General features: G+C 48.1%; 1 protein-coding gene across 1 annotated transcript; it reads left to right on the forward strand.

Annotated features, from left to right (window-relative positions):
* The first annotated feature begins 51831 nt into the window (after positions 1–51831).
* SLC1A3 (solute carrier family 1 member 3) lies at positions 51832–119423 on the forward strand. The gene is made up of 10 exons (XM_036410501.2): positions 51832–51896; positions 53488–53759; positions 72811–72948; positions 104512–104716; positions 107482–107524; positions 110208–110500; positions 113347–113580; positions 114078–114272; positions 115999–116133; positions 117984–119423. The coding sequence occupies exons 2-10, from the start codon at positions 53579–53581 to the stop codon at positions 118186–118188; spliced, it is 1629 nt and encodes a 542-aa protein (XP_036266394.1). The 5' UTR covers positions 51832–51896; positions 53488–53578; the 3' UTR covers positions 118189–119423.
* Positions 119424–144179: the final 24756 nt, after the last annotated feature.

Below are 144179 nucleotides of genomic sequence, written 5' to 3' on the forward strand. Positions count from 1 at the left end.
CTCTGCTTCCAGGCTGCTCCCTGGCACTCCACAGCCTTCAAGCTGGAAGCCAACCCACATGTGACAGTGCCCCTGGAAGAGCTGTCCTGCTCTGGCCCAGGGGTATTGGCAAGGGCCCACCAACTGTCAACACACCTGGGACGCCGGGAAGGTTTTTCTTTGTCATCGGGCCTCACAGAACGCTCCCCACAGCCAGCCCTCCCCAATTCCATCTCCCCTGGACCCAGAGGATGCCATGGATGAGGACCTCTTAGGGCGCAGGACATATTTGTATCCCCACACAGGGAGCCATCGGTTATGGACAATGCGTTTATCTGCGCAGCAAGCCGAGTTCTTTGTTAGGCCTCTGCCCGCACCTGGAGGAAGCTAGCCAGTGGGTACCTGTGCCCCTGCTACTCTGCTTCTTGGGGAGCCTGTGGGGATATGAGTCTTAAGGTCTGATCCAGAAAAACAGTAGGGAAAAGCGTGCTTCATAATACAAGGGGTTTAGGGGACCAGCCACTTCTTGGCCCTAAAATGAACGGGTCATCTTGTTCGGCACTCCCACTTCCCATGTCCTTTAACATCTCTTCAGGAGCAAAGGTCAACTAAAAAGTGTGATGACTAATATGGACGATGAACCCTGAGCATGGAGATGCTGAGATACTGATGGACAGACTGACACGCTGGCCGAATGACTAGAGAGACTCACATCCCACCTGAATTGACTGTCATAGTCACTAACTAAAGTGTGTGTTTTTTAAATGGGGGGAAAGTGACTTGAGGGAAAATCTGCAGATTGAACATAGCTGTCTACATCCTTCCCCTCCCAAAACACCACTAAAAATGCCAGTAAAAATATTTCCTTTTCTTAATACATAAACCTGAAGGCTGGCAGAGCAAGAGAGGGGGCACTAAGAGCAAGATTCTGGAAGACAAAAAACACATGGACATATTCCCCAGGCCAGAAGCTGAGAACCAGTTTGATTTATACCAAGAAATCCCCCAAAGTCTTAGAAATTAGCACAACAGCCACCTCTAGAAGCTGGGGCTCATTGAGATCGCCGAAATAAGTCAGAGTGGCTGAAAAATCTGTATTTTAGACTCAGGTTCCCAAAGCCCCTACCAGGAAGGTCATGTTAGACAACTGGCTGCCTTCCTAACGGGTCTTAAAGACCTCTGTACCCCCTCACTGTGTGCTTTTACAACCTTTTTTTTTTTTTTTTTTTTTTTTTTTTTATGAAGGAAGGAGGACAGTGAGAAGTGAGGATTCACCGTTGAGGAGCTTGGCAAGGGCCAATTCCTCTCTACCCCTCTCTCTGGCCCGGCCTTTCTAAGTCCAGGACACACTGTGAGCTCCAGTCCCCAAGCCAGCCCTGCGGCAGCACAGGAAACATCAGTGAGAACAGGAGCTCTGTGGCAGGGACTTTGCAGCTCAGCTTCCAGGAAAGCTCTTAGACAGGTCCATCCAGGCACCCCCTGTCCTCCTTTCCGGCAGGCCACGGGCCCTCCTGGACGTCCTGACCCTCAAGGCTCTGGTGCCTCTGGCCAGCACAGCTGACCGCCACTCCTCCGGCCAAGGCTGAGCCACTCCCAGCTCACCTGGGCTGTGAAGGAGAAGAGCCTTCCCTGCTCGGCCGGGCCTGCTGGCTTTAATCGAAGGCTGTCACACTCCTCACCGCCGACGTGCTGGAAGCCACTTTTTCTCAGTCACTTCTGCCTGCTCTGCTCAAGCTCCCCCAGCTTAGAGTTTGCCTGGGCTCTCTGTTGTCAGAAAGCTCATTCCGGTTCAGATATTTGCTCCCCTTTCTAGGAATTTCTTCTTCTGCAGAAGGGCGTTCCCCAGCTCTGCTTCAGGCCAGCTCTAGCATGCAGAGTCCTGTCAGGGGCTCTTTAACTCCAAAACTCACGTTTCTTGGTTATCAAGACAAAGACACTGATCTGGCGCCAGGAAGCCTGGTAGACCAAATCATGACTCTTTAAATGAATCCTATTTCATTTTTTTCATTTTAATGCAGAACCCTTAAGTTGCCCACCTGAAGCCTAGTTGTCATCTTTGGGAGACCAGAGCTTTCTCAACAGGTTCTAGAAGCAGTTACCTGAAAAAGGAACTCTGTGGGATTTAAACACACACACACACACACACACACACACACTAGAGGCCTGGTGATTGAAATTCGTGCATGGAAACGGAGCTCCCCTTAGCCCAGCCTGCACCCTCTCAATTTGGAACCCCTTTGGGGATGTCCTAAACCAGGAGTCAGACATCCCCCTCACAATCCAGGATGCTGGCTCCTAACTGCTCACCTGCCTGCCTGCCTGATCGCCCCTAATTGCCCCTCCTACCAGGCTGGTCACCCCCAACTGTCCCTGCTGCTGGCCTGGTTGCCCCCAACTACCCCCACCTGCCTGGTCACCCCTAATTGCCCTCCCGACGGCCTGGTAGCTGCTTACTGCCCCCCCCCCCGCCAGCCTGGTCACCCCTAACTGCTCCCCTCTGCTGACCTGGTCACTCTTAACTGCCCCCTCTGCCAGCCTTGTCGCCCCTCACTTGCCCCCCCTGCCAGCCTGGTAGGCCCCAACTGCCCCCCCTGCTGGCCTAGTTGCCCCACACAGCCTGCTGTTCAGTTGTTTGGTCGTCCCTTACTAACACCCCCTGCCAGCCTGGTCGCCCCACACAGCCTGCTGTTTACTCGTTTGGTCATCCCTCACTAAACACCCTGCTGGCCTGGTCGCCCCCATAACTGCTCCCTGGCCAACCTGCCTGGTCACCCCCCAACTGCCCCTGCCAGCCTGGTTTTCCCCCACTTGTCCCTCTGCTGGCCTGGTCACCCCCCACTGGCCCCCTGCTGGCCTGGTCGCCCCCTAACTGCCCCCCTGCCAGCCTGATCTCTCTCTAACTCTCTGGAAGTAAGTCATTCATCTGGAAGATGTCTAATTAGCAAATTACCCTTTTATTGGTGTAGATATGTACAGTATATATATATAATAGAGATGCATAAAATTTTTGCATGGGGGTTATCAATCAGGGACAGGCTGGAGAGGAGGCCATGGTTGCTGGGCCAGGCATGGAAGGAATGGACGTCAGACACTGATGCTGCCATCGTCAGTGCCCCACCATGGCACAGTTTCCTGCCTCCTAGCCTCCTCCTTCCCTTGCTGCTGTACCATCACTACAGTGGGCAGGTGGCAGGCTCATTGAGGCCTGCCAGCTGGGGGGAGGACAGGGCACAGGAGGTTGGCCACCCACTGCTTTTCCCAAAGAGGGAACTGGCCCTCAGCCCCCCTGGGAAAGGGGCCACGTCTGCCTCCACCCAGCTCTGGTTCCCTGTCCCAGCCTGGGAGCCGGGAGGAGGGGCTGTGAGAGGTTGGCCAGCCAGGAGAGGTTGGCTGTGGGAGCACACTGACCACCAGGGGGCAGATCCTGCAGTGAGTGTCTTCCCCTGGTGGTCAGTGTTCATCATAGCGACAGATCATTCCAGTCTCTTAGGCTTTTATATATAGAGATATATACATATATACATATATATGCGCGCATGTGCGTGCGTGCGTGCGTGCGTGCGTGTGTGTGTGTGTGTGTGTGTGTGTGTGTATTGAAAGGAAGGGGGTGAGGGGGAGAGAGAAACATCAATGATGAAAAAGAATCACCGAGTGGCTGCCTCCTGCATGCCCCCTACTGGGGATTGAGTCCATCCTGACCTGGAATGGAACCATGACCTCTTGGATCAGAGGTCAATGTTCAACCACTGAGCCATGCTGTCTGGACTGGGAATTTTCCTTGTGAGGACTTAAATGTTTCTGGATGGTTGGTCTTGGAAAATCCTGGATTCTAGTTTACGTATGGGACTCTGGTCTACACACTACCAGAGCGCCTACGAAGCACATGAAGGCCCCTGTGAGAGGTTCGTGCCTGTGTTTCCTGTTCTTAGCCCTAGAGCCGCCCCTGAAGCTGCTCTTCTGCGGCACTGCGCTCTCATTTAGACTGTAGGCTCTGGGCGGCAACTCCTGAATCAGCCGTGTGATCCCGAGCACGCCACTTAACTTGTCAGCTTACACCTCTGGGGGTAATAATGGTACTTGTCTCATGCATCTGTATATTAGTTAGTACATGTATATACTTAGAATGGAGCCCAGCACACAGCATCTGCTCACTCAGTGCTACTGTCATTAGCCACTCCTGCTTTTCAAGAAGGAGCCAGCTCCTTACCCATTCCCTCCTCTGCCGACCTTTGTGCCTAGTGCCATTGTTATTATATTCACCATCCTGCTGTGTCCCCCACTGATCAGGACCGAAGCTATATCTTAACCATCTGAGTATTTCCTAGTGTCTGCCACGAGGCTTGCCATTTTGTAGGTGTGCGATCACTGTGTAGTCAATACCCTTTAGAGGACAGAGAACAGCAAGCAGCTCTGAACTGCTCAGAGGGCTTGACTACCTTGATTTTCACTAACTTGTTTCTCCATGTATGGAGGAATCTGCAGAGAAGAGGGTGCTGGATGAGGAGAGAAGGGAGGGAACTGAGTCAATGTGGCTGATCCCAGTCCACAAGGCGACCAGTCCCCTGTCTCTGTGTTATGTGACCTTTTTATGATGTCATTTTCAAGAGTGTTTCCCAACAAGAGAACCCTGCCTCCCACAAACTTCCCTTAGCATTGTACCACCCCGGAGTCTGTTGACTACAGAGATTTGTTTGCAAATACTATGGCAACCCCAGGAGCGCTTGCGAGTCTAGAGCAGCCTGCCAGCAAATAAAGCACAGGCCTGGAAGCATCAAAGCCCTCGGGACTCCCAGCCTCACTGATAGGGTTTGAAAGGCATCTGTTTTATGTTCCTGAGCGAGTATTGCACCATGATTTCTCAAGACATTTTTCTCCTTCAAAGGTCTCATATCCCTGTCTTAAGGGACATTTTAAAAACCCATTTTTCTTGCCAGCATTGTAGTTTAGCTTCAGGGCCTCACTGAGCGGATTTTTCTACTTTCTTTTGATGTTCTGATTTTAATGGAACACTACATCAAATGTGATTTTTCATTGTCCATATCCCCTTCCCTTTAACTGTTTAGTTGGTTGCAGATATGATGCAAGTATAAAAAGCTTTTGGGGAAGGTGTTCCCAGAAACACTGAAACAAGAGAGGGGAAGTGAAACAGAAAGAAGGAAGCAAATAAATAGTTCCTGGCAGCACCCATTTCTGCTCTGAATAACTGGAGCATGGACCCAATTGCAAACACAAAAGAGTCTCTTAGAACGTGCACCTCAAAGTTACCAAACCCAAGGGCCAAGGAACCTAAAGGATTTACACACCAATTTTTATCGAACATTGTTTGAGGACTGCTGGGTGGGCATGATGGGACCAATCCTCAGGCATTCCTCACCTGCTGAGAGAGAAAGACCTAAGGTGTAAGAAATCTGACAGTACCATGGTAACACCAGAGCGGATATGGACAAGGCACCGACAGCAACCTCGAGGTACCCACCACTTGGCCCTATGCCCAAGGTTGGGGGATCTGCCCTTTGCACTTGTGTATTTTATCTTCCTTATCCCAGGCAGAATGGTTGTTGATTACAGGCACATGAGATGTGTCCTTGGCAAGAGTTCCTTTCCCACTAACTGTGGGTCCTATCTGACTGTATGTACAGCACTCACAGGGCATGAAAGGGGGTTAGGTCTTGTCAGTGTGGGTGAGAAAAATAATTTTTCATCTACCCTTCTAAGTTCTTCTGTCTGGTTTAATAATCCAATTGACATGAGACAGATGAACAGGAAAAAAATAACCAAATGGATTTGGAGGTTCCATAAGAATAGGGGATCCAGGGGCAAATCAGGCTTATGTGCCATTCTGGACTAAGGCGGGGGGAAGCAGGGTCTGGGGCTTCAAAGGGAATGCAGGCAATCATAGGTAGATGAGAAAGACAAGCATGTGGTAAGCAAATTCTTTCCGGGACCCCCCAGGAAAAAAAGAATACAGAGAAGAATCTAACAGACTTAATAGACAAAGGACTTGATTACTCATGGCACAGCAAACAGCATAAACATCAGAATATCTGTGCCAGTTTCACAGCCTAAATTCCCACAAGGCAATAAAAGGAGATCCACGTAACACCTGCACCTGCAGAGGGCTGCTTAACCTGAATCTTATAATGGCCAACAAGCAAAACTGCCTAGCCTTGACTCCAGTGGGAAACATTTTTTTTTATACCAGACAATAGCCAAACTTCACTTTGTTCTCAAAGGAGATTCTACCTCTATATGTTCTTATTGATACCAGAGAGGAAAGGAGAGGGAGAGAAAGAGGGAAACATCAACGATGAGAGCTCAACATCAATCAGCTGCTTCTTGTATGCCCCCTATTGAGGATCGAGTCTACAACCTGGGCATGTTCCCTAACTGGGAATCAAACTGGTAATCTTTCAGTGAATTGGATGCTGCCCAAGCAAATGACCCACACTAGCCAGGGCTAGAAAGTATTTTTAAATGAAAGCATATCAAAATGTGTGAGATGCAGCTAAAGCAGTACTTAAAGTTAAATGTGTGGCAGTAACTGCCTATCCTATATAATAAAAGGCTAATATGCAACTAGACTGAATGGCTAAACAACCAGTCGCTATGATGTGCACTGACCACCGGGGAGCATGTGCGGAACACAGATGCAGTGGGATGGTAGAGCAGGTGAGCAGGCACCAGACCAAGGTGGGGCAAGCCTCTGGTATTTATTGAAAATTCTTTACTCCTGCATGCCCCTGTCCTGACCGTCACTCACATCTGTTACTGGTGCCAACCCTGCTTGCACTGGCTGCCAGCACCAGCCCCACTCGCACTCAGCACCATCAACAAGTGTGAGCAGTGGCCACTGGCCCCCATCAGCCCCTGAGGGCTTCTCCACCTCCTCCTGCTCCTGAGGGGTGACCAGGGCAGCAGCCACCACTCGCACTTGCTGATGGTGCCAGCCCCAATCACTCCACACCGTCAGCAGGTGCAAGCGGGGTTGGCACCATCAACATGTGGGAGTGGTGGCGGTGGGAGTGGGGTTGCCAGCAAACAGGGATCCAGGGGGGCCACAGCAGGAGTTACCAGGTGGGGCTGTGGAGGATGGGCCTACTGCAGCCTCCTGACCCATAGTTCCTTTCAAAGTGCACAAATTCATGCACTGGGCCCCTACTATTAGAAACAAGAATGTTCTCAAATCAATGACTTCAACTTCCACCTTAAGAAACAACAAAAATGAAAATCAAATTAAACTAAGAAAATACAGTAAAGCAGGAGGAAGGAAGTAATAAATAAATATCAGAGCAAAGATCAATGAATAGAAGAACATAAAAACAATACCAAAATCAATAAAATCAAAACCTGCTTACTAGAGAAGATCAATAAAATTGAAGAAACTCTAGGCACAATTATCAGAAAAAACACCAGAGAAAACAAAAATTAATATTAAGAATGAGAGAAGTGACTGTGTTTTAAATTCTACAGACACCAAAAGAATAAAGAAATATTATGAATAACTTCATGCCAATAAATGCAAAACTTAGATAAAATGGACAATTCTTTGAAAGATACAAACCAATAAAGTTCATTCAACATAGATGAATCTAAAAATAATTATGCTTAGAGAAAGCAGACAAAAAAAAAAGAGTATGTATGTATGATTCCATTTGTATAAACTTCCAGAAAATGAAAACAAATCTGATCTGAGGGAAAGAAGGTCAGTGGTTGCCTGAGGAGTGGAGGTAGGGTAGGAGTGGGTGGGAAGGGGATAGGAAGATGGTAGAAGGATGGATTATCAAGAGGCACAGGAGAAAACTTTTTTCCATGACAAATATGCTCACTATCTTGATTGCAGTGATGGTTCTGTGGGTATATTCGTATGCCTAGACTTGGGAAATTGTACACTTTATGTCAATTGGTAAACCAAATTTCATCAATCAAACTGGCTTGTTGTGTTGTTTTGTTGTTTTCCAGTTTGAAGGGTATTTCTATAAATCTCAACTCAGCGTACCTGGTTTTAAAGTTTGAATTGGAGGGACCATCCAGCTATATTTGAAACAAGGAGCTAAGTGCCTACTGTATGAATCTGTGTGTGCAGAAACAGTTCTGTTCTGAAGAGAAAACAGGGAGGGAGGCGGGCTAGCAGAGGGAGGGTGTGGGCAGCAAGTTCTGCTGGAGCTGCCATAGTGCTACCAACACAAAGAGCTGTTTACTTGCCCACCCTCTCCCCAGGCAATACACTGAGTACCAAGTGAGTGAAATCAATCTCCCTTACTCCTGGCTGGAGGCAGGAAGGCTTGTGCAGCGAGCCTACTAGTTACACCATCCTGGCCAGGCCAGTGCGCAGCAAACTCGAATTCAAGTTTGTGGCCAGCTAAGCCCCAGGGGCATTGCTGGGGATCTTGCTGTAGGCAGTCCAAAGACTTGCTTTTTTTTTTTAATCTGGGGGAGCACACTGAGGGGATCAGTTTGGGTGTCTGGAACACACAATGAAGTTTCGTTTGCTCTATTAAGGCGATTGAGATGTTGTAATCCATTTGTAACCGATTTGATTTTATTCCAAAAGTATTTCCCTCCAGCCTAAACTTGGCTTAGGTGTCCTGGAAATTAGTAGGACTGTACGTGGGTAAAAAGTAAAGAGGTCTGATGGGTGAGAAGAACCTAAGGAATCGTTTAATTGCTTGGGAAACCACGCCTCCCTCCATTATGGTCCGAGGAGATGTTTCCTCCACCGGGTGGGGAGCAGAGCTGCCGGGCTCCCAGGAATGCCACCCTGGTTGCCGTTGGCAATCCCTCATTGTGCACAGGCCTTTCTCAGGACGATGAATACAAGCTGTACATACCAAGTGTCAATCAGGCGCTCAGCAACCACCCATCTCATTAAGCAGAAACTGAAAGGACACAGGAAAGAAAATGCGACTGGCTTTGGAGTTCAGGGGACAAGGGAGCAACGTGGGGGCCACTTCCAGGCAGAAACCTGAAGCCGGGCAGAGTGCTTTCCCCCCTTCCCAGGGCAAAGGGCTTTCTTCCCACAACCCTCCTCAGCCAGGGCAGTCACTGCTGCTGGCTGATGGAGAACATTGGCCAGAAAACCCCTGCTTTTGGGCAAGTCCTTCTCAGCAGCTCAGGGACACAGGGATCAGCTCAAGTCCAGAGCATAATATATTAAAGAAACAGAAACAGCAGAGAGAATATTTATATTGTTTTCCAGGTGCTTATTCTATATTCTTATACAGATGTATAGACCATAATAATTTGACATTGTATTATACATTTATGCCCCTTTATGCTTTATAGCAACACTAGGGGTGGGGTCCCCTGGCCTGGCCTGCGGGGCTAGGGCCAAAACCAGCTCTCCAAAACCCAGATTGCGAGAGGGTGCAGGCCAGGCTGAGGGTCCCACCGGTGCACGATTGGGGCTGAGGAAGGGCTCCAGGGCATGTCCAGTCCGCCTCACCCAGTCCACATCGGCTGGACCCCAGCAGCTAGCTAACTTACAGGTCAGAGCATCTGCCCCCTGATGGTCAGTGCACGTCATAGCAACTGGTTGAACAGCCGAATGAACTGTCGGACACTTAGCATATGAGGATGACATAACATCCACTTTATAGATTTTAATTGCATAGTTTATATAGGAGATTTTTTTTATCTCCCAGATCTTATTTACCATTCCTAACAGCTCTAGAATAATAATAATAATAATAGTGATAGTCATTCTTCACATGTTACCTCTACAAGGATAGTTACATCCTTATAGAGGTAACATATAGCGTGATGGAGGAGCACAATGCTCTGGAGTCAGAATGCCTAGGTTGGTTGGTTGATTGGTTGGTTGGTTGGTTGGTTGATTGGTTGATTTCCCAAAAAACAAATGATTCCAATAATTTATTTCTATAGCTTTTGTTTTTCTTCCTTTACACCCCACATCTCCCTCTCCTTTGGCAACCATCAGTTTGCTCTCTGTGTCTATGGGTCTGTTTCTGTTTTGTTTATACATTTGTTTTGTTTTCTTAGATTACACAAATAAGTGAACTCATATAATATGTGTCTTTCGCTCTGACTTATTTCATTTAGCATAATGCCCTCTAACACCACCCATGTTGTCACAAATGGCAAGGTCTCATTCAATTCATGGCTGAGTAATACTCCATTATATGTGTATACCTCTCCTTCTTTATCCATTCATCTATGGACATCTAGGTTGCTTTCATGCTTTGGCTGTTGTAATTAACGCTACAGTGAAAATAGGAATACATATATCTTTTCAAATCAGTGTTTTTATTTTTTCCCAAAAAATACACACAATTGGTATTACTGGGTCATATCATTGGCTCTATTTTTAATTTATTGAGGAAACTCCATACTGTTTTTCATTGTGGCTGCACCAATTTACAATCTCTCTAATGGTGTACAGGTGTTCCCTTTCCTCCACATCCTCACTAGCACATGTTATTTGTTGGTTTTTTAATGATAGGCTTTCTGACAGGTGTAACCTGGTATCTCATTGTGGTTTTAATTTAAATTTCCCTGATGATTAGTGACATTGAGCATCTTTTCATGTATGTTGGCCAGTTTGGAAGAAATGTTTATTCAGGTCCTCTGTCCATTGTTTTTTGGAATTAAGTGGTATGAGTTTCTTATACATTTTAAATATTAACCCCTTATTGGATAGATCACTTATGAATATGACAAAATGATGAATCTAAAAATAATTATGCTTAGAGAAAGCAGACCAAAAAAAAAGAGTACATGCACATAAATTTCCAGAAGTTGAAAACAAATCTAGTATGAGATAAAGAAGGTCAGCGGTTGCCTGGGGAGTGGCGGTGGGGATGGAAGAGGGTAGATGGGTGGATTACCAAACACAGGAGGAAGCGTTTTTTATGACAAATATGCTAGGTGCCTTATATCTTTTTCTGATAGTACCATAGTGTTTTGATCTCTTCCTTCGTTCTTTCTCCAGGTTTGTTTTTTGGCTACTCAGGGTCTTTTGTGGTTTCGTACAAATTTCAGGTTTAGTTGTTCTAGTTCCGAGTAGAATGCCATTGATATTTTAATAGGAACTGAAATGAATCTGTATCTTGCTTTAGGTAGTAAGGATGGTTTAACAATATTAACTTTTTCAATGCATGGTATATATCCTTCCAAAGGCCATCTTCAATTCTCTTTGTCAACCTGTTCCATTGGTAAAACCCCTCATGTGGGAGCTACAGGTAGAAAGGCTTGTCATAGGGAAAGGTCCTCTCTGCTGAAGAGGCTAGCACTTGCTTCTCTTAGAACAGCTGGTGTTTTGTGGAAAGAATGCTGCACCAGGGTTTTTCTAATCTAGATCTGCCAAGTTTATTTATTTACATATATACCCCATGCATTCATGGGAGATACCCAGGGGAAATAAGTAAATCAAAGAGATGGCTTTAGAATTCCAGATTAAATACCATCTTAATACGGAAATGGGAGAAAGAACGTAGGCCTCTTAGGGGCAAGTAAATGAATCTGGGCAAAGGTGAATGGGCCCTTGGAAGAGGAGCTGAGCGGTATGAGTCTGTGACAAAAGCTTGTCTGGGTGTGGTGTGGGCTCCTCGTCTCAGCTCCTGTGATAAGAGCCAATCCCTCCTGATTGATGAGACTTCCGAGGAGAGGATTTATAAAGATTGAGTTCCTTCCGGAGGATCTGCCTCCTGGCAAATAGGGGATATCAGAGAAAGCCCCTTCCTGTATGCACTGTTCTTCAAATGCCTACAGGTTAAAGTAATCAATATACCAAAGCAGCGTATTTTGGGGTGGATGTTCTAGACTCCTGCAGTCACATTTGGGGTGGTATGGTCTGCTGCCCTTCAGCCTTTAATCAGTTGTGAAATCTCAAGCAAGTCACTTTCCTTCCCTGGGGCTCTTTCCTCCCTCTGCAAAATGAGGATGCACTCTCGTGTTGAATGGGTAAGGTTCTATAATCAAAGATTCAATAATAAAACCCACTTCTGGTTGCTCTCTGGAACCCTGAACTCTTAGAAAAGGAGCCAGAATTCAGTAGAAAATAAAGTCCTCTAAGGAGAGCCATTGTGCCTTGATTTGTTTTTGAAGCATTTCACCTTTTGTGTAATGTACTTGGCACATACCAACAAGTGAAACAATCAACCTGCGCTACAAGGAGCCACAATTGTAAGAGCAGAAATGATTTCATAAGAAAGACTTTTCTTGGGCCTGTGTCCAAAGAACTCCTTCCAGTGATCAATCAGGCCGCCTTTTCAGACTCTTAGTAGAAAGAAATGCTTGTTTTGAATGTCTCATGCAGTACTCAATTACTGTTGTGAGGCCCTATTCATAATCTTAAAAGTTGATTGATATTGCATTGATTTATCTGGTCTTAATTTCTTGTAATAACATAAGCCAAGTTGTAATATCATATAGCAAAGCATCACTGATCCAATGTCATGGACGTTCTTTCATTCAATGTTTTTAGTTGCACATCACAGAACCAACTCACGCTAGTTTGAGCTAAAGAGGAATGGCGTCCTTGAAGGATATTATCGTGGGAAGGATTTTTTACCTGTGATCTTGTGATCAGGGACATTATCCAAATTATACCACCAGCCTTCTGCTGCTGCTACTGGTAACCAAGTCAGTGGCACATCAGTTAACCTTCCCTTTTCTTTTTCATTTATTTTTTCCAATTTTATTAAAATATAACATGGATATACCACATCTAAGCTTAAGGTAGACAACATTTTGACATTAAGTATATACAGTACATATAGTAAAATGATTATCACAATAAGCTTAGTTAACATTCATCGCCCTCCGCTTCTCTCCTATCCCTTTAAGATCCACTGTAATTACACTGGGTTCACGCAGATAATCTAGGCTAATCTCCCTACCTCAGTGCCATCTGCCATCTTAATCCCTCTTTACCATTTAAGGTAACATATTCACAAGTTCTGAATATTTGGACAGGGGTACCTTGGGGGACCTTTATTCTCAGGCTCACAAACCACCTGATCTAATGTACATAACAGTCCTCACCATCATCCCAGTCACTCTTGATTCTCTCCATATAATTTATTATTTTCTGAGATAATTCCCACCAATTTTTGATCTGCCTCCCCTAGGAAGTCATGAGGACAAGAGCCTTTTCCAGCTCATCACTGCCGTGCCAGAATGTTAGCTTAGCACATAACAGGGACTCTTTAACTATGGAATGAATGAATGAGTGAATGAATGAATTAGAAATATGAGGTTTGACTTCAGTAATATTAAAATAACAATACCTAGCAAATAAGCACTTCACACCTTATGTAAAATTCACAACCATTGTATTGCTTAAGTTTTAGAATCAGAGCTGGTGAGAGAAACCACCCTCCTTAACTCACAAGTTGTATAACCTTCAGCAGGTTACTTGACCCCCACTAAGCCTCAATTTTCTCATCAATAAAATGAGTGTAAAATAGTACTTACCTCCGGATTTTTATAAAGATTAAATGAGATATTTAAAGTGTGAGGCACAGGCCTGACATAGCTAGCTACATTCTTTTTCTTGCAGATGAGGAAACTCCGTGATAGAAATGGGAATTTCATCCTTCTCTTTGACAACAAAACCTAACGGCATTTTAGCTCCTGTTTGTCCACGCTAGGAGAGGGCCCAGGGTTGGGAGGGTGCACAGTTTGTCCCCAGAGCTGTAGGGATGATTCAACAAAAATCTAAAAGTGTCTTTGGTTTGGATCGATTTGTGGAAAACACTAAACACGTAGGGAGCTAATATAAGATAAAGGTCAGCAAAAAGGGTGGAGGGAATATAACATCGGCAAAACTGAGCTGTAACAATCCCAAAAAAATGCTACAAAACAAATCTGAGACAAGCGGAGAAGGAGTCCTGGAGACATCAGTGTGCAGGGAAAGAAGTCCTTTTCAGAAAGCTAGGACTGCACCCAGGGGTGGGGAGGAAGCTGAGAAGGGCACTAACGCAATGGAGACTGTTCTGGTCCAACCAACCCACCCTCTGGACCATCATGCTCTTGGAAGTCACCTCACCCCCTGCAGATGGAACTTCCTCCCAGCCTATGGGATTTGGCCTGATGACTCAGTGTCTGTCTCATCCTGAGGCTCAGGGCCTCCAAGCCCCCATTTCTGTATCAGAATCCTGACCGTAATTGATGACAATCCTTTTCCAATAATAGTTTCAATGTAAGAGCTTCTTGATATTTTGCATGAACAGTGCTTGGCTTACATTTTCCTTCGGGTGTTTATTGAGTGGCATCTCTCAAACTAGACAACCTGGTGCCGGCTTAGAATACGCACAGACGAAGAGAAACCCATGTGTGCCCTCAAATATTAAATTCTGGCATAGGTACACCTTTTTATGGCTTGAGTCATGCAGTATTTTTCTTCTTACCGAGAAATCTGAAGCAGATATTGTTCACTGTGGCAGGAGCATAAAAAGGGCTTCGTGTGGCAATACCCACCACGCCACTGCCCGGATAAAATTCCTCAGCCCCTTCCCTGCTGCATGCCTCTGATCCTTCACTGACTGTGCCAGAACAAGAACTGCACTTTTCAGCGTCTCCACTCTATTCAGCATCACTTATTTCTTTTCCTTTTTTTTTAATTGAAGAACCTTTCTGATACAAATGTGCATCTACTCTTTATGAGTCCAATAGAAGATTCTCCTTCTCTAAAGGATGGCCAACCTGCGGCCACTGAGGAACATCTCGTCTTATGTTTTGTGAAGTAAGAACAAAATAGGGTATGATAATCATCACCATTGTCAAAGAAAAGGGGCAGATTTTCTAAAGGACTCCTTCATTTGTTCCTTCATTCAACAATGATCATGTGTCTCCGTGCTCGATTCACTATTCTAAATGCTGAGCATGCAGTAGTGAGAGAGCAGACACCCACTCCTTGCATATGTAAAGCTTAAAATCTAGTTGGACAAATGCATATTGTGAAGACAGCTTCAAAAAGGAGCCATGAGAGCATGAAACAGTGAATTTAATCAATATAGATGATTCAGAATTTCAATTTCAAAATGAAAAAAAAAAAAATGCCGCTTGCTTTAGGTGGCTCAGTGGATTGAGCGTCACCCCATGGACCAAAAGGTCCCAGATCTGCATCCCAGTCAGGGCACATGCCCGGGTTGCAGGCTGGATCCCCAATAGAGGGTGCACAGGAGGCAGCTGATTAATGTGTCTCTCTCACTGATTTCTCTCTCCCTCTCCCTTCCTCTCTAAAAACAATAAAAATATTTTTTTTTAGTGCTGCATTTCCCAAGGACAACTTTGCAGCCAGAAACCATAGCAGCCCCATTAGAAGCATGAGTCAGAGGCTCTTCAGGGAACCAACTGCTTCTGCCAGCGGGGCCTGTTCTGGAAGCAGGTCCGGTGCCTGCACAGCCTCATTCTCTGGGGCTGTAACACGAGACCTGTCCCCAATCTCTCCCAACCCTTCCTACCCATCCCCACAGCTGCGATTCTGACTGTGCATACACCTTTGTGCGAGTGGGGAGAGGTGTGGGTAGCTGGGGTGGGGGTGGGGGGGGGAGTTGCATTTACAGCCGCTGCGCAGGGCTGGAGAAAGATGCCCTGGCACAGGCTTTCCCTGCAAGGGGTTGTGGGAGTCAGCCAGGGAGCCTGCTTTCAAGAGCAAATGGGGGGGGGGGGGGGCGCCACACAGAGCCCTCTCTGAAGGTTTTCCGATTTGAAGACACAGAAAAGAAAGAGAAGAAAGGACATTTGCATGAGGTGAGTATCACTGACAGAAACATCAAGTTTGCTATTTAGTTTAGGAAAATCTCAAGCAGTATTTCTAATCTTCTTTCCTTCCAGTTCCGAATTTTGTGCCAGCCTAGTGAAGTGCTCTAGTCCCCGACCCTGCACCTCCCACACCTCCCGCTTTTGTTTATTTGTGAAAAGAATATAACTTTGCTGTCTCTAAGGACTTTGACAGTAAGCAGTGCCATGGCCTAAAGCAGCGGTCGGCAAACTCATTAGTCCGCAGAGCCAAATATCAACAGTACAACGACTGACATTTCTTTTGAGAGCCAAATGTTTTAAACTTAAACTATATAGGTAGGTACATTGTTATGAACTTAATTAGGGTCCTCCTAAGCTGGCCTTTGCTAAAAACTCAAGGGGCTAAAGAGCTGTAGTTTGTGGCTTATGAGCTGTAGTCTGCCGACCACTGGTCTAAAGTATTTAAAATGTATTTTTAAACCTGGAAAAACATTTAACAAGCTGACTGGTTTAGGATTAGTTTCAAAACGAGAGGATTTATAAAGAAGGCTGGCCCTCTCTGCTTCCTAGTCACGAAGGAACAAGATATCAAATCCCAAACCAGGGCCCCCCGAGCACTGAGATGAGGTCACTGCTGACCACATGAGTGGACTGCATCCAAGCAAAGTGTTTGAAGGTATCCCTTCTGGTGACTGCTGAACAGACTGTCCCCTGAGCTTGAAGCAAACACGGACTTTTTTAAAAGAAAGAAAAGAAAACACTCAGGAAAAGCCACTAGGCATGGCACGGGGATAATAACATGCCTGCTGATGTCAGCCGCTGACCGCAGGCTCCGGGTCATGTCTCATTAACTAATTCCTCTGCTTACCCTAATGTCCAGAACCTTCCATCGTGATGAAGAAGCTGACGAATGTCATCTGAGTTGGCTTATCAGAAAAATTATATGAAAGCTCCTTTCCAAATCATAAGAACCCAGGAGCTGAGAATGTATATACATAATCAAAAACTCCCAGGTCTCCATCCATCAGAATACTTTCCCTAAGTCACTTTCACTACCGCTGCTCAGAAGCCTGAGTGCCAGCCCCTAACCCCACCCCACCCCCACCCTACGGGATATAAATGCTTTAGAAGCAGCCTTTCTGACAGGAGCTTGTCCAGAACATAAAGTCCTGTTCATTGGAGGCCAGAATCACACTCTCCCACCATCGTATCTTGTCGATGTTGACACCTGTGCCTGAACATGAACTTTCTCTGCTCCTCCCTACTTACTCTCAAGGTGAAATGGGGTCCTCTCTTCCACAAATGACAAACACTTTATTTCTACCCAGTTTTTCCTGGATGCTTTACTGCAGCAGGGAGCTGGGAACCTCTGAGTCCCTCGTAACACCAAGGTCATGGTGTCTGTGATCTAGCAAGCCACAGGAAGCTAGCTGCCTGAAGCCCTGTCCAGACTCCAGGGTCAGGAGAAAAGAAGGGTATTCACTTCCAAACCCTTCACTCGTATCTAATATTCTCACCTCTCCTAGAATGGGTGGGACATAAGAGATCATGTAAAAGGCTAGGGCCACACAGGTGGATGTGCCCACAACCAATGTACCTGCCCTTGACTGGAATCGAACCCGGGACCCTTCAGTCCGCAGGCCAACGCTCTATCCACTGAGCCAAACCGGTTTTGGCATCACAGCTTTTTTTGACGGACATGTACACTGCTTCCAAATCCTGGCTATCCTATTAATAAAAGGCTAATATGCAAATCGACCAAACAGTGTAAAGACTGGTCACTATGATGCGCACTGACCAGCAAGGGGCAGGCACTCAATGCAGGAGCCGCTCCCTGGTGGTTAGGGAGCTCCCACAAGGGGAGCACCACTCAGCCAGAAGCTGAGCTCACGGCTGGTGAACACAGCAGCAGCAGGAGCCTCTCTCACCTCTGCTGCAGGCAGGTGGTAAGGAGCAAGGGGTTCCAGACTGCAAGAGCCCCAGACTGCAAGGGGGATGCCTAACTGCTGGCTTAGGCCCAATCCCCTGAGGGATCCAGGACTGTGAGAGGGCGCAGGCCAGACTGAGGGACACCCCCTCCAGTGCACGAATCTCGTGCACCAGACCTCTATATATAATGCTGTGATGAACATAGGGGTGGTCAGAGACGCCACTTGGAGTAGTGAACACTTAATACAGAATTCAGATGATGTGTTATATAACTGTGCACTTGAAACCTATATAACATTGTTGACCAGTGTCACCCTAATACATTCAATAAAAAGGAAAATAAAATAAAATAAAATAAATTTATGAATTATTTTTGGAATTTCCCACTTAATATGTTCAGACCAAGGTGGACCATGGGTAAGTAAAACCACACAAAGTGAAAGCATGGCTAAGAGGGGACTATTGTAGTCAAGTGTTCATACATCTGTCCTTCCCAGCCCTTGGAGGGGAAAGTCTGTCTCTTGTGCCCTACAGAGCCCGGTTTCTAACCAAACACAGAGGACACGTTCCATTAATATGTGGGACTGAATGAGAACAGCCAGGACCCAGTGCCACACAGTCCCACCCAGGTGGAAGTCCAGCCTGGGGCAATACTCCGATGCTTCTGAAGCTTACTAGTGAGCCCATATCAATCCGCTATTCTTCCCCTCAGCTCTGATAGTCACTCTGCCTATGTTTACTCTGAGGCCCGTTGCAGGCCCACTCCCCTGGCTTTATTTTTTTTTTTTAACTTTGTCTGCACAAGCCTAAGTATTTGCCTGCTACCTCTGAGCCTCAGTTTCTTCATCTGAGCACCACTGTACAGAGGAAAATGAGATGTGTATGTAAAAAGTGTTTTGTATTGAAATATCAATAATGCAAGCAAAAGAAACTTTAGTGTGTATTTTAAGGTAAAATATATTTCTATACAGGCAGCCAGTCTCCCCAAGATCTCTGGACAAAGCAACTGACTAGATAAGCTTTTGCTTGATGGATACGGGTTAATTTCAAAGGACAAACCCTTCCTTGTCAATTGCCTTGACCACATGCCAACAGGTGATTGCATTTAAAGAACCACACGGGTTTTTAAAGTTTCTTAAAATGCTCTCATCACTGAAATCTCCAAGGGCAGATAAACATTTCAGAATCAATTCACTGACCCAAACAGAGTAAAAACAGATCACAGAAACAACTCCTAGTAAATGTAGCCATTAAATTTAGTTCTCAGTGTTCTTTTCTACACACAAACATCCTTATCATTCGTGGCAACATCTAACCAAGCCCAAATTTATACCAGGAAAAATAAGACATTCTAAAATTCTACCTTCTTCCAGAAGACATGCAAATGAAATGAGGATCGCATCCACTTCGTAAAGGTATTCTCAACAAAACTTTCTGCCCTAAAATCGCCAAAATTGAGAGAGAACATAACATAAGCAATAATGCTAGTGTTCCTGTTGACTCTGCTGCCTGTGTTTTTGGGTAAATCTCTTAGCTTTTTTTTGTGTGTGATTGATATGTTCTTCTTTCCCAACATGGGGTATAAAATTAGGCTGTCTTTTTTTAACATTCGCATTCTATCACTATGCATCCTATTCCTCTACTGTGAAAAAGTATGCCTCCGCCAAAACCAGTTTGGCTCAGTGATAGGTCTGCGGACTGAAAGGTCCCGGGTTCGATTCAGATCAAGGGCATGTACATTGGTTGTGGGCACATCACCGGTAAGGGGTGTGCAAGAGGCAGCTGATCGATGACTCTCTCTCGTCGATGTTTCTAACTTGCTATCTCTCTCCCTTCCTCTCTGTACAAAATCAATAAAATATATTAAAAAAAAAAAAAAAAAAGAGTATGCCTCCATCTTCAGGATGTCTCACCTCCCATTCCAAGAGAGAAAAAAACAGCGAGTCTTACTCACCCAAGAGGTTGGTCCAGATTATTCTCCTTGTGATGGAAGAAAGCTGGAAACTAGGAGAAGTCCATCCACTGACAGGTGCCAGGGTCTGTGGCAATTGCTGATAGAGTATCTGTGGAAAGCGGGTGGTTTGATAGCTAAGGCATAATACTTGGTCATTGTTGCGAGAACAGTGGTAACTTTGACACATGTGCTGGCCACCAGTCAGCCCATGGGAGAAAGGGACGGGGCCAGCAATCCACAGCTATGCCCCTAGTCTGGCAGGAGTTTCTCAAGGTAGAACATGGGAAAGCAAAAAGAAATATTAAGGTCAGCAATACTCGACTACACAGGAAGGGCACACTTGTTAGTTACCTGGCTTTTCTACATGAGTGTACACAGCACTGGAATGTATCCTGTGGTTCTGGATTGAACTGGATGTATCTGCATAATTCTTGGAAATAGAGAGCTTTGTTGTTGCTTCTTTTAAGAACTACAAATTTTATTTTTTTATTTTTTAATCTTTATTGTTGACAGTATTACATAAGTCCCACTTTTTCCCCCATTTTCCTCCTCCCACCCACCCCTGCCCCCAACCAGGCCCTCACCACCCCATCGTCTGTGTCCAGGGGTTATGCAAATATGCATACAAGTTGATTGGTTGATCTCTTCCCACCCACCCTCCCCAAGCCTTCCTTTGAGGCTCAACATGGGGTATAAAATTAGGCTGAGAGAGAGCTTTGTAAATGTACTTGTGTGTGCGCTTGTGTATACTACTGTGAGTTAGTGCTACCACTGAGAAGGCCTGCAAACAATGACATGTGTGCAACAACAAGCATGCCTGGTTCTTAGATCTTGGTTTATAAATACCTTTATTTACTAAAAAGCCAGCGTTACTTAGAGAAAAGGCTGATTCCAGGCTTGGAGCAATAAGATTACAAGAGGATTTTGTAATATCTCATGATGAAAATTAAGGAAATGCTTAAAGAATACGAGATCATAATCAAAAGAACAAAGACCAGTTTGAAGGGATTTCCATTCACTGTATTTAAGGCAAATGATAAAATCAACTGAGGTTAATATAATGGGTAAAAACTTGATTTACATAATTCCAAGTAATCCTCACAAAATGTATCTCCACCTTTCAAGGGAGAGATCTGGTGACCACATCACTAATACTGGCACAGACTGTACTCTGGGCCTCCAGCGTGATGCACTGAGAAGGACATATCACTTCACCCCTGCCAACAAGGCATGGCCTGAAATCACTGAGGGACATTCTAAAGAACAACTGGCCTGTTCTCTTCAGAAATGTCAAGGTCAAGGGACACAAGAAAAACCAAGGCGCTGTTTCAGGTCGAAGGGACCAGAGACCTGACAAGTCCTGCTGAGAGCTGGACTGGATCCTGAACATTGCAGCGACAAGTGATGGCATTTGGACGTGAACTATGGCTTAGTCGTGGTATTACAGAAATATTAAGTTTCCTGAATGTAATGTCCTTATTTTCAGACAATCCCCACGAAATGATTTAGTATAATAGAAAAGGGACTGTCTTGTCTTGAACTCATGCCCAAATGGCCCAGAAAAAAAAATACTGTTTATACATAAACACATTGATTTGAGCGAGAGAAGGGAAAATGCTAAACTAAATGGTGCAGAGCAGTGCCCTCGGCGGCCCAGCTCCGTCTCCTGCTTCCACGGTGTTTGGACGGATCAGCACCAGGGAAGCCCCTTCCTCCAGCCCCGACCTCTCCTGTGTCTCACCGGTCCCCCCTGCAGGGCCACCTGGAGACCAGCCCACAGCTGGGTTTTCCCCCTTAAGTCCTCACTGCGCAGCAGCCAGGAGCTCCCACATGGGTCCGCATCACCACGCCCAGGTGCAGGCTGGGTCACCGCCTGGCCCCGCCTCTGTGGCCCCACCCGCCTCTGAGGTCCCCCACCCGCCTCCGGGGCCTCCATTGGGAGGCGAAGCTGGAAGGTTCACCGTCTCTGCCCGCGGTGCTCAGCCCCCCGGGGGGAGGGGCCAAACTCGGCGCCAGGGAGCCCCCTAGGCCTCAGAGAGGGGCTGACCACTTCCCTCTCCCGCACAGGCACTTTGAGCTGTGACTTCCGGCAGAACCACTTCCGGCAGAACCTTTTCCGGGGCGAGCATGTGACCCACCACCAATTAGAGGGGCTGGGCTGGGGGCATCTCTCCGAAAGGCGCCCCTCAAGTGGCCCAGGAGCCCTCGGAGCCCAGGGGCCTGGGAGGGGCTCTCTGCACCCCTGGGGTCTGGCGTCTCCCCCAAATACTGCCATTCTTATGAAGCCCTGCCCCAGGCCTGGGACCAAATGCAGCAATGAAGCTTTTCACAGCAAAAAACAAAAAAATAAATACTTGAGTAAAGTAAATGGACCCAAAATGAAAACTGGAAGCTTCTTACAAAATTCTTGAAACTTTTCTATAAGTTTGAAATTGTATAAAAGGTAAAACTGAACACGAATGGTTAAAAGTATATAGTCTTTTAAATAGGTATTAAGTGACAACAAATCAGTGTCATTTTACTGGAGAACTTGTGAATTATTTTATCAAAAAATATTTTCAAAAATAAAATTATTCTTAAAAAGTTAAAATGATAAATCTGAGTATTTCATGACAAAACTTTTAAGTCTTTATATTAGTTATCTGAACATTAAAATAATAATATGGCACATATTCAATTATTGAGTAATTTTTTATCTTTGTCTATAATACCATGTCACTGGTGTTTTGTGAATAATTTTTAAAATATGAAATTATTATTTTTAATTTTCTCATAAAATTACCCAAAATGTTTTTCATTGTTGAATTATATGATTAATAAATTTGAAATTCATGACAGCTTCAATTGACCCTCCTTCTTTTGACCGTAATATTTTTATTTAAGAAATCCCTCTTCTCTCTAGAGGTGCTGAATGTTCTGAGCAAAGTCTGCAACACAGAGCCTATTCCAAATTTTAATTTTTAAATTGAGATCTGGAAATTTTTCAACCTAAATACTTTTACAGGCATTTTTCTTTTACCCCAAAGTACTTTCTTCAACAAATATTTTTATGAGGTGAAATTTATTTTAAAAGTTGTTCTTTATAATTCTTCTAAATGTTTCATTAAATTTAGATTATGCAATATCACAGGCCTCCTCATTTTCATTCCATTCCAAAATGGAATATAAATGTACCAAATTAAAAATAAAATCTTTGGGGGCAGTTCAATTGGGAAAAAAGGAGACATATATAAAACTTTAGACAATTTAAAAATAATAAAAAATAAAATAAAAACTTTATCGAAAGTTTTTTTTTTCCACATGTTGAGCTTTTTCACCATTTGAGTTCTCATTAATTTTGTTCACTTCTTCCCTTGCTTTTATATGGATAAATATCATTTTGCCATAAATATTTATTTATTTATTTTTTAATTGTTGACAGTATTATGGATGTCTCCCATTTTCTTTTCCTTTACCCCACTCTGCCAACCCTTACCCACCTCTGTCCTCAGGTCTTCATAACCCTATTGTTCATGTCCATGAGTTAAATGCCATAAACTTTAAAAACTAAAGAATTTGGCTCTTCCCTTTGTTGAATAATTTGATAGAATATTTCCAACTAACTTTTTAACAAAATGCAATAAAAATTTAGAGGATTTATTTCCCATGGTTGATGTTTAAGTTGATTTTTCATGTAATTCTTCAAAAAGCTCAAACATTTATAAAATTTTAATTGATGAAGACTAAGAGAAAGTATATACTGTCATGCTAGAGTTTTTGTTTGTGTTTTAATATCAGCTTCATCACACATATACAAACAAAATTATAATGCAGTTATTCTGTGTACATACAAAAATATTTGCAATATTAAACCACTATCAGTTTCTATTTCAATTGGTGAAAAATACAGACATTTTTTTGGATGCAGTTAGAAGTTGTGTGTGCACCAAAATTCATTCTTCTAAGTACAGGGTGTCCCCAAAAATTGTACATTGGCTTTTTTTCTGATAGTTCAATTGATGTTTTTTTTCTTTTCAGATTTAAACTATTGGAAATTATAATTATCCAAAGTGTGTATACATTTTTGGGAACACCCTGTATAATTCTGCTCCATAGTTATGATTAGAACATAGTTTTTACCATGTTTCCAGGCTGTCAAAATTTATATTCATAATATTATCACAGCAACAAATAATTTCATTATCAATGTTGAATTTTAACTGAATTTATCACAGTATTACAATGATGTCAGATGTTTCACCATCAGCAGATGAACTTCTGAAAGCTTTACTTTTATTTCATGAATTGTCAGATGGAAAAAGAATTGAATCATTAACTTGATTGATTTCTTATTTGATGTATCTGATGACCTTGACATAAAACTGGAGTTATTGTATTTAACTCTTTGCAAAATTATTCTATTGCTAATGAAGGCAACACTATAACATTGCCTGGGACATGCACAGGAAACCTTGACATTGAAAACAACTGAAATTAATTGAGAAGAACAGACACTTGATCTAACTGAAAAGCCACACTTCAAAGAGTGAAGTGTAGATGGCACCTTTCCAGGGCTGAAATGCTGTTTCCTTTGGCCACAATCCTCTTAAAATAATTCTCAACTTGGAAGTAGGTGCTGTTGCTTCTTCGGCAGATGTGTGTCTCTGCTTTTTATATGTTTAGTGATGTCACTAAAACCCGAGATGTCAGCAATCATTTGTGCCATTTTGTATTTGTTATCAACTTCCTTGAGAAAGGAACATTTGAGACCTTATTTTTCATTAAATAGGCTCTTTCAAGTCTTTGGCTTTACATTGTTGTTGTAGCTTTTGCTTTTGAGCTTGTTGATGCTAAAAGTATGTGTGGTACAATTTTTCAGTAGCATTACCATTACTTTTTTCTGCATATTGATTTGTCTTGGGACTGTTCAACCTTTAAATCTGACACCTAACCTGTAATTCCCTATGTCCCCTAATGAACAGCCTCGTGGCTTTGTGAATCTCTCTGTCCATGGTACATGCCTGGGCACCACTGGCTGGTTGACCAAGGGGCCAGAAGAAGCAGCCACTTGTCAAAGAGCAAAAGGAGTTAGCTCAAGGGGGACGCATTTTCCTTTTAGCAGCTAGCCCTCTGCGTGCTCTTCTTAAAAACGAGGGGCTAATTACATTGCACCTGGAAACATCTGGTTTCCAGATGTTTATCATTAGTTATTATTAGTCCTCTTTGAGAGGTAACCACGTGTTGATATAAAAAAAAATATATATATATCCCCTGTGCATGTGTCTTACAATGTGCCCATGGCAGAAGCTAAAAGCACAAGGTAAAGGGTTACCCCACTTGTTACCTAAGTGCATAACAAATTTTGCTCATCTATAAAATGGGGGGAAATAATAGATCTACGCATGAAGGTGTAGTACGAAATAAAAGAGTTAATATGTATAAACATGCCTGGATCAAGGGAACTGTTTTGCCAGAATTAGATATAATTATTATGATTATTGCTGCTTTCCAGGAAAAACAAAAACAACACTATGATCCCTTCAACAATTCCTCATTGTTGAAACAGTTAGAAACCAACATATTTCCAGAGCCTTTACTGTCATGGAGCCCTCTTAGTGTTCTATTGGCCAATTCATGCCCCCTTACGGTAGCATTTCTGCAGACAATACTTCCATGGCTGCAACCGCAGCAATTAGCTTTGATGGGGAACCATGTTACATATGTGTTGGCTCACATTAAACTTAAATCTAAAAAAAAAAAGAGAGAAGTGAACCTAAATATATTTCACATAAACCCTTACTGAGCCATAGTTTTTCAATTTCAAACTCAAATAGCTGGTTTTATGAAAGTACCCTCAGAATTTTCCATCTACCTCTGTTATCTAATCTTATTAGTTTCAGTCCATAGCTCTATATCTTTTTAGATCGTTTTGATCACCCAATTATTAGCTTCGGATTCTTTGTCATCAAGAACATAGGTTTCAATTCAAATAGTTGTAGACTTAAATACCAGCTCTACCTTTTTATTAACTATACTAGAGGCCTGATGCATGAAATTCATGCAAGGGGCTTGGCCCCCGCCACTGTGGCAGCCACCTCGGCCCTCGCAGCCCCAGCTTCATCCAGAAGGTTGTCCAGAAGGACATCCGGAAGGATTTCGGTCTAATTAGCATATTACGTTTTGTTGTTATAGATGGACTTTCAACCTATGTCTCAGTTTTTGGGCAGAAAACGTGTCTTCAGTCCCCACCATGAGTGAGCACCGAATATGGTGTTCGGGAAGCATTGGATGCGATGCCTTTCCCGGCAGCAGTGACCTTCATTGAGTACCACCTATGAGCCAGAGGCTCCGTCACCATGACAATGGGCACATCACCGTTCTTGCCACGCTACCTTCTTGTGTTCACCTGCGTAAGCCCATCTGATCCTCTAACAATCCTACCGCTGACACTGCTCTGAGCCCATTTCACAAACAGGGAAACCAACATCCAGGAAGGTTCGGTTTTGTCCAAGGGACAGAGCCGGGTCACAAACCAGAGTCCATGATTTCAGCATCTGACCATGCTGCCCCTCTGAGGGCATGAGCCTGGCAGTGCCTCCCCCAGGGGTCTCACCAGGCGCCTCCGCTGCCCTGGGGCAGACAGAAATCTGCTGTGTGGGAAGCAGGCAGGTGAACACACCCCAAAACAGCACATCGCAAGTGTGTGAATACCTTTCCATTCAAACAACGCCACCCATTCTCCTCTCTGCACACGGAGATGCCAGTCACTGCCCTGCCGGGTGGCAGACCCCTGTCCCGTCCTGGAGCCCTGGGGAGGGAGCACCCCAGGACAGCCTACCTGTCGCCTCGCTCTGAGCCCACCCTCTCTTTTTCACGTGGTTCTCAAAGCACCCACAGCAAAGGTGTCCTCTCTGTGTGTCGGGGGGGGCAGGAAAGAGGGTGCTGGGGGTCCCCTTGGATCTTGTCTGAGGTCTAAATGCTGACCAAGCCCAGCGCTTTTCGGGCACTCTCCTCCGGCCCAGACCAAACACCAGCGTCCTGGCAACCCCGCCGGCTTTCTCTTTCCCTTGCCCTACTTTTTTCCCCAAGCCCTTTCAACGCAGCTTTCCCTCTGGACCAGAGCAAGGGGGGACAGAGGGAAAGTTATGGCAGCTCCTGGGCACATTCTCGCCGGGACTTGGTGGCCTGCACTTCAGGAGCGGTCACCCCCATCCCTAGACCCCATGCTGCCTGAGTGCCACCCCTGCTGGCACTTGGGTGGGCTGGGCCGCAGTGTGGTCAGCTGACACTGTCCCCTTCCCCTTTGCTCCATTTCCCCTTCCTCGGAGAGCTGGAGAGCTTTCGCCACGGCCACCGCAGCTCCGGGCCCGGTTCCAGCAACTGCTGCAGGACCATGCCCTTCTGCCAGGGCCACAGCTCCCAGGCCAGTGCCAGAACCTTCTTTAAAAAGCCTCCTGGAGAAGCTGTTCCTTAGGATCCCAGCTCATTGCCTCCTCCTTCCAGAACCACAATGACGCTCTGCCAGAGCCAATTCCTCCACACTCAGGACTGCCCCTATACTCCCTCCAGGAGGAATTCAATGCACACCCTCAGGGGAGGAAATTGAAGCAAAAAGACTAGTGACTCCAGGGAGGGAGAAGGGACCAGCTTCTTCCGTGTCTGAGAGAGACTCCAGCTCTCCCTGAACGATCCCCAGGTAAGTGTGGCTGTGGCTGTTGACTGAAGCTCACAGCCATGAACCTGGGCCCTCCAACTCCAAAACCAGCGTTCTTTCCACCAAGCCAGCAAGAACACTCTCTGAGATCTCCGGGGAATATGACTCCTCGCTCTCCCACACACATTGTGAGAGAGACTCCCACCTCCCAGCCCCCATCATTGTCATGGCTGCCTTTCTTCATGACCGTCTGGGAGGAAAGGCCAATGTCTTGTTCCTCTTAATAGATAGCTCCCCTCTTCCATCTTGGAGGTTCTCAACAGGACTTGCTTTAAGGATATATATTAAGACATTCAGAAGAGCAGGGCCCCGGGCCACAACACAGAACCATAGATCCACAGAGCTAAGGGTTGGCCATTATCCATTGCAAAACCTCCCTCCACAGATAAAGAAAGAGGGTTCAGGCCTCCACTGCTTCCCCTGGAATGATGCTCTTTCCGTGGTCCTTTGCCCCATGGCCAATGCTCCGTTTGCCTTGCCAAGCCCTGTGCTGTGCAAACATCTCCACGCAACTTCTCCATCTCCTATGCTCACTGCTGCAATGAATTCCTTAAGAAATTAATTAATAACATCAAGAACCTCTATTGATACTTTCTGCATCCAACCTCAGCCAAGATTTCAAACATGGCTTTGCATCCCTTTTGTTCATCTCTATTTAATTTCTTACTGGAATCCATAACTTCAGTCTCAGATGCTTACCTTGTAGTTTTCCTGAATCTTCACATACCCTCTTTCCTCCTGCGGGGAACATCTGTAAAGTTCTGTTTTCTGGCATTGGGACCACCCATACACCTTTTTCATTGGGGATTTTCCCACCATGGAAGGCAGACTTCTAAAATAGCATCTGGATTCCTGGCTGCTGCTGTACACATGCCTTCTCCCAGCTATTCAGACACTCACACTTGAACTCCCAGTGATTCAAACACCAATTTCAGATATAATTAAACTCCTGAGTCAACTGACTTTAAAAGAGGGAGATTATCCAGATGAGCCTGACCTAGTCATGGTAACCCTTTAAATTGAGGTCTAAAGATCAGAGACAGAGGAAGTCAGAGATTTTTAAATCACTAAAAGAACAGAAGGAAGGGGGAGAGATCAACCAAAGGACTTGTAGGCATGCATATAAGCCTATCCAATGGACACAGATAATAGGGGGATGAGGGCATGGTGGGGAGGGGGGCGGTTAGAAGGGTAATAGGGGAATAAGGACACATATATAATACCTTAATCAATAAAGAAATTTAAATAAATAAATAAATCACTAAGAGAGGTAATCAATGAGAAAATTTCAATCACTGGCTTCAAAGATGGAGGGGCCACATAGCGAGGAATGCAGGCAGTCTCTAGTCTGAGTGGTGACAAGCTGAGAGCCGGCCAAGAAGCAAAGCCCTCAGTACCAACCCCACAAGGAACTGGATTTTTCCACAATCACGTGCGTCTGGAAGAGGACCCCAAGCTCTAGGTGAGCGATCAATCTGACCAACACATTGATCTGAGTCTTGGAAAACCCTGAGCAGAGAACCCCAGGCCTCTGATCTCGGAGCTCTGAGCACTGTTTGAAGCCATTAAATTTGTGGTGGCTGGTTATGCAGCAGAAAAAAGCTATCTTACCATTACAAGCAGAAAACAGTCCCCTGCAGGAATGTGACTTTTTCCGAAGCTTAACAATATCATGGTTTTAAAAAACCACAGGTCAGCCCCAGGTCACTCCCAGAGTATGGTGCCTTACACATGTTCTTGAACATTCCGCCCGCCCTGGAATACAGGCGGACCGTGTGACGAACTGAATGTAGTAGAAATGCCACTGTGTGACTCCACAATAAACAGTGTACAGCTCTCCTTGGCTTCCTCCAGGAGGCCTGTTCTGGAACCCCATCACTGGGCTGTGAGGAAGACCAGGCCACAGGGAGTGGTCACAGACCCGTGTCCTGGCCAGCAGTCCCAGCTGAAGTCTCAATCGATAGTCACCGGCAACTGCCAGACACGTGAGCTTTTGGGATGATTCCAATTCTAAGCCTTTGTCTGGCCACAACTGAATGAGAGCATCTGACTGATAATCACCTCATTTAGCTCAGATGACCCTAGGAGCCAAGAGAAATCATCATAATAAATGACTGTTTGGGTCTGTTTTATGCCACAGAGTTTGAGACGGTTTGTCATGCAGTAGAAGATGGGTTTATAGTCTAGTGGAGAAGAGCAGCCATTAAACAATCATCCAGAAACATAAATTCAATCATAAGGATCCCATGGAAACCTCTGCTCCCCTGGGTCACAAGACACTCCCCCATTCCGTTCTCCTCCTCCCTTTCCCAGCGCCCCATCCTTAGTGGTATCACTGTCCTGGCAAAAACCAAGACTGCTAAGTTTGAGTCATTCTTGACCCCTTTTCTTCATATCCATACTCAGTCAATGATCACATCCTGTGGATTCTACTCCCACAGGTGCCTCGCCCCTGGCTGTGTCTTACTGAACCCCCCACCGCCGAGGCCCAGTTCAAGCCCTCAAAATCTCATCCCTGCTTTAGTGAAATGTCTTCCCCCATTAGTCATTCACCGCCTTGCCTATTCAGCGCTGTCTTTTCCTCCCCTGCTTCACAACAAAACAAGACAAAACAAAATCAAGCAAAACAAAACGAAACAACTGTACTATCTCTCCATTGGCTTAAACTTACCATCCAGCTAGCTCAGGCCCTTCCTGGCCACTGCTGGCCCATGCTCTACTTTCTTCCCACACAGCTCTGCTATTGCCCACTGCATTCAGAGAATCCGGACTCTCTGATGCCTCTGAGCACTCCATCCCTCTACTGCAACTGCCTTTTTCTTACCCCATGTGTCCAAGGGTCCACCTCCTACGAACTGCCAAGGCTCCTCTGCCGTGGTTGGCACTAGACCTATGGCTAAGTCGTAATGACAGCTGCTGCCAAGTTGACTTGTAGCCCACTGTTTCATACAACAGATGTTAAGAGTTTTACGTGAGCTCATGGCCAGCTAGACCACCCTTCTAATGCAGCGCAGCACTTCATCTGATTAAGTTCTAGGAAAAGGAATATAACCAGAAATGGTACGTGCCCTCTGGTTATACCCTTAAAAGGAACAAGCATGCCCTCCCCTGGCCTTTTGCCTTTCTTGCGGGCTGGGACATGGTAAGGGCTAGAGCACCATCTTGGTTTCAGAGATGGAGCTCCATGTTGAAAATGAATGAGAGTCTGACCTTTCACCTCTGGATAGAGAAAATGAGCTTCTATTATTCTGTTATTTCACCTCTGGACAGAGAAAATGACCTTCCACCTCTGGATTTGGGGGTCTCTTTGCTACATCCAGCAGCTTCATCCAGACCCTACCTAATGTCATAGCTAATCTTTATAGTGAGAGTTTGTTATGTGGAAGACATTGTAGCCACATCATTTAATCCTTACAACATTATAAGGAAGAAAATAGGAGAGATGAGAAAACTGAAGCTCAGAAAGGCTTTGCAATTTTCCCACGGCCACACAGCTAGTAGGTGGTGAAGTTAGAACTCAAATGTCGTCCACTTGATTTTAGACACTGTACTTTTAATCACTGCTTGTCCCTTTGCTTTGATCCACTGCCATAAGGCATAGGCTGTGAATCAAAGTGAGATTTGCTAAGTGTCCACATAAGCACTTAGAAAAAAAATGTGTTGTATGTGGTGGATACTCCATATATGTTTGTTGAATGAATGACTGGTTGGGTTTAGAGAAACAGTCTTTCTGAAAGTCCCCAACTCTAACAACATGATACAGTTGTTCCTGGCTAGTTGGCAGTCCGGCATCCCGGTTTATACAGAACACTCTCCGAAGGGCTTATTACCAGACACTTTTCTCTCGGACCATATATCGCAGCACCTTTGGTCCAAGTCTGTATCCGTTCCATCCACAAGCACAGAGGCCTCTGTGAGGACAGCAGGCAGTGGAGGAAAGCGGCCGGCTGCTGCAGTCACCTGCATCTATTTACACAGCTGTTCTTCCCCGTGGCCCAGCAGAAGACTCTGGCCCAGAAATTGGAGATGGAAATAAAATTAGGGGCCTTTTTGAAGACTGCTGTGCAGTGTCCTGCATCCTGGGCTCTCAGCGGGCACGCGGGGTCCGGGGACTTTCAAAGTCTTCCTTTGTGCTGAGAGCTTGGACAAATGAGTGGTGCTGAGAGCTTGGGGCTGTGGGAGAGGTTATTCTGAAGCACGCACGTCCTGCTGGGAAGGCTGAATGCGTCCCCTTCTCCGGGCTCTTATCTGCAGCCCCTCGACAGAAAAGGAACGAACAGAGCGCTTCAGCTGTTCTGGGGCTGCCGTCAGCGCTCTCCTGGGAAAACTTGTAGCAATAAACACAAACCAAGAGGAAACTGAAGAACGGTGTTTTTAAAGGGTCTTCAAACAGCCAGGCTTTATTTTTCCAAGTGGGGGCACTGAAAGACAAAATTAGAGCCAACTTTCTTTCTAATTAAGTTCTACGGACCTCCCAAAACACAGCCAGATGCCAGGATGACCATGAAGGCGCTCCTTCCACGAAGTGTGCTTGAACTCAGTCGCACTCAAGATAGAGAATGACTTTTAAAACCAAAAAGGAAAACGTAAAAACCATCACGCAGAGACAGAGAGAGGCCGTAAAAACTGGATGTAATCTCAGGGCTTGCATTAGATCTTCGAGAGCTTATGCAACAAAGCGGAGTGCCTTTTTATCTGCACACGCAAAGACAGTCACTCTCCCCTTCTGACTCCAATAATGATGTGCATTGAAGATTATTCTTTCTTTTCTGTGAGCACCTACTGTAGTATTATCTAAAAGTCAGCACTGAACCACATAAACTGATGAACAAAAATAGATCCAGAGACACAGAAACATCAAACAGACCATCAAACCTCAGAGGGAGATGGGAGAGAAGGTGGGAGGGGGTAAGAGATCAATCCACGCATATGAGCTTGACCAATAACACAGACAATAGGGAGGTGAGAGCATGTGTTGGGTGGTGAGAGCAGGAGGGGAGAGGTCAATGGGGGGAAAGGAGACATATGCAAAGCTTTCAAAAGTAAAGGATTTTTTTAAGTCAGCATTATTTTGTTTCAGAATATATGGTTGAGAATAACGCTCCTGCCCTAGAGTTCCCTGGAGCCCTGTGTCTCAAGGCTGAGGGGCCAGGGTTGGAGAGGTCAGGTGGATGGACCACCTGGAGGAACATGTAAATTAGGAGGAGCTGGGGGATTATCGGAGAGGCGTGTTTGACTGGCTGGCGGTCAGTTTTCTGCAGTTAGATCTCATGGGCTAGAATAGAACGGTTGCAGAGTAGATGCTTGTCCCTGACCTCAAGGTCAAAAACTCAGGGAGGGTGCTGGGTCTTCCTCCTCACCACTTTTACGGTCCACAGCAATAATCTCATTGATTTCCAGGACAGGAAAAACACCGTGTGTAGAGGGAACCATATATGATATCACTTGGAGGTTAATTCATGTGAGGTGAGAGAGTCAGAGCCGATCTATGTAATCATTGCCAGGAAAGATGGATGAGGCTATCTTGAAATAAGCAGCATTGGAAAAAGTTGAACTCCATGTCAGAATTTTAACTGGAAGCAGTTGAAGTTTGGGCTGAATATTATTTGTCAGTGAGACTGTATTAAGGATTATTTGTACGTCATTTTAGTGTAGGGAAAACGCCAATGGAGAAATGCATCTTTATGAGCTTTCTCGTGCTTACTTTGGGTGAGAGAACATGTCCACATCAGTAATGTAGGGGATTTGTTAAAGGCAAGATAGGCTTTGCATATGGAGTGAACTGAGGTGGAAGATGAACGTTTCAGTGTCTCTTCTTAGCATCTCTGCATTATGCCTCTCGTCGTAAACAGTGAAATAACAATTTAATCCTACCAGCATGGAATCATCAGAAGGGAAAATCTGTTTCCTTTCCTATGAAGGGTAACTTCCTAGGGCTCTTTCCAACCCCTCAGTCACTCTTCTTCAACGGCAAAACTCCCCACTACATCCATTCTACACACAGTGTGAGGGCTAAAAAATAGGCTATACTTTCTCTCCCACGTTCTAGCTGGTCTAATCATCAAACTCACAGAGACAGATTAACAGGAGAAAATCAAGGTTTTCATACATGAGCACAGGAATCCACCTGGGCACAAAAATGGCAAAGGCAGGGAGGCAACTTGGGGCACAGAAGGCATTTCACACGAAGGAGGACAGGCAAGGTGGGACAGAGTAATGGTTTTCAGAAGTAAAATGGGTGATTCACAGGTAGTTGAGGAAAAAGGGACCATAGATGGCAAGGAAATCCTTACTAGTCAACTCAGAAAACTTGGGACCCAGGGGTATCTAGCCAACAGGTGCCACCCTGAAGCCCTCTATTTCAAATGAGGCTAAGGCAGCATCCTAAGGTTGCCTTCCTGGAGCAGATTGCTCTGTCTGAATCTCTTGGGCAGGAATAAGGAAAGTATCAAAGGTTCTTTCTGAATCTTGTTTCTTAATAAACAACTTTAAATACGTATCCCAAAAAGGCAACTTCAGGGTGGCAAAACTTTGATTCTCTTCAAAAGCAAAAGCAAACCAACAAAACCCTTAACAATTCAATAGATAAACGTGAATGATATGAAATAAAAATGGCTCTTACAAGTAGGAAAAGATACCCAGTATCATTCATCAAGAGAAACATGTAAATAACTCTACAATTACTTTTTTTTCCTTTTTTTGCCTATCGCTATGGCAAAAATAAAACACCTACATAGAACAATACATGGGAGAAAAAAAGGGACATATGTAATACTTTCAACAATAAAGGTTTAATTTGAAAAAACAATAAGAATCAATAAAAAACCCTCCGGTGGATATTAATAAAAGATATTACATCATATTTAGATATTATGTATAAAATGTAGATGCAAGTTTTATTGCATTACAATTGAGGAAAATGTTACCAAAACCATGAATTATTTTGTTTTACAAAAAAATCATTTTATTGCATTAATATTAAAAAAAAATACTACTATAAAAAATAAAACTAAATATTCATTTTTAGGGAACTAATTAAATAAACTATGATAAATATTATTAAAATATAAGCTCAATGAGGAAAGGTATTTTTATTTGTTTTGTTCATTGCTATATCAGAGCTTAGGAAAGTATTTTTATAGTCAATAAATACTTATTGAAATACCATGTGTGAAGCACGTTTCTAAATTCTGATATAGCAGTGAACACACAAATAAAAATACCTTCCCTCATTGAGCTTATATTTTAATAAGATTTATCCTATTTAATTTAATTAGTTCCCTAATAATGAATATTTAGCTTAAATACAGATGTGAAATGATGTCCAAAATATATTAGAGAAAAATAGGAAGGTGAAAAACAATGCGTATTATATACTATTGGGTGTGTGAAGAGTACATATGTTTGCCTAAATATACACAAATATTTCTATTTGTGAATAGTCAACCTTTTGTTTACCATAGTTCAGCAGGTTTGTGTCTTTAATTTTTGACCCAAGTGAATGTATTCACTATTCAAAAGATAAATATGTAAAATTTAAACTAGCCCTAGCCAGTTTGGTTCAGTGGATAAAGCGTTGGCCTGCAGACTAAAGGGTCCCAGGTTCGATTCCAGCCCAGGACATATGCCCAGGTTGGGAGTTAATCCCCAATGGGGGGTGTACAGGAAGTGGCCAATTGATGATCCTCTCTCATCATTGATGTTTCTCTCTCATCATTGATGTTTCTAACTCTCTCTCCCTTTCCCTTCCCCTCTGAAATCAATAAAGACATATATTTTTTAAAAAGTTAACTATTAAAAAATTAAAAAATAGTTCACTATCTTGCTGTGGACATATATCAAAGCATTAATTTGTAGTCTTTAAATATGAAGAATTTATTGTATATATATCAATAATACTTCAGTAAAGCTGCTTTTATAATATGGTAAATGAGGAAAACACTGACTATTCGATAAATGATGTTGGAATATTTGGCTACCATTTTAGGAGAACAAGTTAAAATTAGATCCTTACATCACAGCAGACAAGAAAACAATTCCAATTGGATTAAAGTGCTAAATGAAAAAATAAAATAAAACAAAACCCTATAAAAATGTTGGAAACGTTCAAACCTGCAAGAATTTTTATGAGTTTATTTGAGCCAAACTGATGACAATTGCCTGGAAGCAAAATCTCAAGGGATTGCGCCTTATTTTATACATTAAATTCAAAGGAGGAGGCTTATGGGGTTATAAGAAATTCACTGGTCATAGATTATCGAGGCAGAAGAAAGCAAAATGGGGAAATCTCTGGAACTGAATAAAAAAATAAAACAAGTAGACACATATTTCTTTTACATAGGAGGGGTCAGGGTAGTTAACAGTCAACAATTGACCTGATAACAACAATGAGGGGCTCTGTGGGCTCTGTTGGAAGATTGTGCCCTGAGGGGTCTGGGAAAGGAAGTTACCCTGGCATTTCAAAAAGGTATGTAATCACAGATGCAAAATGACAGTAGACAAACTCAAGTTAAGGTAAAGATTGACCTTTGTCTAGAAAGATACCTTCGGGAGGGGACCACCTGCCATGACCTCCTTTTAGTTACGTTGCCAGTGGAAATGGGGTCATCCCATGGAGTCCCAAGAAAAGCATTTCTGGGACCCACGCATGGGAGGATAAGGCGTGGTGGTAAGGTTTCTTGAAGCTGGAGCAAACACAAGGGACTGTCCCCAGGTGCCTGGCATCTGGGTCTCCTCCACAGCCAGGTGGTTCAGCAGCAGCTGCTGTGAAAGAACTCCAGCCCTGTCTTCAGCAAGCCCAGAAGGGCCAAGGGCCAGAACTTCTGGGCCTTCAGTTCCGTCCATGCCACAGCTGAGTTGGGTTCAGCCTCTGTTCCCTTCTGGCTAGCTTGCCAGTCAGCCCAGGCTCTCACGTGGAGCCTGCATTTGGCCCCGTGTTGCTGCTAGGCCCGGGAGGCTGCTATGAGGAGAGAACAAGTGAGAGGGGGGGAAAACAAGTGAATGAGCACAGTTACCAAGAGAGAAGCCTTTGTTACACTTTGAATATATTACCTCAGGCTTTCCAATTGACCAATCTCTGATCCAATCCATCTCCGGGTTTGTGCTGGGCCCTCCCCCTAGCTAATCCAGCCCTTTTCCCAGATCAGAATCCTCCTCTTTATGGTCTCCTGCTGGGTTCCCACTGAGCTTTCCTCAAAGCAAGCCTGCCCCTGTGCCATCTTGGCTTCTCCTGGGCATGCACCCAGCAGAGAAAACCTTGCCCCCAAAGCCCAAAGGAGTGAACTGGTTGTACCCCAGGTAGACTGGAAAGCCAGTCCTTCCTCCCTCCATGCTGGGGTGGAGGAAATGGGGGCGTTAATCCCCATGGTGGGCAAGGCTGCTGTCCCCTGGAGTTTGTGAAGCTGTAGCTTCCCACCTAACTCAGTTTGGCCAGTTTTGCTCCCCTCTCCTTCATTAATGCCGACGCTAACAGAAAGTTCTCATGCCAGACCATCCTGTTTGTTACTTTAGGTCCTAAATGTGTAAGGCTGCCAGGCAGGCCTCCCCTAAATTGGTCAGGTCTAGTGTGTGGCCCTTGCGTTGGAGAATCTAGTACTTCTATGTCTTTAAACAGGGAAAGGTCTTTCAATAAAGGGGATTAACACCCCTCCGTCACCCTGCGTAGGGAGGAAGCACGGGCGTTCCAACCTGGGGGGGGGGGGGGGGGGGGGGGGACAACCAGTTCAGAGGGGCCATAGAGAAAAAAGTAACAATATCAAGTTTCACCGTCTAAATTTTAAAACCTCAGGTGAGAAAAGACACCATGAACAAAGGTAATGTCTTTGACCAAAGCCTCAAGATGCTCAGTAGACTCTCATCCCATCTTGAAGAATTTCGAGGTGCTGAGACACCACATGTGGAAATGATCTGAGACAGCGGGCGCTCTCCACCTTCAGACAATTTAATGAGGTCTTTTCTCAGAATAAAATAAAACACGTAAGTACATAAAATCAAACACAACAGGCATTTGAAGGACTTGTCGTGTTTAAGATAAGTTGACATATTAGGCAACACTCCTGCTTTTTCCTCTCCTCCCTCAAGGTCTCTCTTCCAATGCCTCCATCTCCTCCCCATGAATAGACAGTGGAGAGCCCCCAGGGCCAGTCCTTGAGGATCTCTTCTTAATCATCTGTCCTCTGGCTACACTCACTTCGGTTAGGATGACATCCACCTCATTAACATTAAATTACAGTCCTTTTAAACACTGTCTAGATGCCGGTTATTCTCAAACTAGACCTCTCCCTGAATTCCTTCCTTACAGCTGACGGCCTATTTCACAGCTTTACTTGTTTTGATTTCCTACCTGACCATATCCCACACCTATCTGTTCCTGGCCTTCCCCAAATCAGCAAATTACAACTATAGTCTTACAGTTTATCAGGCCAAAACAAAACAAAACACCTTACTGTCCTTTTTTTTTTTTTTAATATATTTTATTGATTTTTTTACAGAGAGGAAGGGAGAGAGATAGAGAGCTAGAAATGTCGATGAGAGAGAAACATCGATCAGCTGCCTCTTGCACACCCCCTACCAGGGATGTGCCCACAACTAATGTACATGCCCTTGACCGGAATCGAACCCGGGACCTTTCAACGCTCTACCACTGAGCCAAACCAGTTTCGGCCACCTTACTGTTCTTTCTGAGCGTCTCTCCTCCACCCCCCGCCCCAAAAGCATAAAAAATATCGGCTATCTAATTTAGCAATTTTATTAGATATACAATAATTCTAGTCTTTGTAATGATGTCATAGTACCCTGTGCAATAGTGTATTTAGCATGTACAGTGTTAAACAAAATGACCGTGACTCTTTTAGTTTCAGTGCCATTCCACTTCCATTGTGCATCTTCTGCCTTCATGCATGCTCATGCATGCACTCCCTCATGCTCTCCTGCAGAGCTGTGGCTTTTAATTCCAGGTGTAGGGAGAGTCCCAAATGTGGGATTCCAGCTTCCTCTCTATCTTTTTATTTATTTATTTATTTATTTTTTTAGAGAGGAAGGGAGAGGGTAGAGAATTAGAAACATTGATGAGAGAGAAACATCGATCAGCCGCCTCCTGCACACCTCCCACTGGGGATGTGCCCGCAACCAAGGTACATGCCCTTGACAAGAATCGAACATGGGACCTTTCACTCCACAGGTCGATGCTCCATCCGTGAGCCAAACCAGTCAGGGCTCCCTCACTATTTTTAGCTGTGGAGAAACTCCCTTGTTTTTTAGCATTCTTGTTGAAATGCTGCCTCTTCCATGAAACCCTGCCTTTCCCCCACAACTGAAATAAATCTTTTCTCCTTTCTGCCTAGAGAATTTTATTTTTTAATCTCTTTGGGTCTTGTTTTGTCACGTATTTCACATCTGTTTTCCCTCTGATGCTTGAAGATGGCAACTATTTGGCCATCCTCTGTGTATTCCACCCTCCTGTAGGCCTTCGGCATCGTGGGCATTTGTCGAGCTCCGAGGGCAGAGTTTTCCTCGGGAGTGGGACTTGCAGCAAAGCAGATTTGTGTGGCGCTCAAGTGCCCGAGCTTTCAATGCAAGCGGCCTGGGGTGGCTCCCAGTCCAACCACTTAACCAGCTTGTGACCTTGCTGGTTGCTTAGAACCCCAATTCCTTCCTTGGTAAACTGGGAATAATAAAACTTAGTAACAATAGGTTGTTGTGACAAGTAAATGAGGCAAATGTAAAGCACTTGGCATAGTGCCTGGCACATAGAAAAGACTTAATAAATGGTTGCCGTTTTTATTATTATTATTATTATTATTATTACTAATGCCATTAGCACTAAATCTCTATGCAGAGACAAAAATATTCTCACCATATATCACTCTATTTATTTAAACAAATTGGGAGAGAATTAACTGGAGAGGGATTTTGCTAGTTCTGCTAATTCCAAGGATTCCCCTATAAAGAGCAAAGACCTCTATGCTAGTAAAGAGTAATCACTATAAAACAATGCTATTCCGTAGAAATATGAGTCCCAAATGTAATTTAAAATGTTCTAGTCCCAATAAAAGAGGCAAAGAGCCTTACCCGGTTTGGCTCAGTGGATATAGCATCAGCCTATGAACAGAGGGTCTCTGGTTCAATTCTGGTCAAGGGCACATGCTAAGGATCCCCAGTAGGGAGAGTGCAGGAGGCAGATATTCAATGACTCTCATCATTGATGTTTCTCTCTCTCTTCCTCTCCCTTCCTCTCTGAAATCGATAAAAATATATTCTAAAAACTAAATTTTTAAAGGGGGCAAAAACAAAAGACAAAATTGATTTTGTTATATTTTAATAATATATTTTATTTAAACAACGTCTAAAATGTTATCACTCTAACAGGTAATCAATATAAACCATTATGAATGGGACACTTTACTCTTTTATTAACCCTTTGAAACCCTTTGTGTGCGTCACACTCGCAGCATGTCCGTTCGCACTGGCCACATGCAGGCACTCACAGCGATGCATGGCTAGTGACCACCATGTCGGACAGCACAGCTTTCCGATGCTAGATCTGAAAACATCTGTCTCAATGCTGACTCAGAGCGTTCCCGGCTTTCACTGAGCATAGTTGGTGTTATCGGACAGCATGTGTCTCTGGAAATGACTGGGGCTGCCAGTGAGCACTGGGTTCTGGTCTTGACTTGCACATTCACTTGTTTGACTTTGGACAAACCATTCATTTGTCTGTGAGTTAGCTGGGTCACAAGGTCATAAAAAATATGACTGGTCCCTCAGTCCAGTCTTTCTTATCCCCACCACCATCCCCACACTCCCAGGCCCAGTCTTATGACCTACGGCACATACACCCAAAAACAGGTTACCTGTGGCTGAATGTTCTAAACAACTCATGCCTCTATAAGATGTATTCACTTCTGAAACCAGTTTGGCTCAGTGGATAGAGTGTCGGCCTGCGGACTGAAAGGTCCCGGGTTTGATTCCAGTTGGGGGCATGTACCTAAGTTGCGGGCACATCCCCAGTTGGGGGTGTGCAAGAGGCAGCTGATCGATGATTCTCTCTCATTGGTATTTTTAACTTTATCCCTCTCTTCCTCTCTGTAAAAACTCAATAAAATGTATTTTTAAAATAAAATTTTAAAAAAGATGTATTTACTGAGGCATTGCCAATACTGCGGGGTCTTGGGAGTTTACGTTACACCTTCTGTCTTTTCCTCAGATATTATTCCAGCTTACAAGAGTGTTATTCTTAGAATTTGAGGACTTTGAGTTGCCTGATCTAGTCATTTCCATCTTGCTCTGGGCAACCACTCCAGAGGGAGGTCCAGATGCTGGTGGGGAAGAGAAGGGGAAGAGAAGAGGGACAGGGAAGGGAAAGTAGAGGAAGGGCCAATCTGGAAGCTCTGGGATCCCTGGCCTAGGCTTATCCATGATGAGATTTTATTTGAACAGACTAGAGGCCCAGTGCACAAAATTTAAGCATGGTGGGGGAGAGGGTTGTGTCCCTCAACCCAGTTTGCACCCTCTCCAATCTGGGACCTCTCGGACATCCCTCTCACAATCCGGGACCACTGGCTCCTAACTGCTCATCTGCCTGCCTGATCACCCCTAAGCACCTCTGCCTGCCTGCCTGATCACCCCTAACTGCCTCTGCCTGCCTGCCTGATCACCCCTAACCACCTCTGCCTGCCTGATAGCTCCCTAACTGCCCTCCCCTGCTGGCCTGATTGCCCCCTAACTGCTTGCTCCCCTAACATCCTCTGCCTCAGCTCCCACCACCGTGACATTGTCTGGAAGAAAGTGGGACATCTGGAAGATGTCCAGTCGACCCAGTCTAATTAGCATATTATCCTTTTATTAATATAGATGGTTTTTTAAAAGAGTTTGAAACCAAGGTCTTATTAACCTTTATTTAGATGGGAAGACCACAGCATTTGCCCAAACTTACACAACTCAGTCTCAGTGAATTTTTATTAAAAATCCTATTACCTCCCACATTCACCTGTTAATCTTAAGAGATTTAGAAAAACTTACTGGACTTACTAATGGAAATACCCTTTGACAACTGAAGCCTGTTGACAGCAATGAACTGGTCACCTTGAGTTAATTTCTCGTGAGCAGGTGTGAACTGTTTGGGGAGGCAGGTGGGTGAGGAAGTGGCTGCTTTTGCCTCTTCTGTGACCCAGAGGTGACCTGCGGCACCGGACAGCAGTGCCTCTGCCCCACCAGGGGAGATGGCCTCGGTACGGATGCTGGAGGCTTTCTTCCCTGGTCTTTCTGCTGCGAATCAGCCCATCCATCCATTAGCAGAAGAAGGAGCTAATTCAGGCTGAAATGGTTTTGGCTCTGTGGATAGAGCTTCGGCCTGCGGACTGAAGGGTCCCAGGTTCGATTCCAATCAGGGGCATGTACCTTGGTTACGGGCACATCCCGAGTAGAGGGTGTGCAGGAGACAGCTGATCAATGTTTCTAACTCTCTATCCCTCTTCCTTCCTATCTATAGAAAATCAATAAAATAATATATTTTTTAAAAAAGGAGTTAACTCAGGAGCACACCACAAATCTCAAATGCATGTCTTAAAGCATACACTAACTTTATTCTGACCTTTTCCCAGATTATCTTAATAACATCCAATAACCAAACGTTTTTTCAGCCACGAAAATTGATTTGTGTTCAAGGCCCAGACAGCCTCTCCCATTCACCCCGTTTTCTCAACTCAAAGCTGCATTTTCTCTTGCTTAAAAAATTTGCATGTTTTTCTCAGTAGCTGGTTTCTGACTCACAATAAACAATGCCCAGACCTCCTGCCAAAAAAATGTCCAACTGCGAAATAGTTGCCATAATGGTCGTTTTTGTGATGGCAACTTTGCGCCGGGTGCTTTTAAATTGTAATTACTTTTTATCCCTTTTACAAAAGATGTGGATCTGTCATGATTGCTGCAATTATGATTCCATATGAGCAAACGCTTATGAAAGACTCATGTCATCGCTGAGCTTCAGAAAACCCAGGCCCTTCAGTAAGCGTCCCTTGGTGACTGTTTATATGTTTGTGTTTAATTTGTGGCTGAGAAATCTAATAAGAAGCCATTAATCACTGAGTGCATGGAAAAACCTGTGTCTTTGACTGAATAGGCCAAAGTGAATAGGGCAAGCCAGTTATTGGCATGACTTGATTTAGAATCGCAGGATGCTAATAGGGAAAGCGACTTGAGAAAAATAATCTATCTAACCTCATTTTACAGATGATATCCAAAATTAGGAGGGAGGCACGTGTGGTGTAGTTATTGAAAACCCAAGCATGAAGCTGGGACCTGGCGCTAAGGAATCATGGCACAGGACAGTGTGACTCCTCATTCATGCGTGTTTTCAGGGCAGATGGGCTGAATCCACGCGTTGATGAAGTGCTGTAGGGGCCTACCCGAGGGAAGACAGAAGGGAACCCTGAGCTGGGCTCTGATCCTGCCTCCCACCTCATCCATGAGAGCAGCCCCACCTGGGTCTATTTTATCTGTAATAATTGGGATGGGAGTTCCTTGGCTTTCTTCAACATCTCCCTTTTTAAAAAATATGTTTTTATTGAGTTTAGTGAGAGAGCAAAGGAGAGGGAGAGAGGGGGAGAGGGAGAGAAGCATCAATTAGGATCAAGCTGTAACCCGGACATACGACCTGACAGGGAATAGAACTGGTGACCTCTCCGTGCATGGAACTGTATTCAACCAACTGAGCCACACTGGCCAGGGCTTTCTCCCCCCTTTTTATTTTATTTTTAAAATATATTTTATTGGGTTTTTACAGAGAGGAAAGGAGAGGGATAGAGAGTCAGAAACATCGATGAGAGAGAAACATCGACCAGCTGCCTCCTGTACACCCCCTGCTGGGGATGTGCCCACAACTAAGGTACATGCCCTTGACAGGAATCAAACCTGGGACCCTTCAGACCATAGGCCGATGCTCTATCCACTGAGCCAAACCAGTTAAGGCTCTTCTCCCTTTTTAAAAGTTTGATGTTGAGTGAGGTCCTTTTTCCAAGTCTTAGGACTGGAGATTGGTCGATGAACTCTGGTATTTGTGCTCATAGAGCAACTCTTTACTGAGCACCTTTCGTAGTGGGAACTGTGTTTACAGTGTTTGTAAGCACAGGCTCTGCTCTCGAAGGTCCCAGTCCAGAATTGGAGAGTCACAGGAAGGGGCGGGAGCCACTCTGGGAAGGTAAGCCCAGGAGGGAGCCTTGGGGGCACAGAGGAGGGGCAACAACCTGTCAGGGAGGAGAAGTTTAGGACTGACTTCCCGGAAGAAATTCCTGATGGTAGACCTTCTTTTAATGTTCTTTCCTTTGTCTTCTATCTGTCTGTAATAAAAGCTACCAGGACTTCTTTTGGAAAAAGATGAGAACCCAAAGATTCAAAAACTGTTAACATTTATCATTCATTAACTGGAATCCTGGGCAGATTCTTTAATTCCCTGTAAGGCTCCATGTAAACATCTGGATGTACTGACCTAGTAAACAATAGAGTGTGCCTCAAAGCATAGTCACAAAGATTAAATTAGATAACAGGAGTAAATGTGCTAATCCTATATAATAGAAGGCTAATATGCAAATTGTCCCCTTGCCCAGGAGTTGGACCAGGAGTTTAACCAGGGGGCGGAGCTGGCCGGCCAACTGCCTGGGACCCCTGCCCTCAGCCCTAATCACCCCCCACCCCTCCAATTGGGGCGGGCTGGTCGGACCCCACCCACATCCAAATTCATGCATCAGGCCTCTAAACTATTTAATAATAAGGTAATATGCAAATTGGTTGGGATGCCATCATGTAATGACTGATCAACAGGCTATGTGCTCGGTGAACACAGCCCCGCCCCTGGTCCCACCCCTGATCAGCCTCTTCCACCCCAATTGAGGATGGGGAAGCTAGCCAACCACCTATCCCCCCAACACACACACACACACACACACACACACACACACACACAGTCCCTCGCCTAGGCCAGCCACGCCCCACACTTTCCTGGGGCTGGGGGTACCCAGCCAGGCTGCAGACACAGCGTCAGTCAGAGGCAAAGGTCCTGACTGTCCCTGGCCTACAGAGTCCCTAAATCTTCAGCAAGTGACCAAAGACCAAGACCCAATGCAAAGGTCCCAACCGGGGCTATGGCTCAAAATGCCAGAGGGAGGCTGAGCGTCTTGAACCTGCAACCTGCTGTCTGCACACCAAGCTTTGGGGCACACCATGTCGATGGCGCCTGTGATGAAAGGGGGAGAGCAGGGAGGGAGCTGGGGTGCAGAGCTGGCGGGGAGCCTAGAATCTTCAGGAACAGCCCCACACCTGCCCCCTGGCCGTGGCATCTGGGAGTGGGGAGAGCCGCCTGCCGAAGTTGCTGTGACCCATGCTCTCTGGCCACCAGCCCCTGCTCCCAGCCCAAATCCGGGTTCCGACAGGTGAGCAAGTTTCACCAACTTCCAGCCTCAACTCTCCCCAGCTGCGGAGTAGAGGGAAGCCAAGCTCTGCTGTGCGACACAGCGAGCCAGGGACCCCCACACACCCTGGCTTCCTACACCGGCTCCTTCAGCTTCCGATGGCCCAAGCCAGCTGGGGCCTGGGCAAAGCACTGGTCAGCTCTGCTGCTTGCCTTCCAGGTGCGGCTAGTTGTGCTCAGAGAAGCAGCTGCCACTGGGCTCAGTAAAATGAGAGAAATCAAAGAGGCCAGAGTAAATACCCTCCAGCCCCTTCCTACACCCCGGGCAAGGAGGCCTGGGGATGGGGTGGGATGGGAAAAGGCTGCTGCTTTGCATTTTATAATGAAAAGACTCCTGCTATGTAGAGAGGAAAGCTGATTCCTTCCCAGCAACCAACACCTGGCTGTTCCCTGCCCCAGCCCCGAAGCCTGACAGCACCCGACAAAAACGCACAGCCGCGTTGGCCTGGCTCCTGGGACTTGGGAAGCAAATTTAAGCTGCACTGATAAAAAATAAATAAATAAAATAAATAAAAATTTAAAAAAAGTAGCCAAAACCGGCTTGGCTCAGTGGATAGAGCGTCGGCCTGCAGACTGAAAGGTCCTGGGTTCAATTCCCGTCAAGGGCATGTGCCTTGGTTGCAGGCACATCCCCAGTAGGGGATGTGCAAGAGGCAGCTGATCAATGATTCTCTCTCATCGATGTTTCTAACACTGTCCCTCTCTCTTCCTCTCTGTAAAAAATCAATAAAAAATATTTTTAAAAATAAATAAATAAAGATTGAAAAGCACCTCTTTGTACTCAGATGGCACTATAAAATGCAGGTGACAGCATCTGATTTTGTCTTCTGTGCTGATGTTGAGGCAGAGCGCAAAGAGGTTCCCGGGAAAAGCAGGAAAACAAAGGGGAAGGGAGAGGATTCTGCCGCCCACAGCCCTAAATGTTCTTTTTTGTTTTTGTTATTTTTCCTTCTGTTCTTCAAGTCAGTATACGCCATTTAAACCACTTTAGGACGTTAGGTAATGAGCTAATGCTTCCTCCATAAGAGCAAGCAGCAATGCCTTTCATAGGATTCGCCTACATTTAATCCATTCACATGGAGCAAACTGAGTGAAGAGAATGGTATGTGTCATTATATAAAGAACTTGGACTTATCATGCTATGTGGCTGAAGATTTCATTTATTTTGCAATTTAGAGAACGTAGACAAATCAAGCATTGAAAAATGAGTGTGCATGCTTAAGTGCATGACTTTATTTTCATCTGTAATAACCAAACGACTAGTCACCGAGAGGTGCATTGTTGGGTCCCGTGGTACGCCGGATCTGGGATCTCACAGTGTGGCAGGTCTGGGTGAGGTTGCATGGTGCAGCCCAGGGCTCGGGGACCTAAGGCCACGCCCCCCCCACCCCAGCACTGGGACGTGAGACTGCATCCCCCACCTGGCAGGGCTTGACAGGGGTGAAGCTGGCTGGGTCTTGGTGTCGCCCAGTGGGGGTGGGGCCAGCTGGACACTTCTATTATAAAGGGCAAATAGCAATATTAAAATATTTTCTCTAATTCCCTTTTAATGTGTACAAATTTTGTGCACTAGACCACTAGTAAAACTATAAAGCCTTATAAAAATGTAGACTATTATTGTTGCTGAAGGCTTTAATTCCAATTAACCTACACAATCTTTCCAATTAACCCAAAATTTAGTCCTTCTGAGGTTTGGCTCATGTTGAGTAACTAGGGAAAATGCCACTTCCCAATCTTACTTGGTAATAGACAAACAAGTAAATTGACTGTACCTCTGCTACTCCCACAGCCAATCAGAGAGAATATGCAAATTAGAAGGCCAAAGATGGTGGCCACCCAGCTGCTCCAGGTGTGAAGTGACCAGGAGGGGCAGGACACCTGCTATGGGGGGGGGGGGGCGCGTGGCGAAGGGGTTTACAGGAGCGGAGTGTCACAGCAAAGACAAGACAGCAGACTCTGGAGTCTGCGGCAGAGCGAAGGCCTGGATCCCAGGTGCTGAGAAAAAACAGTGCTGGAAGCCAAGGGAAGGAAGGCCTATTGCATGAATCTCTTCATGCAACGGGCCTCTAGTATAATCATAATTAATAACAATGCCATCTTCATTAAAATGTAGACCCATTTAGTTTTAATATAGAGAAAATGTGTTAAATTTCTTTAAACCACCATTATGTCCAACACTTAGTTAACTTGCAATAAAATGCTTGGTATAACTTCTCATCATTTGCAGATCTACTTAGGGGTTCCTCTTGTTCTTCTTCCCTTTTATGTTAGGGTTCCCCAGGCCTCGGCTCTTGCTCAGACTGCTTCTTTAAACCCCATCAGAGGTCAGAACATTAGAATGTGCTAGGACAGTGTTCGGCAAACTGCAGCTCGCAAGCCACATGTGACTCACCAGCAGTGGTTTGCCGCTCTGTTGCCTAGCGAGTTTGCCAACCACTGACCTAGACTCTTGATTCCAATAATTACAGGCTGATGTTGTTCCTTGTGATTAAGCCCCTATCCCAGTGATCGGCAAACTCATTAGTCAACAGAGTAGCAAACCTCGACTTGTGATGCCTCATGTGGCTTGAGAGCCGCAGTTTGCCTACCATTGTACTAGGCAATCATGCTGGTGACTAAGACGAATGAAGTGGGCAGGCCACGTGACCTGGAGAGTACACACCTCCTGTCCTGGAAGCAGTCTAGACTCCATGCCAGCCTGTCCCTTGAAAGGCCTCAATATTGTGAGGTTGCCTGCATTTTCCAATGGGATTTGCTTTTTTAAATGTGAATGTGAACTATCCCAGTTTGCAAAAGCTCCTCCTGTCTCTTGCCTAACAGTAAAGTCACTCCAATGCTCAAATCCGGTGACTCCCTCTAGCCTTGACTGGGAGCTCAAGTTCTTTACTTCGGTGTTTTGGATCCACTGCGCATGTACTGCTGAGCCTCACGCAGTTCCTTGGAGGAGCGCTCAGTCTTATAGGGAGACCTGGTAAATGGGCCTTCACTAAGAGGGCCGAACTCTCTGTGGGCCCGCCCCTTGCACTCTACACAATAAGGTGTGTTCCTGGGCTCCTTTGAGGAAAGGAACTGGTGTTTGGAGCTTAAGGTTTGTTGATTGAATGAATGAATGAATGAAATAGAAGTTCTTTATAGTTCACCTCTATTGGGGTTTTCCAGGCTTCACATAGGCTAAAATAAACCTGGCCAGTTAAAAATCCAACTCACCACAGTTCACTACAGATTTTTCTGTTGTTGTTGTTGTTGTTTGTTTTTACACTCAAACCCAGAAAGGAAAACATTTTTAAGACAAAAACGAAAGACCAATCATCACACGTGCTACTTTGAGTCTGACTACTTTGAGAGTTAAACATGGTCCCATCCACTGTCATCACACCTGTAATTTTCAGCTTCTGGAAGGAGAATTGACACACTTCATGATAACTCTAAAGGCAAGCCATTTGAACAAGGAATGACAAAATCCCTTATGAAATGGAAAGTAAAAGTAAAAAATACTCTTTAAAAGGTCTGCCAGTCCATTTTCTTTCTCAACTTCCAGAATTCCCTTCTCTTGAATGTCGAAATTTGACGGTCATGTACTATATTACAGCACTTGTGGTTTTTTAAAATGTGTTTTTATTTCAGGGAGAAAGAGAGAAAGAAGGAAAGAGATAGAAACATCATCCATGAGAATCATGGATCAACTGCCTCCTGCACGCCCCCTAGTGAGGATTGAGCCTGAGACCCAGGCATGTGCCCTTGATGGGAATCGAACCCAGGACCTTTCCGTCCACAGGCTAACGCGCTATCCACGGAGCAAAACCGGCCAGGGCATAGCACTTCAAACTAATGAATGGGAGGGTCGATCTAAGGTTAGGTTGGATTTGGTTGTATCTTGTTATAGTGACATTTTTTCTCAAAAAAAAAAAAGAAAAAAATTACCCATAACATGTTTAATAATAGTATATTCAAAGGAAATCCTTGAGAGATTTTTCAAAAGTTGCAACATTTGCCAACATGAGTTTTTCTGCATTCTGAAATACCAAAATTAATATGACTTCCTGGCCTGGCTCCTGCCCAGAGCAGCTCTAAATGGCACGCAGTCTGCAGAGGCTTGTTATAATTTCCTGATCTCTCGCTCACTCAGTACTTCTGTGAAGGGAAGGAAAATGGTTTACACTCAGGGGTTTTAGTTGTAAAGGAGGGGGAAGGTAGGAACATGTGCTGAGTAAGCCCAGGCCGCCCGAGGGCACTATCCTTACAGCTTTTCAAAAGGGAAAGTGGTGCTTAAAAGAAGTCATTCCCAATAATTCCCCTAGACTCATAGTCAGCAAACTGCGGCTCCCAAGCCACATGCAGCTCTTTGGCCCTTTGAGTGTGGCTCTTCCACAAAATACCACGACCTGGGCGAATCTATGGTGAAGAAGTGGCATTAGAAAAGGTTTTAGTTTAAAATTTTTGGCTCTCCAAAGAAATTCCAATCGTTGTCCTGTTACTATTTGGCTCTGTGGACTAATGAGTTTACCGACCACTGGCCTAGACCCTTGTCATTCAGATGAACTCTGAACTGAGACTGCACTTCATTTTCTCATTAGGTTTTATTACTGCCCGCAAAGCTTCCAGGAGCGAAGTACTTCCCTTCTCAAGGGTACACCAGACTCCCATAATGTCTGTGCCACCAAAAGAATGAAATGGTTTTAATCCAGCTTTAGGGATTAGAAAGAAAAGTGAGAAACTTGGTGGTGGGGGGGGGGGGGGTTTGACACTAGGACCTCTCATGTCTATGCTAACCAAAGTGTGGTTTTTCTGGTCCTTTTTCTTCCCTGGGGTCTTTGGGGGTGGGGGTGGGGGTGCAGGGAGGCGGAAACCAGGATTAAAAAGTGGAAATGCCCCATGGCTTGAAATTCCACTTACAATAATTTAAAGACTTCTCTTTAAATTCCCTGGAAGTACAGGTCACTTCCTTGAGAAATGTGGATAGATTAGCCTTAAACCCCTGGCCCGGGGAAGGCTTTGGTACAGTAAATAAGCGCTTTAAAATGAAGTCACCGTATTGAGGAATGGCATCTGCTCCACACGCTTGGACCAGAAATGCCAACGTAACATCCAGTGGTTGTGTTTGAACACGGAAGGTTGAAAGGTATTTTGTTTTCTACCCTTACAACATGCCATCCACTTAGAGTTACTTAGTATTTACCCTGCATCAGGCAGAAGACTGGTTCTTGTCCTCCAAGAACTTACCCTTCGTATGAGGAGCCAAATGGTAACGGGGTTTTTCAAAAAAAGGAGCCGATGAAGGCAGTGTGATGAAGTGGTGAACAACGAGTCACAGATGCTAAATGGCCCGGGATGTTAGAGGAAGAGGAAGATTGTACTTATTGTCAATAAATTCTCCAGATGAAGCCACATTTAAAAGTGGTTATACTTGCTGCTAATTTGTCCCTTGAAAGCATTTGCATGATTCACCATGGCTTCGCAGCCAGCAGCTGTTCGGAAGGGACGAGGAAGCAGGCAGGGGACCGGCCTTCAGACTCTCCCCCTGAACTTACCAATGAAGGAACAAGACATCCCTTCTCCTTGGTGACAGACAGAATGTGAGCAGCTTTTTCGAGGCGAATATGCAACTTAATGAGCAGGAATGCAGGCCCTTGGCTGTTAGTTTTCTTTTTTTGTTGTTTTTTTTAATATATTTTATTGATTTTTTACAGAGAGGAGGAGAGATGATAGAGAGCTAGAAACGTCGATGAGAGAGAAACATCGACCAGCTGCCTCTTGCACACCCCCTACCGGGGATGTGCCCGCAACCAATGTACATGCCCTTAACCAGAATCGAACCCGGGACCTTTCAGTCCGCAGACCTACGCTCTACCACTGAGCCAAACCGGTTTCGGCGGCTGTTAGTTTTTGATGTGGGTTTTTGCTCCTATTAAAACTTTTTTCTTCCTGTTAAACAACGTCTAAGCTTTGGAGATGAGCCAGTCTTAAAGTCTATTTCCACAACCGATTTTCCTTCTTAAGAAAAGTGCACTAAACGTGCCAGCTATATAGTCTCCAGGCAACGAGACATTTCTCCTTCCTAAAAATGATGGGGCGGAGGGGGACAAGTAGCATCCTTCAAAGTGGAGGCCTCTGTCTGCCCAGCCGCTTACCTTTCGAAATCACACAGCTTCCAGTGTCTACTTACACCCTGGGCCATAAAAATTATTTTTTTTAATCTGTTTTATTGATTTTTTTACAGAGAGGAAGAGAGAGGGATGGAGAGCTAGAAACATCTATGAGAAACATCCATCAGCTGCTTCCTGCACACCCCCTACTGGGGATGTGCCCGCAACCAACGTACATGCCCTTGACTGGAATCGAACCTGAGACCCTTGAGTCCGCAGGCCAACGCTCTACCCACTGAGCCAAACCGGTCTCGGCCATAAAAATAATTTTTACTTTACAGTTGAGCAAATAACCTGGACTCCCTTGTGTCACCATTGGAATCTTTGCAAGGCAGGCACTTTGAGCTGCTTTAGAGCTGTTACAATAGAGTTGAGCCTGCTTAAATAGGGGCATGTCTCGGCTTGCGTTTTGAGTACCTTTAGGCAAGTTTGGAGAACTGTAGTAAGCAAGCATCCCCCCCCACCCCCACCCACCTCCACGCCCACCCTCGCTCCCACCACCACCCCCGCTAGATTGCGCTCAGGGTCTCTTCCCAAGAAGTGCCAGTGACGTCCCCGATTCCAAAGAGAGGGACTCTTTCCTAACCGTGGCACAAGCAGGCCAAAGAGCACGCTCTCTGGTGTCTCCGGGGGGAGGGAGCCCGCGGGGATGAGGCGCGATCGCTCCTGGAGCCTCGGAGAGGGCCGCCCGCTAGCGCTCCGGCCAGCCCTCCGGCACGGCGTCCGCCCGCCTTTCCAATCAGAGGGGCCCCACAGCGCCGGAGCGCGGGCCCCGGGGCCACCCCACGCCAGCCAGCCTGCTCCCGGGGGGCCCGATGCATCCAGCCCCAGCCCCAGCCCCGGGCCCCGGGCCGCCGCTCCTCGGGGAGCCCCGCGCCCGCCCCGCCCCGCGCACGCCCCGCCCCGGCCCTTAAGCTGCCGGCGCGCCGCCCGCGCTCAGAGCACATGCCCGCCGGCCGCCGCGCCTCCGCCGCTCCCGCTGGGCTTCCCGGCTCCGCCTGGCGCCCTCCCGCTGGCTCCGGGTCCGCGGAGGTAAGTGGACCGTCCGCTCGGCCCCGCGGCCGCCCCGATGCCTGGGTCCCCCGCGGAGGGCGGCGCTGGCCGTGCTGGCCGGGCCGGTCCGCGCGGGGCCCCGCGTGTCACCGGCGCGCGCGGTGCCTCCGGGCGCGGGGACCCGGTGCGGACCGGAGCCGGTCCCTGGGGCCGGGGGTCGGGCGGGGGCTGGGGATCTGAGCAGGGATCGCGGCCCCTGGCTGGCGGCGGAGGCGATCGGGCATCGGGAGTCAGAAAGTCCGGTCTCCGGCGTCCCCCCTTCATCCCTCTCCCCGCGCGCCCGCCCGCCGGGAGGTGCTTCCACCGCGTGCGGGTCTTACCAGCGCTGACGCCACTGGGATTGTAGTTAAAAGTCAACGCGGTGAAGCAAGTCGTCTTTTTTTTTTCTTTCCTTTCCACACTCGGGTTTGCCAGCAGCGCCCGAGGGTTTGCCAGTGACCTCCGGGCGGGCGCGCACGCAGGCGGCCGGCGCTGCCAGACACACGTCCGCGGGCTCGGCTGGCTGGCTGGTGTGTGTTTTGTTTTTTTTTCTTTCTTGGCTCGATCCGTGGTCAAGATTAGGGATTAGAAATCTTGTCAAGCAGCAGGAGGTGTCCCTTGATTTTTTTTTTTTTCTTCCAAAAAACCATGTCCACCTTCTGCAAAGAGTTACTACTTCGACTTTGGTTGGTAACCCGGAACGCTCGAGAGAAACTGGAAACCGCACGCCGTCCTGGTTGGAATGGAAGTTGGACTCCCCTCCTCTGCTCTAGAAAGGCTCACATTTAAAATCCTCGGAAGCCGGATGGTTTCCTCGGAAGACCTCGGTGTGTTTGCCGCGAAGACAAAGACGGCTTGGCACTGGCCCTTGTGACAGACGTGGGAATCGGTGACGGCTTCAGGTGGTGGATGGATACGCCCAGAGCACTTTTCTTATTTCACAGAAAGGAAAAAAATTCAGAAGTGGCCTTGTGAAACAGTCCGATGTGGCTGCCAAGTCCTGTGGCCACTTGTGTTCTTTGCACGGCCCTGTGTCCTAATTGATAGGATGATGGTTTTTGTTAAGGGAAGAAAAGAGCCGCTTCGTTTTGTATAACAGGGAGCTCCAACGGTGAAATCTCAATACCTCAGTTCCCTTCAATACCTCAGTTCCCTCGGTGGACCTGGCTATGCCTTCGCCATGCTTACAACACGAGCCAGCCAGGAATTGAGTGTTCCCTGTGCATTCAGTTCCACTGGACGTTTATTGAGGGCGAACACTGGGCACAGCGCTCAGCCAGGTTCTGGGAAATGGGGTGGGGGTAGGAGTGTTCGGCCTTCCCAGCTCTGATCAACCCTTTTGTAGCCTCCTGGGAGGGGGAAGACGGATTCCTTAAAAGCAGAACCCAGGCTTCTGCTCACATATTCTGAATGCACATTTCCCGCGCACGTGGCCCAGCGGATATGCACAGCCAGGATATGCACGGCCGAGGGGCATTGTGCCTCCATTGCGATTCCTACTGAGATTATGCGGGTTAACCCCCACCTCTCCCCCCCCCCCCCCCCGCATTTCTCCTGGAGATGTAACTCTTGTCTCTTTCTCTCGCTCTAGGTGTGTTCTCAAGTGCCAAAGAGGCCTGGCTTTCTGGGGGTGATTCCGAGGCATTGGGGTGCAGAGAGGAGACCCTCCTGGGAAGTGAAGGATGACCAAGAGCAACGGGGAGGAGCCCCGGGCAGGCGGCCGGATGCGGAGGTTCCAGCAGGGCGTCCGCAAGCGCACGCTCCTGGCCAAGAAGAAGGTGCAGAGCATCACCAAGGAGGACGTGAAGAGTTACCTTTTCCGAAATGCGTTCGTGCTGCTCACCGTCACCGCGGTCGTTGTGGGTAAGTCGCTGGATAACAACCCAAAAGACTTGTTCCTTATGCGGCCCGGGGACACTGTCAGATGGACTGATGGTGGGTATCGGCATGCTAGCCCAGGCTCCCCTCTGGCTTTGAAGATTCTCCCCTTCCCGCCCCCTCCCCCAAGCAAATGACAGGCCCCCAGGCATGTTTGGAGCAATAAACGCATGAGAATCTGAAAGAAGCGTCATTAGGCATTCTAAAAATCAATTGATTGATTGTTGATTGATTGAGTGGAAAGGGAAGTAAATCAAATGTTTTCCCAACTCATAGAAGGACAAAAGAGGAATCATTTAATCATCAGGCCTGAGCAGTTGAATAACAAGTTAAAAAAAAAAAAAAAAAAAAAGGCAAGCATGCTAGATTGGGCCAAAGTGCGATCATCATACAAGGTCACATTCACTTAAAACTGATTTATACAATTAGCACACCTAAAAGGAGATTCGCGTCTCTCCAGAGTAATTATACTCTAGCTGGTGCTGATCTGAGTAGCCACCTTTTGGAGGAAAGGCCGAATCTTTGAATGTGTTTGCACTCTCTCATAAAGTGACCGGGAAGGCCAATGGGGGGGAATGTTGACACAGATCTCTTTCTTTCACTGCCCTGAAGCGCCGGCCACAAACAGCCATACCTTTTTGGACCTTCTCAGCCTCTTACAGATTTAGGATGGTTGATAGTAATCTGTATAAATAAAACATTATCGTCTTGTTTGATGTATTGGCATCTGAAATGGTAGTTTGTTACTTATGGGTAGCATTGATCCTACTTTAGAATACAGCTGAAAAACTGCTTACCTACTGGAAACTTTTAACTGACCCCGGACAGAAATCCTTTGGCTAAGAAACATGGAAGTCCATGCCATGCTGTAAAAAAAAATTTTTTTTTAAATGCTTTAACTTAAATTTCTAATAATCTGTCACCATAAAATGGGCATTTTTTACAATTTCAATCTCTACCTTTGGTGTTTGCCAAGATCTCCCATCAAATATAAAGAGATAATGACAATAAACACTAAGAAAATTGTGTAGCGTGTAAATACAATGATAACTTCCCTCTCCCCTCCCAAAATCGGATTTTTCAGTTGCAGAGAAGTAGGAACACAGCGGTAGTTTGTCACAAGACCGTAGCCATATTCCATTCCAACATCTTTGGCTCCTGTTAGTAATAGTTGGTGATTAATGACTTCAGTTCATTGTAGAGATATTCGAAGACTGTCCAGATTGAGGTAGGGAGGCGATGGCTTTCTTTAGCAGGCGCCCAGCTTCGACTGTGTTCCTGGAAGCAGCGTTCCAGCGCTGTCACTGCCTTGGATGCTGATGTGAAATGCTGCGCGCGCACCTCGTTTTTTTGCTTTGACTTACGGTCGTTGTCAAGACAAGCGATAGCTGCAGACTAAGAGCGACCTGCTATAAATAGTCCCATTCCGCCTACTTTCGAGGGGTTTTGTGTATATATACTTGTTCCTCCCACAAGCTTCTGAAGTAAGTGGGTAGGGATGAGACTGTGATATTTATTTTATAGATGAGGAGACTGAACAAAGGGCAACTTGACCCAAGACAGGCTAGGGCCGAATCTTGAAATGTGTTTGCACTCTCTCATAAATGCCAGTGAATGCTAGAGCTGGAGGTCAGACTGAGACATTCTCCTAACGGAGGCCATTCTCACTCCGTTCTGCCAGCCCACCTTTCTCCTCTGCTGACCTTTTGACATCTCGTTAGAGATGCCAGGCGGGGGAATGTGGCTGTCTTGATGGAGGCCACGCAAGCAGTGCCGATGTATTCCTACAGCACTGTCATTTTTCTATAGGATTTACCCATGCAGATCCGCAGAAAGCTTCTAAATCTCGTACAACCACATCCCTCTCATTCATTTAACAAACACCCGCTTACTTTGCAATCCTATACGCATAATAACAGAGCTCGGCCAGTGCGGGAGTATGTTTGGGAAAGATGCAGAAACGCTTGTTCACAATGGGATTCTAAACACCAGAGGGGTTCAGTTTCTAGGACAAATGTTTCGGCGAAAGAATAGGGGAATGGGAAGGAATAAAACCTGAGCCTAGAAAGCAGGCCGACGGAGGAGTAAGTTCATGATGACAAACATAATGTATCTTATTAAAGAAGATAATGTCAGAATTAAAGAATCCCATTTTCTCTGTGAGCCCGGGGAGGACTTTCCTGAGATTGGTGAGCACCGCAGTCAGTGGGCTGAGCTGGCCGCGGTGACTTGGCAGGATGCCCTGGTGGTTGGCTTTTCCAGTGGAAACTGAGGAGGCAGACGTAACCAGAAGACGGCCCTCACAAAGGAACGCATAAAAGGAGCTCATTGACAGTCAGAGCGGCATGGAGCCTACACCAAAGACTTGGAGTCACCAATGGACAGCCTAGTAGCGGACAGAGCTAGGAGAGGAGGAAGAGCCCGTCAGTGATCTCTGGGTGAATCGCCCATGGGGGCCCCCGGACACAGGCTCCATTTAGCTTGACCCTGAGTACCATGTCTGAGCGGCCCTAAAAGAAACCACAGGGGAAGGACATGGCCAAACAGCAACTCTTAAAGGCATATTGGAACAATGAAAATAAAATAAAGTTTAAAATAAAACGTAAGTACAGACAGTCCTCAGGTTATGTTGGACTCGATGTATGTCATTTCATGGTTACATCACCATCTCCCATTTATGTAGTAAAAAAAAAAAAAAAAGTTCTGTCATTTCGAGTTGAGAGAAAAGGAAAACATGTGTATGTACATATGCACTGTATGGTTTTTTATTATTTATTTACCACAAGTAAAGGTCAGGAATTATTCTCTTTTAACTTTTAACTTTTTTTTACTGTGTCACGTCATTACTGCTGTGTCTGTGCTCCATGTGAGTGACATAGGTGCTTATGGAGGTGGGTCCTGACTTCCGGCGGAAATGTCATAGGAACAGATCTCTCCCTGTAGATATCAACTCTCTAATTTATTTGCTGTCCTATAGGGACAAACTGGAAAGAGACTAGCAAGGAAGAAGAAAATGGTTGCTTTTCCCAAAGATTGTGGGATCCCTTAACACAACCCGCGTGGTTCAGGATTCCTCTTCAGAGTCCGGTTTCTGGAGAAGGCCGCACACAAATGAATAGACTGGAAAAAAGTTAACTTGGGAAAATGAGGGCTAGGCGGGAGTCCACCTCTAGAGGGAGGACTACCCGGTGCTCTGGCCTTTTGCCATCCCTTTTGTTGAGGTTCTGAGATAAAGACATCCTTTAGGCAGTAAATTCCAACAACAGAAAATCAATAAGAATTTACATATGATTAACAAATTAAAGTTGCCTCAACTACCACTATCTCAACTAAACAATGAATTAATAGCTCCAGCCATTCAGAGCCATCAAGGTTGGCCAGCTCCCTTTACATTTTACTACCAGTGACAACAGTTCGGTTTCCAGCAAAAGATGAGATGAGAAGAACTAGAGCTGTTACTTAGTTTTCAAATTCTTATGTTTTAATCACTTCAACATAAAAAAGAAGAAACCCTATATATTGAGGTAATTTTTTGTTGTTGTCCAGTCTGTCTTTTAGAAATAAAGTAAATGTACCTTTAGCATGTAGAAATGGAAACTAAGACATATTATGGAGGAGTAGAGACCTGGGGCTTTTTTATTCAGAATGAAGCAGAGAGTTGGAAATATTTCCCAACAATTCCTCTGCAAGCGCAGGCATAGGACCACTGGTGTGACGTCTTTCTAAGCAGTGACGTTTCTGACGTCATTTCTAAGTGATGTCCAGGTCTGAGTGGGCATCCATGCCATGTAACTCAGCCCATGCGATAGGAGCAGGATAGCAACTGAAAGAAGGCAGCGCCAAGTGCTAAGTCCCTGTAAACGTTCGTTACTAAAGTGTTAGACAGATGCCTTCCAGGGCTGTTGCAAACCTCTGTCTGACAAAACCAGGCTGAGAAGAGTGGTTTCTGTCTTTCTCCCTCCACGAAGTACTTCTCTTGCTTCAATTATAGTAAGTTAGAGTAACCTCAGACATCTCGCTCAAAGACGTGGGAAGTCCTGTGTTGTGTTCATGTCACAGAATGCCTACTCTTTACATGTCCAGGGAACAGACAGCACAATAAAAATGAAATCTCAGGCCAAAGCAATGGATCATAAGCTCAGCTGGGAGGGGAGGGAATCTGTAAATAGAATTGCGTAGAATCGGATGTTGGTTTTACAACTAGCGCCTTCCTTTGTTGTTGGTGCGCACTTGCGTGTGTGCCTGTCCATACACACAAGCACACACACACACACACACACAGAATTTATGTTTGGGTTATCTTTTTGTGAGTTTGAGAGAAACTGGTGTGTTTTCAGAAAAGAAAACATACTGCTTACATGTTCATAAAGCATCTTTGGCAGTAAAGTTAAATTGCACTAAAATTCAATGCAATTCCCTAATATCTCGGAATAATCCTATATAATAAAAGGATGATATGCAAATCGACCAAACAGCAGAATAACCAGTCGCTATGACATGCACTGACCACCAGGCGGCAAATGCTCAACGCAGGAGCTGCCCCCTGGTGGTCAGTGTGCTCCCACAGGGGGAGTGCCGCTCAGCCAGAAACCAGACTCACTGCTAGCAAGTACAGCAGCGGTGATGGGAGCCTGCCCACAGGAGTGGGCCGAAGCCAGCAGGCAGACATCCCCTGAGGAGTCTTAGACTGTGAGAGGGTGCAGGCCAGGCTGACGGCCTCTTTCCCCTCTCCCCCAGTGCATGAACGTTGTGCACTGGGCCTCTAGTTTTTTTATAAGAAACTATTCACCATGGCTATCTCTTGAGATAGAATCTGGGTGTCTGAGGAATGCAATGGAAGAAATAGTACTTTCCTCTAAACTTCTTGAAAGTTTGACTATGTTAACCACATTCATATATTATCTCCTAGTACTGTTCTCTGCTAAATAAATAGTTTCTTTTTTTATAAAAAGATTATGCTATTCAGCAAATATCTGGCCCTGTGCTGCTATGTAATGGGGAGGCTGCCCCCGGGTAGCTTAGCAGGAGAGACGGATGAAAATGAGACAACAAAGGAATATACAAGGTTCGTAGGCAATATTAGGGAAGTTGGTCATTAACTCTCACTGTCTGTGATGAGATCATAGTTTGCATGCTGTTCTACAGATGTCTTTCTGTATCGGCTCTTCAGAGGCTCCGCTGTCTCACTAACAACCCAGATGTGCCGTGTGGAAGAGAATACTAATGCTGCCTTCGACCTGGATTCACGGGCCCCAGTGTTACCTAGTGGCTGTGTGATCCTGAAGGAGGAGCTGCGCTGCTCCAGCCTCGGTTCCCCCATCTACCATTGCTCGGATAGTACATACTGTACCCTTCCCCTGTGTGCCGTCACTGCTGTGAGTCTACTAGCTTCATTTCACCCACACAGCATGCCAGGCAGGGAGGTATTTGTAGTCTTGTTTTTGCAGATGAGAAAACCGAAGCTCAGATTCTTACCCCACAGTGGAAGCATAGTGTCTGGGATTCCAGCCCACCATCTGGCTCCAAATTCACACTCAACCACCACTCTGTCCTGGGTGCTGGTGGCTATCCTCAGGGAATGTCTACTCTTGTTTTATTGCGGCAATTAGCTTAGGCTGTGCATGGACATAGGGGCAGCGGGGAGGGAAAGGAGAGGATGAATGGAGTCCTCTTCATGAGTCCTGGTGATTGGTTGCCAGGGAGTGTTGCCAGGGAAGGTGGACTGCAAGCCGATGGTCCAGCTTCTGGCTTGGGTGGCTGAGGCGTGATGGTGCCGGCAGTAGAGGTAGCATAGAGGAAGACACGGGAGGAGGTGATGATACGGTCAGATGGGGGCGGGTTGAGTTTGGCAGGGGAGATGCAGTGCAAGAGGCTCCCATGAGGATTTGGAAGGTGATCTTACCATCTCCAGCAGACAGAGGCCTGGAGCTGTCTTTGAATGTTTGATGAACAAGGACCCATGAATGGGGTTCTTCTACTGCAAACACAACTGTAAGTCTATTCTCAGAACAGTGTGAGCTCCATGCCCTTCTTTAAAAAAAAAAAAAATATATATATATATATATATATATATATATATATATATATATATAATTGATTTTTTTACAGAGAGGAAAGGAGAGGGATAGAGAGCATCAATCAGCTGCCTCCTGCACACCTCCCACTAGGGATGTGTCCACAACCAAGGTACATGTCCTTGACTGGACTCAAACCTGGGATCCTTGCATCTGCAGGCCAACGCTCTATCCACTGAGTCAAACCGGTCAGGGCTCCATGCCCTTCTTTATGACTGAAAGCAGTCCTCTCCCCAGAATGCCACCGCGGAATTGTGTCTCTCTGACACATGAGCTCTGTAGAGAGGCGGTTAGTTCAGCCACACGGACCCAGTCGTTGGCCAGCCATCAGCGCCGGCACTGAAGCGACTGGTGGTGGCACCTACAGGCCAACTCCTTGCATCAGTGGTGTGGGCACAGCCTGGTGCCCACGCTGACCTCCCCTCTGCTAACAAGAGAAGGCATCGCCACACAGTTTGAACAACAGGAATCCGGTGAACAGGTCCCCGGGTTTGGGTTTCTGGTTTCTGGTTTCTCCCTCACTCCCTGGGAATGGGAGGGAGGGGGAGAGCCAGGGGCTGGGAGGGGAGGTTAGGCCATCAGCGCTGAGAAGCGGGGGTTGCAATGCCCTGCTCTGCGGAGTGGCAGGAATAGGGTGTCTGCAGAGGGGCAGGAATAGCGTGTCTGTGGAGTAGCAGGAACAGGGTGTGAGGCCTGGAGCCTGATGCTCCTCTGCTGCTCCTCCCGCAGGGGCAGAACCCAGAGATGCTGTCAGGGGAGCAATCCTCGCCATGTGCTCACAGCACCCTGGATCCCAGCCTCTCCCACCTTCTCATAAAGCAGGGGGTGTGGGGGGGCTCCTATGGTGGGGTGCAGGCCGTGCAGCCTTGCGGAAGGGATCAGAGCTACGGATTCTGGGCACTTGGGTGTATGTCCCACTTCTGGAACTGCGCCTGCTGCTTCATGTGTGAAGCAGAGCAGTTCTGACACCGCTGCCGAGATGTGTATCTGTGTGCGCCGCTCGTAGCCTCACACACGGCCTGCAGCCCGGGCGGCACGTCCACACACACCCGGGAGCCTGGGCCTTGGCTCCCGTCTGCTCTGGCGGAGTGAGGCCACACTGATTTGAGGAGGCTGGTCTGCAGGGACTGGAGACCCAGAGACGGGGCAGGAGTGAGCCTCCTCGGGTCCTTCCCTCCAGTATCTCCTGCTTATTCACTCCCCTCCCCAAACCCCTCCCCCAGGTGCGAGGAGGGGACGGGGAACTTTGGGGGAATGTCGCTGTTTCTAACACAGTTGGTAGAGGGTATGTTGAAGGTGTGATGTGGACTCTATTTTGCTGTTTCCTTCCTGTTATACCCGGCTCTGCCCTCAGCTCCTCACCTTCCACTCTCAGACCAGTCTCTGGGCCTCTGAGGCTCCCAACAGCGAAGTGCCTTTAGGCTAACGCCGGCTCCCCGCTGCAGGACTCTCCGCCCAGCGTCCAGTGTGTCCCCCCTCCAGCAGGCTGTGTGGGGTCGGACCCTGTACAGCTGGAGGGACCTTCTTCCCATCCTGACCACCTCCCAGTCCATCCTCTCCCCTCTGACAAGCAGCCTGTTTCTCTTGCCTTGACTTCCGAGGACCTCTGGGTGTGGTGGGCACGGCGAGGGGACACGGGGAGGCCCCCGCTGCCCTCAGCCCTGGCCGGCCCGGCAGTCAGGGGAAGCGCGGCCTTCACTTGTGCTCCGGAGTGAGCGGCCGGGAAGAGCCGGGAAGAGTCCGCGCTGCGGGGCGGAGGCGGCTGGAATGTGAGCTGCGGCCTCCCAGCCGTGCATTCCAGGTGCCGGCCTTCGGTATTTTGGGAACACGGAGATGCTATCACTCACCAAGCATTTGGCCTGGCAGCGCGGGGAGCGGTATCATTGCCCTGAGATGAGGAAACACACACAGCGTTTCAGGACACCCAGTCCCGTCAGGAAGGCTTGCAGCCCTGCGGTCCAAATTGCCCCGGGCTTACTCCCTAGGGGCCTAGGCAGTGGGCGGCAAACTCTTCGGTCAACAGAGCCAAATATCCACTGGACTGCCGGAAACCGATCCTCGTCTCCCTAATAGAAAGATGTAAAAGGCTGGTCCACCTTGAAGCTCTGAAAGGTCGGAGCCAACCACTCCCTATCTTATAGAGACAATGGTAACGGAGGCAACTTCCCCATCTTGTAATCATGTAAATCCTTACTGATGTGCTAATCCGCTTATTCCCTGCCTGAGGGCTATGGGTGTTTCCCAAACCTGCATGAGGGCAATGGGTGTATCCCATAGTCTCTAGTAAAGGGGTAGCTTGGCCAGAGCCTAGTGGCAGTCCTCCCGTTAGGGGTGGGCTCCCGCCTGGCCCCCCATATCGCCAAATTAAATTTCTTCTAGTCTCTCTTTAATTTGCCTGTAGCCCTTTTCTAGAACCCGAACCCTGAACGGGAACCCTGGAACCACGCGGGACATGAAAGGGGCTCCCACAGAAAACAATGATTGAAATAGCTTTTGAGAGCTAAATTTTTTAAACTTCTAACGCCACTATTTCAAAATAGACTCGCCCAGGTCGTGGTATTTTGTGGAAGAGTCACACTCAAGGGGACAAAGAGCCACATGTGGCTCTCGAGCCACAGTTTGCCGACCACTGCCCTAGGAAGACCAAGACCATTCCCACCAGGATGCCCAATTAAGGGCTACCCTCCAGTGGTTTCGAAACCAAACAGAGCAGAAGAACAAACTCAATAAAGGAGGGTGGGACGGACAGAGGTAAGGTGAGGAAGGGCACTCCTCTTTCTCACTGGGCAGCGGATCAAAGATTTGAAGGTAAATGGAGGAGCCGCAGGCTGAAAGACACCCTGGGGTTTTGAGTTTCCAGGCTGAGTTTCTGTCTCCACAGAGGGCAGCTCCATTCTTCCGGTCCCCAAAGAGACTTCTCCAGTTCTCCCAGCGCTGCCAGGCCACAGCCTGCTGCCTCCCGGGGGCCATTAGTGAGGGACTCTGTGTTCGGATCTTGTAAGATGAGGCTCATTTGTCCCTAATGAGAGCAGCGAGGGACAATGGCTGCTCTTCTTCCTCCGAAAAGACGGCCCCTGCTTTTAGCAGCAGCATCTCTTGAAATTCCATCTTTAAAGCAAGGAAGGCAGAACCCCAGGGAGATCCATGCTTGCCGGTGTCTTCAGCTTGTCACCCAACGTGAAGGCAAAGGCATCAAGAAAGAGATGGCAAGACCTTTAAGATTCTGCTTCTGGCCAAAGTTGTCTCTGTATCCACTTATTTATGTTTGTGTGTTTAGATTGGCTTTGCTAAGGCAGATGAAGTAGTCGTGTAAACAGAGCTGAGAGTCAATAAACTTCCCGGGGCTCTGCAAGTCCTGGCATTGCGGCGCTTTGCACAATATGATGGATGGTGAGCCCGCAGGAGGCCTCCGCCACGTGGCTTGCAGTGTGAGTTTTCAGCCTCTGTATCCTTGCAACTCCAACGGCTAACTAATCACAGATAGGCGCATGGGTGGAAGCAGCCCAAAGCCTATCTGTAATGACTGAGTTCAAAGTTTTTTTTAGAGTCACTTCCTGGTCTCCAGGAGAAAAAAAAAAGCTGTTTGGTCAGAAAGTGAGCCACTCACCACCCATCTGAGCACTGATGGCTCTCCAAACTTGTGGAAGCAAACTAAAGCGACATTGAGGAGAAGCCAGCCCAGACCCAAAGTGACGTTTCAGGAAGATCAAAGCATGGAACAGAAAAGATGTAGAAGATGCTTCAGTCAAATGTTTAAAAAAAGGCGTGGGCCATTCATCAGGACTTTTTTAAAACGCCGAGAGACGCGGGACAAATTGTTGAAAATCGGGACTATCCCGCCAAAAGTGGGATGTCTGGTCACCTTAGTTGAAATGTTACCTTAAACTAGGGGTGTCGAACTCAATCAGAGAAGGGGCCAAAATCTAAAATCCAGCCTAAATCGCGGGCCGAATGGTTTACTGAACAGTCATAAACTGTCATTGTGATGGAAACGCAGCGGAGTGCAGTGATGACAGCGCAGTGCGGGCCACATTGCAAGGCCTGGCGGGACGGATTTGGCCCGCGGGCCTTGTGTTTGACACATGTGCCTTAAACAGTGGCTTCTCTGGAAATGCCTGGAAGTTTGGGCTGGAACAAAAGACCGGGACCCAGCAGACTCCTTTTGCAGGTAACTTCGTTACGTTGCCCTGGGCCTCCTTGTGAAAACAATCCATGGAGCTTTATGTCCACCGGCCTCATTAGGCTGATAGGAGTCAGGCTTGTGACGTATCCAAATGAGCTGCAATCTAGCCGATTTCTGAAACAGACACTCTTATTCAGTCCTTCAAATAATGACTTATTGCATACCTGTCATAATTACTGTAATGACAGATTGACATAGCATTTTTTGGACTAACATGTTTTCACATACACTACCCAGAACTGTAGAATTTATTAGAAGAAATGGGATGAACAGCTAAGCTTTATAATGCTTTATGGGTGTACATGGTTCTTTGGTTCCTTTAAACTCAGAATATTTAGCTGAGAATATAAATTTCAAGAGGATCTTAGATACCGCCTATTCCTATGGATCCCTCCCATTTTTCAGGTTAAAAAAAAAAAAATCTCAAAAGATTATGTGATTTGAAGATATTGGGCTGTGGAAACAGGCAGATCCAAGTTTGAGCCCTCATTCTGCCAACCTCACTCACTGGCCATGTTACCTCGGACAAATGGCTTATTCTTTCTAGGGCCCACTCTCCTCATCTGCAGGATGATGATAGTCAATCCTGTAGGTTGGCTATGAAGGTTACCGTAAATCACTTCAGTAAAGTACTTATGGCATAATTGACTGCCGGGTCCAAAAAACCTCCTCTGTGACTCTCCGTCCACGGTCTTTCACACCTGCTGGCCTTCATTTCAAAACAAAACAAAACAAACCTGCCTGTGAGGGATTTAGGGATCGGGAGCTATCACTCCTCGTTTGTGAATCTAGAAATATAAGCACGAGTCGTCATGGTTCAGTCAAGAGCCAGTCTCAGCTCATGAAAGGAATGACCGTTTGGAAGAGGGGGTGTTCCTGCACGTAGGCTGCTACGCACCGGAGAACAGTGGGGAATAAGGTTTACTGTGTGGCACAGTGATTCCTTCATCCGGGACACCTTAGCACCAGCTGGGGGTCAGGCACTCATGCCTACTGGTCATCTGAACAGCAGCAGTCATCCTGAGTTCGTTTAGTCAACAATAGATTGAGCACCTACCATGCCAGGAACTGTTTTGCGGGCTTAATATATAGTGAACATAACTGAAAAAAAATAAACAAAGAAAATCTCTGATCTCATGGACCTTATATTTTAGCAGACAGAGATAATAATAAACAATAAGCATAATAAGTTAAGAAATTACATTGTATTTTGGAAGGTGATAACAAATGCTGAAAGAAAGAAAGCGGGAAAAGAAAGTTCAGGGTAGAGCTTATGAAGAAAGATGACATTGGAACTAAATCGTAAAGCAAGGAAAGTTTTTGAGTGCCTGGGAGGAGCTCGAGGCAGAGAGAAGAGCTAGCACAAAGGCCATAAAGTGGGATTGTGTGAACGAGAAGGCAGATGCTGAAGCAGAGATGAGCATAGTGGGGCGAGGGAGACAGGCCAGGTACAGACGCTGCATGGCTTAGGCCAGTGGTCTGCAAACTGCAGCTCATAAGCCACATGTGGCTCTTTGGCCCCTTGAATGTGGCTCTTCCACAAAATACCACGTGCAGGCACACACATACAGTGCGACTGAAACTTCGTGGCCCATGCGCAGAAGTCTGTTTTCGGCTCTCAAAAGAAATTTCAATATTTGTACTGTTGGTATTTGGCTCTGTTGACTAATGAGTTTGCCAACACTGACCCAGGCTTTTACTCCCCTGGAGATGGGGAGCCGGTGGAGGGAGCAGAGAGGATGTTGTAAAGGGTCCCTCTGTGTGTTATGTTGGGAATAGACTGTGGGGATCCAAAGTGGAAGCAGGAAAACCAGTTAGAAGGGACCACAGTAGTCCAGGCTAAAAAGGGGTGATGTTTAAACCTTTTGCTTATACATTGGGGGACGGGGGAATCTGAGGCATACAGAAGATCACATGAGAGGTGAAGGCAGTGCTGGGGCTCAAATCCCAACATCACTCATTCACCGAACATCTAGAGCGCATCTTCTCCATGAGTTTGTCTACCTCACGGGAGAAGTAGCTCGGTGAATAGGCGTAGAGACTTTGCAGATTACCCAGAACCCCTACCCACTCAGCGCAGCTCACCTGTCAAGAGTAAGTGAGACCTGTGACCTTGCTTCTAACCAAGAGAATATGGCCAAGGTGATGGATGTCACTCCGGCGACCTTGCTACATCCGACAGCGTATCTAATACATTGCATCTCATGATAGCTGTGACCTTGAGACAAAGTAGTGCTAGGTTTGTTTTGTTGTTACAAAAGTTGGGGGCGAGGGGGAATTCCTAGCTGAGAAATGGTAGTATTTTGTCATGTGAAACCAGTGACCTACTGTCAGCAAACATGTTTGATACTTGTATTTCCTTGAGCTTGCATACTAGTGGCCAGCATGGTCCCTTTCTGACTGAAGACCGATAGGCCAAGTTTTGCTGCATCGGAGTTCGGATGCCCGTTGACCAGTGGGCAGTGTAAGGCTGGCAGAGCTAGTGGGCCCACCTCTGTTGGGTGTTTGGTGGTTTTCTTACGGCCAGCCTCGGAATGTGAGGCCTCCCGAGACCAATGCCACTTGACTTTTAGATGCTCTGCTGGCATCTGAGCAGACTGGGGGCACCCTCTCGTTTTCTGGAGAATTTTGCATTCTGAGTAATTACTCTACAAGGCACTGGTCTGCCAATCTGTTCCTGACTCAGTGTGGAGGTGAGGTAGGACCTTTACTAATATTCACTATTTCAAACTCCAGCGTTGGCCAAAAGGTAAATTGGGTGATTTGCTCCAAATCGCACTCATTTTTAAACTCTCAAATAACTTTCTAATATTTTCAGTGCGTTTCTTTCATTTGTTTGTTTTTTCAGGTTAAATATGGACCAAATGCTTAAAATAGGTCTTTGGTTTTAAGGTGTGTGTGTGTGTGTGTGTGTGTGTGTGTGTGTGTGTGTGTGTGGCTTGCAACAGCAGACCCACGATGTCCCCTCCCTGGGGCTCCAGCGTGCACATTGTGCCTTATTTAGAAAGCAGAGTGATATTTAATCTTCCAAAGAAGTGTTTGTTGTGCAGACTCCCCGGGGGAAACAGGAAACCCCTGACGGACTCTCTTCTTGAGCTTTCCACAGTAGGAGAGAGAAAGGACTTAAATCAAAATGCATCCTTTTTCGTAGCATTCAACCAGCAGAGTTCATTTTGATCACCTGAAGCGGTGCAGATATATTTTAGATTCTAGAAATCTGGTTAAAAGGTGGAAACGAGAATGAGAGAAGACTGTTGACGGAGAGTGAGCAGTCTGGACCTTGCTTGTGACATCTGATGTCACCAAGGTGGAAACTCAGCAGCGTTTGCTTCAGCGCTCACAAGCCCTGTTGGGAAGTCGTACTGTTTGTTACTGTTATTTTTGCAGAGTAATCAATAATAAGCATCCGCTCCTTTGCTCTAAAGGTCAGGTGGCCGCAAAGGGTTTCGTTGGTTCTGGGAACATCGATCAATGTGCTGCACGTAAGTGCCCACTAATGGGGTCCGCTCTGCAGAGGCCGTGAGCTGCCTCCCCCACCACCAGTTCCTCGAGTTGATCTGAATAGCAGGTGGGGGGCGCTCTGAGAAGCCTGCGCATCAAGCTGGGAAAACATGCTTCAGGGAGAGCTTTTTGTTGCTGGGATAGAATGTGATGAGAAAGAAGTGCTCACCCAAAAAAAAAAACAGATTCACATTCAGAGCATTTCTCTTGATTGGATGCTGATAGCCAGCCAATCTCATCACCCTGAATTCACCCTAATGCTGGTAGGAGTAGAAAGCTGAAGAAAAAGGTATTTAAAAAAAAAAAAAGTATATTTTTATTGATTTCAGAGAGGTACGGAGAGGGAGAGATAGAAACATCATTGATGTGAGAGAGAATCATGGATCAGCTGCGTCCTGCACACCCCATGCTAGGGATCAAGCCCACAACATCAGCATATGCCCACAACCAGGAATTGAACCGTGACCTCCTGATTCATAGGTCAATGCTCAACCACTGAGCCAGCTGGCCAGGCAAGAAAAGGGTATTTTGCTTGAAATTGGTGTTTTGTTTAAATTGGAAAATGCTAGAAAAGGATATTTTGTTTGAATTGAGAAACAATTTGTGTTGACTTCATTAAGTAAGTTTGTGTTGACTTCATTAAGTAAGTTCAACAAAACCTTTTCCCAGCTTAAGCTCTGCAGTTAGTTTACCTAATTCAAAACAGAACAAAAGGCCAGTCATTATATTGTGTACTCACTTGGGCCCTTTAAATTAGTAGCAGGACCATAGTGAGTAGGAGTCTGGGGCCTGGATTGGATAAGTGGTGTGAAGACTACGTGGGGCACTTACCTGGCCTTTGGCAAGCAGACCGATCCCTCTCTCCATGGACCACCGCTCCAACCTGAGCCATCTAGGAGGTTCTGGCAGTTTACCTGGCCTCTCAGTGGCTCTGGTCCTGCATCTGTGGGTCCCGGGCACTTCTAGTTTTGGCCTCCATGGACCTGTGAGGCAGTGTCCTTGTGAGGACTTGGGTCATGCATGTGCTGAGGACCGTTAGCTGTTGTCATTGCCCATGGGAACCTGAAGCAGGGTTTTATGGGATGTCCTTTCCACCTTTGCTGCTGATGCTTTCCAAGAATTCAAATGTGTGCGGTGGAGGGATGAGGTGGGCTATGTTAATCAATAAATTTCATACAAGTTTAATCATTCCGTAAAAGGGGAGTCAGTGATATGCTACAAATAGCCATATTTTGGGGTCCTCGTGTGTAGGACCTGAAATGGGTTTCAAGATGTGCTGGGTACCCCCAGGATGCCTCTAGCAGATCCACGACAATCACTCCAATGCTCCCACAGGTTAGAGTTTAGAGAGGCTTAACACCCAGGAGCTAGACTCAGGCTGCAAGGATGTGCTTGTGTTGAAGAGGCATTGAAGGTAGTAGAACGCTTTGTTTAGATCCCCTAGTTCTGTAACCTTGAATAAGATGAATTTGTGTATTCATCTTGAAAATAGACATGATAATATCTACCGTATTTTTCGGACCATAAGACGCACTTTTTTCCCCCCAGAAGTGGGGGGGAAAAGTCCCTGCGTCTTATGGTCCAAATATAGCCTACACATATACTTTACTTGCCCGGCTCTGTGTGGTCTCTGTGTGCTTGCCCAGCTCTAAAATGGTTCTAAATGCTGCTGTTTACTTTACAGGGTTGATTACATGTGTTTATGACTGTGATGTTGGGTTTTAATGCACATAAAATATTTTAGGACACTATTTGTTTCAGAATCTTTTTTTCTTCATTTCCCTTCTCAAAAAACTGGTGCGTCTTATGGTCCGGAGCGTCTTATGGTCCGAAAAATACGGTACTTCATACAGCTGCGAGGAGGCTCATGCCCCCATTAACACATACTAAGGGCTCAATAAATCTTCCCCTTCCCCAACATGATCTCTTCCCCAAGAGTAGACATGGCTCACTTGGGAACCCCCGAGATAGTAAACAGATCAAAGCATAGTCAGGAACAAAACTAATTTAATGGATTAACAATATTTATTAGTCTAAACAACTCCTGTTTTCAAAGCATTTGACTTAAAACTAGCCCTTATAAATAGGTGATGTTTCCTCTGGTGTCCCTGTTCTAAATAGTTCTGTTCCTGGTCAGGGCACATGCCCGAGTTTATGGGCTCAATCCCAGGAAGGGGGTGTGCATTTAGAAGATGTGGTTCCTGCACTGGAGAATGTAAAGAAACTGAGACAGACCAGATTGTTGATATCAGGACAGTACTTCCAAGCAAACCGGCTTATTGACTGGAAGGAGACAGAAGAAAAAATTTCACCACCTCTTGAGATGTTGGCTCCTTGACTGTCTTGCTGTGGTCTGTTAGATATTTATTTGGCAGATTGGGCAGTTAAGAGACTTCATCATTCACGTGGTGTCCAGAATCCATTCACTGAGCCGGCTGACTTTGCCTCCTAACCCCTAGACGAAAACTGGCTGCACTGAGAACATGTGGGGTTCGGTGGAGGAAGAGGAGAGAAGGTCCATGGAGCCCCAGGAGAGGAGAAGGAGGGAAGCGTGCAGCTGGTGCGGCTGCAGAGGGGAGTAAAGTCCGTGCTGGCAGAGATTGGACCTTGGGGGTTGGGATCAAGTGCCCCTAGTGTTTAGAAAGAATAATCTTTTCCTCCGTCTACACTGACTTGACTCTTGCTTAGCCTAGAATCTGTGTCATTTGTAGAGCAGCTATTCTACCCATTTTTCCTAAATTATAACTTAAATAGATCTTCTGGATTAGTGTGGATCCTACTCACCTTTGGAAATGTTGTACGTGAATAGAGACATTTTTAGTAGTAGCCAACTTAGAGATGACCTTGTAAACCCAAATCTGGTCTTAAATAGTTACTTGAAGGATATAGAAAAGTTCTAATAGCTTGATATGTTCAAATTCCAAGTGACCAAAGCGAGTTTCCTGTGTATATGTTTTTGTTATAATTGTTTTAATTCATTTAAATAAAGGCCAGCAAACATAATTCCAGTGAAATTACATGTGACTAGAAGTAAAGTAAAAATGCATAAATCTTTATTGATTTACTTACTTATTAGAAGAGAAAGCCTTGGAATGAATAAGCAGGAAAGACACAGGTATAACCAGAGTCTTGTGCAATTCCTGTGTACACTGAAACTCGGAAGTCAATGCCTTACCCTAAACCAAGTTCAATACCTTAAAACAAAGCAAGCAAACAATCAAAGAAGAAAAACTGAATTAAAGATGTATTAAACTTGGAAGAGGGAGGGAAATGAAAGTCTATAACTCTTGAAGAAACCACTTAATAAAAAGGCACATAGACGTGTGTGTGTATATACCGGCAGTGACAGTGATGACTGAAATGACCGTGATTGTCTTTCCCTTAAGTGGAGAGGCGGGAAGTATGTGAGGTGCTCAAGATGTGAGATCTGCTCGGCCAGCATGGCTCAGTGAGCGCTGACCTAGGAACCCGAGGTTATAGTTCTGTTCCTGGTCAGGGCACATGCCCGAGTTTATGGGCTCAATCCCAGGAAGGGGGTGTGCATGAGGCAGCCAATCGATGATGTTTCTCTCTCATCAATGTTTCTATCTATCCCTCTTCCTCCTCCCCTCCCCCCGCTTTCTCTCAAATCAATTAAAACACACACACACACACACCAGACACGCACACACACACACGTGCACACACACGCACACAGAAAAATTAAAAGGATGTGAGGTCTGAGCCAGAACCACCTGGGCTTAACTCCCAGCTCTGCCACTTGAGTAGCTACTTGACTTTGAGATGGAGTAGCTGTTGGAATTGGATAAGTTTTAAGTTCCCTGCGATTAGATTTCTCCATCGGTAAATTAGTTGTTAAGCAGCACCTACCTCCTGGGTATTAAATTTAATGAGGCCTAAATTTTCTAACACAAGCAAAGCACAGCCAACAATGCCGGGCATATACTAAGAGCTCAGTAAAGCATGAGCATGTGCTATGTAAGTGGTGGAACCAAGATGGGCAGACTTTTGCTGACACTTTTCTACATTTTCCAAATCAACCTTTCTCTCTCAAACATATTACTGTTACATTAGGATAAAAAGCAATACATATTTTTCCGAGGACCCTGAACACTGAGTGACCCAGATTTTATTTTTTAGTCACATAGATACAGGCTCTAATTGGAGTATCAGAGTACGTCCTCAAAGAATAGATGCTTCATGGCTGCTGAGAGCCAAGAGTTGAAATTGGAGTTGAAGTGACAATGGAAATGAATTTCGTGCCCCATATCATAAGAAGTTAGGATGGTGCAGCTTCCTGGAAAGACTGCTTGCATCCTTTGGAAAAGCTGTGTCTACCCAGGATTCTCTCCCAATCCCCTAATCAGTAGCTTACATGAATAGCTACATCTAGACACATGTTAGTAATAGCTGGGCATAAAAATAAACAATTACAATAATGGAACAACTAAATTTGGGGGGCAAAGAATGTAAATTAGGGCAAGGGAGAAGTAGTAAAATTTAATCACTATCTTTGTTCATTTCCAAATATTTCAAAAGGTAGCATGTGCAATTTGATTTACACATAAAGTTATTATATTTAACATATGTTTTATTTAACATATGTTTTAAAGTTTCAGGAGAAGGAAGAAATTTGAGGAGAAAATTGCTGTGTCTTTTCCTTAATTTTCTCTGAGTTTAAGGGGAAAATTGTTGGGAAAAATGTCTTTGCTCATTTAGCAGTCTTCTCTTGCCAGCAACTAACACGACTGTACAATACAGCTGCCCAGGGGATGCCAAGACCATGTAAAAAGAGTGGTGAGTGGGCACAGGAATGATGCAACTGGGTTCGCAGTGTGGACCAGAGGAAATGTGTGATTTCTTTTGGAAAAAATAAAATTACACCACCCATTATAGGCCGTTATGCTAGCCGTTCTGAACATCTGCTGTACGTAGGGACTTCGTTATACTAAGGCTTTTTATATGGCCTTGTTCGGGCATACATCATTTGTCTCCTAGTTATGCCCCATCTTTGTAACTCTGTGCTGAGCCATGTCCACGTTGATTCCACTGCATTTAAGTCAGACAAAGAACTTTCCTATCAGTTCTGCTTGGAGCCCTGGATTCAGCCCTCCCCTCCCAGACGGAGTGAAAAGATGGGCACACCTGATTGTTGCTTCAATAAAGTTACTCTTGTCCGACAGGCATGGTCACCAGACAATCCTTATTCCATTTTCTAGGACTGTTACTTCGGTTTGAAAAAGACTGTGTTCCTCCTTTTTCTCCTCTCCCCCCTCAGGGACGATCCTCGGGTTCACACTCCGGCCGTACAAAATGACCTACCGGGAGGTCAAGTACTTCTCCTTCCCGGGGGAGCTCCTGATGCGGATGCTGCAGATGCTGGTGCTGCCGCTGATCATCTCCAGCCTCGTCACAGGTACGAGGGCGGTGTTAGACGGGGGGCCCGCGGTTGCTTAGGAAATGTTCTTTAGGTTTCTGCTGGATGCATGCTCTGTTCTGGCAGGGGAAAAGTTCCTTCAAGATGATGGAAGGGCGGCTTTAGTGATGCATGAGTGTTTTACCGACCACAAGAGGAAACACTGAAACGGTCACATAGCTCTAGCCGGTTTGGCTCAGTGGATAGAGCGTCGGACTGCGGACTGAAGGGTCCTAGGTTCGACTCTGGCCAAAGGCACATGCCCGGGTTGTGGGCTCCATCCCCAATAGGGGGCGTGCAGGAGGCAGCCGATCAATGATTCTCTCTCATCATGGGTGTTTCTGTCTCTCTATCCCTCTCCCTTCCTCTCTGAAATCAATAAAGAGATATATTTTTAAAAAGAAAAAGAAAAAAAACACAGGCACATAATCTGGTCTGCCTCGCCACGAGGGAGGGGCCCTGCTAAACCCTACAGCATGTCTCTGACCCCACCAACCTGGGTGACAGAGCGCCCAGAGGCCTGTTTTCTCACCCTCTCCCACCAGAGAGTGTCTGGTCGGCCACCTGTTAGCTATTGCTGCAGGATGCTTGCTCTCAGAGCCCCCGGGACGGGAGCAGAGCCTCCTGGGAAGCCCTGGCCAGAGGTAATGCTCACCACGCACTGCCAACGCGCTGCCAGCTCGGCTTTCCCTGGTGAACCCGCAGATTCCGCTCCTTCCCCAGTGTCCCCTCCCCGTCACCGTGTGGTTTGCAGGAGAAGGGGGAAGGGGTGAGAGAGTGGTCCCCATCCTGGCATTTTGTCAGTGGACACTGGTTTCCAGGGAGGGCAGAGTGTGCAGGAGGGCATCCCTTCCTGTGGCAGCGAAACAGCAGTGCCCTCCTCGCGTGTGCGTGCGTGTGCGTGCATGTGCGTGTGTGTGTGCATGTGTGTGTGTGTGTGCGCGCGCGTGTGCTTGGTGAGCACCCACGGATGCCGCAGGGAAGCATGGCTGTTCCTCCTGCCCACTCCCCTCCTTCCCCATCACCCCATCGCCCCCCGCTGACCTGGAGGGGGAGTGCCCATAGACACTGCCCTGCAGGGCAGTTCCTGGGCCGTAGCTGAAGCCCAGAGCTGGGTTTTACTCACCCTGACCTCTCTCCCCCCTTGGCTCACGGTCCCCCCACCTAGGCGAGCTGGCCCTGCGCCCCTCTCCCCGCCCAGGGGGTTCTCAGGACCTTTGCAATCTCCTCGCAAGACATCTGCGTAATGGGAACCTCACAGGACAGCTCCCAGGTCACGGGGCACAAGCCAGTGCCCTGGGGGGCTGGCCGTTGCTCGGACGGAAACTCTGCCAGGTTTCTCCTCCCCGCCTGGCCGGGCGGTGCTGCCCCCGCTTGCCCAGGTATTCAGACGAGTGGCTGCACGCACAGGGCCTCCCGCTGGAGGGGCCTGGCCCGTAAAGCCATCATGTGGACAGGATGCCCGGGAGGCTGGTGTTTGAACCTGGCCTGGCCGGCCCGCTGCGGACCAGGGGTGATCTCCACCAGGTCAGGTCAGTGCTCCCATGAGGGCACCGCCACACGCTGGCATCCACACGCCTGTGAGCTGGGGAGCAAGCGCTTCGCAGCAGTGCGGGGGCAGAAGCCACCTCCGCCTTGGTGTTTTCTGGAGTGGGAGTCCCTCCTCCCCACCCCACGGCTGGCACCTGAACCGAGTGCCTGCCGTCTTCCTGGGCACAAATGGAGGTGTCCTGGCTCCTCCATCTTCTCTCTCCGAGGGCGGCATCGGAGTTTCGAGGTTTCCAGTTTCTGGCAATGGTGCTCTCTGCACCCCGTGTTTCCCTGTATTGGGGGAGAGCCCTCACTAGGAAGCAGTGGAGAAAGCACTGCTTCCCCTCAGCAGCCGGCCTAGTTGATGGTTAACCTGAAGTGGCATTTCCTGGTATTTTCTAATACTTAACACGTCAAATTTATGGAAGGAGTAAGAGACTTCATTGAGTAACTGTGCTGGGAAAAAATAGTATGAGGCAATCCCTTTTGCATGGCTGAAGGGACATTTGTGGGTAAACCTCAGTGAATTCATCCATATTTATAATGTGGCTGTTAAAGAGACAGGCAGGCTAAGCTGCAAACAGCCCGTATGGAATGAACTTTTAAAATGTAACCAGATTCCGGTCAAGAGGCTGTTACCTTCCTATATAAATTCATTAAGGGAGCTTGTCCTAAAAGCTACGGCTTCAGTGCAGCAAGGCGTGGTAATTTTCCAGAGGAGGTTATTCAAAAGGGACATAGGAAAGCAGGCGAATCTGAGAAGACCAAGACCACTCGTTCACTAAGATTATTTGGGGAAGCTTGCCTGGCCAGTGAAAGGTTGATTATGGATGCGGAAGCTGCCCCTAGTTGCTGACTTTGAGGAATACAGACTACATCAGAAGCTCAGAGCTGGCTTTTTTGACAAAGGTGGTAAATTCAGACAGCATTACGATCTAACAAACTTTATTTTTAAAAGTAACCTAATGGCACATTTGGGATGCTGTCACTTGGGGCCATTAAGAAAGAAGTGGTGGCACTCTTTCCAGGCCTGTGTGAAGACAGGGGGCATAATTATTTCGTTTGCCAAAGACCCTTTTAAGGTGTCAGTCTCATAGAAGTCATTGCCAAGCTAACTTAGATACTTAGGGTTCATTGGACTACCTGATTGATTCAAGGAGCATTTCCTTCCATTTTAAGAGCAATGATTCTACACCAAAGTGGGGTACCAGGAGCTACTTCTGCAGATTACACCCCCCTGAGGGTGCCCGGTGTGTAAGGAGATGTCCCTAGGGGACGCATTGCTGAGGAGGGAACAGAGTCAGGGTCCACTCTTCTGAATGGGAAAAGCAAGCTCAGATGCCTCCCGTGGCTGGGCAGGTGACCTCCACTTACGAAGCTGCCATTTCCGGCTGCTGTTCGCTTTTCCTCCTCTGCTGGCGTCACAGGTTCAGAGAAGTGTTTCTGTTCGGCAGGAGAAGCAGCACGGACCAGCGCAGTGATACGTGGGACATGGCCCGCTGGCGGGGCAGTGTAGGCAGAGGGAGGCCAGGAGACTACTGGGACCTGAAAATTACCAGCTCCAGCCGGTCTTTTCCAGGTGTCCAACAAGGGCCCAATCTTCTAGGTTTTCAAGAGGATCCCGAAATCCTGGATAGTCTAAGCACCTCTAGAGCTTTGTGTGTTCTTCACACAACCAACAACAAGACGCTGCAAGGCAACCAGCTTGTGTAACCCTCGGGGCTTGAGTGTCTGAGATAAAGCAGAGAAGCACTGATTAGCTCGTGCATCCACGGGGTCACCCTGGGTCTCGTACTGAGTCTCATCTGTCACCTTATTCCACTGTTGACAGTCCCATGTCAAAGCTTAACGCTACATGGAATCAGCTTCTCAACACCACGTTCATTGGCCGCAGAACAAACAGCCGTGGGGAAATCCCTGCTCTCCATCCGCTGGGCTTCACCGCCTGGTGTCCTGGCTGCGCTGGGCGTTTCGGCCCCTGACAGGAACCCAAGACTAAGGACTCACAGGTCACCCTTTCGTAGGAAGTACTTCCCGATAGGAAAAGGCTGAACAGCCTTAGTGCTCGTAAGGTCATAAGGTCAAGCATGCCAGGGCCTGTGCAGGCGGAGATCAGAGAGCACGAGCCCCTTCTTGCTTCTCTGGGGTCAGGTGTTTGGTTGGAGAAGACGCTGCACATTTGATTGACTCCGGGAATCTGGGTTAGGCTCTTGTCCTTGAGACCTCATGTGTGAGCTGTGGCCCGAAAGCCACTGCAAGTCGTGTCCTCTTTCTCCTGAAGCTGAGAGTCCAGTCCTTCCCAACATTGCGGGTGTGTGTTAACCTTCCAGAAGCTGCTGGGTTTGTACTCAAGCACCTTTTTTATTTTATTTATTTATTTTTAACAAGAAGAGGATGTCTGTGCCAATACGCCACACAATAAAACAGGAGTTTGGCACCGGTTTCTGTTGATTTGGTTGGGATGGACAGCCAAGCTAGACAGTTCATGCCAGAAATATGAGTTGGTTTGGCTGGCTTCCTCCGATTGAATTCACTAGGTGATAATTAAATTCCATTTCAGGTTGTGCTCTGTAGACGAAATTATCGCCTTCCTCTTTACTCCTGAGTCTTTGCTGAAAGCTAGTGCTCTCTTCCTTTCTCGTTCTAAGTGTCCGGTCTTCTTCAGTCACTAACCTAAAAGGAAATCTTTCATGTCACCGGTTTTCTGGAAGACAGGATTGTCCCTTTTGACAATCAATCACTGTGGAGGGGGGCAAATTATAAGTAAAAGGTTGCTAGGGGGCTGTCAACAGCACCAGTGATGGCCGGGGCCTGTGGGAAGCACACAGGGTTGTGACATGCGTGAAGTTGACCTGTGAACATTCACTTATTCATTAACAGCTATTAATACTTTTTGAGCTCTGACTACATCAGACACTGAGTTAGGCACCGAGGGTACGCGAGTATAAAGGGCTAGTAAGACCCAGCATGATGTATGCTGGGTGGGGAGGGAGAATTTCCCTGCCTCGCTTAAATCACCAACTTATGTAAATTCCAATTTCAACTACAAGGGAGGGAGGAAGGCGGGGCCTCTGTACTCCCATCAGGAAAGAGACAATTTGATTGATTTTAAGAAATTGATCTCAAATCTGATTTTTCTAGTTGTGGCAATCTCCATCACTTACTGAAAATGTTCTTTAAACCAACATACTTTTCTAAAATGCTTCAAATCACTGTGGAAGAGGGACACCTTATTGATTTTTTTTACAGAGAGGAAGGGAGAAGGATAGAGAGTTAAAACATTGATGAGAGAGAAACATCAATCATCTGCCTCCTGCACACCCTCTACTGGGGATGTGCCAGCAACCAACATACATTCCCTTGATCTGAATTGAACCGGGACCCTTGAGTCCGCAGGCCAATGCTCTATTCACTGAGCCAAACTGGCCAGGGCGAGCTGGATAGTTCTTACTTGGCACACATGTGGAGGGTTTGTTCAGGACTTGCCAAAACTGAAGAAACATTTAATAAGCTACTCATCGCCACGACTCACTGAGCACGGAGGCCTGTTGAAATACTCCAGCACTTATATACGAGGAAAGGAATGGTCGGTGTGTTCCCTCTCCCCACACTTACATTTTAGTGTGTGTGTGTGTGTGTGTGTGTGTGTGTGTGTGTGTGTGTGTCGGGGGGAGGAGGGTCCTCTCTCGGGCAGGGAAGAGGAGGTTCTTTGAGCCTCCCTCTCATTCTCTGAAATGAAGGTGAAAACTGCCTGTGTCCCGGGTTGGAAGGCTGTGCGGACTGACACCGGGCCCAGCATCTGCTCAGGGCTATTGGCAGTAGGAGCCGTCCTGCGGTCCGCATCGGATAAATGAAAATGCTGAGCAAGAAGAGAGAGCACTGCGGGGGCGCGTAAGTGAGCCTCCGGATTCCACACATGTCCTTGGCCTGAGATCCCTGTCCAGTGAAAGGGAAGTTGAAGAAACCATGAAGTTCATCCAGTAACAACGTGGGAGTCAGGGAATTCCTTCCTCCCCGCTGGAGGGACTGCTTTCTGCCCCGCAGCCTGGGGTGATCCCCTCGTCACCATGCCTCGCCCCAAATACTGTCACTGGTTATGCAACACCCCAGTGTGTTACCCTGAGAGCTGCAGCCCAGTGTGTGGTCCCGGAATCACGCAGGCAGCACACTCCACGCGCGGCCTCCGGGCTGGGAGCAGAGTCTCCGGCTCACCAAAGCGCAGACAAGCCCACCTCCCGGCGTGTCCGCACTTGTCATGGCGCCTGGACACCAGCCGGGAAGAGCTCAGCCCCTGGCTGGTCCCACTTTCCTCTCTCCAGGGCTGATCAGAAATACGGGGAGGAGGCCAAGCAATGGCCATCGGAGAGGGAGGTGGTGGGTAAAATGGGAGACCTATCTGAGGGGTAAAAAGGCCACCTGGCGTCTTTATGTCAGATAGAAAGGAAATCTGGGTGATTTCAATGTTTTGTTTTTTGCCTTTTTTTTTTTTTTTTTTAGTGGATTTGGGCTTCGGTGAGGTGTAGACAAGGCCTTTGAAGTCTAGCTGCCCCAGACAATGCCTACCTTTCCATCACAGACAGTCTCATCCAACAAGCATTTGCTGAGCTATTTTATGAACCAGCCACTTCGGAGGACTCAGGGCACCGAGATGTAGAAGGCGAGCTCCCTGGCCTCCAGAAGTTGAAAGAGTGGCTGGGAGATAGACTTGTGATTCCATAGCAAAGGGTCATGTGACCAACTTGTGATTCCATAGCAAAGGGTCATGTGACCGGCTTGTGATTCCATAGCAAAGGGTCATGTGACCGGCTTGTGATTCCATAGCAAAGGGTCATGTGACCGGCTTGTGATTCCATAGCACAGGGTCATGTGACTGACTTGTGAGTCCATAGCAAAGGGTCATGTGACCGGCTTGTGATTCCATAGCAAAGGGTCATGTGACCGGCTTGTGATTCCATAGCACAGGGTCATGTGACTGACTTGTGATTCCATAGCACAGGGTCATGTGGCCGAGGCAGGGCAGGCCCAGCAGGGAACGAAAGAGAAGGGGCACTGCCACCATCCCTCTTCCTGACCCTCCAGTTTCCGGCTCCCTAGTCAGGAGACAACTCTTTAGCAGACACAAAGCCTTTGTGGTTTGGTTGGTTTTGGTTTTGATTTGGGGGGGCTGCCTTGCTTTCCCCACCCCGGACTCTCTCACCATTAAACGCCATACGAACTGGGGTTCCCTGTGAGGTTCCCAGCAAAGTCACCTCAGGGAGGGTGGCCTCACAGAGGAGGAGTCAGAGAGAAACGGCGCCTGACAGGGTTTCAACCACAGAAACTTTCCCTTCAGACGGGAGCCGCTCAGCTTCCAGGGGAGCCGGGCCCTGTGTGAGGGAAGGGCAGGGGGAGGTAACCGGGCACCCCGAGTGGGAATCCCCTGTCCAGCCTGGAAGGTGGCCGTCAGCTGCCTCCTGAACAGTCCATCGTCATGGTCCAGGCTCCTGAGCGGGAGTCTGCGTGGCCCTGACTGCCCCCTGGGGAGCAGGAGACAATGGGGTTTACTGCATGGTTTGGGGGGCACACACCTGAGCCTGGCGAGGTGTCCCAGTCCTTCTCCTGTGCCAGGTCTTCCAGGCCCTCCGAAGGGCTTTATTCCCAGAATTGAACCCAGTGCCCAGATGTCATGTGACTGCGTCAGGACAGGGACCTGGACCAGCCCTCTGGGAACACCAGCTGGGGTGGGGCCGGCCGTGGCATTGGCTGCCACCAGCCACTGGCTCAGGATGCAGCCTGTGGTCACCTCCACCCTCAGAGTGAGTGCTGATGGAGAAAATAATTGTGGTACAGATGGGGTTAGTGTTGATTTGGAAGATCAGAAGCCCCGGGCTCTAGGCTCTGTGAGAGGAGACTTTCCAGAGAGTGTAGCCTGTGTGAGCCGGGATTTCTTATCTGTGAGGTTCAGCTGCTTCAAGTGTGCCTGTGGTTTTGGTTGGTTCTGGTTTGAAAGAAGTTTCTCCACGTTTCTTTTTTTATTGAATTACAAAGAAAAGTTTAAGGTTTTCTTTAAAAAGGAGTTTTTCTCTGAGAAAGATAAGATTTGAGCCATTTGATTATTTCCGTCAAACACTGTTGGGACCAAGGGTCTGCGGGAAGGGATGGGAAGGGATGATTTCCTTCTGTGGACATGGAATGGTTTCCAGGAGAGCGCGTTGCCTGATGAACTCACTGGAAAGCTGGGCCTAGGGCTGGAAGTGGGGGAAGGGTACACGAGGGGGGTGTGCTTCTGCATGAGCCACCCGCTGCTGCGCCTCTCACTTCTGGCATGCACATGAGAATTTGTACCAGCCGATTCCGGTTACACTACATGGGTGTAACCAGAGTTACACCTCCAGACTCCACCTCCAGACTCCACCTCCCACCCCACCCAGAATCCAGAATTCTTCAATTAATTGGTGTGAAATGAGGCCTGGGAACCGATGTTTCTTTACAGTTCTCCAGGGGACTGGACTGTGCACCCGGGCTTGAGAATCACCACTTTACAATTCATTCAGATACCCCCTCTTCCAGGAAGCCGTCCCTGGCTTTCCCCTGGCCTCTGCTCACTAACACATGCTCCCAAAGGAGTAGCTATATTATTTACTCCGTACGGTTTTATTTAAAAAATCACTTCACTAAAATGAATGCTCACCACTTGTATAAATGAAATAACACAGAAAAATGCAGAGCGAGCCACAGGACTACACACACATGGTCATCTATTGAGTCAGATTTAAATGAACTTCTGCTCGGTGAACTGCTTATCCTGGAAATTATTGGGGACCTGTATTCCGTTATAAAAGGCTTCTCTGTGTCTCATAAAGTCAAGTAAAGAGATGCTGGCATTTCTACCAGCAGAAAGACTGATACACGGAGAGAGAGGTGGGCGGGGTTGGGACAGAGAGGTTTTCGAAGCCAGACAAGGCTTTCTGTGACAATGCCATGCATTATGTTTCCGGGACGCAGTCCCTCCGCTGCCTCCCCTGTGCTCCATATGTAGTGGGCATTTCATGATAAGCAGCAAGAAGGTTTTGGTGGTGGAATTATCTGCTGGAGGATGGACCTGCCGAAACAACCCAGCCAGTGTTGAGGCTGGATAGAATCTATGTTCCCAAATCTTACCGACGTGTCTGCAAATTCATTTCTCCAGGCAGGATCAACTTCTTATTAGCTCCTTCATGGAGAAGATCTTCCCAATAATCTCAGGTCCCCAGGCAGCAAGCCATATGACCTGCTTTCAGGGGTCCGTTTCCTGGCCTTCCTCATGAAGGAACGAGGTCTGCCCACCGTTGTATTTGTTTAATTTTCTAAACAAGAGCTTGAATTTCCATCTGAGTTTTCTTCAGAGGGAGGAAACTTCCCTAAATTACTAAGGAGGGTTCCTCTCGCAGGCCATTGGATTCAGATTGGCCAGTTAGTACCTGAGCTCTGAGATTCTGGGGAAGTGACACAGTCAGAAGAGGGGCTGGCTCATCTTTCCGGATGCTTCTAAAGAAGAGCAGGATGATTGACAGCCTCAAGCCTGTTAAAATGACATCCATACTAGCAGGACTGGTCAGTACTGTTTGGGGGGGAAAACTGTATATATAGATGTGTATACACACACACACACACACACACACACACACTCTTGCATGTCGGATTCTCTGTGACACAGGAACACATTTACTGTGAGAGGATATGGCTCTGATGCAGAATAAGAGCAGGACTGTAAGCACATTTCATGAACAGACTATGCTATTACATCTAAGCATGAGTGACAATTTCAATTTTTCTACTCTTGTTTAGATATAATATTTCATCGTTTCCAACCCCTTATTCAGTCGGGGGAAGAAAAGGCAAGAATCGTTTAAAATGTTTTTATAGTGAAAAATCTTTAAATGGAGAAAATTCATTCTATTGACTTTAATCTATTCATGATTTCCCTCTGACTGGACACCTCATGCTTCCAGAGCACAGATGTTCTTTGGGAGGGTGGCTTGTAGTCACTGTGTAATTTCTCACGCATCTGAGCTGCACCAAGTGAGGCCAAATGCCTGGAAAGTGCTGTTCACATCACACAAGCTCAGCTTTCCTCCGTGAACGACGAAGGCACTGCCGGGAGCATCGGACTTCCCACTGCTACAGACGCCATTCACTACTAAGCTCCTTGGTTCCTTAGAACGATAAAGATCTATTTCACAATCGAGAGCTCTTTTTGTTTATACAGATTCCCTAGCTATTTCTTGGAATTGGTTAATAAGGCAGATTTATCTTATTTCAAGATTGCACTTATTTTTTAATAGCTTTATTGAGAAATAACTTGCGTGCATACAACTTACACATATTAAGTGTATAATTCAGTGGCTTTTAGTGTGTTCAAAGCTGTGCATCTATCACCACAATCAATTTTAGAACATTTTTATTATCCTAAAAAGAAACCCAAACACCTTAGTTATCAATCCCTGCAAATCTCATTCCCCCAGCGCTAGGCAAACACCAATCTGTTTTCTTTATCTTTAGATCTTTCTGTTTAAGACACTTTATATTAAAGGAGATCATACTATGCTAGTATATGGTTCTTTGTGATGGCTTCTTTCACTTAGCATAATGTTTTCAAGGATCGTCCATGCGGTTGCATATATTCGCATTTCATTCCTTTTTATGGTTGATTGTATTCCACTGTATGGATATACCATATTTTATCTATCCATCAATTAGTGGGCATTTGGGCTGTTCACTTTTTTTCCCTTTGGCTACTATGAGTAATGTTCAGCTGCTGTGAACATTCATGCACATATGTTTTTATTTCTTTTGGGTATATACTTTGGAGTGGAATTGCCACATCCTACAGTATCTCTGCTTAATCTTTGAAGAACTGCCAGGCTAGCTTCCAAAGTGGCTGTAATATTTACATTCCCACCAGCAGTCTATGGGGTTCTAATTTCTCCACATCCCCACCACTTGTTTTTAATCTGTATTTCCTAGTTGTAGCCACCTCATTGTGGATTTAATTTTCATTTCCCTGGTAGCTAAAGATGTTGAGCATCTTTGCATGTGCTTATTGACTATTTTTATGGGTTCTTTGGAGAAACATCTGTTCAGATCCTTTGCCTGTTTTTCAATTGGGCTGGCTTTTTATTATTGAGCAATATCTGTGAAAATTGAACTTCTTAAAAGCTCTGGACACTAGACTATATACAGAGATGACTATGAATTTATCATAAATCATAGTTATGGTCATTCTTGAGAAAGATTCTTTACTGTGATTAATCCCAGTATAAACAAGCACTTTTAAGGTTTTTGTTACAAAGTCTTAAGCAAATGATAAAACAATGGTAAAAATGACTAGTTCTATAATTGCATGTTCTTTTGAAATAAAACTTCCTCCAAAAAAGGAAATAGTTGAATGGCATTGTCTAATACATGCATTTTGTTTGTCTTAGGTGTAGGAGGACTCTTGCTCTCCCTATAAAAATTTGTGATTTTGCTAAAACAATTGAAGTCAAACATAACATTACATTTTATGTTTCAAAATGGTAGAATTTAAATATTAAGTCCTTGGCTGTCCTAAAATAGTTGTTGTGATCTTTTAAAATGTAGATATAGATACATAAAATAGAACTTTTTGGTACATTAAAATACAATGTGTTAATTTTTTAGTTATAGTGAATAAAAGTTGAAAATAAGACAGTGACAAAACAATGTGAATACACTTAACACTCTAAACTGTACATTTACAAGTGACTAACTATAATAATATGGTAAGTTTTATGTTTTTTTACCACAATTAAACTTTTTTATAGTAAATTGGGTATAAATTTTTTAAATATATATATTTTATTCATTTTTTACAGAGAGGGATAGAGAGTTAGAAACATCGATGAGAGAGAATCACCGATCAGCTGCCTCTTGCACACCCCCTACTGGGGATGTGCCCGCAACCAAGGTACATGCCCTTGACCGGAATCGAAGCCAGGACCTTTCAGTCTGCAGACCAACGCTCTATCCATTGAGCCAAACCGGTTTTGGCAAATTGGGTATAAATTTTTAATGTCAATTCTTTTGAAATGGGCGTTCTAAATGGCTGTTTGCCTATCAATCTAGCCTTCCGTCGAGTTTTTACACGAAGCTTTGGAAGGACATCAGTTAGCCTTTTCCCTGTTTTCTCTAATTTTACTTTTGGAGATGTGTACACAGATACTTGGGGTTATCCAGAATGTTCGTTCTTGAGGCCAGATAATCTCTAGAAACTGAGACATTTCTCAGCTGCCTCCGTGGTTGCCCTGAGGAGGTAGGTGATCCGGGATGGCAGTCGGGGAGAGACAGTGGGAAGCAAGAGGACCTCTGGATTTCATGCTCAAATCCCCCCATCCTCCCCCAACACACACACACACACACACACACACACACCGCCGCCAAAGAATGTGGATGCTAAGACTGGAGTGCGGACACAGATCTCACTGGCCTGAAGTGGATTTTATGAGCTGTTCAGGGGTCTGGTACATCTCAATTGACAGAAAGGCCCCGGGGCTGAAAGTTCTGGTCAGGTCTGTGACAATACTGCTGAATTACATGTATTTGTTGTCTTTTTATTTTGAGCTATAATCCCAGGTCGGTTTTTTCAATCCAGATGGAAGGTAAAGGTCTGCTTTCCTCAGGTGTCTGCACCTGGGTGACGGCAAGGAGAGCCCCGCCCGTTGTCCGTTAGGACGCCCCCTTTAGGACACCCCCTTTGAAAGCTCTAGCTAAGCCTGGAATCCCATTCTTGAACTTCGCATCTTTGAAGAATGACTTCTCCTTCCTTTATCATTAGCCATAATGTACCTATTTGGATAAAAGATGGGTCTCATGTAACACCACACTGCAAAATACCCACTTGTAAGAGCTACACTGGAATTGGCCTCTGCCCGCCTCATACTCCCACACTGACCATTAGTTAGAGCCACGGTGAAGCTTGCCCCTGACCATGCTCAGTGATTTGGGGGTTGTTGTTGTTTTTATCCATTCCGCTTCTGTCTCGTGTCGGATTCCCAGCAGTAAGTTTTACTTCTAATTGATGGGCTATGTAATCACAGTACTAATTACTGCTAATTTTTGCTACCTAAATATGTTTTTTTTTTCAGCCAAAAAACTTCTTGCATTGATGTTGACTTCTTCTTACCAATATATAATTAATGCACCAGCTAATTACAAATCATTTCTTTGTGTTCATTAAAGAAAACCCTTAATGACTCTTTGGTGTAAGCTCAATTTAAGGCACTGAATTGTATTTAAATTATCGAAACTATACTGGTAAAGGAAAGCTAAAGACGTTTGCATCTTCTGAATTTGATGCCAAGATGGGCATTGGTGGTGCTGGTGCCAGAGTTGGGGTAGATTATTGGTCTGACCAAGAGAACTCTGGAATTTTAAAGAGCACCAATAAAGCATAACAGATTATCTTCAAACAAGGGCTGGCTTTTTTTTTTCACCAACAATTGGTTTCCTCTGTTTATTTTGCTGTTTCAGATTATCCTTTCTGTGTAGAAATCCACACAAAGATCGTAAAATTAAAAACCTCAAAAAAGTAAACAAAATATCCCAATTTCGTTTTTTGGAAAACGAAATGTTAAACATTACTCAGTCATCTCTGCCCTCCCACGATTGGACAGAGACACACTCTGGTATGTGCGCTGGCTCTGTGCTTGCGCCTGTGCTGTGCTGTTGGTGGCTCGGGGCCAGAGTCCTCTCCAAGAGTAAGCTGCATGAGGGCAGAAGGCGCGCTTCTTCTGATGGGGCTTGGCAGTCAGCTCCTCGGGAGGTGGCTCACCGGCCCGGAGCTGGTGACAAAGCAATGCAGCTGCGTGTATGTAGACGGTGACCAGTTAGCCTCCCTCCTGGGAGATGGGATTTGGATATTAGAAGGAAAACAATTTTCAGCATCATATTTGTGGTCTCTTTTAAAGGAGACAATTCCAAGTGGTTTCTAAGTCTTAGAAAACTTTCTGTTTCAATACTTCTTTTTCAAGAGTACTCACAAATAATGCTCAGTGGGGTGTTTTTTGAGAAAAGAAGAAGAAAAAAAGATCCCTTGAAACATTGTGGGTATAAGTAATTCCTGCCTCCATGGGGTACAGTGGGACCACGTGAGGAGAGCAGAGGCATAGGCAGGAGTTTAAAAGCACACTGTACCCACCCTTATACCGCTGGCTGTGAGGTCAGAGGTACAGCTGGCCCCGCAGGATGCTGATGGGATGGAAAGGTCAGAGGGAGAATTGCTCCCGTGGGATGTTTCTCGTTGGAATCACTTCTGTCCACAGCCCTGGTGTCACTCGCCAAAATGTATCTGCTCTGAAAATATGGATCCCATCTGACACCACTTTATAAACTACCCACGTGTCAGGGTTGTGATGGAATTGGCCTCTGTCTGCCTCGTGCTCCCACACAAGAGATGCAGAGAATGCTTCGTGATTCTGAGGAACTAAGCTTTAGGTTTTCATTTGTTTTTCTTTGGTTACCCTATTGGCAATGTGTAGTTCTTCTTTTGTAGCATCAAGTAAGAGTCTAATTTAGTAATTTTCCTCTTAAAATACTCTGGGAGCCGAAACAGGTTTGGCTCAGTGGATAGAGCGTCGGCCTGTGGACTGAAGGGTCCCAGGTTCGATTCCGGTCAAGGGCGTGTACCTTGGTTGCGGGCACATCCCCAGTAGGGAGTGTGCAGGAGGCAGCTGATCAATGTTTCTTTCTCATCGATGTTTCTAACTCTCCCTCTCCCTTCCTCTCTGTAAAAAATCAATAAAATATATTTTTAAAAATACTCTGGGAGCCCTGTGTGTGCACAGCATACACTCACTGCTGACCAGGTTCTGTTTCCAGCTGCATGCCAGCCATAATGCAACTTATTAAGAGAACTGAATGAAATAATGTAATTATTTTCAATGGACAAAAGGCAGAATTAGCTGCCATGAATTTCTCTGGAGCAAAGCACACCAAACCTTTCCAAATATTTTCATTTTTGACATTCAATCAAGATACACTCAAATTCAAATACATCTTTTGTTAAGTAGGCTAGATATTTCCTTTGGCATTCAGAATGATTCCAAACTTTGCTCAGAAAAGATATCAAAATGTATTAAAGCAAATTGAGTCAATTTTACTTTGGTACATTATCCCTCTTTATCCATAGGTCTACTCACACCAAAGAGTACTTATAAAAATTGATATAGAATCAGTAAGTCTTTTATGGAAATATATTTTAGCACCAGAAAAAGGCAGATTTGGGTCAAATTTTGACTGAGAGGCTATTATTTTCTTAACAAACATCCAGACTCCAGTCATTCCTTTTACTTTATTTTTACAACTAAAATTAGTTTTAGAGAAAAGGCAGCAGTCACACTTACGATACTTTAAAAGAGAGCAGATTCTTTTATTGTAATTTATCGCGGTACCTTCATGGCTTTTTTTGTTTCTGGTTTTTAATTGATCCCAAACTTTATGTGGAGGAGGCTAAAATAGGCTCTGATTGTTGTAGTGAGTATTTTGGGGTTCTGTTATTTGGATCGTGCATTATTTTCTGTAGCATTATAAATATATTTTTTATTGATTTCAGAGAGGAAGGGAGAGGGAAAGAGAGAAAAACATCAATGATGTAGGAGAGAGAAAAAAAAATGATGAGGGAGAATCTTTGATGGGCTGCCTCCTGCACATCCCACAATGAGGATCGAGCCTACAGCCCGGGCATGTGCCCTGACCGGGAATCCAACCTCCTGGTTCTTAGATCAACGCTCACCACTAAGCCATGTGGGCCAGGCTCTGTAGAGAAGGGGTTAATCAGCTAGTCTGCATTTCTATGTGATCACGTAGGAGTTTGGTGTTTTTTGTTTGTTTGTTTTTGTTTCTAATATATTTTATTGATTTTTTTTTTACAGAAAGGAAGGGGGAGGGAGAGAGAGTTAGAAACATCGATCAGACTCACACAAATTCTTTCTTTTGTTTCCAAATGGAAAACAAAACTTACATGATGAGTCCCAGGTGTATGTATAACTAGAATTGTCTGCAAAATGGGCATAAAGATGCACATAAGCCTTATAATTCTCAACCAGTCTCCCTTCCTAGAAAGGATGCTCTGGTGTCTGTAAAGGTACAGTCTTTACCGAGCTGGTTCATTATTCTGAAGACGACGAGTGCATGTAGAATAAATGTATTCCTGGTGAAGGAGCACAAACATGGAGGAGAATTCAGCGTTTTTAGGTTTACAAAGAGAGTAGGAAAATATTAAAAGTTGGTTTTATAAAATCAAAGGAAATGTAGAAACTAGGGACTAAGCGAGAACTTGGCCCCCTGCTCTGCCTCCTCCCCCACCCCCGGCTTGTTGATTGGACCTCTTAGCTCTGACTTCCGACTGTGGCACCGCCTCCACCCTGTGCAGACAGCATCTCAGTCCAATTCCACAGCAGCAGCTCCCTTCAGCCCCCCTGCCTGCCCCACTCCCCCTAGGAACTTGCCCTTTTCCGATCTGCGTTTTCACGTGGAAACAGTATGATCTTCCTAAGGTTCAGCTCCGAGCTTTTCCCCACGTTGCTTTTGGAATGCAGGTCATGTCTTGTGTGGCTCCTGCTTCTCTCTTTCCATCTCATTTCTCACCACCTCCCTCCTGTCTTCCTGTTCCCTGGAACCCCCTTCCCTCCTGTCTTACCTTGGATGCCACTTCCTCCAGGAAGCCTTTGAGCCCGGGTCTTAGGTGGCCCTGTTGGCATTCTCCACCTCCTCCGGCCAACAGTAAGTTTTATGAAAGCAAAGGACCATTTTGTTGGGCACTTCACCCCCGGGACTGGCAACCATCATTTCCTGAGACCCCAGAGAATCTTTGGTTATTTTGTCTTATCTTTTTAAATATATTTTTATTAATTTGAGAGAGAGAGAGGGAGAGGATCATCGATGGGTGAGAACCATGAGTCTGCTGCCTCCTGCACTCCCCCGGTGAGGTTCAAGCCCACAATCTGGGCATGTGCCCTGGCCAGGAATCGAACCAGCAACCTGGTGGTGCATGGGATGATGCCACACAGGCCAAGGCGATCTGCAGTTATTTTAGGATGATGAAAGCCTCCGCTTTCGTGTAAAAACCTGTGGTACCCTGCCCAGCACTTTTCGGGGAGGTGAGCAGAGCAGAGGAGAGTCCGGTTGCAAGGTGACCCAGCTGCTCCGGGGACTGTGCCCCGGCTTCCCTGGGCGGAATCAGAGCAGAAGAGCCAGCATTTGGACTCCTGACGTAGAGACATATTGGCCCTGCTGCTGATGGAGGCGGCTGGCTTACTTTTTTTTCCCCCTCTTTGTCTGGGCAGAGAGAGCTTTGCCATGGTTTGCCGGAAAGATTCCCTGATCCAGTCTTCCCCTTCCTGTTTGCCGGGGTGCCTGCTAACGCCGCGGCATGAAGCTCTGCCCAGGGCCGTGCGCCCTGAAAACGCAGCCGACTCGGTGCACGGGAGGGCCTGGGTGCCAGCTAGTTCGCTTCTCGGATGGGCATTTCCGGGTGGGAGGAGAGATGTGCTCTGGCACCCCCAGCTCCAGCTGGTATGCACGCACACACACTCACACACACACACACACACACACACTTACACAAACAACATTCACACGCACAACATTCACACATGCACACACACACACACACACAACATTCACACATGCACACACACACACAACATTCACACATGCGTGCACACTCACACACACTCACACACACGCACACACACTCACACAAACAACATTCACACACACACACACAACATTCACACATGCACACACACACAACATTCACACGCACACACACTCACACAAACAACATTCACACACACACAACATTCACACATGCACACACACACAAACAACATTCACACATGCACACACACACACAACATTCACACATGCGCGCACACTCACACTCACACAAACAACATTCACACACACACAACATTCACACATGCACACACACACTCACACACCCTCACTCCGCACTCTCTCCCTCGGCCCGCAGATCAGCTGTCCCGGTTTGGCCCTCCGTCACCCGCAGCGAACAGCTGGCCCCGCTGCCGTCAAGGAGAGAGAGGGCACCGCGCCGCCCGGGCCTGAGCGCAGCCCTTAGAAATAGAACAGGGCGTGTTCGCTGGTTTCTTTCCAACCTGGGCACCGGGGGCAGGTGTCCGGTGACACACAGAGCGAGATGCACCCTGACTCTCCCCCTTCCCCCTTCTCCCCCGAGGTCCCAGAGCTGCCCAGGAGCCGAGTTCCAGGAAAGGAACCCGAGACGCACCCGGCACCGACACGCGGGTCACATGCTTCCTGCCCTCCCGGGAGGGACTGGGCATCAGGGCCCGGGAGGCAATGTCCCCGGGAATGCTCCTGGGCCCCGGAGGGCAAAATACACCCCCCCCCCAGGTGGACGGGGTGCTCAGGGCTCCGGACGGCGCGGCCTCGGGGTGAGGGCGGGCGAAGATGGAGCTGGGCCCACGGAGACCGGGCACAGCTCGGGAGACCCGCGGGCAGGGCGCCGACTGGCCAGCTGCTTCCCGGGGCGGCTCCCGGGGTGTGGGTCCCTGTGTGTGACCCCGTGTGTGACCCCTGTGTGTGACCTCCTGTGTGTGACCCCGTGTGTGACCCCTGTGTGTGACCCCTTGTGTGTGACCTCCTGTGTGTGACCCCTGTGTGTGACCCCCTGTGTGTGACCCCGTGTGTGACCCCTGTGTGTGACCTCCTGTGTGTGACCCCGTGTGTGACCTCCTGTGTGTGACCTCCTGTGTGTGACCCCCTGTGTGTGACCCCGTGTGTGACCCCTGTGTGTGACCTCCTGTGTGTGACCTCCTGTGTGTGACCTCCTGTGTGTGACCCCCTGTGTGTGACCTCCTGTGTGTGACCTCCTGTGTGTGACCCCCTGTGGGTGACCCCTGTGTGTGACCCCCTGTGTGTGACCCCTGTGTGTGACCTCCTGTGTGTGGCCCCCTGTGTGTGACCTCCTGTGTGTGACCCCCTGTGGGTGACCCCCTGTGGGTGACCCCGCGTGTGACCCCTGTGTGTGACCCCCTGTGTGTGACCCCGCGTGTGACCCCTGTGTATGACCCCTGTGTGTGACCCCCTGTGTGTGACCCCGTGTGTGACCCCTGTGTGTGACCCCTGTGTGTGACCTCCTGTGTGTGACCCCCTGTGTGTGACCCCGTGTGTGACCTCCTGTGTGTGACCCCTGTGTGTAATCCCCTGTGTGTGACCCCTGTGTGTGACCCCCTGTGTGTGACCTCCTGTGTGTGACCCCCTTTGTGTGACCTCCTGTGTGTGACCCCCTGTGTGTGACCCCTGTGTGTGACCCCTGTGTGTGACCTCCTGTGTGTGACCCCCCGTGTGTGACCCCTGTGTGTGACCCCTGTGTGTGACCTCCTGTGTGTGACCCCCCGTGTGTGATCCCCTGTGTGTGACCTCCTGTGTGTGGCCCCCTGTGTGTGACCTCCTGTGTGTGACCTCCTGTGTGTGACCCGCTGTGTGTGACCCCTGTGTGTGACCTCCTGTGTGTGACCCCCTGTGTGTGACCCCTGTGTGTGACCTCCTGTGTGTGACCCCCTGTGTGTGACCTCCTGTGTGTGACCCCTGTGTGTGACCTCCTGTGTGTGGCCCCCTGTGTGTGACCTCCTGTGTGTGATTCCCTGGCCAGGTCGGCAGATGGCATTTTCCTTGACCAAGCGGTGGCTCTGTACTGATCAGTAGCTTGTTTCAGGGGTCGTGTTGCTTGTCCGTTCACCTTTCCGCCAGCTTGCTCCTCCCTAAGGCCTGATGCATGAATTCATGCATGGGTGGTTTGGCCAGCCTGCCTGCTGGTTGAACGCCTTCCTGGTTTAGGAGACAATTTGCATAGTAGCCTTTTATTATATAGGATATCCACTGAATGGCCAGATTATTATGCATAAAGAGATCATAATAATCTGGCCACTCAGTGTATTTGCATCCCAGCACTAGTGGCAGTGATGAGCTCTAGTTGTAGACGTTACATAAAGAAGCCATGGATATGTGCGTTGGGAACAGTTGCTTAATGAGTCTCATCGGCTGAATCTGTGGACTTTGTCATTCATCCTCTATTCTCCAAGTATCTATTGAGTCTCTACTGTGAAAGCCACTGGGCATATAGAAATAGAGACCATCATGTGTATTTTATAGTTGAAGAACTAGGACCTGGAAAGCCATAAGCTGATAGGGTATTGCGGAAGGAGGAAAGATGAATTTAAAGGCATTACTTTTTTTTTTTTTCCAGAGTTCAGCTTCTTATTGAACGTGTTACAAAAGAGGTTTAGTCAAAAAGACCAAAAGTCTATGTCATCATCAGATTCCTCAGGTTCTTCTTTCTTTGCTTCCACTTTGTCCTCCTCACCTGGGGCGGCTGGGGTGGAGGGGACAGAACCTCCTGCTGGGCAGCCCCAGCCGCTGGGCAGGGCCCCCAGCCCTTACGTCACAGAGGAGGCTCCTGCTGCTGACATTGGCCAGAGCCTCTGCAGACGAGCCTGGCCAGAAAGGCGTACACCCACACTGGCTGCTTTAACAAGGCATGGATCTTATTCTCCCGACCCTCACCTCATCATCCTGAGGATGAGGGCTGAATGGATGCAGGTGAGCTCCCAGTCCATGGACTAAGAGGAACCTCTTTCTATTTTTTAAATACTTCCTATAATGACATTTTGCTGTAGAATTCCTGATACAGTTTGTTTTCATTATTCTGAAAATATTTGAGTCTTCGGTAATACCTTTGACAATAAAATAGAACCTAATAAAACAGCGAAGTAGATTTTTCAACTGGCTGACCATTTGAACCTATTGAGGGCTTACGGTAAGGTGACCAGATGTCCTGCTTTGGGCGAGACAGTCCCGATTTCTAACAATCTGTCCCGTGTCCCTCGGCATTTTAAAAATCGGGACTTTTTAAAAATGCCGTGGGACAAATTGTTAAAAATAGAGACATTTGGTCACCATGTCAACTTGGGAAGATGCCTGGTGAAATACCTGGTGGATTTTTTAAAAATTCTGTTCTGTTCTCCCCCCTCCTCCCTCCTCCCCCCGCTTTTTTTTTAATCAACAACTTTAAGACCTAGCTCCTTATAACGCTTATACATGCTGTTTTTACATGACATAATTCCCCCAAGGTAGTTTCTACCACGTGCCTATGATTATGATTAAAAATTACTTCAATAGACTGCGATGCTGGATAGAAACCAACAAGATGAAACTGAGCAGGACACAGACGTTCGCTCCTGCTTTTAGACTCAAAAGGCAATTTCGCAATTGCAGGATGGGGAGCAACTGAGCTTGGCAGCAGTTCCTGAGACTAAAAGCTCACTAGGAACCAGCAGTGGGATGTGGTGGCTGCCAAGAATAAATACAGCCGTGTGCTTCCTCCGTAGAAGTGATAGTTCACTGTACCGGCCACACTGCATCGCGAGTCGTTTGTTTAGTTCCGAGAAAATTCAGGAGCAACGTTGACAAAGCAGAGTAGCTGCTGAGCGGGTGTTGGATCCAATCCAAGGCACATTTATTGGACTCCGGTGTGGGGCAGGCCGTTGGCTAGCCAGTGTGGAGGAGAATGATGGGAAGAGACTGCCGGTCTCGCCTCAAGGAGCTGAACGTTTAAAGAGAGAGGCCGGCAGGCACATACATGACTGCAACACGAAGCAGGCGGTGAAGCCAAGAAGCACAGGAGAAGTGCTGTGGGAATTCAGGGGCTGGACTAGTGGCAGAGTTTCCACAGGACAGAGGAATCCTTAAAAGCAGCGATGCAGAGATGGGGAAACTCAAGGTCTAGCCTGCCTGGAAGAGTAGGGCAGGGCTTAGTAGGAAATGAAGCCGAGGAGGAAGGTGTGGACCGAGCACAGGGCACTGACTGGCAGGCAGGGGGAGGGATTTGAATTGGTGAGCATCTGGAAGTAAGGGCAGGTGAGGGCCAGTTGGAGAAACGAGATGCACCTAGTCTGGAGAAAAGAACCCCAAGGCCCCCCTGGGAATGTGGACCAGACTTGCTCTGCGTTCCTCCAGAAGCAAACAGTTAGCTCAGGGGAGGAGGGTTCTAAGGAACCTGATGTCAGTTCTTTTTAGGAAATCAAAGCTGCCCAACAATGACTAGCTAGGCTTGGCGAAGGTGGGTGCCAGCGTGGGTAGGCTGAGCGGAAGTTTGAAGGCCACGCTCCGCAGGGAATGTGGGGATGGGTGCCGTGGCTTCCCCAAGAGCCCTGGGGGTTCCAGGAGTGACCCAAGGGCTGCCGACGTGTGGTGCTCCGTTGCTGAGTTTTCTCTCTCCTTCGCTAGGTTTTCCATGAGCGTATCAGCCTCTGGATAACGCTGGCAGGTCCTGACTCTCCAGCTCAATGAGATGTCAGACTCCCTCGGCCCTGGCAGCCAGTGCTTTGACAGTGGCCACTCTCACCCTCGCTTTGCTTTCTCACACATGCACTGTTTTTTCCCAGTGTGGCGGCCCTTTCAAATAAGGACTGAACAGATTTTTGCGAGAATTCCCCATTAGGTGGATGAAATGCAAATCAACAGCTGACCCAGGACCAGCGCAAAGAAGACTTAATTCACCAAGAATCTCCGGGGTAGTAGGTGTAGAGTTTACACAGTCGGTTCTGGAGGCGGGAAGACTTGGGTTCAGATGCCAGCAATGCCGGTTACTAGCCGTGTGACCCCTGGCAAGCGGTGTAATCTCCCCGTTTCCTGGCTTATCGGTGGGGATTGGCCTCTGTTGGGCCCCACCTGCAGGTGGTTTGGGAGGGTTAAGTGAGATAAAGCGCGGAGCTGGTGCCTGGCAGTGTAGGGTCCAGTTACACTTGCCGAGTTCCCACACTTTACAGTGGTGTGCCAAGGAGCCCTGCAGAGCTAAAGGAATCATTTACAAAACTAAAACATCACCATCATCCTGGCGAATGTATATGTGCCAGATAGTGTTCTGAGGCATCACACGTTGAATTCATTGAATCCTCAGAACAAGCCTGTAAAGTAAACACTGTTAATGGTCTCTCATTTACTGAGAGGTCACCTATCTGCACCAGCCCAAGCTAATGCATGAGGGAGCCAGGGTTCAAACCAAGCGAACTATTGAGGTCATTTCAACCACCTCCTAACCATTTCACATTTGGGAGACAAATATTCCTACTTTCTTCCCAGTTTCATTCCAAATACTCTGCTGTGTAATTTCAAGCAATTTTATTTGTTCAGGGCTGTTTCACACTAATATGTTTTTAAGTCTTACTTATTACACTAATACACGAGGGCCCTAATGATCATATCTTTGGCCAGAGCATTGAGAAGTTCCTTAATAAAAGGAGAGTGATGCATAAATAAGTGGAAAAAATCAATTATAGAAGCAGTTAATTTTAAAATATATTTTTAATTGATTTTAGAGGGGAAGGGAGAGGGAGAGAGAAATGGAAACTTCAATGATAAGAGAGAATCACTGATTGATCAGCTGCCTCCTGTATACATCCTACTGGAGATCAAGCCCAAAACCTGGGCATGTGCCTGACTGGGAATCGAACTGTGACTTTGTGGTTCATAGGTGTCACTCAACCACTGAGCCACACCAGCTGGGCTCTCTTTCTCTGTCTTATCATTTAGTGTTCCAGATATTCCTCAAATGTACCCACCCACTAGTTTTCAAACGCTGGTGGCTGCATCATTATACCTATAGATTCCAAATTAAAGAATAACCTTGCCAATCCAATCTATGCTACATCAGTCTCACATCAACCAAACACCACTTCCACATCCTTTCTCTGCCACCCTCTTAGATCCGTGAAGAATATTCAGGATAAGTGAAGTATGATGTAAGGGACTGCCCCTAATTTTCTTTGGAGAATTTTTGGGAATTCCTAAATACCCCTGGGGCGATAAAAATCAGGATATGAAGCTGAGACTCACATAGAGACTATGCATATAAATATTACAAAGATAAAGAATATGTGAAAATAACTCCTGACTATAGGAGGGAAAGACCTATGAGCATTGCGCTACTGCTGGTGGGCTATGCCAGGAATAATCCATTCCATGTCGGGGCCAAAAATGCAGCCTTTTCTGTTCCAGCGGGAGAGTTCTCACCTCCAGTGAGGCCGAGATGAGGGGGGTGGGGGAGTACCCAGACCTTTCCTCTCTGGGAAGCGATACTGAGCTCATTGTTTGGGTCAGGTGGCTGGGAGCCCGTAACCTCCCCGTCTGGGTGCAACTATTCCTTTAGAGATTAGATAAGAACAACTGATGAACTTTTAAACACTAAGAAAACTAATCAGAACTGAAAGGGAGGAGGGCTCCTGGCCACAGCCCAGTAAATATGCCAACGGAGATAAAAGTACCTACTGAGCTTTTTCTCCACCCATACCTCTTGCTCTTTAGTCTCCCTCTCTTGCTCTTTCTCTTTCCCTTTCCTCTCTCCTCCTCTCTGCCAATGTCTCAACTCTCTCATCGCCACAATCTTCTCTTCCTTCTCTGATCAACTCCAACTCTGTCCTCCCTCAAAGGCTTAATTTTGCACACTCCCTTAACTGGCCAAAACTTGGACTTAGATTTTTAAATTTTTATTCTTTTATACAAATACTTTTTGAATTTCATTTGGAAAATAGCTGTGGTGAGCACATCTTATTCTCACTTATCTCTTTTTATATGAGAAATGAGAGGCCCAGTGCACGACATTCATGCACTTGAGGGGTGGGCAGTGTCCCTCGGCCCAGCCTGCACCCTTGGGTGATGTCCACCTGCCAGTTTAGGCCTGCTGCAGAAGCTGAGCCCCCCTGGTGGTCAGTGGGCATCATAGCAACCGGTCGTTCCACCATGCATTCGATTTGCATAATAGAGTTTTATTATATGTGATATGTCTTTTAAAAATATCTCCATTTCAGATTCAGTCCATTCAGAGTTGTCAGGTTGGTTCTGCTTCCAGGATCTTTTGGTGGCAAAAAATTGGGGGTGGAGGCAGACAGAGGGTCACACAGTGTGTGCACCTTCTTTGGCCTCAGGAATCTCTGCTTTAGCTCTTCTGGGAATCCGGGCCAGGCTGCATTGGGGGGGGGGGGGTGTAAATTTTTTTATTATTGATTTCAGAGAGCAGGGGTGAGGGAAAGAGGGATAGAAACATCCACGAGAGAATCAGTTGTCTCCTGCGCACCCCCTACTAGGGATCAAGCCTGCAACCCAGGCATTTGCCCTGACCGTGACCTCTCCTGGTTCATAGATCGGCACGCAACCACTGAGCTACTCTAGCCGGGCCTCCTGGGTCTTTAATGTCCACATGTTGCTTTGAGTTGCTGGGAGGTTTTCCTTCTTTGAGAGACAGTCCTTCCGTGGGGAGAACGGGCGCCCCCTCCTGGCCCACGTCCTGCAGGCCCCTCCTGGCGCCCAATGCTGAGCTCTGAGCAGGTTGGCCCAGCGGGAGCGCCCGGTCCCTTCAGCGTCCTGCGGCCAGGACATGTTTTCTCCATCATCATCGTCCTAGGGTCCATCAGGACCAGGACATGAAGGCCTTTTCCACAACGAGGAATCCGGTGCTAAGCCACGGGGGCTCTTCAGGAGATGGCAAGATGGCAAACCCCTCCTCCCGGGGCTGGTTGTAGATCGTGGTTCTTTGGGGGAGAAAGGAAGTGGGGTGAGGTCCCTGGCCCTCCAAGAACTTCCCTTCATTAATTCACAGCAATTTGCTCTTCCTGCTGTAAGGAAGCCGCCTCCCTGTCCCCTGGAGGGTGCTCTCCTGGGCGTGCCTTCCCATCTCCGTCCAGAGCCAGGTGCCCAGGTGCCACCAGGAGCCGGTCTGCCGGGCCCCTCGCCCCGCTGCCCACGCCGCACTTCTCGCTGCTGTTCCCCGCGGCCCCGGGCTCCTGAGTCCTGGCAGGAGGACAGTGCCTCCTTTGTGTGGGCGACAATGGGGGAACCAGAGAAAGGGACCCGGTCCGAGCTGGCAGCTGTTGCCGATCGGGATGCCAGCTCCTCCGGGCCCGCAGCCTCTCCCTCTTGCTTCGCTGAGCGCACACAAAGAGGACGAGCCGCCCCGGCTCCCTTCCCAACAGCATCCTGGCAGCGCATTCCGATGCCCTGAGCGAAGGCCAGGCCAATGTGAGGGGCCCGTGGGCATCTCAGCCACCGGGCATCGCATCACCGCTCAGCGGGCCAGCGGCAGCTGTGGCCTGCGGGAGGGCATCTCAGAGCTGGCCTCCTGTGCGGGGCCTGGGAGCTGGCTGCGAGGAAGAGGAAGGAGGAGGAAGAGAAAGGAGGAGGAAGGCCTGGGGCGGGCTGTCTGGCAGGAACACTGCTGAGCCGATCGCTGGGCCCGTTGCAAGGCTGTAGGGCTGATGAGGTCTGAAGGACGAAGGCTGGTGTGGGTAAAAGCAAAGCCGGGCGCTCAGAGGGCCTCCACAGCCGGTTACCCCGAGAAGCAGGCCCCCCCGTAGGTGAAGGCGAAGTCCCTCGCTTTGGAGGTGCCAGCGGTTGACTTTGGGTGGCAGGCAGCTCCCCCCTTCCCCTCTGCCTCCCTGTAGGGGAGTTCATTTCCAAAGGGCGCCTGTAGCCAGGGAAAGGGATCGTCTGCTCGGTCCTCCCAGAGTAAGGACAAAAGGTGATGGATGGGACTTTTTCTGCCACGAATACCACTGTCGGCTCCCTGATGTTTTTATTGAACCATCTTCCTGAAGAGAGCGTTTCCCTTCACCTCCCCACCCCCTTCTTTTCACTGGCCCACACCAGCGCGAGAGGGAAGGCTTTTGTTGACACGTTTGAAGGATCAGATTAAAAAATCAATTTGTCTGACTGACCATTTGCCTGACCAGCTCCAGCAGGGAGTGTGTAAGGAGGCTCCCTGGTCATGGCAATACCACCTCCTAAAACAGGAGGTGTGAGAGGCCCGTGACATGGCCAGGTCTGTGCTGCTAAAAACGGCCCCGGCAGGAAGGAAGCCTTGGACAATGTGAGAGTATTTGTGTTTAATTGACTGTGAATGCCACCGAACCGTTCTCAGCCCTTGTGGACATGGGGTTTTTTTTGTGTGTGTGTGTTTTTTTAAAATATATTTTATTGATTTTGTAGAGGGAGGGAGAGAGATAGTTAGAAACATCCATGAGAGAGAGTCATCTATCAGCTGCCTATTGCACACCCCCTACTGGGGATATGCCCGCAACCAAGGTATATGCCCTTGACCGGAATCGAACCCGGGACCTTTCAGTCCCCAAGCCGACACTCTATCCATTGAGCCACACCGGTTTTGGCTGGACATGGTTTTAACTCTCCCTAAGAATCACCGATTACCCACAGTTCCAGGAAGCGGACCTTTCCCAAAACTTTTCCCCCCCTTACAACATTTATAGAATCTCTGCTCCAGTGAACTGGCCAGATAACAGAGATCCGCATGCGCTGATCTATAGGAGTGAGCTGCAGGAAGGCGGCTTCTTGGGTGTGCTGAGCACCCAAGGTTATGGGAAGAGAAGATGCTAGAAAGACCAGTGCTCATGGTTCCTTTTTAAAGCCTCTGCTATGAATGGATGGGGTGCATATCAGTGTTCACAAACTTTTCTTTCTGTTTACCAGAACCAACAAATAAAATATAAATGTATTTACACTGTGACCTGGCCACACTCCTACATACACACACACGCACACATGCACGCACCCATACACACACACACACACACACACACGTTAAATAACGTTTCACAAAACAGGCTTACAGAGGTCATACAGTACCAGGGCCAGTAGCAATACCCAAGTAGTCTAACCTCGGAGCCTGAATCCTTTATCACGGTAATGTAATTTTTTTTTAAAAAGAATGTGCTTCTAAAATACCTTAATAAAGAAATTTTTAAAAAGGAAATAGCTACATCAGCCATGAATGTGATGGTTGAAAAATAAAACTGCCAGCGATTGGCTGGAAGTAAGTTGAAATACTGCCTTTTAGATTAAGCCCGGTGGTTATCACCTGCTTACAAATTGTGGTTCAAAATTGAGATGAGATGCAATCACTATTCCCAACAATTTCTAACCTAACTTTTAAAGACTTGCCTTGTGTACCAGACCAGATGCATAGAATCATAGGACTATACTTCTTTATTATTTTACAATCTAGTCTATAAGGAGTGCAGAAGGAGATACTTCAGTGAAAAGAAGAATACGCTATAGACAGAGATTCCATGGGATTTGTTTCATGCCCACCCCACCCCCAGCCCCTCCCTGCACTGGGGCCCTCTTGCTCACTCACCTTCCGGAGGGTCCCGTGTGCACTTGCTCCAGCACTGGGCTGCTGCTTTAGGACACAAGACCCCAGTTTTCGATCTGTAGCCGTAAAGTGTCTTATTGTATTTTTAGAGTTCAACTTTCTTATTTAAAAGGAAAAAAAAAAAAAAAGACATCACCTTATATTCAAGTGAATACGGTACTTGCCAGAGCTCACTCTTGGGCCCCTTGCTGTGTGTCTGCCTGTCTTGAAATTCTAGGAGGGCTGAGCACAGGCGGCTTTCTTCAGATGCGTGTTTGAGAAGCCCACCGCGGAGAAGGCGTGCATCTAAGATATAATAAAAACGGAAACAGAACAATATTCAGGAACCAGCAGCTGCCATCCCCCTCTCCCGTTGTTTCTGGGCCCGATCTGATGGCCCTGCACGAGTGCTGGAACGCAGTGAGGAGGAGAAAGACGGTTCAATACAGACGGCGCCTTCATCAGATTTCATGTTTCAAAGCCAGGGGCAGGAAGCATTGGAGGGCACACAGCGAGACACACTGACGTGTAGGACATAGGTTCCTAGCAGAGGGAGAATAAAATCCATACAAATAACGGAGCCTTGGGAACGTGACATTATTTATGTACTAGAGGCCCAGTGCACGAAATTCGTGCAAGGGGCTCGGCCCTCGCAGCCCCAGCTTCATCTGAAGGTCATCCGGATGGTCGTTCTGCTGTCGGTTCTAATTAGCATATTAGCTCTTTATTATATTTATGAATTATTCTTTAATACTTGGCTGAATACACACTTTATTTATCCTAGAAGCTATACTAAAATATTATGTCAAAAGAAATCTGACTTAAAGTATAGACTTGCAGACTTCCACATATGTATTTACGAAACACTTACCTCGTCTCGGCCCTCAAAAAACCATGAATTTGGTGTACATACATTGTGCCGAACTGACTGCCAAAAGACTGTCTTCATCAATAAAAAGGCAAATACATATGAACCCATTTGCCTTTCAAAGTGACTTCGGCCTACAATACCCAGCTCTCGGAATAGCTCTAGGTCGGAAGCGGTGGGCAGGAGCCTCTGAGAAGAGATGGTGTGAGATGGACCGGTACACAGAGCCGAAGGCGGGAGGGAAAGAACGCATCGCGGAGGAAGAACACGCTGCTGCCTGGTACTCCCGGCAGAGAGGTGCAGCTTACTGTGTCCGTGCCACTCGCTGGCCGAAGACGCACAGGCCTCAGTGGTGATGAGCTCAACCAATGATGGGAAGGAGAGAGACCCCCCTGACAGGAAGTATTGGAAGCAGAGGGAAGTCAAGAGATGTCTGAGTTGTGGTTCAGACCTGAGGATGAACTGGGGTCTGGGGTACTCTGAAAACATATTAGCCCATTTTAAAATATATAGATTTTATTGATTTTTTACAGAGAGGAAGGGAGAAGGATAGAGAGTTAGAAACATCAATGAGAGAGAAACATCGATCAGCTGCCTCCTGCACACCCCTTACTGGGGATGTGCCTGCAACCAAGGTACATCCCCTTGACCAGAATGGACCTGGGACCCTGCAGTCCATAGGCCGATGCTCTATCCACTGAGCCAAACTGGTTAGGGCAGATTAGCTCATTTTAATGCTGAAGTGTGGAAGTAGCGTCATCCCAATAAATAGATACTTACCCCTAGGGCAAGCATCCAAGAAGCCAAGTTCATACTAAAGCCAGGGTTGGCCTCCTGGCCCGTGGGAGCTGTATTTGGTTTTTTCAGGGGCAGAGGGTACAGTAAACTCAGTCACATAAGACCTGGGTTCATGTTTCCCTCCATTTCACTCGGTGTAAACTAAGGCAACAGAGAGTGACCAAGTTGTCTTTTAATCTGCCTCATAGGTTGCGGTTAGAAATAAGACTCTATTGGGTGCTAAGCAAGTGCTTACTATGGAACGTATAAGTGATATGATTCAAATACAAATGAAATCATAAACGGAAGTTCCTGGCTTCAATTCCCGCACAAGCTCTTTACCATTGAATTAAGATTTGGGGGCCAACCCAGCCAGTTAGCTGGCAACCATGGGCATGATTTTTTCATACTTTACCTAACTCTTAACTATTTTAGTATGAACAGGTCACTACCTAAATGCTAGCCATCTGATACTGATCATTTAATTATAATATAACCTTTTCATGTATTTCTAGAAATACCATTTTAAATAGCACAATGAGCTATAATTAGGTTAGCCTATATGTGGATTTTACCGTTGTAATGGGGAAAAAGAGAAGGAAGAAAATACCTAATGAAACAAAAGAGCCCGTAATCTTATCTTTTGAGATTTTTGTGTCTTTTGCATTGTTTTTTCATCCAGAGAGGCATCAAGATGTGATCCGTTTGACAAGAAATGTTAAAAGTCATGCCTCCTAAGATAACACCTTGCCTGAGGTAGACTGTGAACACGTCCTGAAAGTGAGAAGAATGTTTCACATGACATGAGATACTCCAGGCCTGTGATGGAAAGCAGGGTCCGAAAAATGAGAATCCCACCCAAATACTTCATTAACTTATTTATTTATTTATTTATTTACTTATTTATTTATTATTGATTTCAGAGAGGAAGGAAGAGGGAGGGAGAGAGATAGCCATGATGACAGAGAATCTTGGATCGGCTATCTCCTGCAAGTCCCCCACTGGGGATCGAGCCCACAACCCGGGCATGTGCCCTTGATTGGAATCGAACCTGGGACCTTTCAGTTCAAAGGCCAATGCTCTATCCACTGAGTTAAACCGGTGAGGGCCCAAAAGAGGGTTTTGAATAGATTAGGTGAAATGAAACAGCAGAGAGGCAATTGGAAAACTTAGGCCTTATACTGTAATTCAATTGTACTTTAAACACAAATTGAAGAACCCTAGCTGATTTGGCTCAGTAGGTAGAGTGTCAGTTGTAGGCTGAAAGGTCCCAGGTTCGATTCCAGTCAAGGGCAAATGCCTGGGTTGCGGGGTCAATTCCCAGTAGGGGACGTGCAGAAGGCAGATGATCAGTGATTCTCTCTCATCATTGATGTTTCTATTTCTCCCTCTTCCCTCCTCTCTTAAATCAATAAAAATATATTATTAAAAATAATAATAATAATTTTTTTTAAAATATACTTTATTGATTTTTTACAGAAAGGAAGGGAGAGAGAGATAGAGAGCTAGAAACGTCGATGAGAGAGAAACATCGAACAGCTGCCTCTTGCACACCCCCTGCTGGGGATGTGCCCGCAACCAATGTACATGCCCTTGATCGGAATCGAACCTGGGACCTTTCAGTCCGCAGACCGACGCTCTACCACTGAGCCAAACCAGCTTCGGCAAAAAAAAAAATAATAATAATAATTTAATGGCAGTTAATCTGTGTGAGTCGCCACAGTGCTTGGATTTGAGATATGCTTAGATTATTCTGCCTGAAAATGTTTGACTCTCTTCATCCACAAACACACACATACACACAACATACTACTTACTGTTCACACTCATAGCTTCTCCAACTACTGGTGGTTGGTGCAATGATAGTGGTAACTGAGGAAAGAATTTTATTGCTTTTTCAAATCAATCGAGAGACACGTGAAATCAACTTCTTGGGGCAGAGAACAGTTAATAGTGTGTTTGTGGAGCAGCTGGTGCTTAGCCATTCTGTGGCTTTCCCCTTCACCTGAGATGCCAGATTGAATTTGGAGCCAAATTCGCATGTTCGAATCTCATTGCCCAGTGGGTTGAGTGTAGGGAAGTGTAGAAGGAAATACTGTGCCCATCCGCTTTCGCTGGCGAATCCTCTGTACTGACTTCCTGAGAATCTCCTGTTTGCCTTCCCCAGGAATGGCGGCTCTGGATAGAAAGGCGTCGGGGAAGATGGGAATGCGAGCTGTCGTCTATTACATGACTACGACCATCATCGCCGTGGTGATTGGCATCATCATGGTCATCATCATCCACCCGGGAAAGGGCACAAAGGAGAACATGCACCGGGAAGGCAAGGTCATACAGGTGACGGCTGCAGACGCCTTCCTGGACCTGATCAGGTGCGTCCTCCGAGCCCATCCCCTCCGGTCCGTTCTGACCTCCCAGTCCCTCTTATCTGGGGGAGCTAATCAAGCCCTGAAAGAGGGGTCTAAATGAACCCGCCTTGCTGGGCTTAAAATGGTCACATCTTTGCTTCGTTCTAACAGAACTTAAAATTAGGCTCCAGGTTCAGTCTTAGGAGGAAGAGGTAAGAAGAGCAAGGAGCGGACAGAGAGGGATTTTGAGAGCCCTGCTTTTAGGATTTAAATCTGATCGCTCAGTCCCCTCTCAACCCTGCAGCTCCCCTGGAATGTTAATAATTCTTTACTTACTGTACTTTTCTCAAATCTAGCTTTTTAAGGCTTTTATTCTAGTGTAGCCTATTTATTGGACTCTTCTAATTCAGAACCTGAGATCTATATTGTCATTATTATCATTCATTACACATAACCATTTCTTTCCAAAAGGGACTTTAGCGATCATCTAGTCATTCCTATTTCAAGGTCTTTTTTTGGTACTGTTTATGAGAAAGGAGTTGGCCAAGCAGTAATAAAAGGTTAAAGGATGACTTCTTTAGCATTGTTTTATGCACTAACCACACACTGATTATCACTGAATCGTATCTAATATTGAAACAAACTTGGTGATCGAGTTGGTCTTACATGGGACTATGACATATATGTCAAAGTTTAATCCTGGAGCCCTCTGCTTGCTCTCTCTGCCCTTGCATCCATCAGGTCCTGGCAGGAAGCAAATGTCATTTTTCAAAAGGATCATTGAAAAGGGCTTGCACTGGTGCAGGCAGAGTTAAGGGAACTTAAGAGGGATGGTGTGGCACCAGGGATAGGAAGCTGTTTTGGTTCTACCTCAAGTCAGGGATAAGGGCAGGAGTGTTCCTGGGACTCAGGAAGAGCTGTGGCAATTTTGAAGGGAGGGAGCTGCTGCTCGACCTGGTAGAGAGAGAGCTGGAAGAACATGAACATCCACTTCTCTCTTTCCTACTCGGATCTTTCAGAGTGCCCCTGGACAAACCCAACAGGAAGCCATAGGCAAGAAAGCTCATGTGCTGTGGTCCCGGGTCAGCCTCCCAGGGCACAGAGCAGCATGGAGAGTGGATCTAGAAGGGCGAAAGGAAGGTATCCCAGCACAGGCCTCTACATTCCCACCTGCTTAGCATCCCCCACTTACCGTGTAGCCCCACCCAGACTGTCGACCCCAAACTTAGTCGTTTCCTCCCTTCCTTACAAACTTATTGGCAAAGTAACTGGTTTACCAATCCTAGATACCAGCCCAATGGGGATCCCAATTGATCATCTGAAAAAAAAAAACTCCTACAGATTTTATTTCATATGCCAACTCAGCAACCAGATCTGGGACAGGCAGATTCAACAGAGAGCTGGGGAACAAAGGGCCTCTTCGGCCATACTTCTCAATTCCTACTATGGGTGACTTTGTACCATCTGTATGTAAGCGTGACTCAGCCCCACTGGACCTCTTCTTGAAAGTTAATTCAGGGAGTTAATTGCAAAAATCTGAAGATAACTAGCTACCCTATAACATTTCATATCAAGTTGTCACCCAATTGCTATCTCTTATTTAGTTCATACAGTTAATTAAGGCTTGTCACCATTTTCCCCCCATAACTATTTATCCTCAGGTAGTTTGAATTAGAAGTATTTTATATATTCTCTTTCAGTACAATTTCTATTCCTTGTTTGAACTGTTGGGATCTTGTTATTCCCAATCTGGTTGGTCCATCAGAGTACCATATGTTCTGCCCTTCCTGGCTGCAGTGGTAACTATGTGACTAACCTGTCCCCACCCAATCACGTGGCTTAAACATTCATCCTTCAATCTCCTGAACTCCCATTTCTCTTGAGGTGTGTAGAAGCAGAGCCATAGAGTGTCGATGGGAAGGGATAGGAAACAGGATGGTCTAGGCAGAAGGAAGAAAAGGATAAGAATTTATAACCTTCAAATATGACTTTGACAGCGTTCAACTGTTACAGTCTCAGACTCTACAACTGCCCAGGCAGGCCCTGTCTCCTTCCCCCACGGTCTTCAACCTTGGAGCTCTTATAGTTTAAGCCAATTTCCTCTTTAACAGATGAGTCTCTGAGACCTAAACGGATGCCAGGACTTGGCCAAGGTCACGCATCTGGTTAGAGACTCCTCCGCTAGTGTATTGCTCCTTATCTTCTCCCCGCCATAAATTCAAACACTGCTCGGAGGAAGTGACAGATCTTACCACAGAGGCCTCAAGGTCAAATGTTGTGGTCCTTACTCCCATTAGTCAACAGAGGAGCCTCAGAAGCGCCAGCAATTCAGTGTCAACGTCCCATCCCCCAGAGGACCTCTAGGAGGAACTCTTAGAGAACAAAATTCCACAGTCTGACCATGACAGGGCACCATACCAGAACGGCCATTACTGAATAATAACTGCGATGAACCAGAATACTTTGACAAAAGGCATTTCCATTCTCACTTTGATTCTTCCAAGGAACAGGGTTTTGATGATATAATGTCTGAACGAAGGACCCCATTGTCTGACAAGAGGACAGGTGACTTAAGTTTGGGACTTCCCTGAAAAATAGGAACTACGTGGGCTACACTTAGGGATGATTATAAGTCGCATTTTAAATCATAAAACCCACCAAAATCTTTCTCCTTTTCCATTTGCCGCTTTGCTCCATGCAGTTTTTCCCTTAGGCAGAATGAAAGCGTATTTAAGGCGTTAACTTATTATTTGGAAAAATTTTTCCAATGACTGTTATTTTCTTTGCAGGAATATGTTCCCTCCAAACCTGGTGGAAGCCTGCTTTAAACAGGTAAACACTCTACAGCTGCTAATTACCTTAGTAATTCCTCTCTGGCACACCAACATAGCGGGCCCTCTTTCTTATTTTATTTTTGTCCAAATCTCTACAAGAAGAAACAATTTCTTAACCAGATGGGAACGTACTGGAGCTTTCTAATGAATTTAGGAAGCAGGGGTGGGTCTTACCTTACTCCAAATGCTTATTAGTTGCCAAATACTCCGTGTCTTACATACAAAGAGCTTATTGAGCCTCTGTTATTTATAAGAAGGCCAATCAGGACACTCCCTCCCTCTTCCCACCCCCACATCCCACACACAGAAGCCCACCAAGCAGGCAAACTCCAATATGAAATTCATTTACAAGCTGTTTTAAAGGTTAGGGAGATTATTCAAGTTTCTGAATTTGATTTTTTTTAAATCATTGGGCCATTAAAAAAAAAAAAGTCTGCTAAAGGCTTATGGATTCTAAAGGAGTAACCATATCAGAAAGAAACGGAATCTTTATGAACTGAACGCCTCATATGTGTGATGGATGTCATTGTCTTCATTTCACTGGTGAGGCAGCCCATCTAGGATGACCCAGGCATTGTATGTATGACGGACACAAGGTCTCACAAGTAGTAAATGACAGCCCCAGATTCAAACCCACTGTATGGACTCCACATTCTGTCATCTTTCTGCTCCAACCATCTGCTTCCGAGGAAGGAGCATCCCCCCTGGAGGCTATAGTGAGCTCCAGTTCCTTTCAGCCTCAGATATCCAAGCAACTCTGGGCCCTATGTGTTTTGAATACAAATATCTTAATAATAAAAGTGTAATATGCTAATGAGACTGGACATCCTTCCAGATGAAGCTAGGGCTTCTAGGGAAGCCCAGGTCCCTGGTGCCAGAGGGAAGCGGCCCAGCAGCTGGGTGAGGGGAAGCCTACTGTTGCATGAATTTCATGCACCAGGCCTCTAGTATTTACTATTAGGGGCTACACTTCATAAAGTTCATTCTAACCTCGCTTGAATAAAAAAGGCTTTGTTGCCCAGATATGAAAAGGAAAATAATTAGACTTTCTGGGTTCAATAATAGTTCCCAAACGTTTTTCCAGATGGTGTCATTTTACCCTCGTTATAATTCCCTAACCTCTCTGCTTAGGATTGGTAAGCAAACAAAACAAGCTCCCAATTTCATGGAGGACCAAGTTTTACACTTATAAGCCACCCTTTGTTTTTTCCACCCTTTTTAAAAATTCTATTGACTATTTTTAATAGGTAATACATGCACACACTGCAAAATTCTAACAAAAAGCCTAAAAGGCCAAAATCTAACTTCTTTTATTCAAAAACAACTGTAACCATGAATAAAAAGCTCTTTTTAATCTGACCAGCCAAACCCAGTACTCTGGGGCTGGCTCTTCTAGTTAGTCAGCTGGCACTGGGGGACATAAAAAATGCTGGTTTCTGGCAGCACTAGGAAAGTGCTGGTGACTCGTGTAGATTTCTTGCACTTGGTTTTGGGTTCCATTTACAGTTTTTTGAAGGGGAAGCAAATGTATTTTCCCAGATCTGTTTCTGGTCTTAGGTCAGAAATTGCCTGTGGCTACCATTTCTTCACCAACATGAAGGCCAGGAATTCTGCTCGCATTAAAACCATAGAGGGATGGGGGCTTTAGTTGGTAATACATTTTATTTAGTAATATACTTGGCATCCCCTGTCTGAAATATTTATGTAGAATCTCTGGGGAAAGACCACTTTCTGAATAAAAGCAGAAATACCACTATGGACTTGAGAAGTGGGCTCAACTATTAATCGAGCACCTATTCTCAAGAATTGATACTCTCAGGGATGCTTAAGACTTGTTTGGAGATTTAAAATTTTTAATACCCCCTGAAATCTCCAACTGAGTCCAGTCGCTGAAGGACACTGTTATTGAGCACCATTAGCCGCCACTCATTTAAAATGTACATGATGCTCTCATATATTCTATTTCATTTGATCATCATACCAACCCTGCGAGGTAGAACCAGCATGGTTAGCTATCCCTGCTGCACAGCTGTGGAACATGAGCAAAAGGATGTTGATGATGTGTCCATAATCCCATAGCATGAACCCGTGGACAGTAAAGGGATACAGTATTGTGAATATTTGTGTTTACGGGGTGTTTTTTTTAAAGCTGTTATACTCATTTTATTAGGGTTTCTGAATAAAGCAAAAGCACATATGTATATTTAGTCAAACATCTCCAACCAGATATGTCTTTCCTATTATGATTTATTATGTGTATGTGTGTGTGTGAGTGTGTGCTGAGGAAGTAGTAGAGGTTTGTCAGAGATTAGATAGATAGATGATAGATACTTTCTTTTAAAAATATTTTTATTGATTTCAGAGAGGAAGGAAGAGGGAGAGAGAAATAGAAACATTATTGGTGAGAGAGAACCATTGATCAGCTGCCTCCTGCATGCCCCACACTGGGGAACAAGCTCACAACCCAGGCATGTACCCTAACCAGGGATTGAACCGCGACCTCCTGGTTCATAGGTCCACAGTCAACCACTGAGCCACACCAGCCAGGCAACAGATACTTTCTATTATAACACTATTATTTGAATGCACGGTAATATATATAATATAAAAATTGGACAACAGGAAAGTATAAAGAAGAAAAAATAGCACCTTTAATCCCTGCTGTGCCTTTTCCTTTTAAGTTTAAAACCAACTATGAGAAGAGAAGCATTAAAGTGCCCGCTGCGTCTAACGAAACACTCCTGGGTGCCGTGATCAACAACGTGTCGGACGCCATGGAGACGCTTTCCAAGATCACAGAGGAGATGATCCCCGTGCCAGGCTCTGTGAACGGGGTCAATGCCCTGGGCCTGGTCGTCTTCTCCATGTGCTTTGGCTTTGTGATCGGAAACATGAAGGAGCAGGGACAAGCCCTGAAGGACTTCTTTGACTCTCTCAATGAGGCCATCATGAGGCTGGTGGCAGTGATAATGTGGTACGTATTTCCTCTTGCGGTATATGCGATGTCAAGGTGCGTGTTGCCATCAGCATGGGTTCTGACTGAGGAAGATGCCATCAGGCAGGGTGGCCATTGCAATGATCTCATTCTGATAAGCACAAGAAAAGCAATGACTGTTTTTTTTTGTTTTTTTTCTGGAAAGGAAGATAGAAGCATCAATGATGAGAGGGAATCATTGATCGGCTGCCTCTTGCACACCTCCCACTGGGTAGCGAGCCCACAACCTGGGCATGGGCCCAGACCAGGAGTCATACCATGATCTCCTGATCTACGTTCAACCACTAAGCTACACCCGCCGGGCAAATCAGTGATTTTTCTGGGCGTGTAGTGGTCCTGAGCCCATCTGTAGGCCTCTTTTAATCAATTTGCTTCCCAGTTTTTGAAAGGTGTCAACTTTATCCCGTGCTGATGGGATCCCTCTCTCACTCCTCAATTTAAAATCTCCTTAGCTATCCCTGTAAGGCATAGTTATCGAGTGTCTACTATATGCCAAGCAAATCATGCCAGGCACTGTGGATACAGCCATGAAGAAAACCTGTAGGAATATCCTGGATCATGCATTCTTTTAAGGGAGACAGAAGATAAACAAATAAATCAACCATATGCTTCAGTCACAGGTGCCGTGAATAAAAAATAAAACAGCAGGTTTTGTTTTATGTGATGTGATTAAAAAGTGACAGGGGAGGAGGCATCAAATTTGCCTTGAAAAGGCCTCTGAGGAGGTGACCTTTTCCCGGAGTGACCTAGGAAGACAGCCATGCCAGGTGCCAGGGGAAGAGCATTCCCAGTAGCAGAGAAACAAACATAGAAGCCCCTAGACCCGTGGTCGGCAAACTGTGACTTGTGAGCCACATGCGGCTCTTTGGCCCCTTGAGTGTGGCTCTTCCACAAAATACCACGGCCCGGGCGAGTCTATTTTGAAGAAGTGGCATTAGAATAATTTTAAGTTTAAAAAATGTGGCTCTCCAAAGAAATTTCAATCATTGTCCTGTTGATATTTGGCTCTGTGGACTGATGAGTTTGCCGACCACTGCCCTAGACCACCAGAAAAACTGCCTCTATTTGAGCGCTGAGAAAGAAATGCAGTGCCTGCTGATGCCTGGGGCACTCCTGGGCAGTCGTATAGAATGCCAAGCCACAGCCTATAACAAACGTCCTTCAAATGAAGATGAGAGCAAGGGACAAAGGAGAAGGCTTCCTCCAAAAAGGAACATTGACCTTGAAGAGTAAATTCTCTCCAGCGGGGAGGAACCCTTTGACTGGCGTAACCTTTATTTTCAATCCAAAGCCCCGCTTGGCACCTGAGGCAGGAAGCCGTCCGTTTCTAAGACAAACACTCCCCAACATGACGAGAAATATTCTTGGTCTTTGTGGCACCGGAGCCCCAGGGACGTTCATTTCCCAGGAGTTTCCACAAGATGGAAATGAAAACGTGGGCACAAAGAGCGATCAGAATGGTGTCTCCACAGGAGCCCCCAAATGAAATCCCAGGGGCCCTCCTTTGAGATCCCGGCAGGGCTGGCAGTGGCCATTTATCTTCGTGTTATTAAAACGCCTGCACCTTTCACCTCTTTTATGAAAGAAGCCCATTCAAGGCCCGTTCCTAGCTGTGCATTTTGCCTGCACACTCAGCGTTGAGTTATTCGACATTTCTGCAGGCAGGTTGTCCTGTCATTCCCTGGCCTGTGTTTCTAACGGGCTTCTAAAGGCAGCATTGTATGCTTCCATCAGAAACGAGTTTCCCCCACTTCCCAGCAGCCCCCTCTCCTCGGAGCCCCTGCCTCTAGGTTCGGGAATGGGAGTTTGGTTGTCCTTGGCGGCCCACGTCGGAGGGAGCAGAATGCCGGGCTGCGGGTCCTTTAGGCCCCGGGCTGCTCCCACACGGACAAGCCATTCTTTGTCTCGGCCGTCCATTCCCACTGGGTCTCCGGGGAAAGATCCCCAGGGCAGCCGCCGCCTGTGGTTAATAATTACTTAATGAGAACACCTGTCACCTGGCGGTGGCGGAGACAGGCACGTTATTAATTCCAGCAGCTCGGAGTTTAGTGTGTGGTTGCCTTCTACCTGTAGCAAGTGGTACTGGTTTTCCGTTTGCACAGTATCGGCATCTCCTCTTAGGAGACATTTGCGTCCAGGAGTTGAAGCCGAATATGAAGTGATAGTGTGTCATGTGGAATGTGGGAAGACATAAAAAAAAGCGTCCTTGAATGAGAGTGCTGACTGCAGATCTAACACACTGACAGGCACCAATGGGCCTCTTGCTGTCGCTTAGGGCCTGGGCTCTGCGGGGGGAAGGGGTCCTAAAGGCTGGGTCAGGGTGGATTATGGTGGTTCCGAGCACTGAGCAGGGGCATGGATGGCATCTGAGGACCCGAAAAGGGACCCAGGGGTAGTGAGAATTATCTGGAAAAAAAGAGGCGGGTAACCAAACCTGGTCTTTTCTCACCCATGTTACCCAGTGGTCGGCAAACTCATTAGCCAACAGAGCTAAATACCAACAGGACAACGATTGACATTTCTTTGGAGAGCCACATTTTTTAAACCTAAACTTCTTCTAACGCCACTTCTTCAACATAGACTTGCCCAGGCCGTGGTATTTTGTGGAAGAGCCACACTCAAGGGGCCAAAGAGCCGCCTGTGGATCGCGAGCCGCGGTTTGCCGACCACGGCCCTAGAGAAGTTCTGAGTGAGAGGGAGGCCTGATCCCGCAGTGTTCATATTTAAATTTATGTCTGAAAGAGAAAAGAAGGCAGTTCGGTTTCTCCCAGGGCCAGCGCGGCCCGTTGGCGATCAGACTCCCACTGTCCCGTGTCCCCGCGCAGGTATGCCCCCCTGGGCATCCTCTTCCTGATTGCAGGCAAAATAGTGGAGATGGAGGACATGGGCGTGATCGGCGGCCAGCTGGCCATGTACACCGTGACGGTCATCATCGGCCTGCTCATCCATGCCGTCATCGTGCTGCCGCTGCTCTACTTCCTGGTGACGCGGAAAAACCCGTGGGTGTTCATCGGGGGGCTGCTGCAGGCGCTCATCACGGCGCTGGGCACCTCCTCCAGGTGAGCGGCCCGCTCCCGGCAGAAAACGCACCTCGGGCTGGACTGGGAGCCAGAATCCTGGGTTCGGGTGGAGGAAGACCTGGTGGGGTGGGCAGGTTCAAACCTCCAGGCGTAGGAATTGGCTTTTTCACTCCGGATGCTAGCCAGACCTACTTTGGGATTCAAGGAATGGCTGGGTGTATCCCTGTGGGGGCACCAAAGGGAATGGACTCTCCTTCCTGTAGAGCTGGCCTGAGGGAGAGATGGCATCACCTGGCACAGGCTGTGGCGATGGGAAATGATGACAGATGAGGCCTCACAGAGGGCCCAGAAGCGGGAGAGTTGCCAGGTCCTCCACTAAGAGGACCCCCCTGTTCCTGACCAGGCTCCCCTAAGTATGTGGGTGCTGACTCGGTTCCTTGAACAGGAAGGAACTCTGTGTCCGAAATACCACACCCTCAGGCCCGGTCCGCACCTTCAGGCTGCTCCGCTGACATGCCCTGTGTTCCTCTCCCCAGTTCGGCCACCCTGCCCATCACCTTCAAGTGCCTGGAAGAGAACAACGGCGTGGACAAGCGCGTCACCAGGTTCGTGCTTCCGGTGGGGGCCACCATTAACATGGACGGGACCGCCCTCTATGAGGCTCTGGCTGCCATCTTCATCGCCCAAGTCAACAACTTCGACCTGAACTTCGGACAGATTATCACGATCAGGTACCAGGAAAGTTCTACATGTTGTGTTAAGATTCACTTTCAATGATGAGACAGTGATCCCGGGATCAGGTGAAGAAACTGGTGGGAAGGCACTCGCCCATAAATGGGAGCAGGGTTTGTGGGAATAGGTGTATTTTTTATATTTATTTCATTTACTTTTTTAATTGCAAATGTGCACATTCATTAATAATGAAATTCTAATGATACAGAAATGTATAAGGTCAACCGTGAAACTTGCCTGCCACCATCACTCCCCACCGTGCTGTAGGTGGCACTGTTGATGTTTGGCGCATCAAGAATTTTGCTTATGCGGAGACATGCGCACCCTTTTACTTGTGGTCAGTGGAATCACACCACACTTAGCACTGGCCACTTGATTGATGTACTTCTTAGCATATCTTCTGTAAATATGCCTCACTCTTTCTCTTTGAAGAAACACCCAGAAATATGTAATGTATAGAAACAGAAAAATACATCTTTCTGCAGAATAAATAGCATGGATATTTCTCACTTCCATTATTAAAGGCATTTAAGAAAGGAAGTAACAGTGACTTCAGACAAAACTGCATTTCTCTCGTGTGGGCTCGGCCCCGCAAGCCCTGGAGGCTGGGAGGTGTCCCCTGTGTGCCGGGCCCAGGCCTGTGGGCCCATCGTCCCTGGGTGTCACCCTCACCCAGAGGGTCCAAGGTGGCTCAGCGCAACCTCCAAATTTTAGCCACAGGGAAGAAGAGGAGATGCACAGTCGCTTAGTTGCTTTCATGCATGTCTCCTTGGCCAGCAGTGTGTCTAAAGGAGTCCAAGGGAGGCTGGGAAATGTAGTCTTCACTCCGAACAGCCACACACCAGCTACTAATCCCAATCCGTGGAAAGGGCCAATGTGGGGGAGCCATGACTAGTCTCTTATCACTTTATCAATACTGTACACCTACGTAAGACGTAACTACTTTTAAAGCATGTTCATGTTCTCACCCGCCTATCAAATAGGTCTTTAACAAACTGAGCCCCAGGCAGGACTATGTACCTCACAAACCAGGTCCACACTGTCTCCATAAAAAATATTTATAGTGCTACAGAACCTAGTAGCACCATTGATAAATCTGTGGTTTTTCTCTGACCTCATTAACCATGCAAGTTCAGCATGTTTACAGTCCTCCACTTGGACAGAGAAATTCTTGGAAACAATTTGTTCTTGAACTACACAGTATTTTAATTTTTTAATATATTTTATTGATTGTTTTTTACAGAGAGGGAGAAAGAGTTTAAAACATCGATGAGAGAGAAACATCAATCAGCTGCCTCCTTGATACATGCCCTTGACCGGAATCGAAGTAGCTCTGAGACCCCTAAGTCCGCAAGCTGATGCTCTAGCCACTGAGCCACACCGGTTAGGACTACACAGTATTCTAGACCTTATAAAATATTTCCAGGTACGTGAGTCGTCTATAACCACCAGTTTCTTCATTTAGCAATGGCAATCATAATGGGACCGACTTCTTGATCTCACCCAATGAGATCAGCCATGTAGCGTGTCAGAGGGCACCCCGTCAGCCCTTCAGAAGCGCAGTTAGCATGATGGCGAGTTCAGCGGGCTTCCTGCAGGCTCACGGTGTTTTGAACACCCGCCCGCATCTGTCCGCTGGGCCAGCCGGACGCTGCATGCTGGGTGGTGCAGGGCCCGTGGGGAGGCGCGAACCAATGGTTTCCGTTTGGGACCTTCTTCCAACAGCATCACGGCCACGGCGGCCAGCATCGGGGCGGCCGGGATCCCGCAGGCGGGCCTGGTCACTATGGTCATCGTGCTGACCTCCGTGGGCCTGCCCACCGACGACATCACGCTCATCATCGCCGTGGACTGGTTCCTGTGAGTACCCTGGGCCGCCGGCCCGCACCCACGTCCTCCTAGGGCACGGGGCGCCCTGTCCTCCTAGGGCACGGGGTGCCTGGCATGCCTGCCAGCAGGGCTCCCCCAAGGGGGCGGCCAGGCCAGCCATTAAGTTGTCTTTATTGCGTGAGCCCGAGCCCCCGACGCCATGTGCGTCCAGTCCCTCATCGGCCCGCGGGGCCCATGTGGCTGCCGCCCGTCTCACCCCATAAAGCCACCCGGATTGGGAAACCCGCGGTCACAGAGCCAGCACGGCCGCAGGCTCTCCCACATTGCACAACCGTCCCCGCGCTGGCCGCCCTCCCTCCCGTGCTCCCCATCCCAGCGGCCCAGGCAGCACACGTGGTCCCTCTGAGCCCAGCAGGCCCGGGGACAGAGCTGGCATCCTGAAGTGGGTGTGACTTTGGCTCTGGGGAAGGTGCCCACCAGCACCCTCCAGGCCCAGCCCTCTCCGTCCCGGCCGACCTCCTCCGCCTGTTTTCCCTCTGAAGTCCCCGTGCACTGGCAGTGTGGCCTCCCCGGGGTCCCAACGTGAATGCCTGCCCGGACACAGTCACACAGACTGACGTCATCAGGTCTGATGACCACAGAGGCCCTCTGGGTGTCCACGGCAGGATGGGGGGGGGGGAGGGGGGCGGGGAGAGACCAGCTGCAAACATGAGTTCCCCGTCACTCGGATCTGTGTTCACAACCGGGCTCTGTGACACTGATGGGGCCGGCTCCCAGCCACCTGGTCTCCCCCATGTGAAATGGGGACGGGAATGGCATTGACCCTCCATGCTCCCGGATGCTGTGGGGGTTCAGGACAGTCGCCCCACAGCCAGCACTCAGGACCCCCAACACGTGAAGGTTATTGGGGACTAAAAAGGCTTTTTGTGTTGTGGGTCCTCTCCATTCATACACAGCAGGTTAGGGAAAAAAAACAACAACAAAAAACACAGAAAAATCTAAAAATGACTTCATCTGAAGGTTACAGTAATAAATTCGTTCCGTGTTAACATGCTTAACCTTTTTATGAGAAAAGTCGTTTTCCAAACCAGAAATGTCATGGGAAGAACGGTATCATTTCACATTCCACAAACCACCGCCATGCCTGGCTTTCGTGCACGGCAGCTGGGGTCTCCCAGCAGCTTCTGGATTCAGTCAGTGGTATCTTTTGTGTCGCGTGTGGTCTTTGCAAGATGCTGCCAGACCTTCTGGAGGAGATGAGAGTGAAAAGGGCAAATGGCCTCCTCGCATTATTATGGAAATAGTTTTGACCTCAGGGACGCCCAGTGGGTCTCTGGACTACACTTTGAGAACCGCTGATGTGAAGGAAGGGGAGTTGTAGGAAAGAGAATCAAAGAGAAATCTTAAATAAAAGGAGAAAGGGAAGGATCATTCCCCACTATTGATCCCCTAACAACTGAAAATTAATCACCTATAGGTCCTCATCATTTTTTTAAAATATATTTCTTTATTGATTTCAGCGAGGAAGGGAGAAGGAGAGAGAGATAGAAACATCAGTGATGAGAGAGAATCATTGATGGGCTGCCTCCTGCACGCCCCCTACTGGGGATCGAGCTCGCAACCCAGGCATGTGCCCTTGGCCAGAATCGAACCTGGGACCCTTTAGTCTGCAGGCCGATGCTCTATCCACTGAGCCAAGCTGCTAAGGTGGTCCTCATCACTTTTAAGCCATGATAACGGTGACGTACAGATGTATCGAGGCGGTTGGGAGATACACCACGCAGGAATTTAAGAGATGCTTGCACACTTGCTGGGGGTTCAGCATGCGAGCTGGAGCCACCCGATGTAGCCTCACTGTTCCTTCTCCCCACCTCCCCCAGGGACCGCCTGCGCACCACCACCAACGTGCTGGGAGACTCGCTGGGGGCCGGCATCGTGGAACACTTGTCCCGCCACGAGCTGAAGAACCACGACGTGGAGACAGGGAACTCCGTGATCGAGGAGAACGAGGTGAAGAAGCCCTACCAGCTCATCGCCCAGGAGAGCGACGCGGAGAAGCCCGCCGACAGCGAGACCAAGATGTAGACCGGCGGGAAGACGTGCTCTCTGAGCAGCGGGGTCGGAAACCCCTGACCACACGTGTCCATCTCGTTCCAGCGTGTCCTCCCCGCCAGCCCCATGCTCCCTGGTCCTCCCCACTCCGGTAGGGTCTGCCAGGGCCACTCCAGCTCCAGGGAGGGCGTGGCAGCGGCCAACGTGTTCCTCCCACATCCGAAAGTTTCAAGTCTTTTCGTGTTGGCCTTAGACAGAAGGTACCGGGATAAAAAAAAAAAAAAAAAAAAAAAAGGTCCTGATCAGATTTTGCAAGTATATGAGACACACAATCCTGTGAATGTGCTATTTTTATAAGTTAAGGAGTCAACAAAGAGTAGGCTAAACACGTGCTTAATTCGACTTTCCAAAAAGTCCCTCAGAACACACTTCAATTTTAGGATCAAAACAGAACAACTTGATAAACTGCACTTGGCTTTCAGTTGGACGGAAGGGTTTTCCCCCCTTTCTGTCCTGATTGGTGTTTCTGTTTTACCAGTAGCAGGACCCTATGAGTCCATACCTAGCACAGCTGTGAGGAGGTGCCCAAAGTGGCGTGGCCGTGGGCAAGTTACGTGTTATCTCTAGGCCTCAGTGTCCTCATCTGTAAAATGGGTGAGTTCCCTAACCGCCTTCGCGGTCATGGTTACCCGGACATCCTGTGGCATCATGGCCAGCCTGTTCTCGATCTCCCCCTGGGAGCATCCAGGAGCAAGCATGTCCCATGGAGGTAACCAGGAATGAGGAGGGGCAGGCTGGGTGCGGGTGGCCAGGTCCCGTGTACACAATGTCAGCTGCACACGTCACCAGGCCAGAGGAGGCGTGGACTTAAATCGCCTCACTCAGTTCTTCCCTCTCCTGCCCTCCCCCGGGCTGGGCTGGGCTGGGAAGGATCCTTCCCACCAGGCCTCCACTGACGCTAGATTCGTAGAAACTAAAACATAAGACTAGCAGCTAGCACGGGTGCTCACGGCCTGACTGTGGAACAGGACAGAGCCAGCAAGGGGAGACCATTCTAAAGAGGATTTTTAAACACAAGGTTATAGAGAGGTCGTCTTTAAGGAAGGATTTTCTAATGAAAGAGGTTCTTTTTTTTTTTTTTTTCTTTTCTTAACCAGAAACGCTTTTTCTCTTCAGTTCAGAAACATTCCCCAAGGAAGTCTGCATATCAAAATATGCGATTCCTTCTTCTGTGTTTGAAACAAGTCACATGAGTGAGCTCTCTCTCTCTCTCCTCTCCAATGGAGGTCTGTGAGCTGGGTGGGTGGTCTCTCCTTTGAAAAGGTTTTTGACTGTGATCAAAAGGCCTTGGAATGAGGGAAACAAGATGTTTCTTTGTGCTGGAATCCCACCTACCCACCCATTCAAAACCTTCCGCTGGCGTGGGGCCCCAAGAGGAATGGCAGGCGAGGAGGCGGGAGGAAGACATGGTCAATGGGGTGCCAAGAAGAAAACCGCTGGGCGTTGGTTCAGGCGAAGCAGCGCCTGGGTTTAGAGATTAATATTTCACCCCCTGGGCCACACCCCCTGAGCCACACCGGGCAAACACAGGGAGTCGGAGCTGTCGGACTGCGCAGGCGGTGTTGGAGCTTCGGATCGGAAATGGTGGAGGGGGGACTTAGCGATGCTAACAGACTGAGGACCTAGACGTGTGTCCTCCGGCGTGCACGTCGCGGTGTTTCTGTGTAGCCCCGAGCACTGTGTACGCGTAACCGCTAACCTTAGGCTGTGGAGGAGTGACCTTCCTCGTCCAGGCTCTCTGTGGGGAACACGCTACGGAAGTGCCTGTGCGCAGATGTCATCTCACCTGGGTAGAGCAGACATTAGTCACATCCAGTGACGTGTGACGCGACGCGATCACTTTTGTACACTAACCATTTCTTACCGAGCGCAAGGCCCCTAGGCAGAGCCGCCCGGGCGGGCGGGAGCCTTACGTTGTAGATGTATTTTCAATAAAGAAGAAACTAGTTTTACAGGACACCTGTGCACGTGGTGGTTATTCTCCCGGGAGGAAGACAAGGGCTCCTTCAGGAAAGGGGGGCCGAGCTGGGGGCAGGTACCTTGCAGAATTGTTGTCTTTCTTTTTCGAGGTAAAATCTGTATTCCGGGCCAGGCGGGGAAGCGGGGCACAGGAAAATAAGGAAGAACACCCTCCCCCTGCCCACCTCCCAGACCGGGGCTGGGAGCAGGAGGGCGTGAGGGAGGCATCGCTCAGACAGACCAGGCCATTGCCGTGTTGGCAGGAGGAACGTGGAGTGCCACCACCGATGCTTCTGGAAAAAGGGATTTCCTGTGTGGCCCTTTGTGAGAGCTGCACGCGGGCTCAAGGAGTAGTCAGAGGCAGCCATGGTGCTGGTGCGCCGTACCCACCACCAGGAGGGACAGGACGGCTGGCCCCTCCCCATCGTGCCTTTTAGGAAATAAGTACTTGGCAGGCGGGGTCCTGCACGCCCAGGCCGGAGTTGTTTTAATCCATCCCTCTGCCTTCAGGTGGCAGCCTCGGAGGACGGGCCCCCCAGGAGGGGCCGCGAATCCCTAGGCCCCTGGTCGGCAAGCTGCGGCTCATGAGCCACATGGGGCGGCTCTTTAGCCCCTTGAGTGTGGCTCTTCCACAAAACACCACGGCCTGGGCGAGTCTATGTTGAAGAAGTGGCGTTAGAAGAAGTTTAAGTTTAAAAAATTTGTCTCTCAAGAGAGATGTCAATCGTTGTGCTGTGGGTATTTGGCTCTGTGGACGGATGAGTTTGCCGACCACTGGCCTAGGTCATCCACGCCAAGACTCCCGTGGGTTCGCGGAGCCCTGGAAATAAATCACGGGAGAGTTTTGTGCCTTTGCCTTTTTCTGGGGTAGAAATCTTTCATTTCCACCCGTTTCTCTTAAGGAACTTCGGACCCAAAAATGTACGCGCCACAGTTAGATTGGTTTATCCCGACTTCCCCCCGGCATCCGTGCTGGTGGAGCGGCTGGTGGGGCCTGGAAGGAAGCTGCTCGCCCAGGCCCCCCGGGGGAGCCACACGGGCACAGGGGGCACAGCTGGCCACGCCTGGCCCTGCTGGCCACGCCATCGGGAAGCCGGAAAAGATGAATGCCCTACCAGTGGGTGGGCTCCCCACTGCCCACCCGTTCCCTGACCTCCGCCCCACGCTGGCGGCCCCTGTGGAAGGCCGAGGAGGAGGCGTCCCTAAGGGCCCGGGCAGCTGTCCTGTGACTTAGATGCTGGGGGGAAGCAAGCACCCGTCTCTCTGCAGGGGAGCGACAGATCTGTTCGCGGGTGCAGCCATGGACAGACATCTCTTAGGTTAGCGTGTTTTAAATGTTTCTGATAAGAAAACACATTCCTGCCCTCACCGGTGTGGCTCAGTGGCTAGAGCGTCGGCCTGCAGACTCAAGGGCCCCAGGTTCGATTCCGGTCAAGGGCATGTACCTTGGTTACGGGCACATCCCCGGTAGGAGGCAGATGATGGATGTTTCTCTCTCATCAGTGTTTCTAACTCTCCCTCTCCCTTCCTCTCTGTAAAAAATCAATAAGATATATTAAAAAGAAAGAAAAAGAAAACACAATCCTGACAAATGTTTCAAATCCTCCACTTTGAGGAGTTGGGGTCCATGGGCCCCTGACTCATATGCTCCCATTCAGCACCACTGCCCCCCTCCCCACCCTCAGCAGGATTTCCTTCCCCAGACTGAAAAGTCTCCCTTTCCCAGAAAAATCCTTTTCGGTGAGTTTTCGCTTCCCCCGGAGGGAGGGAGCGGATGGAGGGGGCCTGCCGGCCGGCTGCGGGGAGGAGGGGGCCCACGCCTCCATCCGGCCCGCTGGGCGCTGACCCGAGGCTGCTGTCAGTCATCGGCCCTTCTCCCAGCCGGTGGTCCCAGAACTGGGCAACAATGCCCGCCTGTGTGGCCTGTTCCGGGCCCGAGCGGTGGGAGATGCCACCCGTAGGCAGGCCGGGTGAATGAGCCAGAGAGCGGGGAAGGGAGGGCGAAGGAAACTGGTGGGCCGTCCGTCATCTGTCTTCTAAAGGGAAAGGGGAGGTGAAGGATCTCTGGGATCAATGAGGGCGGGGAGGGGGGGCGATTCCTACAGTGGCCACCAGGGGGAGCTCGGAGCCCTTCGGGCAGAGGGACTGCACTGAGTGGCCAGATTATAATTATCTCTGAACACATAATAATCTGGCCACTCAGTGTGTGTGTGTGTATGTATATATATGTGTGTGTGTGTGTGTGTATGTGTGTGTATGTATAAATATATACACACACATACACACTGATATATATATAGATATATATCTATATATATATTAGAGTATTAGAGGCTCAGTATATATATATATATTCATGCACCAGGCCTCTAATACTCTAATATATTAGAATATTAGAGGCCTGGTGCATGAATTCATGCATGGGTGGGGTCCAGCGAGCCTGGCCAAAGAGAGGGGACATGGTTGGTTGGCCAGCCTGCCTGCTGGTTGAACTCCTGGTCCAGGGGACAATTTGCATATTAGCTTTTTATTATTGTATATAAGACAGTGGTCAGCAAACTGCGGCTCATGAGCCACATGCGGCTCTTTGGCCCCATCAAGTTTTTAACAAAGGCCAGCTTAGGAGCACCCTGATTAAGTTAATAACAATGTACCTACCTATATAGGTTAAGTTTTTAAAAAATATGGCTCTCCAAAGAAATTTCAATCGCCATACTGTTGATATTTGGCTCTGTTGACTGATGAGTTTGCCGAGCACTGATCTAGGATATACACTGAGTGGCCAGATTACTGTGTGTTCAGAGATCCTAACAATCTGGCCACTCAGTGTGTTTCCTCTGAAAGAGAACTGGCTGTGAGGGCCCATGGGATTCCAAGGTCTGCAGTGCCCAGGCTGATCGATATGTGAACACCATCAGGGTTTACAGTTCTCCACCGTCCCCGTCACTGTCTCCCTGTTCCTGAGGGTCCCCCTGCTTCTCCAGTCTCTCTGCCGCGAGCCCTTCCTTCCTGTTTCCCGGATGTGGGTATCAAGGAAGCAGCCTGGTACCACCTGCAGCTGATCGTCCATCTTCCCCAGGAAACTGCTGATCCGCCTTCAGTTTGGAAGCAGTGGCATTTCAGTGAATTTACACACAGGAGGAGGGGTGTCAATAAGATACGAGACGCCCAGTGAAATGTGAATTTCAGATACGTGCCAGTAGTGCTTTAGCATGAGGATTACATGTCAGATGATGTGCTACTGTACTTCCCCAAATACCGCATGGGACATCCTGGTGTGCTACCTGTTCATCTGGCCGCCCTTCACAATGTGAAATGAAGATTCGAGACAATGGGCGTTACAGGTGAAAGACTTTGTGAAGTTATTGAAAATAATCATCCCAATTTTTAATTTCCGCAGGTAAAATAAATAAAAAATAAATAAATAAAAGGCTTTCAAAGGCAGCCCAGATCCGGGACGTGCCCTGCTCTGTACTTGCTCTGGAGCCGTACCCGCTCACGGTGAGCTTGTAAATCTCGAGGCTGCGTTTAGAAAGCCTGATCGATCCCCTTAAGCAGAGCTGTCTTCCGTAAACCGAACAGTTCCAGTTGCCCAGGCTGGAGATACTGTGAGACTCACATCTGTTTTCTTCTCTTTCTTCCTCCTTTCCTTCTCCCACTCCTCCCTCCGCCCCCCTCGCTCTTCACACACACAGTGTTTTCTGTGACCCGTCAGGAGGCTGGAAACGCTGGCACTCGCCTGTTGTTTCCCAGAGGAGCGCCCATGTTTTTTTCATCCTGTGCTTTTCCAAGCCCCGCCTTCCCCAGCCGCGGTGAAGCGGGGAGTGAGGCGTTTCCGGGGCCTCTTCAGGGAACCCCAGCCTCCGGGGGTCGTCCCTCCCTCCAGAGCCTCTTCTTTAAGCCGAAGCGAAAGGCCGTGAAGAGCAGAGCCCAGCTGGTATGTGCCCCTTCCATCCTGAACTGCCCGGGCCGAGGCCTCCCTGGGCTGGCATCCCCTGAGCTCTGACAGGCGTCAGGCTGGGTTCCGCTCAGGTGCTGCCCCAGGATGGGGCTCTGTTCCCTGACAGGCACATACGGACCGCACACCATCACTGTCTCTCTCTCCCTTCCTCCGTCCTCGGTGTTTCTCTCTCCCTCCCTGGCTCTCACTCTAAAAATCAATTTAATAATAAAAAGAAATTCTCAGGTGAGGATAAAAAAATAAAATGATCAACTCTCAGGCGGTGACTGTGCAGCCAGATTAAGGAGAGCGGAGTCCGGCAGGAGATCGCTTCCCCAGCTCAGTAGGCTGAGGGCATCATGCAGTGCCCCGGCGGAGCCTGCAGACGGCAGGAGAAAGCAGAACCTTCCAGGCCCCCGACAGCCCCCCAAGGCCGAGCATGGTGTCTGCCCGGGAGCGCTTGGTGCTCAGAGGCCCTGCCAGCAGCACAGTGAGGGGAGGGGGCTCTGTGGGTACGATGAGGGGGAGGGAGCTCTGTGGGTACGGTGAGGGGAGGGGGCTCTGTGGGTACGGTGAGGGGAGGGGGAGGGGGCTCTGTGGGTACGGTGAGGGGAGGGGGAAGGGGCTCTGTGGGTACGGTGAGGGGAGGGGGCTCTGTGGGTACGGTGAGGGGAGGGGGCTCTGTGGGTACGGTGAGGGGAGGGGGGGGGGGGGCTCTGTGGGTACGGTGAGGGGAGGGGGAGGGGGCTCTGTGGGTACGGTGAGGGGAGGGGGCTCTGTGGGTACGGTGAGGGGAGGGGGCTCTGTGGGTACGGGGGAGGGGAGGGGGAGGGGGCCTCTGTGGGTACGGTGAGGGGAGGGGGCTCTGTGGGTAACGGTGAGGGGAGGGGGCTCTGTGGGTACGGTGAGGGGGAGGGGGCTCTGTGGGTACGGGGAGGGGAGGGGGAGGGGGCTCTGTGGGTACGGTGAGGGGAGGGGGCTCTGTGGGTACCGTTAGGGAGAGGTGGCTCTGTGGGTACGGTGAGGGGAGGGGGCTCTGTGGGTACGGTGAGGGGAGGGGGCTCTGTGGGTACGGTGAGGGGAGGGGGCTCTGTGGGTACGGTGCGGGGAGGGGCTCTGTGGTACGGTGAGGGGAGGGGGCTCTGTGGGTACGGTGAGGGGGAGGAGGGGGAGGGGGCTCTGTGGGTACGGTGAGGGGAGGGGGGCTCTGTGGGTACGGTGAGGGGAGGGGGCTCTGTGGGTACGGTGAGGGGAGGGGGCTCTGTGGGTACGGTGAGGGGAGGGGGAGGGGCTCTGTGGGTACGGTGAGGGGAGGGGGCTCTGTGGGTACGGGGAGGGGGAGGGGGAGGGGGCTCTGTGGGTACGGTGAGGGGGAGGGGGCTCTGTGGGTACGGTGAGGGGAGGGGGCTCTGTGGGTACGGTGAGGGGAGGGGGCTCTGTGGGTACGATGAGGGGGAGGGGGCTCTGTGGGTACGGTGAGGGGAGGGGGAGGGGGCTCTGTGGGTACGGGGAGGGGAGGGGGCTCTGTGGGTACGGGGAGGGGAGGGGGAGGGGGCTCTGTGGGTACGGGGAGGGGAGGGGGCTCTGTGGGTACGGTGAGGGGGAGGGGGCTCTGTGGGTACGGTGAGGGGAGGGGGCTCTGTGGGTACGGTGAGGGGGAGGGGGCCCTGTGGGTACGGGGAGGGGAGGGGGAGGGGGCTCTGTGGGTACGGTGAGGGGAGGGGGCTCTGTGGGTACGGTGAGGGGAGGGGGCTCCGTGGGTACGGTGAGGGGAGGGGGAGGGGGCTCTGTGGGTACGGTGAGGGGAGGGGGCTCTGTGGGTACGGTGAGGGGAGGGGGCTCTGTGGGTACGGTGAGGGGAGGGGGCTCTGTGGGTACGGTGAGGGGGAGGGGGCTCTGTGGGTACGGTGAGGGGAGGGGGCTCTGTGGGTACAGTGAGGGGGAGGGGGCTCTGTGGGTACGGTGAGGGGAGGGGGCTCTGTGGGTACAGTGAGGGGAGGGGGCTCTGTGGGTACGGTGAGGGGAGGGGGAGGGGGCTCTGTGGGTACGGTGAGGGGAGGGGGCTCTGTGGGTACGGTGAGGGGAGGGGGCTCTGTGGGTACCGTTAGGGGGAGGGGGCTCTGTGGGTACGGTGAGGGGAGGGGGCTCTGTGGGTACCGTTAGGGGGAGGGGGCTCTGTGGGTACAGTGAGGGGAGGGGGCTCTGTGGGTACGGTGAGGGGGAGGGGTAGGGGGCTCTGTGGGTACGGGGAGGGGGAGGGGGCTCTGTGGGTACGGGGGGGGGGGGGGGGAGGGGGCTCTGTGGGTACGGTGAGGGGAGGGGGAGGGGGCTCTGTGGGTACGGGGAGGGGAGGGGGAGGGGGCTCTGTGGGTACGGGGAGGGGAGGGGGAGGGGGCTCTGTGGGTACGGTGAGGAGGAAGTGGGAATTCGAGAAGGTCTGCATGTCCATCTGTCAGAAACAGACAGGGCCACAGAGTAGCTTCCTGCGCCCTCACACCCAGGGCCTCTCTCCGGGGGGGGGGGGGGGAGGTCTGGATGGAAACTGGTGCCCAGCGCTGGGCTGCAGCCACACCCGCTCCCCCCTGAACCTCCAGAAGCGTCCGCGGGCCCCTGGACGTCCTGGCTGAGGGCGAACAGCCTCTGCCGGCTGGAAAAGGCCGCTTCCCGCAGACGCAGACGGGGCGGGAGGCAGACCTGGGGAGGTGAGCCCGTCTCTCGCTCTGAGTCCCTGGGGGGCTGAACCTGCTCATGCACTTCCCGCCCTCAGCGCCCGCACTGCCCTGCGGGCTGGCCGGACCCCAGTCTCTAACCCACTTCACATCAGGCCCGTGTCCGACCGGAGGTGGCGTGGGAGGGGGCTCTAGGGTCCCCCCACGTGGCGATGGAGAGGAAACCCAGGCCCCTTTGCTTGGGGGGTTCCGGCTCCATCGGGCCCAGTGAGAACCCCGAGGAGCCCTGCTGGCGGGAGGCCCTGCAGACCGTCCCCCTGGAGACGGGCATCCTGGGCCCTGCCAGGCCGGTCCGGGCCTTTGTCTGGCGGCAGCAGGGGGGCCTGGTGCAGGGCACAGCGCCACCTCCCAGACCACCCAGCTGCCCGCGCCTCCCGAGAACAGACCGGCCCCTCTGTGTGCCAGCGCCTTCTGCCAGGCCACCCCCTCCCCGCCAGGCCTCTCCCCTCCCCGCCAGGCCTCTCCCCTCCCTGCCAGGCCACCCCCTCCCCGCCAGGCCTCTCCCCTCCCCACCAGGCCTCCCCACTCCCCGCCAGGCCTCTCCCCTCCCCACCAGGCCTCCCCCCTCCCCACCAGGCCTCTCCCCTTCCCGCCAGGCCTCCCCCCTCCCCGCCAGGCCTCTCCCCTCCCCGCCAGGCCTCTCCCCTCCCCATCAGGCCTCCCCCCTCCCCGCCAAGCCTCTCCCCTCCCCGTCAGGCCTCCTCCCTCCCCACCAGGCCTTCCCTCCTCCCCGCCAGCCCTCTCCCCTCCCTACCAGCCCTCTCCCCTCCCTACCAGGCCTCCCCACTCCCCACCAGGCCTCTCCCCTCCCCGCCAGCCTCCCCCCTCCCTGCCAGGGGGAGCAGAGGGCCAGGGAGGCCTGTGGGAACCAGCCCGAGTGCAGAGGAACTGCCCGCTCGGCCCTCGCCTGGCGCTGCTGCCACCGTGTGGCCAGGCCTCCGGCTCCTGGGGCCGCGCCGCCCGGATCAGGAGCACCGGGCCTCGCTGAGCTCCAGCAAAGCCCAGGGAGAGGGGAAGCCGTTCAGAAGCGGAGGAAAGGGACCTGAGGCAGCATCCTGCGTCCCAGCAGTGACTCTGTGTGGCCGGCCTTTGGAAGGCGCCCTCCCCCCACCCTCCACCTCCCCAGCCAGCAGGCGGGAGGGCAGCCCAGCCGTGTGGCTCAGTGGTGAGTGTGGACCTAGGAACCAGGAGGCCAAGGTTCGGTCCCTGGCAGGGTTGTGGGCACGGTCCCCAGGAGAGGGTGTGCAGGTCAGCTGATCGGTGATTCTCATCATTGATGTTTCTGTCTCTCCCTCTTCTTTCCCCTTTGACATAAATGAAAACGTATTTTAAAAAGAGAGAGAAGCTCTAACCGGTTTGGCTCAGTGGATAGAGCATCATCAGACTGTGGACTGAAGGGTCCCGGGTTCAATTCCGGTCAAGTGCATGTACCTTGGTTTCGGGCACATCCCCAGTGGGAGGTGTGCAGGAGGCAGCTGATGGATATTTATCTCTCATCGATGTTTCTGACACTCTCTCCCTCTCCCTTCTTCCTCTCTGTAAAAATCAATTAAAAAAATTTTTTAAAGAGAAGAAGAAGGAAGCAGGAGGGAGCCCAGCCATGGTCCTAGCAGCCCTCTGGGGGGCTCTGCTGCCGCTGAGATGTGAGAGCTTTGCAGACGGGGTGCATCTCCTCCAGGGGAGAAGGGGTGGCGCTGGGAGAGGCAGGAGGCCCATGGTTTTCCCTCTGACTCGCCTGTTCCTCCTCCGGGTTGGCAGCCCAGCCTTTGCCCTCCTGGTCTCCTTTGGGCAGCTTCCTATTTAAATGCTCAGCATCTTCCAGTGCTGTCCCCGACCCCCTGCTCCGCCCACGTCAGCTTTTCCCACTAAGCTACTTTATAGTTTTTAAAATAACTATTATTATGGAACACTGAGGCCTTCTAGGAGAGAAATTTCATTCAATGCATTTCCCCAGGGTCTTTTCATAGACGGATTTTTTTTTTTTTTTTTTTTTTTTTTTTTTTTTACTTCTGCTTAAGAAGTCCTATTTCTCCCTCTGAGATTTATTCACATATGAAATTCAGACTACGTTGGGCTTCTGTGTCTGGCCTAGGCCCCCACCCCCTGAATGCCCTCCGCACATGGCCGCGGAGGGTGTGGCCTGCCCCGAGCACGCTGCCAGGCCTCCTGGGCCGCCTGGAGAGAGAGGAGGCCGAGGACCGCGCTGGAGAAGGAGCCAGAGGCTGCACAGCTCGGACCCCGTGAGGGAGCCCCCGCGGGGCCTTCTGGCTGCAGGGTCCGGCTGAACCAAGCCCGGCCATGTCCTCCAGGTCCAAGCCCTCTGGACGGGGACAGGAGGCTTGAAGTAAAAAGATTGGAAATGTTCCTCAGATCCACCCCAAAAGAGATCAAGGAGAACTTTGATGTGGGACCGAAGTCACCATTTACCCTTCGTTTCCTGCCCAAACGGACACCAGAGGCCAGGTGGCTCTCGCCTCTCCCGGGGCCCTGGCCGGGAGAAACCAGGGCATCTGTCCAAGCAGAGCGGAGAGATGTCCTTCCTCGTGCGCCTCACGCGCCCAGACCCCCCGCAGGGGCTTCCCGGGCCCCCCGGCCCCCGCTGAGCGCCGGAGCGGAGCCGCAGCAGCTCCCGGCCAGTCACACCCCCGCCCCGGCCCTCCAGGAAGTTCATGGCTGCAAGCCGTGCCCCTCTGGCCGAGTATCACTGGGAGCTCGACATTGTCTGGGGATTTCATAGGTACCACGTTCAGGGGTCCTCAAACTTTTTAAAGTGGGGGCCAGATCACGGTCCCTCAGGGAGCTGGAGGGCCGGACTATATGAACTACTAATTCCTACTGTAACACCTCGGCTGCGCTCACTGCCCAAAACACCTGGCGGGCCGGATCAGACGCCTCTGCGGGCCGCATGTGGCCCGCGGGCCGCAGTTTGAAGACCCCTGTTAAATGACCCCACATACACGTGCTCAGGACACCGCAGCTAGTCCCAGGGCTGCAGTGCCGTCGCCCATCGGTGCACGGGGTCAGCCACACGGGCATTTACCGCCCCGGCCGCCCGGGCCCCTCGGCGGCGTCATTCCAGCCTCCGGCAGGCCAGCAGGCGGCCTCGGGGCAGTCGTGCCTGGACCGCACAGGCAGGCGGACCCTGTCCTGAGGATTCCCAGTCACGGGGGGAGGATTCAGCCCCTGCTACACCCGAGTGCCCTCAGCGGTGAACTGTAAAGCTCCCTATCCACAGGTCAGAGGACGCCCTGCAGGTGCAGGCGGGAAGGCTGGGCTGAAAGCTGCTCCGTCGCAGACATCTCACCACGGGCCTGCCAGCAGGGCGGCCGTCCGTATCCGTGCGACACGGGAAGCTGCGGCCTCAGAGAATAAAGAACTTCCTGGAGGAAAAGGTGCCATTGGAGCCCAGGTCCATTTCCAAGGCCAGGCGTCCCCCTCAGGCGCCTCTGATGCCGGGATGGACCGCGATGAGGCATTGCAAGCCAGGACCTCTCCGAGCCAGCCAGCCAGATTCTCCCCCGGCGGGCGCTCCTCAAACTGGGTCACCAGCTGAGGGGGGGGGGGGGGGGGGGCTGTGTGTGTCCCAACCAGCCTTTTTTTTTTTTTAATGAAAGAATGGAACAGATGGGAATAAAACAGGAAATATCAGAGTGCCCACATGTTGTCAAGTATTATTTCAGGGGATTTTCATTTTAATCGTGTGTGTGTGTGTGTGTGTGTGTGTATGTGTGTGTGTGTGTAGTTTTGCCTTGTGAGCACATTACATTTCATGATTTACAGAATGTAAAGCTACAATCAATCACCAATAGTCACCAATAACCAATCAATAACTTCTTCACTTCACGAATCCCTGGGTTTGGGTGCCTTTCAGGTTCCACAGCTGCCCTCCCTCAAGGAACTGCCGTCTTCCAAGTGCAAGCTGTTCCTTAGGAAGCGATGGTTTGGACTTTTAAAGAGCCAACTGTCCTACCACCTCGCGTTTCCCCAGTTCGTTTCCGGTCCCCGCTCGCCCAGGCCCCTCGGCCAGCCTCCAGCATCCCGACAGGCTCCACCACCAGGTTCAAACTTCCCTTGCTCAGCGGCTGAACCTGCTGGTGCCACTTGCCAAAGGAGGGCATCCTCCCTGAAAACTGGCTCTGCAAACGGAAGCCAGGGGAGGAATTCGTTTTTAGCACTGCCCTCTGGTGGCCGCCACAAGGCCAGCACCTCAGGATCTTGAACTTGGAGGAAAGCATTGACCTGGTTCCCAGACCCCAACCCTGACTGCACATGAATTGATTCCTCGTGTCCCCACACCCTTCCAGGGTCACATCCCTTCTCCTTGTAGCTGGACACCGCAAGGGGGAGAGGGAGGGGGAGGGGGAGGGGGAGGGGGAGGGCTGGGACTTAGAGCCCAGCACAGCCAGGGGCACCCATCACCTGACACGTGATCCTGGATAAACTACTTAAGCTCTGTAGGGCCCAGCTGCGAAATTGGGATAAGAAAGCAATGACCTACAGGTCAGGATGCCTACAGGAGGAAACCAATTGATGTTTTCCTCTCACAATGGCGTTTCTCTCTCTCTCCTTTCCTCTTTTTCTAAAATCAATTGTTAAAAACCATATCTTTGGGTAAGGGTTAAAGAAAAACAAAAGAGGCCTTCCTGGGGTGTTGTGAAAGAGAAGAAAGAACGTAAGAAGAAAGAAAAGAAAGAAAGAAGAAAAGAAAGAAGGAAAGAAAGAAGAAAGAAAGAAAAGGAACAAGAAAGAGAAACGAAAGCAAGAATAGAAAGAACGAAAGAAAGAAAGAAGGAAGGAAGGACGGGAAGGAAGGAAGGCAGGAAGAAGAAGGAAGGAAGAGAAAGAGGAGGGAGGGAGGGAGGGAGGGAGGGAGGAAGAAAGGAAGAAAGGAAGGATGGGAGGGAAAAAACCAAGCAGCAATCATTGGCTCCAATGAGGACAGCAATTGGCCCGCCCAATCCTTGAGTGACAGTTCCCTTTTCATTAATAAGCTGTATTTTTTCCTACAGCTGCTGCACAAATTACCACTAACTGAGTGATGTAAGACAGCACAAATTTATTCTCTTAACAGTTTATATTCTCTTACAGGCCTGCAAGTCAAAAGTCTACAATCAAGGTAGGTGTTGGCCGGGCTGCATTCCTTCTGGGGCTTCCTAAGAAAACCTATTTCCTGCCTTTAGTGTCTAGAAGATGCTGCCCCATTCCTTGCCTGATGGCCCTTCCTCGCTTCCCTCCAACCTCATGCTTCCGCCGTCACATCTGCTGCTCACATAACCCCCCTCCTCCCCTGTACAAGAACCTTGTAGTCCACCAGGTAACCAGCATCATGTCCCCTCTCAGGGTCACTAACCACCCCTCTTCCATGTCAGGGAGCACAGTCAGGGTTCCGGAGGCTGGGCACGGACATGGCTGGGTGACCACGCGTCGGCCCACCTCATAAGCCTGGGCCAGGCCTCCCGGCCGGAAGGCGTTTTCCAGGTCAGGGCTGTGCTTCTCCAGGAGGCCCGGGCTCCACGTCATCCATGACGTGAACCTTCCTTCCCGCCCCACCGCACAGCGGCGGGCTGTGGTGCCCTAACGCCAAGGCTCCGATCTGAGCTCAGCTCCTGTCGCCTCTGATGAGCCGGACACAGGGAAGTCACTGCGCCTCACTTGGTCTCCGTGTCCTTGTCTGTGCAGTGGAAACGCCGTCTGCTCTCGGGGTGGACATGGGAAGGTCAGCTCTGGAAAGGGCCTGATCCTTAGTAGGACCTGCAGGGGACCCTCTTGGATGGCAGTGAACTTGAGCTGCCCTGAACAGCATTGTCATGATGCTAGGGGTCAAGGGTCAAAAGAGGAGGAGAACTCCAGAGAAAAGGAACTGCTGGCCCCGTAGCCAGAGGAAGAAGGAGGGGTATTTTCCTTTTTCCACCCGGCCTGCCCTGCGAGGACAAGGAAAATCTCTTCCTGCTTTCTCGTGAGCCCCGGTGAGCGCCACGTGCACCAGCGGGAGCCGCCAGATCTGCGTCAGAGAACACGGCCACGCCTGGAGAGACGCCTGTGTTCTTCGAAGATGGTCCTGGGATTGAGGAGGCTTTCGAGTCAGGCTGACTATTCAGTATTGCAGATTACCCACTTTGACTGGGAAAGCAAAAAGCCTCAGTTGAATGATAGTCTGCGTTTCCTTCTTTGCAAATGAGGTGGGGGTTTTAGATACCATTCTTCCTAACTGGGTAGAACACACAGGAACCTCAAAAAGTTTTATTAATGAATGTGCCAGTCACCTTTCTGTTTCCGAGGGCAATCGTTGCTTAACAGGATTGTATCTTCGTCGTCAGCGTCAGCACCTGACAGGCCCGGCCGGCGTGAGGCCCTGCTGGGCTAAGGTCCTGAAACCCTTCTGTGGCTCCCCCTCTCCTCACAGGCACCAAAGCCTAGACACCTTGCCTAAAACAACTAGCTTTGCTCTAACCGGTTTGACTCAGTGGATAGAGCGTTGGCCTGCAGATTTAAAGGTCCTGGGTTCAATTCCAGTCATAGGCACGTACCTTGGTCGGGGGCACATCCCCAGTGGGAGGGGTGCAGGAGGCAGCTGATCAATGTTTCTTTCTCACTAATGTTTCTAACTCTCTATCCCTCTCTCTCTTCGTCTTTGTAAAAAACAGTAAAACATATTTTTTAAAATAAAATAGAATACTTTCACAACACATGTATAAGTATTACATGAAATTGGAAAGAAAGAATGAATTATTTAAAGAATTTAAAGCTACAGTCCCATACCTTTGCTGCTCAATCACCAATAACCAACCAATCACCAATAACCAATCAATAACTTTTTCAGTTCATGAATCCATGGGTTTGGGTTTCTTCTTCCTAGCCACACATAATAGGTAACAGAGACAAGAAGTGTAGGTGGAAGAAGATTCCAGTAATTTCATGGTGTTATTCGGAAGGGAGGCTGGTGAGGGCTCTGTGTTTCTGACAAATGGGAGGAAGCTGGCAGAACAGAACTTGTTTCGGGCGCCTTCTCACTTGGCCGCCCCTGGAAGCGAAAAGTGAAGTTCTCCAACCGCCAAAGGCACGATGACAAAGTGGGTTCCCAGCAATAATCCTTGGCAGGTCCTAGTGCTCTGGGGAAGAAGACAAGGAGATGGAACTTGACAGGAGAGGAGGGGGAATGAGTCTTTTCCAGTCAGCATCTCAGTGCCTTCGAAGGGGTCCTAGGGCAATTCGGTAACTGCCCGGGGCGGAGTCTCCCCCGTCGTACGCCACAGGCACGGATGTCACCTCGGCGGGGCTGCCACCCTCTGGACAATGGCGGTGTCCGCATGGTTACCCGCAGATGGGTGGTGTGGCCTCTTGCACAGGACAGCTGAGAGCGAAGGTGAGCCAGGAAATGACCTGCTGGGAATAAACAGTGCACCTGCCATCGGCCCTTGTTTCTAAGGATACACTCCGCAGGAATCTCACACAGGCCTGGGCCCAGCTGAGCTTCGGGCGGAGGAGCATGTGCGTTCCGTGTTCAGAGCTGTGCCGCCCAGGACGGTGGTGCTTACCGACGTCTTCAATTCGGGGGCACTGGCCACACCCCAAGGGCTCAATAGGCGCAGGTGGCTGATGGCTCCCACATGGACAGCACCGGGTAGGACATGTCATGTGGCAGAGCCTTACTCCTGAGCTTTTGATAGTGAAGGGTGCGAGCTGGGACAGGGTGCAGAAGGAATACAGCTGCCAGGCCGAGTGGCTCCGTGGCTGAGCATCAATTTACGAACCAGGAGGTCACAGTCTGATTTCCGGTCAGGGCTCCTGCCTGGGTTGTGGGCTCGATCTCCAGTGTGGGGCATGCAGGAGCCAGCCAATTGAGGATTTCCTCTTGTCATTGATGTTTCTCTCTCTCTTTCCCTCTCCCTTCCTCTCTGAAATAAATAAAAAAATATATTTTTTAAAAAATACAGCCCTGCCGAGACCGGTTTGGCTCAATGGATAGAGCGTCGGCTTGGGGACTGAAGGGTCCAGGGTTCGATTCTGGTCAAGGGCATGTACCTTGGTTGCGGGCATATCCCCAGTAGGGGGTGTGCAAGAGGCGGCTGATCGATGACTCTCTCTCATCGATGTTTCTAACTATCTCTCTTCCTTCCTCTCTGTACAAAATCAATAAAATATATTTTTTTAAAAAAATACAGCCCTAACTGGTTTGGCTCAGTGGAAAGAGCGTCGGCCTGTGGACTGAGGGGTCCCGGGTTCGATTCCAGTCAAGGGCATGTTCCTTGGTTGCGAGCACATCCCCAGTAGGAGGTGTGCAGGAGGCAGCTGATCAATGTTTCTCTCTCATTGATGTCATTGATGTTTCTGGCTCTCTACCCCTCTCCCTTCCTCTCTGTAAAAAAATATTTTATATATATTATATATATATATATATATATATATATATATATATATATATATATATATATAACTACAATTGAAGAGGAGAGGTTGCAGTGGACTTTCATGAGCAACCAGAGATGAATTCAAGTTAAAAAAAGGATTGCTATGGACTCCATGAACACCAACCCGAGAGAAACAGAGATACATGAATGAGATGTGGTTCCTGTCCTCAGGCAGTTCAGTGCAGAACAAAACAAACAAATCCGAATTACAAAACCACCTTAATACAAGTTACGGCTCCAAAAGGGACACATCCTAAGCGAGTGATAGGGCAATCAGGGGGGTATTGATGGAAACTGAAGATGAGAATAGTTAAGGGCTGAAGGGTGGTGGGGAAAGGGGAGCCACAGGAAGGAAAGGTTCCCAGGAGGGAGACAAGGACAGACAGGAAATGTCAGAGGGGCGCTGCTGACACACACAGCCCCGTGCAGAGCCAGGCCATAGGAGTAAGGTTCCCCACATCACCAGCCACCTGCTTTTTGCTCTCACCACTGTTTTTGGAAGATGATTGCCATCATTACCTGAAAAGACAGTGGTCTGGAGTCAGAAGCACCTGGATTCACTCAGCTGGTAAGCTCTACTACTTACCAGCTGTGTGACCTCAGGCAACTTACCTAACCTCCCTGCGTCTCTGTGTTCTCCCTCAGCTACAGAGCTGGGGATTGTAGGGGCTATTTCTAGGTATTGCAATGAGGATTAAATGAAATTGTGTATGTGCAAGTTGCTTACAGAGTGCCAGGCACATGGTAGATACCCTCTGCTTCTGAGCGGGGCACATAATCACCTAGAACAAACACTACATTTCCCATCTGGCCCATGGAATGTGAGCAGAAGCGATGGGTGTTCTTGCTGGGTTGTGTCTGTATGACTAGGGATGTGCCTTCCCCACCCACTCTTCCCCTTTCTGATTTACACATACACTTGGGCGTGAGCCCTCTGGGGCCATGCAGATGAGGGCACACCTGGGGGTGGACAGCAAGGAGCCTGAGCCTGACCGTTCACCAGGGCAGGGCCCCCACGCAGGCTCAGACTGCCACAGCCGGGACACAGACTGTGCCGTTTAAGCCCCTATTATTGTGTGTCTCTCTCTCAAGAGCCAAATTGACTTCCTATTAGCACAGGAAACATTACGCAACTATTGTACTTTACATGACTCTTTAAGAGAATGTAGGTTTGAATGTTCTGAAAGAATGTTTATGCTACATTCGGTGAAAAAAAAACTGGACATTAAATTGTATGTGTAATACCAGAGGCCCAATGCGTGAAATTAGTGCAAGAATTCCTTCCCCAGATGAAACCGGTGTGGCTCAATGGATAGAGCGTCAGCCTGCAGACTGAAAGGTCCCAGGTTCGATTCTGGTCAAGAGCATGTACCTTGGTTGTGGGCACAACCCCAGTAGGGGGTGTGGAAGAGGCAGCTGATCGATGATTCTCTCTCATTGATGTTTCTAACTCTCTATCCTTCTCTCTTCCTCTCTGTAAAAAAAAAAAATCAATAAAATATATATTTTTTAAAAATAGAATTTCTTCCCCAGCTGCTGGCACCAGCTTCCCTCTGACACCCAGGACCCAGGCATCTGGGACCCGGGTTCCCCTCACAGCTCAACTCACAGCTCTGGCTTCGTCCAGCAGGATATCCGGTCTAATTAGCATATTATGCTTTTATTATTATAGACAATCTCAGCAATTGTTTTTTAATTCATTGTAAAACAACAACAACAACAACAAGAAGGAATTATGACAAAGTATAAATATGTTTAAATATTGTCCTTCTACTTTTCTATACTTTTCCAAATTTTCTGTAGTGTGTCCTTCTACTTGTCTATAATTTTCCAAATTTTCATCCAATATGCACATTAAGATAAATCAAGAGAAGATAAAGTATAAAAATTCCATCTATCCATATTTCAAGACAAAGCTGCCCCAGCTGCCAGGAATGCCTTTCCTCTTATAAAAATAAAAGTTTATTTTTTCTTTAAAGGAATACATGCGCTTGAAAAATGTCAAACAGAATCAGAGTGTATAACATAAAGAGGACGTCTGCTTGCTACTTTAGACTCTTATTGTCTTGGCTGCCCTCCCCAGAGGCAACCATGGCTTTTCCTGTGCGTCCTTTTCTACAAGTGCATGGAGGTACTGAACTATTTTCATGACGTAAAACTCTAGCTCAGTAAGTTCAAGTTAGCTAAGTGTACTAGCGGCCTCTGACTTCTGTAACAGACTACTACACACGGGTTAGCTCACCACAACAACATTTCTTCTCTCATGGTTCTGGAGGCCAGAAGTCTCTGGGCCAAGGTCAGGGTGTCAGCAGAGCTGTGCTTCCTCCACAGGCCCTTCCTTGCCTCCTCCCCCTTCTGGTGGCTGCCAGCACTCCTTGGCTTGTGGCCACATCCTTTCAGGCTCTATCTCTGTGGTCACATTGCCTCCTCCTCTTCTGTGCACTTGAAATCTTTTTCTGCTTCCCTCTTAAAAGGACTAGACTGTAATGACGAGTGCCTACTAGATAATCCAGAATAATCTCTTCATCTCAAGGTGCTTAACTCAATCTCATACCTGCAAAGACAATTTTTCAAAATAAGGAAATAGTCAACGGTTTCAGGGATTAAGACCTGATCTCTCTGGGGACCATTCTTCAGGCCACTATGTAAGTCATGTATCATGTTGTTGCTGTTTTTAACATTAAAGTTTTCACTCACAAGTGAACGACAATAACAAGAACCAACTGTTGTCCAGACCCCATCCGTGTTACTAAAACTAAGAAAGGCTAATATTCTGATGCATCTCTAACATCCCTCACCACTTGTTCCCTGAGGGACTTAATTGTATTCCCTTTCAGATCAGCTTAAATGCCGGGGGATGATCTCAGGAAATATGCAGCTGGCACTGTACCTTCAGTGCCTCAAAATACGGTTCTGAATTTTCCTTTCTGTCTGCCCTTTCTCAGGGCAACAACTCTCAGGCCTCCAGCCAGCCCCTCCCGCCCCGTTGCATCAGTTCCAGCTGTGGTTGTTTCAGCCTCAGCGTCAGAGCGCCATGATGCAAGGTCTCCGGCTTCTGATGCAAGACCGTGCTCCCTCAGGGCCCTGTGAGAGCCGGGGTGCCTGACTGGGGAACACGTGCCAGTCCCCCGAGGCCAGGTCCTGACTGAAAGCAACCGTAGGGCTTTGCCTCTGAAGCAGGAGAAGGCTGAGACCTCTGCACAGGTGGCTTCCCCAGGACCCTGAGGAAGGAGGAGGGGGCCCTACCCTCCAGGTGGAGGGAAAACAAAGACAACCCCAGCCTCCGCCACCCTGCTATCCTTGCTGCCATCTGCCCAACCCTAAGGGCCAGACCTTCCAGAAACAGCCAGCCACCCGCCTGCAGGTGCCCATAGCTGTGTGCTTCTGTTTGCTCACATGATTCAGCATCACAGAGGATGCTTGGTGCCCAGGTCAGAGCTAGCACTTCCCTAAGGCTCCTCTGGCTCAATCTCACCAGTGGCTGTTTGACTGCAGGGAGGAAGCAGTTAAATTTCAATATGAACAGAGGCTCCCAGAACTTTCATTCAGCACCAGTAATTACTGTTCAGGGAAAGGATTAAAAATACATAGAAAACATTCACTCCAGTTCCCCATAGGCTGCCTGCTACTTCTTTTCTGAAGGCAGCATCCTATTTGCCATTAAATTTTAAGCCCAGCTGAAACCCATTTGGCTCAGTGGATAGAGGGTAGGCCTGTGGATTGAAGGGTCCCGGGTTCGATTCCAGTCAAGGGCACGTACCTTGGTTGCGGGCGCATCCCCAGTAGGGGGTGTGCAAGAGGCAGCTGATTGATGATACTCTCATGTTTCTAACTCTCTATCCCTCTCTCTTCCTCTCTGTAGAAAAAAAAAATCAATTATATATATATATATATATATATATTTTAAGCCCAGGACGAAAAAGTCGAGAATACCATCAACTTTGTTGTTTGGGGTGCCAATCAAGGGCAGAGCGGAGCTGTGAACCCTCATGTCTGACCGGGCTCCCTACCGTGCGCCATCCCCCTGGAGGAAGGAGAGAGGTCATGCCCTCAGGGTGCTAGTGGTCCAGGCTCCACAAGAGCAGCCATCGCTGTTGTTGGCACAACAGGCCTTCGGGGAAGCTCCATCCAGCGTCAGGAGAGTGCCCAGCCGGAGGTGGGGAGGGCGAGAAAGAGGAGATAAAAACAGAGGCAAGAATCAGGCAGGTTTTACAACTGTCCCTCAGGCCAGTGGTCGGCAAACTCATTAGCCAACAGAGCCAAATATCAACAGGACAACAATTGAAATTTCTTTGGAGAGCCACATTTTTAAAACTCAAACTTATTTTAACACCACTTCTTCAAAATAGACTCACCCAGGCCGTGGTATTTTGTGGAAGAGCCACACTCAAGGGGCCAAAGAGCCGCATGTGGCTCTCGAGCCACCGTTTGCCCACCACAGCCTCAGGCTAACAGGTACCCTGGACGCACAATCCAAAGGGACCTTTGTTATCTGAGTGTGAGCTGCGGCCGATTGAGAAAGATTGGATCTACCTTTTATTTATGTCAGAAAAAAAATGGCAAGACTGGGAGTTCAGCTAGCTCTATTGCAGGATCTTTCCCCCCGAGTTTTTACAGAAATGAAGGAGCCAGGAAATAATTCTTTCCACCGACGGGGGTCTGAGATGAACTCCTGGTGTGCTCAGGCTTCTCGGGCCACGGGCCTACCTGGAGCATTTGACAACGTGCCTGATCGGGTACAGCCCCCTCCCTAAGCCCAGCAGCGAGGCCTCCCCGATCAGCAGCTGAAGTACCGTATTTTTCGGACCATAAGATGCACCGGACCATAAGACGCACCAGTTTTTAGAGAAGGGAAATGAAGAAAAAAAGATTCTGAAACAAATAGTGTCCTAAAATATTTTATATGCATTAAAACCCAACATCACAGTCATAAACACATGTAATCAACCCTGTAAAGTAAACAGCAGCATTTAGAACCATTTTAGAGCCGGGCAAGCACACAGAGACCACACAGAGCCGGGCAAGTAAAAAAACTTTTTTTTAAAAGTATATGTGTAGGCTATATTTGGACCATAAGACGCAGGGACTTTTTCCCCCCACTTCTGGGGGGAAAAAAGTGCGTCTTATGGTCCGAAAAATACGGTAGTTGAAATTGGCTCGGTTCCCCCTGCCCTCTCCATGTGGTGGCTAAAACACAAGGCTTCCGCACCACCAATCCCGCAGCGGGGAGAGGGGCATCACTGTTACTCCTCTCTATATCGGGGTCCTGCATTCATCCCTCCGCGGAGGATTTGAACATAATTTGTACATGTTCTTGTTGCAAAAAACATGTATACATTGTTGTCCATGTTCTTTGCAGCAAGAACATGTACAATAATATGATGATACAATACAGATGAGCACACAACATCAGCAGCAGGGACCGTATCCATAAAAATAGAAAGTCAGGAGTAGAGAGAGCTGATGACAAAGCTCACATGGAGCCTATAATTGTGCCTTACATCCAGCCAGGGACAGGAGTTTCCAGGCAGCCAGAGCAGCCCCCGAGAAGACAGGGCCCGGGAGGCCAGCCTCACGCCGGAGAGGAGGAAATGAGCCGCAGGGGCCTCGGGACTCGCAGGAGGGATTGCAGGGCCAGAGCACCCGAGGCGAAGCGGAAGGACCCAGGAGTCTGGACGGGGGCAGCCAGTGAGCCAGGTCCCCAGCTCTGTTTCTAAGATGGCAGCCTAACCCCACTCCACCCCCTCCATGTGGCCCCGGAAACACAGACCCCTGGCTTCCAGGCAGGCCCCCGTGTGCAGACAGTCCGAGGTGCCCGTTAAGGATGGACCCCGGGGCCTTTGAGATCAGAGGAGCAAGTGGTTACGAGGGTACCTGTGGACAAAGCCAGACATTTCCTCAAGATACAGGGTCTACGCTTGCCTGGCAACAAATAAATACTAACGTGGCATGCTAGGCCAGTGGTCGGCAAACTCATTAGTCAACACAGCCAAACAATAATATAACAATTGAAATTTCTTTTGAGAGCCAAATTTTTTAAACTTAAATTATATAAGTAGGTACCTTGTTATTAATTAGGGTACTCCTAATTTTGTGGAAGAGCCACACTCGAGGGTGAAAGAGCCGCATGTGGCTCGCGAGCCGCAGTTTGCCGACCTTGGTGCTAGACCATGGATCGTGGCTCTGCTACTCCAGGCGTGGCATATGCTCAAAGCAGGTGCTAACAATCCTTCAGCAACGTCCAAACAATCTCACAAAGGCCCTCAGAGCCACAGCTTCCTGCTGACCCTGCCTGGCTGAATCAGCTGCCCCTGAATTAGTCTATGGCAGTGGTGACTAGATTTAACCCAATGCATTTTGGTGGTGACTAGATATAAAGCAGTGCATTTTGAAGGACGTCTGCCAGGAGAATGCTGTGAGTTTGGGAATGGTTTCTAGTGAATTGCTCCTAAAAAGAGAAAAACAATTAGTGAGCAGGACCACCTGCTCCTAATAGGCCCCTCCTGGCTCCTAACAAGAGGCCACAGGTCAGCAACGGGAGGGTTTAAAGTTGATGTCCTCCCATCACCGATAGCCCAGCATCCGGGGGGTTGCAAAGAACTTTCGAAGCATTAAAATATAATTTTGCAAATAGGTGAAAAGTGGCAAGACTGAACAATCTCAAATTATTCTCTCATGTCTTAGCAGCTCGTCCTGGCTAACCCTGCTTCTCACAGAAGTGTGAGTGTACAGTGTGCATGCTTCCCATCCTCTGAATTAATATAGTATGGTCGTGTCTGAGTGCCCTGGCCCTTCCAGTCAGCTTCTTCTGATCCAAAACGTGTGGGGAAGTGTTATAATAATGTAACCCCTCTGATATGTGAAAGAATTATTGTGTGAAGTCAGGAAGGGACCCCTAGGGCAGTGGTTCTCAACCTTTCTAATCCTTTAATACATGTCGTGGTGATCCCCAACTATAAAATTATTTTAGTTGCTACTTCATAACTGTAATTTTGCTACTGTTAATGAATCGTAATGTAAATATCTGTGTTTCCCACTGGTCTTAGGCTCTACCCACAGTCTGAGAACCGCTGTCGCAACCCACAAGTTGAGAACCACTAGCAGGGTCGCCTCCAAGTCAAGCTTTGGGGAACGAAAAGCCACAATGCAGAAATGGGTCCCCAAAGGGGGTTCTGCCTCTTCTGTGATCAGGAAGCGGCTGGCTCCAGAATCACACCACACTGCTGCAACCAGGAAGCTGCCACACCAGGAAGCTGCACGATGCCAGCTCTGACACAGCAGCAGGAGGGAGGCCCCATGTTGCCTCAGTACTCAAGGCAACTGAGTGGCTAGACACTGGTATTGAGGTTAATGCTGCTGCAGGAGGAGGTTTGGGGGGTTGGGGGGTAATTCCTCTGTGATTGTGCTTTCTGAAAAAAAAATGAATAAAAGTAAGCACAGCAGAAGTACAACCTCTATTCCTCTTCTGCCTTTCAAATCTTGCTCAACTGTGTCTTACTATCTCAGCCTAACAGCATTCAAAATTAGCTGCAAGAGAGTCTGAGTAAAATAATTTTTTGCTTTCTGACTTCTGCAGAACAGAAAAATGCACAGCAGAACGCATGAATGAATCAATCTATGATCAATGCCATTGACTATTCCTCTGGCTTTTCAACTTCTATACTTACCTTCTTTCCATGTTTAAATGTCCAAACAATGATATCATAACCACCCTTTGTAAAATAAATAAATAAATAAATATACTCGATTTCCCCAAAGTTTCACAAGTCTCTGCATCTATCTTTAGATGACATTCATTCCTTCTCTAGCCCAGTCACAATACCACCATGATATTCTATAATATATAAATCAACTTTTAAAACTAACCATCACCAGTAGACCATTTATAATATTGTGATGAAAGAGAAAGGAGGAAGGAAAAGGGTATATATATCATTATATATATATATATATATATATATATATATATATATATATATATAACAGAATAATGAAGGCACCACGGTGGCTGTGACAGTTCTAGTTTCAGTCACAAGGCTACCTACAGTTGTTATTTGCCACTTTTTGCCTCCCCAGCTCATTATAGATCACTTTTGACCTCAGTCAGCACCACGGCTGGGCCAGGTTAGTTAGCTGGTAGATCACCCAGACCATCACTCCTAGCAGATATGAACCTTGGTGATTCTGATGAGACTAGATTCTACACTCTTTCATTCAAAGTTAATCTTAAATAGACAATTCAAATAAATACACAGATAATATATATATATATATATATATATATATATATTGATATATATTGATATATTGATATATATTGATATATATTGATATATATTGATATATATTGATATATTGATATATTGATATATATTGATATAAGATAACCTTTAGCACTGGGCATGGCATACTATGAAATACCCCAGGGGTTCCCCTCGTTTCCAAAAATACTTCTTGCTGCTCCCACTGTGAGACAGCAATCTGTTTCCCCTTGATAACCAGCTTAATGGCCCAGCGGACACAGTAATGGCCTGTCTTTAGCCTGTTGGTTCATTTGCACCAGTGCCCAAAATGGTGAGTGGCAACCTCAAATTCCAACTGCATGAGACAAATTGATATCACATGCTTCCTGATGTTTTGATTGAAAAGGACACAATATTAGGTATGTGGTCTTCCTGCCAAAAATGCACAACCTGAACCTAATCATGAGGAAACAACCTGTCAGACTTGGGAAAGAGGCTTACTGATCTCCATAAAACAGGTCAGCGTGTCTCATTCCTTTGCCAGCAACTTCTCCTCAAAACATGCCCTTTTCTGAATCAATATATGGGTCTAACATAGGCTCATATTGTGTGCCCATTTCAAGAGTTCAATTCACATACCTCTCTCCAGTCCTTCTTGACATGAGTCCTCCAGTCTTTTTTTCCT

This window comes from Pipistrellus kuhlii, unplaced genomic scaffold (assembly GCF_014108245.1).
Source record: "Pipistrellus kuhlii isolate mPipKuh1 unplaced genomic scaffold, mPipKuh1.p scaffold_m20_p_4, whole genome shotgun sequence".
NCBI lineage: Eukaryota > Metazoa > Chordata > Mammalia > Chiroptera > Vespertilionidae > Pipistrellus > Pipistrellus kuhlii.

Coding starts and splice junctions, on each gene's coding strand:
- SLC1A3 (XM_036410501.2), top strand. CDS start 53,579: ATGACCAAGAGCAACGGGGAGGAGCCCCGGGCAGGCGGCCGGATGCGG. Junction 110,501..113,346: donor CTGGTGGCAGTGATAATGTG/GTACGTATTTCC, acceptor GTCCCCGCGCAG/GTATGCCCCCCTGGGCATCC. Junction 116,134..117,983: donor ATCGCCGTGGACTGGTTCCT/GTGAGTACCCTG, acceptor CACCTCCCCCAG/GGACCGCCTGCGCACCACCA.